Here is a 116,794-nt window from a genome sequence, read left to right as displayed (position 1 = left end):
GACTTGCTAACTGGTTGAACGCAGCACGTGTATAACTACAACATTTTAGCAAATCTGACATTTCTGAGTTTGCTAGTTCCGACTAGCATCTGAATGTGGCATTAGGCTTTTTAACACACATGTTTCTGACAACGGCCGAACATGTAATATACACACTACATGACCAACAGTATGTGGATACCTGCTCGTCAAACATCTCACTCCAAAATCATGGGCAGCATTAATATGGAGTTGGTCCCTTTGCTGCTATAACAGCCTCCACTCTACTGGGAAGGCTTTCCACCACTTGTCATGATGTGTGTTTTGTCCAATATTTATATTTTATTTATTTTATTTTTAATCCCAGCCCCCAACCTCGCAGGAGGCCTTTTGCCTTTTGGTAGGCCGTCATTGTAAATAAGAATTTGTTCTTAACTGACTTGCCTAGTTAAATAGAGGTTAAATAAATACAATTAAGTCCCCGCATTGCTGCGGGGACTTGCTTCCATTCAGCCACAAGAGAATTTGTGAGGTTGGACACTGATATTGGGCGATTAAGACTGGCTCGCAGTCGGCGTTCCAATTCATCCCAAAGGTGTTCGATGGGGTTGAGGTCAGGGCTCTGTGCAGGCCAGTCAAGTTCTTCCACACCGATCTCGACAAACCATTTCTGTATGGACCTCGCTTTGTGCACGGGGTCATTGTCATGCTGAAACAGGAAAGGGCCTTCCCTGAACTGTTGCCACAAAGTTGGAAGCACAGAATCGTCTAGAATGTCAGTATATGCTGTCACGTTAAGATTTCCCTTCACTGGAACTAAGGGGCCTAGCCCAAACCATGAAGACAGCCCCAGCCCATTATTCCTCTCCACCGAACTTTACAGTTGGCACTATACATTCGGGCAGTTAGAGTTCTCCTGGCATCTGCCAACCACAGATTAATCCGTTGGTTTGCCAGAGGGTGAAGCAAAATTCATCACTCCAGAGTAGCGTTTCCACTGGCGCGAGCTTTACACTACTCTAGCCGACGCTTGGCATTGCCCATGGTGATCTTAGGCTTGTGTGCGGCTGCTCGGCCATGGAACCCCATTTTATGAAGCTCCTAACGAACAGTTATTGTGAACAGTTATTGTGCTGAAGTTGCTTCAAGAGGCAGTAGTGAATGTTGCAACCGAGGACAGACAATTTCTAGGCGGTATGCGCTTCAGCACTCGGCTCCTAGATGTTTCCTCTTCACAATAACAGCAGAGATTGGAGACTGCGTGGCTGTGTGCTCGATTCTATACACCTGTCAGCAACGGGTGTGAATGAAGTAGCCGAATCCACTAATTTGAAGGGGTGTCCACATACTTTTGTATATATAGTGTATGTTTCCCAAAACAACATGCAGAGAGAATGTGTCAATACTGATAAGATTTTTTATTTATTTTTATTTAATTTGATCCAAAAGGTTCCCCCTAACAACAAAAAGAATGTCAGGTTATCATTTCACCTGTGTATGATACTGCTGCAGAGAGAACACGCACCTCTCCACATCGACAGGGCCACCGTGGAGAGGGTCAAAAGGGTGGATATCACTGAGGACCTGTAATGGTCCCCTTCACACCGACAGCGTGGTGATGAATGTGCAACAGAGCCTTGTTGAAGAGATTAGTCTTTGCCACCTAATACCCTCACAAACTTATACAGATACACTGTTGAGAGCATCCTGTCGGGCTGTATTACCGCATGGTACGGCAATTGCACCGCCTGAAACCCGGGTGGTGGGGTTCATCCAGACTCATCATCGGGGGCACAATGCCTGCCCTCCAGGACATCTAAAACAGAGTGTCATAGGACGGCCAAGAAGATCTTCAAGGACCTCAACCACCCGAGCCACGACCTGTTCACCCCGCTACCATCTAGAAGATCATCAAGGACCTCAACCACCCGAGCCACGGCCTGTTCACCCCGCTATCATCTAGAAGATCTTCAAGGACCTCAACCACCCGAGCCACGGCCTGTTCACCCCGCTATCATCTAGAAGGCGGAGACAGTACAGGTGCATCAAATCCAGGATCGAGAGACTGAGAGACATCTATCTCCAGGCCATCAGACTGTTAAATTGTCACCGCTAGCCAGGCCTCCACCCAGTACCCTGCCCTGAACCTTATTTTATTGACTTTTATTTAACTAGGCAAGTCAGTTAAGAACAAATTCTTATTTACAATGACGGCCTACCCTGGCCAAACCTGGACGACGCTGGTCCAATTGTGCGCTTCCCTATGGGACTCCCAATCACATCCGGTTGTGATACAGCCAGGATGCAAAGCAGATACTGTAGTGACGCCTCTTGCACTGAGATGCAGTGACTTTAGACCGCTGTGCCACTCGGGAGCCCACTTCACAGAGTAGGGTCAAAAGAACAGCAACACAGGCCCATTCAAATCTTTACTTAAAATGTTAATTATTCTACAATACTGACAACAGATCAGCTCCTAGAAAGATATTATCACATATGGCTGAAAATACTGAGTCAGTTTATTATAATGTTCACCCTATAATAATGCACAAACTCACAGATTTAGCACATAATTGATCACTTTAGGCTACTCGATGAAATATATTGAGACAAATTACAGACAGTAGCATACAAGTAGCAAAATAATACTCAATTGATTGACCGTGAAATGTATTTCAACATTATTGAAATAGGTCTATAGCCTGCTGTATGCTGTTTAAACGTAATGCATTCATCTCGGGTTTTAATTTGAAGTATTTACAAATATATATCGTTCTTGTTTTTATCAATTGCAAAGACATTGGCAACTTTGTATTTGTAGTCCACTTTGTTGTGAAGTTAACTGCGGTCACAGAGAGGCGGATAAACCATGTGATTCTGTGTATTAAGTTATGCGGGAGGGCAAATAAGCATCTAACGGTTGTTTTTACGAGCGGTCTGCAATTACGAGTGTTTTCAAGCGCAACGTTAGTTTTGACACAGTTTTTAAAACCCAGAGGCGCAACATCACGAAACTGTCGGGAACGCTTGTAAAACAGACCAAACAGACAAGGCCGGGGTTTGAGAAATCAATGAGAGGAATTAAAAATGATTCCTTAGTTGTTATTTTTTTTCGAAATCTAAAGGCACAACCTAGATTCGATCCAATGTCTTAAGTAGGTAAACATGTTATTATCCCAACCTCGTAAAAGTGACACACTGACACCTTTTCATTTTCGTCAAAAACAACTTCATATCGAAGGAGTGCCTTTGATTTGATGTCCTGCTCATGCGCAGATCGGCGCTAGACCCAACGATGTGTTTCTACGCATGAGTTTAGCCACATATAGAACAATGAGACAGATATTTCACTGGACATATACATGTGAAGCATCCGCTTGGCTTTTTCCCCTCACTACAAAATATATGGTAGTGAGAGGAAGCGCACTGGCGGGCAGTGGGAGAAGATGGAGCGAGATGGATTTTGGTTGATATTGTTACAAACTTTCTCATCGATGAAACATTTGCTCTGAATACAGTTTTCTGTTCCCAAAACTACAATCTGCTATGAACAGAGTGAACTAAGTTGTGTAGACTTTACCCTTTGCAACAAAAACAAAAAAATCACGTTGTGTAGGACTGCAAAGGTGAATTGAGTTATTGCACATGCGCACTTCCCAGAGTAGGCGTTCCCTAACGGAAATATGCAGATGATGATAGAACGCGCCAATAGGATCTCTCTATCGCGTGTTTGGCTCTGCCCACAATGACTCTATGTTCCCATTGGAAACGCCAGGCGGTGGTCTATCTTGGTTTAGTTATAAATCTTTGGCATCGCAAGCCAACGTCGCCTTGACGTTACCTACAAGCGTGACCGGGGATTTCTATTGGAGAAGCAGTTTTATCCTATGTTCATACTGTACTGTCTTTGGTTTTGTGAAAGATTTAAGATTCAAATTAAATTGGTCACATACACATATTTAGCAGATGTTATTGCTGGTGTAACGAAATGTTGGTGTTCCTAGCTACAACAGTGCAGAAGTATCTAACAATTAACAAATTAATATACACAAATCTAAAAGTAAAAAAGAATGGAATTAAGAAATATATAAATATTAGGACAAGTAATGTCGTAGTGGCATTGAATAAAATACAGTATAATAGAATACAGTATATACATATGAGATGAGTAAAGCAGTATGTAACATTATTAAAGTGACCAGTGTTCAATATTAAAGTGACCAGTGTTCCATTATTAGAGTGACCGGTGTTCCATTATTAAAGAGGCCGGTGTTCCATTATTAAAGAGGCCGGTGTTCCATTATTAAAGTGACCGGTGTTCCATTATTAAAGTGACCAGTGTTCCATTATTAGAGTGACCGGTGTTCCATTATTAAAGAGGCCGGTGTTCCATTGTTAAAGTGACCAGTGATTCCATGTCTATGTAGATAGGGCAGGAGCCTCTAAGGTGCAGGATTGAGTAACCGGGTGGTAGCCGGCTAGTGATTGTTATTTAGCAGTCTGATGACCTTGAGATAGAAGCTGTTTTTTAGTCTCTCGGTCCCAGCTTTGATGCACCTGGACTGACCTTGCCTTCTGGATGATAGCGTGGTGAACAGGCTGTGGCTTGGTTGGTTGATATCCTTGATGATCTTTTTGGCCTTCCTGTGACATTGGGTGCTGTAGGTGTCCTGGAGGGCAGGCAGTGTGCCCCGGTGATCCGTTGGGCAGACCGCACCACCCTCTGGAGAGCCCTGCATTTGTGAACGGTGCAGTTGCCGTACCAGGTGGTGATACAGCCCGACAGGATTCTCTCAATTGTGCATCTGTAAAAGTTTGTGAGGGTCTTAGGGGCCAAGCCTAATTTCTTCAGCCACTGTTGCGCCTTCTTCACCACACTGTCTGTGTGGGTGGACAATTTCAGATTGTCAGTGATGTGTACACAGAGGAACTTGAAGCTTTTCACCTTCTCCACTGCGGTCCCGTCGATATGGATAGGGGTGAGCTCCCTCTGCTGTCTCCTGAAGTCCACAATCAGCTCCTTTGTTTTGTTGATGTTGAGGGAAAGGTTATTTTCCTGGTACCTATCCACCAGGGCCTTCACCTCCCTGTAGGCTGTCTCATCATTGTTGGTAATCAGGCCTACTACTGTAGTGTTGTCTGCAAACTTGATGATTGCGTTGGAGGCGTGCGTGGTCACGCAGTCATGGGTGAACAGGGAGTACAGGAGGGGGCTGAGCACACACCCTTGTGGACTCCTGTGTTGAGGATCCGCGTAGTGAAGGTGTCCAATTGTACACGGAGGGGTTCAGACCCAGGGCCTCGAGCTTAATGATGAGCTTGGAGGGTACTATGTGTTGAATGCTGAGCTGTAGTCAATGAACAGCATTCTTACATAGGTATCCCTGTTGTCCAGATGGGATAGGGCAGTGTGCAGTGTGATGGCGATTGTACATGTAGTCTAATCCTGTTCATATTGTTTACTCAGTACGTGATGAAGTCTAATCCTGTTCATATTGTTTACCCAGTAACTGATGTAGTCTAATCCTGTTCATATTGTTTACCCAGGAACTGATGTAGTCTAATCCTGTTCATATTGTTACCCAGTAACTGATGTAGTCTAATCCTGTTCATATTGTTTACCCAGTAACTGATGTAGTCTAATCCTGTTCATATTGTTTACCCAGTAACTGATGTAGTCTAATCCTGTTCATATTGTTTACCCAGTAACTGATGTAGTCTAATCCTGTTCATATTGTTTACCCAGTACGTGAACTGATGTAGTCTAATCCTGTTCATATTGTTTACCCAGTACGGGAACTGATGTAGTCTAATCCTGTTCATATTGTTTACCCAGTAACTGATGTAGTCTAATCCTGTTCATATTGTTACCCAGTAACTGATGTAGTCTAATCCTGTTCATATTGTTTACCCAGGATGTGATGTAGTCTAATCCTGTTCATATTGTTACCCAGTATGGGAACTGATGTAGTCTAATCCTGATCATATTGTTTACCCAGTACGGGAACTGATGTAGTCTAATCCTGTTCATATTGTTACCCAGTAACTGATGTAGTCTAATCCTGTTCATATTGTTACCCAGTAACTGATGTGGTCTAATCCTGTTCATATTGTTACCCAGTATGGGAACTGATGTTGTCTAATCCTGATCATATTGTTTACCCAGTACGGGAACTGATGTAGTCTAATCCTGTTCATATTGTTACCCAGTAACTGATGTAGTCTAATCCTGTTCATATTGTTACCCAGTAACTGATGTGGTCTAATCCTGTTCATATTGTTACCCAGTATGGGAACTGATGTAGTCTAATCCTGATCATATTGTTTACCCAGTACGGGAACTGATGTAGTCTAATCCTGTTCATATTGTTACCCAGTAACTGATGTAGTCTAATCCTGTTCATATTGTTACCCAGTAACTGATGTAGTCTAATCCTGTTCATATCGTTTACCCAGTAACTGATGTAGTCTAATCCTGTTCATATTGTTACCCAGTTGTAATGGCAGTCCTCCTCCTCTTCATCTGAAGAGGAGGAGTATTGAGGGAACCAAGGCGCAGCGTAGTGAAATGACATAATTTATTAAAGAAAACACGAACTTGACTAAACTAACAAAAACAACAAACGGTGTAGACAGACCTAGACTACGAACTTACATAAAACAAGAAGAACGCACGAATAGGAAACATGGGCTACACAAATCGAACAAACCGTAAACAGTCCCGCGTGGTGTACAGACACAGACACGGAAGACAATCACCCACCACGAACACTGTGAAAACGCCTACCTAAATATGACTCTTAATTAGAGGAACGCCAAACACCTGCCTCTAATTAAGAGCCATACCAGGCAACCCAATAAACCAACACAGAAACAGAAAACATAGAATGCCCACCCAAACTCACGTCCTGACCAACTAACACATATAACAAACTAACAGAAATAGGTCAGGAACGTGACATAACCCCCCCCATAAGGTGCGAACTCTGGGCGCACCAGCACAAAGTCTAGGGGAGGGTCTGGGTGGGCATCTGACCACGGTGGTGGCTCAGGCTCCGGGCGAGGTCCCCACCCCACCATAGTCAATCCCAGCCTCCATCTCCCCCTAAAAATGTCCACCCACATCTTACCCCCACAAAATCCTCTTGGTAACATCCATGACAGGGACAGCACCGGGACAGAGGGATAGATCAAGACAGAGGGATAGCACAAGACAGAGGGATAGATCAGAATATAGAGGTAGCTCAGGATAGAGAGGGAGATCAGGATAGAGAGGCAACTCCGGACTGAAAGGCAGCTCCGGACAGAGAGACAGCTCTGGACTGAGGGGCAGTTCTGGGTATATAGCCGTTTCTGGCTGAAGGGCAGCTCATGGCTGACTGACGAATCTGGACGCTCATGGCAGGCTGACGGCACTCGACGCTCATGGCTGGCTGACGGCTCTCGACGCTCATGGCTGGCTGAAGGCTCTGGACGCTCATGGCTCACTGACGGCTCTCGACGCTCATGGCTGGCTGACGGCTCTCGACGCTTATGGCAGGCTGACGGCTCTCGACGCTCATGGCAGGCTGACGGCTCTCGACGCTCATGGCAGGCTGACGGCTCTCGACGCTCATGGCTCGCTGACGGCTCTGGCTGCTCATGGCTCGCTGACGGCTCTCGACGCTCATGGCTCTCTGACGGCTCTGGCAGATCCTGTCTGGTTGGCGGCTCTGGCAGATCCTGTCTGGTTGGCGGCTCTGGCAGATCCTGTCTGGTTGGCGGCTCTGGCAGATCCTGTCTGACGGACGGCTCTAGCGGCTCCTGTCTGGCGGGCGGCTCTAGCGGCTCCTGTCTGGCGGACGGCTCTGTAGGCTCATGGCTGACGGGCGGCTTTGCAGGCTCATGGCAGACGGGCGGCTTTGCAGGCTCATTGCAGACGGATGGCTCAGACGGCGCTGGGGAGACGGATGGCTCAGACGGTGCTGGGGAGACGGATGGCTCAGATGGCGCTGGGGAGACGGATGGCTCAGATGGCGCTGGGGAGACGGATGGCTCTGGCCGGATAAGACGCACTGTAGACCTGGTGCGTGGTGCCGGAACTGGAGGCACCGGGCTAAGGACACGCACCTTCATGCTAGTGCGGGGAGCAGGAACAGGGCACACTGGACTCTCAAAGCCTACTCTATACCTGGTGCGTGGTACCGGCACTGGTGGCACCGGGCTGAGGGCAAGCACATCAGGATTAGTAGGGGGAGAAGAAACAGTGTGTACAGGGCTCTGGAGACGCACAGGTGGCTTAGTGCGTGGTGCCGGAACTGGAGGCACCGAACTGGATACACGCACTACAGGGAGAGTGTGTGGAGGAGGAACAGGGCTCTGGAAACGCACTGGTAGCCTAGTGCGTAGTGTAGGCACTGTAGGTACTAGGCTGGGGCGGGGAGGTGGCGCCGGAAATACCGGACCGTGGAGGCGTACTGGCTCTCTTGAGCATTGAGCCTGCCCAACCTTACCTGGTTGAATGCTCCCGGTTGCCCGACCAGTGCAGGGAGATGGAATAACCCGCACCGGGCTATGTAGGCGAACCGGGGAAACCATGCGTAAGGCAGGTGCCATGTATGCCGGCCCGAGGAGACGCACTGGAGACCAGAGGTGTTGAGCCGGCCTCATGACACCTGGCTCAATGCCCAATCTAGCCCTACCAGTGCGGGGAGGTGGAATAACCCGCACTGGGCTATGCACTGGGCTATGCACTCGTACAGGAGACACCGTGCGCTCTACTGCGTAACACAGCGCCTGCCCGTACTCCCGCTCTCCACGGTAAGCCTGGGAAGTGGGCGCAGGTCTCCTACCTGCCCTTGGCCCACTACCTCTTAGCCCCCCCCCCCAAGAAATTTTTGGGTGTTACTCACGGGCTTTTTGGGCTTCCGTGCAAGACACGTCCCCTCATAACTCCGGTTCCCTTCTCCGGTAGCCTCTGCTCTCCTCAGTGCCTCCAGCTGTTCCCATGGACGGTGATTCACTTTAGCCCATGGTCCTTCTCCGTTAAATACTTGCTCCCAACTCCACAAGTCCTGTATACTCTCCCGTTGCTCGAAATTCCGCTGCTTGGCTCTGGATTGGTGGGTGATTCTGTAACGGCAGTCCTCCTCCTCTTCATCTGAAGAGGAGGAGTATTGAGGTAACCAAGGCACAGCGTAGTGAAATGACATAATTTATTAAAGAAAACACGAACTTGACTAAACTAACAAAAACAACAAACGGTGTAGACAGACCTAGACGACGAACTTACATAAAACAAGAAGAACGCATGAATAGGAAACATGGGCTACACAAATCGAACAAACCATAAACAGTCCTGCGTGGTGTACAGACACAGACACGGAAGACAATCATCCACCACGAACACTGTGAAAACGCCTACCTAAATATGACTCTTAATTAGAGGAACGCCAAAAACCTGCCTCTAATTAAGAGCCATACCAGGCAACCCAATAAACCAACACAGAAACAGAAAACATAGAATGCCCACCCAAACTCACGTCCTGACCAACTAACACATATAACAAACTAACAGAAATAGGTCAGGAACAAGACACCAGTACGGGAACTGATGTAGTCTAATCCTGTTCATATTGTTTACCCAGGACGTGATGTAGTCTAATCCTGTTCATATTGTTACCCAGTAACTGATGTGGTCTAATCCTGTTCATATTGTTACCCAGTATGGGAACTGATGTAGTCTAATCCTGATCATATTGTTTACCCAGTACGGGAACTGATGTAGTCTAATCCTGTTCATATTGTTTACCCAGTACGGGAACTGATGTAGTCTAATCCTGTTCATATTGTTTACCCAGTACGGGAACTGATGTAGTCTAATCCTGTTCATATTGTTTACCCAGTAACTGATGTAGTCTAATCCTGTTCATATTGTTTACCCAGTACGGGAACTGATGTAGTCTAATCCTGTTCATATTGTTTACCCAGGACGTGATGTAGTCTAATCCTGTTCATATTGTTTACCCAGTAACTGATGTAGTCTAATCCTGTTCATATTGTTTACCCAGTACGGGAACTGATGTAGTCTAATCCTGTTCATATTGTTTACCCAGTACAGGAACTGATGTAGTCTAATCCTGTTCGTATTGTTTACACAGTAACTGATGTTGTCTAATCCTGTTCATATTGTTACCCAGTACATGATGTAGTCTAATCCTGATCATATTGTTTACACAGGACGTGATGTAGTCTAATCCTGATCATATTGTTTACCCAGGACGTGATGTAGTCTAATCCTGATCATATTGTTTACCCAGTACGGGAACTGATGTAGTCTAATCCTGTTCATATTGTTTACCCAGTAACTGATGTAGTCTAATCCTGTTCATATTGTTACCCAGTACGTGATGTAGTCTAATCCTGTTCATATTGTTACCCAGTAACTGATGTGGTCTAATCCTGTTCATATTGTTACCCAGTATGGGAACTGATGTAGTCTAATCCTGATCATATTGTTTACCCAGTACGGGAACTGATGTAGTCTAATCCTGTTCATATTGTTTACCCAGTACGGGAACTGATGTAGTCTAATCCTGTTCATATTGTTTACCCAGTACGGGAACTGATGTAGTCTAATCCTGTTCATATTGTTTACCCAGTAACTGATGTAGTCTAATCCTGTTCATATTGTTTACCCAGTACGGGAACTGATGTAGTCTAATCCTGTTCATATTGTTTACCCAGGACGTGAAGTAGTCTAATCCTGTTCATATTGTTTACCCAGTAACTGATGTAGTCTAATCCTGTTCATATTGTTTACCCAGTACGGGAACTGATGTAGTCTAATCCTGTTCATATTGTTTACCCAGTACGGGAACTGATGTAGTCTAATCCTGTTCGTATTGTTTACCCAGTAACTGATGTAGTCTAATCCTGTTCATATTGTTACCCAGTACATGATGTAGTCTAATCCTGATCATATTGTTTACACAGGACGTGATGTAGTCTAATCCTGATCATATTGTTTACCCAGGACGTGATGTAGTCTAATCCTGATCATATTGTTTACCCAGTACGGGAACTGATGTAGTCTAATCCTGTTCATATTGTTTACCCAGTAACTGATGTAGTCTAATCCTGTTCATATTGTTACCCAGTACGTGATGTAGTCTAATCCTGATCATATTGTTTACCCAGGACGTGATGTAGTCTAATCCTGTTCATATTGTTTACCCAGGACGTGATGTAGTCTAATCCTGTTCATATTGTTTACCCAGTAACTGATGTAGTCTAATCCTGTTCATATTGTTACCCAGTAACTGATGTAGTCTAATCCTGTTCATATTGTTTACCCAGTAACTGATGGTCTAATCCTGGTCATATTGTTTACCCAGTAACTGATGTAGTCTAATCCTGTTCATATTGTTTACCCAGTAACTGATGTAGTCTAATCCTGTTCATATTGTTACCCAGTACATGATGTAGTCTAATCCTGTTCATATTGTTTACCCAGTAACTGATGTAGTCTAATCCTGTTCATATTGTTACCCAGTACATGATGTAGTCTAATCCTGTTCATATTGTTTACCCAGTAACTGATGTAGTCTAATCCTGTTCATATTGTTACCCAGTACATGATGTAGTCTAATCCTGTTCATATTGTTACCCAGTACATGATGTAGTCTAATCCTGTTCATATTGTTTACCCAGGAACTGATGGTCTAATCCTGTTCATATTGTTTACCCAGTAACTGATGTAGTCTAATCCTGTTCATATTGTTTACCCAGTAACTGATGTAGTCTAATCCTGTTCATATTGTTTACCCAGTAACTGATGGTCTAATCCTGGTCATATTGTTTACCCAGTAACTGATGTAGTCTAATCCTGTTCATATTGTTTACCCAGTAACTGATGTAGTCTAATCCTGTTCATATTGTTACCCAGTACATGATGTAGTCTAATCCTGTTCATATTGTTTACCCAGTACGTGAACTGATGTACATCTAGTCTAATCATTTTCTGTACAGTGAGTGTTTTGTGCTTCATGTGATTGATTCATATTCTGTTTCTTTACATGCTTATTGACAAAAAGCAACATAAAAGGTTGAGAATGTAATAAAATAACACTGCAGACTCTGGTGATGTTGACATACGATCAATGACCACACAGTAAGAATCTTTGTGGACTCCATTTAATCACATCTGGTACAATTCTATGTTACACAATCACAAATAATTAGTAAGGTACAAGGGCATGAAGTAATGACACACAACAGAGCATATCCAATGTGCTGCAAAAAACACTTACAGTATATGTTCTCATTCGAGTAGCCTATGCACTCACTACCTGGCTGGATTGTGAGAAAATACAATTTAAAACATATACACTGCTCAAAAAAATAAAGGGAACACTTAAACAACACAATGTAACTCCAAGTCAATCACACTTCTGTGAAATCAAACTGTCCACTTAGGAAGCAACACTGATTGACGATAAATTTCACATGCTGTTGTGCAAATGGAATAGACAAAAGGTGGAAATTATGGCAATTAGCAAGACACCCCCAATAAAGGAGTGATTCTGCAGTGAATCAGTCCTTTATTCTGTGGTGACCACAGACCACTTCTCAGTTCCTATGCTTCCTGGCTGATGTTTTGGTCACTTTTGAATGCTGGCGGTGCTCTCACTCTAGTGGTAGCATGAGACGGAGTTTACAACCCACACAAGTGGCTCAGGTAGTGCAGCTCATCCAGAATGGCACATCAATGCGAGCTGTGGCAAGAAGGTTTGCTGTGTCTGTCAGCGTAGTGTCCAGAGCATGGAGGCGCTACCAGGAGACAGGTCAGTACATCAGGAGACGTGGAGGAGGCCGTAGGAGGGCAACAACCCAGCAGCAGGACCGCTACCTCCGCCTTTGTGCAAGGAGGAGCACTACCAGAGCCCTGCAAAATGACCTCCAGCAGGCCACAAATGTGCATGTGTCGGTGTAGAGTTTCTCCCATTATTCTCTGCAGATCCTCTAATGCGCTGTCAGGTTGGATGGGGTGCATAGATGCACAGCTATTTTCAAATCAAACTTTATTTGTCTCATGCGCCGAATACAACAAGTGTAGACCTTACCGTGAAATGCTCACTTACAAGCCCTTTAACACTTCTTGAACTGCACTGTTGGTTAAGAAAATATTTACCAAATAAACTCAAGTAAAAAAGAATAAAAAGTAACACAATAACATAACAATAACGAGGCTATATACAGGGGGTACCGGTACCGAGTCAGTGTGGAGGCTATATACAGGGGGTACCGGTACTGAGTCAGTGTGGAGGCTATATACAGGGGGTACCGGTACTGAGTCAGTGTGGAGGCTATATACAGGAGGTACCGGTACTGAGTCAGTGTGGAGGCTATATACAGGGGGTACCGGTACTGAGTCAGTGTGGAGGCTAAATACAGGAGGTACCGGTACTGAGTCAGTGTGGAGGCTATATACAGGGGGTACCGGTACTGAGTCAGTGTGGAGGCTATATACAGGGGGTACCGGTACTGAGTCAGTGTGGAGGCTATATACAGGAGGTACCGGTACTGAGTCAGTGTGGAGACTATATACAGGGGGTACCGGTACCGAGTCAGTGTGGAGGCTATATACAGGAGGTACCGGTACAGAGTCAGTGTGGAGGCTATATATAGGGGGTACCGGTACAGAGTCAATGTGGAGGCTATACACAGGGTGTACCGGTACCGAGTCAGTGTGGAGGCTATATACAGGATGTACCGGTACCGAGTCAGTGTGGAGGCTATATACAGGATGTACCGGTACCGAGTCAGTGTGGAGGCTATATACAGGATGTACCGGTACTGAGTCAGTGTGGAGGCTATATACAGGGGGTACCGGTACTGAGTCAATGTGGAGGCTATATACAGGGGGTACCGGTACTGAGTCAATGTAGAGGCTATATACAGGGGGTACCGGTACAGAGTCAATGTGGAGGCTATATACAGGGGGTACCGGTACAGAGTCAATGCGGAGGCTATATACAGGGGGTACCGGTACAGAGTCAATGTGGAGGCTATATACAGGGGGTACTGAGTCCGTGTGCGGGGTACAGGTTAGAGGTAATTTCTACATCTCGGTAGGGGTAAAGTGACTATGCATAGATAATAAACAGCGAGTAGCAGCAGTGTACAAACAAATGGAGGGGAGGGAAGCGTGTCAATGTAAATAGTCCGGTGGCCATTGGATTAATTGTTCAGCAGTCTTATGGCTTGGGGGGTAGAAGCTGTTAGGAAGCCATTTGGTCCTAGACTTAGCGCTCCGGTACCACTTGACATGCGGTAGCAGAGAAAACAGTCTATGACTTGGGTGACTGGAGTCTCTGACAATTTTATGGGCTTCCTCTGACACCACATAGTATAAAGGTCCTGGATGGCAGGAAGCTTGGTCCCAGTGATGTACTGGGCTGTACGCACCACCCTCTGTAGTGCCTTGCGGTCAGATGCCAAGTAGTTGCCATACCCAGCGGTAATGCAACAGGTCAGGGCACTCTCGATGGTGCAGCTGTTGAACTTTTTGAGGATCTGTGGACCCATGCCAAATCTTTTCAGTCTCCTGAGGGGGAAAAGGTTTTGTCATGCCCTCTTCATGACTGTCTTGGTGTGTTTGGACCATGATAGTTTGTGGACACCAATGAACTTGAAACTCTCGACCCCGCTCCACTACAACCCTGTCAATGTTAATGGGGGGCCTTTTCGTCCGGCCATTTCCTGCAGTCCACAATCAGCTCCTTTGTCTTGCTCACGTTGAGGGAGAGATTGTTGTCCTGGCACCATACTGTCAGTCCTCTGATCGTTACCCTATAGGCTGTCTCATCGTTGTCGGTGATCAGGCCTACCACTGTTGTGTCGTCAGCAAACTTAATGATGGTGTTGGAGTCGAGGAGGATAGAATAATGGTCAGATTTGCCAAATGGAGGGTGAGGGAGAGCTTTGTGTGCTTCTCTGTGTGTGGAGTAAAGGTGTTCCAGAGTTTGTCCCCCTCTGGTTGCACATTTAACATGCTGATAGAAATTTGTTAAAATGGATTTAAGTTTCCCTGCATTAAAGTCCCCGGCCACTAGGAGCACCTCCTCTGGATGAGCGTCTTCCTGTTTGCTTATGGCTGTATACAGCTCATTGAGTGCGGTCTTAGTGCCAGCATCGGTCTGTGGTGGTATGTAGACAGCTACGAAAACTTCCTTAGATATCTTGCACCACCTGTTGTTAACAAATATACATAGTCCGCGACCCCTTGTCTTACCAGAGGCCTCCGTTCTATCCTGCCGGTGCAGTGTATAACCAGCCAGTTGTATGTCGATAATGTCGTCGTTCAGCCACGACTCCCTGAAGCATAAGATATTACAGGTTTTAATGTCCGGTTGGTAGTTTAATCTTCCTCGTAGGTCGTGGATTTTATTTTCCAATAATTGCACGTTAGCTAGTACAATGGAAGGCAGTGGGGGTTTATTAGACCGTCTACAAATTCTCAGAAGGCAGCCCGACCTCCGCACTCTTTTTCTCCATCTTCTCTTCATGAAAATGACAGGGATTTGGGCCTGTTCCCGGGAAAGCAGTATGTCCTTCACGTCGGGCTCGTCGGACTCCTTACAGGGAAAAAAAGCTTCTGCCAGTGCATGGTGAGTAATCACAGTTCTGATGTCCAGAAGTTATTTTCGGTCATAAGAGACGGTAGCAGCAACAATATGTACAAAATAAGTTTAAAAATAAAACAAATAAAAATTACAATGAAAATATATATATATATAATAATATGGAAGCATAGATTAGCCAAATTGTTTTACCTGAGCATAACCCAAAAACGAAGGACTTATTAGCTTTTGATTTTGTCGTAGAGGACTGATTTGGCTCCTTGATTCGAGTTGAAAACCACTCTCAGATTAATAGACAGAGATATGGATGCAAGGACAGACCATCCATGATATCAACATTATAGTTATAACCATGTTATGAGGCTATGCAGGACAGACCATCCATGATATCACCATTATAGTTATAACCATGTTATGAGGCTATACAGGACTGACCATCCATGATATCACCATTATAGTTATAACCATGTTATGAGGCTATACAGGACAGACCATCCATGATATCACTATTATAGTTATAACCATGTTATGAGGCTATACAGGACAGACCATCCATGATATCACCATTATAGTTATAACCATGTTATGAGGCTATACAGTGTTTGTTTACATTTACAATGTTTTACAAACATTGGAATTAAAACAAGCTTATATTTTGGGTTCTCATGGAGTGTGACAGTTTAACTAAACTCATAAGGCATTTATAAGTTATATTCTTCAAGAATCAATGGATATAATTTAGAAGTCTAAAAATGGATGTAGCAAATACAGATTAGTCCTTTAAGTCTATCAAAGTGTGTGAGTTTGAGCATGTGTCCATTAGGCCTATGGATTTAAAACAAACTTATCACCATGAATTAGATTGAGCAATGAAAGCCCCGCTTTTATTAAATAGGCTGGGATCCGCACTACGCAACTGTTGCAAGAGCACATTTTTCACTGGCTGTCCACTGGTTTCAAAAACAATGATTAATAGGCATCTTAAACTTCTTGAATTCAACCATCATTGGGTTCAAATGCACATTTAGATTTGTGAACAGCCATCCACAACAACCATCATCCGTAAGGCGCAAATAGCTAAATGAGAGAGCAGCAGTGTGATTCACATCGATGCACTATGTAGATATCAGTAAGTGATATCAGTATCGTCATAGACTACACCACTGCTGTCATCCTTACCTCCAAGGGTTTATTCGAGTTGGATCATCTTTGGATGCCGACAGCAGTCGCACCATTAGAAGACATAGTTTGGACTGTAGCCTACAAAAGCCTATTCCTGCCTAAGCCTAAGCCTATTCCTGATCTATCAAACCCATTTGGTGTGTCATCATAGTGGTCTCTGATTGGTGGTCATCATTTGGTGTGTCATCGTAGTGGTCTCTGATTGGTGGTCATCATTTGGTGTGTCATCATAGTGGTCTCTGATTGGTGGTCAGACTCGCTCAGGTGGAACAAACTTAAAAACTTGCCACTTTTTTCAATGCTGATTTGAAGGTCATTGAGAAAACAGAGAAATGTCAAGATTTTTCTTTGTCAAATATCCTTTCTGTATTTAAAAGTAATCACATTTTTCAAAAGTATCTGTAATCTGATTACAATATTTTAAAAAAAGCCTACACATAAATGACACTGAACAAACAAACCGAAACCAGTCCCGTGTGGCGCAACGACATACACAAACACAGGAGACAATCACCCACAACGAACACTGTGAAAACACCTACCTAAATATGACTCTTAATTAGAGGAACGCCAAACACCTGCCTCTAATTAAGAGCCATACCAGGCAACCCATAAACCAACATAAAAACAGAAAACATAGAATGCCCACCCAAACTCACGTCCTGACCAACTAACACATATAACAAACTAACAGAAATAGGTCAGGAACGTGACAAACCCTTCATACATGGTAATTTTATACACAGTATTGCATGATAGGAATACAGTTTGATATGCAGTGAAAACAGGACAAATATAACCCCCCCATGGGATCTTTAGTGACCACAGAGTTGAGACACCAGTTTAAAGTCTAATCTTCTTTCATTTTATTGAGGAACATTCCATTGTTAGACCTTCAATATTATTAAAATGGTTTAAATTACAGTGATATGTGTTTGAATTTACTGCCGCCTTGTTAATTTCAGCAGCATATTTCTCTTTGGGTTTTGTTGTCTTCTTTCCCCTGGTGGCATTAATACGTCTTCATGTTCACAACTTTGAAATGAAACACCATTGAAATGAGACTTTTATTCTCCCAGCTGAGATGTTTTCCTTCCAAAAGGCGGTGCATCTGTTACAGGGGCAATAATATAAATGATTACTATTAGAGTGAAAGGCTTGTAGGGAAACAAACAACTTTGCTCTATCAAATAGAATAACTTCTCTGTGCTTGGAACAGAATCCTTTATGCTGGCTCAATATGGGACGAGGTTAAGGCTACTCCTTAGTCCAAGGACCTTACATGTTCTGTTTAAAGGGCGAATTGGCTCTGGAAGCCAAAACAACCAAATATTCCATCTCTGTGTGAATCGATTCTCAATTGCGGTACAGTTCTAGAAACATGTATCTCTCTACTTTCATGTCACATCAAAATTATTTCACAAATACTAAAACATTGTTTTAACCCGTTTTAATAGAGTTGCAGCCGACACTATTTTTCAGTGACAACATTGTTTGTGTTGTCTGTCTTCCATTTAGAGACAGGTGTCTTCGGAGACGCAGATAGCTAATTAGCACAGGTAACCCACTCTGTCTTCTGTAAACAACGGCTGTAATATGGAAACATGGCCGTGTGGGAACACTAACCCGATAAAAAGGTGTATATCAATTTAACCCTTTTGTTTTCTGAATTTTTTTGGGGTTGCCGATATGAGCGTCGCAGCTCGTAACAAAACTCCCCCCTATAGAAGATGCCTTTGTTCAATGACTCTCACCATTTTGAAAATGAGGTGATTCCCACCAACCGGAATATGTTTGTGTCATCACACTCACTCATCTGATTGGTCGAGTAGGCGGGCCTTCTGAGCCGGCATATGCATCATCACACTCCCTCATCTGATTGGTCGAGTAGGCGGGCTTTCTGACAACTGAGAAGCTATGAAATATAACCTTTACAAATTGTGCTTGGTTCACAGAACTGGGGTTACGTCAATAACCTCTGGTAGCCGTTAGAGGCAGTTTTCTGACAAATGTGTCTCTATCTTTCGAACATTTAAACAATAAATTATTATGACCCCATCACTGAAAGACGAGACTCTGTTTCCCTCTACGATGCCTCCAGTCCTCATTAGAACAGAGTGGATAAGACCAGGCACCAACTCAGACTGGGGGGGATAAAGAGCATTATCAATGATGATGTTCTTTTATACACAGATGATACAAAAGTATTTCCTGATGATCTTCTGAACTAATACCGTTCTGATGCATTTCAGTCACTTCAAACCAATGGCGTGGCCATAAATTCATTGGTGGGTGGGGCCTGCTGAAATTAGACTGTGATAAGACATTGGATTATGAGCCATCGTGTTGGATACATGAACAAATGAAATAGACAGTGGCATGGTGCATATTAGCCATAGAAACACAGTTACATACAGCGCCAAGAAACAGTATGTGAACCCTTTGAAATGCATAAATTGGTCATAACATTAGATCTGATCTTCATCCAAGTTACAACAATAGACAAACACAGTCTGTATAAACTAATAACACAAACAATTATACGTTTTCATGTCTTTATTGAACACACCGTGTAAACTTTCACAGTGCAGGGTGGAAAAAGTATGTGAACTCTTGCATTTAATTATTGGTTGACCCTCCTTTGGCAGCAATGAACTCAACCAAATGTTTTCTGTAGTTGCGGATCAGACTTTCACAACGATCAGGAGGAATTTTGGACCATTCATCTTTACAAAACTGTTTCAGTTCAACAATATTTTTAGGATGTCTGGTGTGAACCGCTCTCGAGGTCATGCCACAGCATTTTAAATAGGGTTGAGGTCAGGACTCTGACTGGGCCACTCCAGAAGTCGGATTCTTCTTAACCTCGTTGAGCATTCTGCACTGTGCAGAATGTCATCTTCGCAGGACGACCACTCCTAGAGAGAGTGGCAACAGTGCTGAACCTTCTCCATTTATAGACAATTTGTCTTACCGTGGACTGATGAACATCAAGGCTTTTAGAGATACTTCTTTAACCCTTTCCAGCTTAATGCAAGTCAACAATTCTTGATCTTAGGTCTTCTGAGATCTCTTTTGTTCAAAGCACGGTTCACATCAGGCAATATTTCTTGTGAATAGCAAACTCAAAAATGTTGTGAGTGTTTTTTATAAGGCAGGGCAGCTCTAACCAACATCTCCAATCTCGTCTCATTGATTGGACTCCAGGTTAGCTGACTCCTGACTCCAATTAGCTTTTGGAGAAGTCATTAGCCTAGGGGTTCACATGCTTTTTCCAACCTACACTGTGAATGTTTAAATGGTGTATTCAATGTAGACAAGAAAAATACAATAATTTGTGTGTTATTAGTTTAAGCACATTATGTTCGTCTATTGTTGTGACTAAGATGGAGATCAGATAAAATTTTATGACTAATTTATGCAGAAATCCAGGTAATTCCAAAGGGTTCACATACTTTTTCTTGCTACTGTATGCCTCAATGCAGTCATATTTGTGGCTTATTGGGGGTGGGGCTTTCAGTTAGTTATTTTTGGCAACTGACAAGTAAAGAGTATAAAAATCTGAGTGGGTGGGCCTGGTGTGTCTATGTCCCTGCTTCAAACCATACTTCCTTCAGATTGAAATACTGTCAAAAGTACTGTCATACTGATTTGTAATAGACTGTCATAGCCCCAATTTAAAAAAGCAAACATTGTCTGTTGATTATATCACTTTATTTTTTTTTTTTTACATGGTGGGGTCGCAATTTTTTTTCAATTTCAAAATGGTGTCGTGGGCCCCCAATTTTTTTTTGGGTGGTGCCAAATAGTTTTTTTTCTTCTGAATAAAATCTTGCTGTGTAAACAGAAATAGCATAATTCATAGTTTTACAATCCCCATTTTAGTTCAGGTAATTACATCTTACTTTAAACAATATTTGCATTGACAGGACTTGCAGATGAATTTGAACATATTTGAAACATTTTCCCTTCTGAATAAACCTATCAGTGATATGCATGTTCTCTTCCTCACTGCCTCCTCCAATGGGCTGTTCTCTTCCTCACTGCCTCCTCCAATGGGCTGTTCTCTTCCTCACTGCCTCCTCCAATGGGCTGTTCTCTTCCTCACTGCCTCCTCCAATGGGCTGTTCTCGTCCTCACTGCTGAGAAGATGGCCTGTCTTTCACTATCTGTTCAATGGGCTGCTTGCAAGTTGTACTACATGAAGCAACTCACCACCTTTAAGGTATCCCTTGCTCAACCCCAATACTGTCCCACACAGAGTTACAGTATTAGACAGTGTTTCTCATAAAATACATGAATAGCCTTTTAACAAGGGGAGGTGCACGATGATGATATTTGGACCAGGGGCAGATCTACAGGGGGTAAGGAGGTGGAGGTGCTAGGGGTGTGTCCCATTCCTTCTGGTTATCAGACGGAGGGACTAGTTTTGGATCGCGCTTAGTCTAGTACCGCCCCTAGTCTAGAACCGCCCCCTCGGCCTTTCCGTGAGACGACAGGGTCAATAGAATCAACTCTTAGGATCATTGGGACTCACAAGGCAACCCACGGAGGAGTAAAAAGTTCTGATCAAATCACATTTTATTTGTCACATGTTTCGTAAACAAGAGGTGTAGACAAACAATGAAAGGCAGACTGACAGGCTCTTCCCAACAATGCAGACTGACAGGCTCTTCCCAACAATGCAGACTGACAGGCTCTTCCCAACAATGCAGACTGACAGGCTCTTCCCAACAATGCAGACTGACAGGCTCTTCCCAACAATGCAGACTGACAGGCTCTTCCCAACAATGCAGACTTATGGGCTCTTCCCAACAATGCAGACTGACAGGCTCTTCCCAACAATGCAGACTGACAGGCTCTTCCCAACAATGCAGACTGACAGGCTCTTCCCAACAATGCAGACTGACAGGCTCTTCCCAACAATGCAGACTGACAGGCTCTTCCCAACAATGCAGACTGACAGGCTCTTCCCAACAATGCAGACTGACAGGCTCTTCCCAACAATGCAGACTTACAGGTCCTTCCCAACAATGCAGACTTACAGGTCCTTCCCAACAATGCAGACTGACAGGGCCTTCCCAACAATGCAGACTGACAGGTCCTTCCCAACAATGCAGACTATAAACGGGCTCTTCCCAACAATGCAGACTGACAGGTCCTTCCCAACAATGCAGACTTACAGGCCCTTCCCAACAATGCAGACTTATGGGCTCTTCCCAACAATGCAGACTTATGGGCTCTTCCCAACAATGCCGACTGACAGGTCCTTCCCAACAATGCAGACTGACAGGTCCTTCCCAACAATGCAGACTTACAGGCCCTTCCCAACAATGCAGACTATAAACGGGCTCTTCCCAACAATGCAGACTGACAGGCTCTTTCCAACAATGTAGACTGACAGGCTCTTCCCAACAATGCAGACTGACAGGCTCTTCCCAACAATGCAGACTGACAGGTCCTTCCCAACAATGCAGACTGACAGGTCCTTCCCAACAATGCAGACTGACAGGTCCTTCCCAACAATGCAGACTGACAGGTCCTTCCCAACAATGCAGACTGACAGGTCCTTCCCAACAATGCAGACTGACAGGCTCTTCCCACATCCGTTTGCGTGGTACGAGTCTGTGTCTTCGACTGAGCTTTCAGTCCTGACTGTGTCCAGTTCCCGTTCCTCTAAGGCATTAACATCCCTTGGGACCCACAGTCTCACAATGTCCCCCACCCTTCTCCTGAAGGGTAACCTAGGCAACTTTGGTTGCTTTTTTCCTCAGGAGTAGCGTGTTTCCTTGAGGGGGGTAGTATGTCTGACTAGGCACAAATAAGTCAGTGCTCAACTCAACTCAGTCTCTTGTCCCGTGTCAGTGACCTCATGCTCTGAAACAACCCCAAAGTAAGGTTTGAGCCTGTTGTATTGTACCACGGCATGATAAGTGGTGTTGACAGTTTCTTTTCGCAATTTGACAGTTTCTTTTCGCAATTTTGAAAGGACCCTTGAATTTATTTTATCAGTTTGAGTGACAACTCCTTTTCCCTCTGGTAGTCTCTAAGCCACGCATTAATTTTCCTCATATCTCTGTGGTGTCACCCTTTAGATTTAAAGTATTGCTTTTGTTTGCCTGTGGCTTTAAGGGGATTTCTCTTTACAGCTTCCCTTACAGTGCTTAAAATACCCTTGCACCTTTTGCACATACTGGCTGCATTCCAAACACTTAACAGACACACCTTATCCTCTCAGCCCTCACATTAAGTGGACACTTCTGATAGGGTATCATGACGTCTGACGAGTATACACTTGCAGGGCGAGGGGCGAGGGAGGAAGGAATTCATTTTAAATGGACCGCTCTTGCCTGGAAATTTATCAGCGATGATTGTGTTTTCAGCCACCGGTAGCTTGTGGGTGCTTTATAGGCGCTACAGTCAATTATGATTGCATATCTACTTATTTTAACTATATAATTATTAATATACGCCGACTGTATGATAGCTAGCAAATTAATTAGCCAACTAGCGTTAGCCTGCCTAGCTGGAACTTCTGAAGGAGGACATTTTTTTATTTCTATAATTTCCAAAAGATAACCAAACAAAAATATCATTACTTTTATGAGATGTGTTTGTGCATTAGTAGCACAATTTCTAACTTAGTTACATTCGTTTTTACTTACACTTGTATGTTGACTCCATATTGATGTTGAGACTTTTCTTAGATGTACAATCATTGCAAATTGAATTATGGGGTGTTTCAGGCCCCCGAAGTGAACATAAATGTACACTCACAAACTCCATTAAAAAACGAGGGCTGAGGGGCTTACATTGCAAACTTCCCTTGCTTGGCTAATCATTAGGACCGACGACAAATATGGCTGCGGGGATTCCCCCATTGCGAAGGTAAGAGGATGAAGGAGTGTCTAATATAAGTTTGAAACGCAGCCACTGAGAAACATAATGTTTCCCTTCATTTTGTTCCTGCCTGTTCCCATAACCACATCAACCGGTAAAGTCATTTCGGTACCGAACAGCACCCTGTATGGAGGGAACCCCGTGGAATATTCAAAACTACTCCTCTATGACATCATCACATATGGGAGTATCTCATCCCAATTTCTTTGATTGTCATTCACAAAAAGTGGCAGCTTATTTATCAGAGTTCTGTTCATTCTTTCCACTAAAACCCATCTGATTGTGGGTTGTACAGAGTGGTTTGTGTTTTGTTCATTTGTAAAAGATTGCATCTCTCTAAAAAGAGTTGATTGAAAATTTTCACCGCTGGTCACTATGGATAGAGCGAGGAATGCCTAGCTTCAACAAAGATTCCTCTACCAGTTTCTTGGCCACTGTTACTGCTTCCCCTTTTCTAACGTGTCCTGCAAATGCTTGTGAAACTGCTTACAGATGAACAGGCGCCCGCTGTTAAGTAAATCACCAGTGTTAAACACTTCCACATACCTTTCCACCAATTTCTTTACAGCTCTCAGCTGCACCTCAGTTAGCTGGCTGAAATCCATGTCCAGCATTCAGATGAACTGTTTTTACGTCCCACTCTGCTGTGGTGGGAGAGTACGGCAGCTGGTTAGAATCCTGTAGCATAGCAACGATAATGTCACCACTACACTTCTCCTAGATGGAGAAACCCCCCCTGTGCATGTATTTGTGTATGTATTTGAAACCGATGCTGCGTCATCCTTTTCCATGTAAGGACTTTTTTCTTCTTCTTCATGTGCAATGAGCAACCACAGTGCCAGCAGACCTTGCTATTGGTCGACATAGGTCGTCCTCTGTCGTTCCCGGGGAAACTAGACCCCCCCCCTCTCTCCCCTGGTCCGGGCTGTATCTGATCAAGCTCTGTAGCAATACTTCTTACAACATTTTTGGTACTCCTTTGCGCAGGTGCATACAAAGATCACTGCACCCAATGTGTGTAATAAAGTGGTCTTGTGCCAGTGAATCAGGTGTGCTCGCACTATAATCTGGATAAACCTTTGAAGCTAGCCTGCTTAAATCATACCCAAAGTCACGAATGCACTCACCCACTTTACGTTTTCTGTCCTGAAAAAAAAAAATGCACGATTCCAGTCAGCATGTTCTGGTGGCTCAAAATGGCGCTGCAAAGGCACTTTGGTGTGAAAATGGAGGGAGAAGCCGAACAACCTGGGAACAGCAATCAAACAACCACCAACCGAACGACAGCCGGTGGTGGATCAGCCAGGTGCCATGGACAGGAGGATTAACCGGCAGGTGCTCACGCCAGAATCTTTTGAGACGGGGAAAGAAGGCGAATGGACTGTTTGGATTGAACAATTTGAGTTAGCAGTGAAAGTGAATGCTGTTGTAATCGTTCTTTGTATCCTGAGGTAAAGTATTACATAATCTCAGAGTATTTCCTCTTAGCAACAACATGAAAAAGTTCAAACGATCTGCTGCTCGCCATCCATTCACTGCTGTTAACTCAAATGTGTTAATGTGTCAAATAGTGTCTAGTGTTTTTGTGTGGTTTAGGCCCGGACCATCACAGTAGGTGTGAGCAGAGCATGTTGAACATCTGATACATACCTCTTAGGTCTTAGGTCAGCAACAGCCTGCCTCAATGCCTGTGTCACACCCTGATCTGTTTCACCTGGCTCGTGCTTGTCTCCAACTGCCACCAGGTGTCTCTCATTTTTCACCATTATCCCCTGTGTATTTATACCTGCGTTTTCTCTTTGTCTGTTGCCTGTTCGTCTTGTATTGTCAGGTCAGCGTGTTTCCTATTTGTTTCCTGTTCTCAAGTTTTTGTTTCTAGTCTTCCCAGTTCTGACCTTTCTGCCTGTCATGAAGCTGCCTGACTCTGACCTGGTTACGAACCTCTGCCTGCCCTCGACCTGCCTTTTGCCTGCCCCGTAATATAATAAATAATCTGAGAATCGAACTATCCGCCTCCTGTCTGTATCTGGGTCTTATCCTGGGTCATGATAGCCTGACAGGAAGCAGCAGTGAAATATACTGTATATTTTTTAAGCGGAATGCCATGACAGTGGCGGTGCAACTTAGAAATAGCCCAAAAACCTGCAACCAATACATTTTCACCACATCGTTTTCAAAGTATCCCAATTTGGCAGGAAAACCGTGAACATGGCAACAATGCTTTCAAGACTTTTTGAAACTCGAAACCTCGGAGTTAAAACATTTGCGTCGCTACATTTTTTTTTTGCGTGGAGTTTCCTATTAGTTGATTCTGATACCACAGATAGAACAATGAGACAGATATTTCACCAGATGTATAAATGTGAAGCATACGCTTGGCTTTTCCACTCACTACCAAATATGGTGGTGAAAGGAAGCCCAGTAGCCGGCAGTGGGAGAAGATGGAATTGCACATGCGCACCTCACAGAGTAGGCGTTCCCTAACGGAAATATGCCCACCTCCTTGTTTGTTCTGCACACTATGACTAATTTATTCACGTTGGAAACGAGAGGCTGTGGTCTATCTTGGTTTAGTGATAAAAACTCTTTGCTGATACTTTCCAAGTGTGAAACTTTTTGCAACAAGTTTCCAATACGAAAATGACAGAGTTCCGAGTTGTCTTGAATGCGGCATGAGAACGAGCCAAGCGCTCATGTTATATCAAAGATGGTGGATAAATGATGACAGTTCACTCAGGCCGTTTACCATTGAATAAAATGCTCAATTCCAGTCTGCTCTCCCATAGTTATTATTATACCCAGCGAGGAAGAGAGTCCTAACTCGGCAGAAAATCTGAGAAAGTGTCAAATTTGGTCTAGAAAAAATTATGTCCTACTTGCTACCTGAGGTTTATTTGATCGAATATAAGTTTCGTAGTGCTTAAGTTGAGTGTACTGATATACAATGCCTTCGGAAAGTATTCAGACCACTTGACTTTTTCCAACATTTTGGTTACAGCCTTATTCTAAAATTGAATAAATTGTATTTTTCCTTCATCAATCTACACACAATACCCCATAATGACAAAGCAAAAACAGTTTAGAAATCTTAGGGAATGTACACACATGCATATATAAAAAAAATATATATATACACAAACTAAATATCACATTTACAAAACTATTCAGACACTTTACTCAGTACTTTGTTGAAGCTCTTTTGGCAGCGATTACAGCCTCGAGTCTTCTTGGGTATGACGCTACAAGCTTGGCACACCTGTATTTGGGGAGTTTCTCTCATTCTTCTCTGCAGACCCTCTCAAGTTCTGTCAGGTAGGATGGGGAGCATTGCTGAGCAACTATTTTCAGATCTCTCCAGAGATGTTCAATCAGGTTCAAGTCAGGGCTCTGGCTGGGCCACTCAAGGACATTCAGAGACTTGTCCCGAAGCCACTCCTGCGTTGTCTTGTCTGTGTGCTTAGGGTTGTTGTCCTGTTGGAAGGTGAACCTTTGCCCCAGTCTGAGGTCCTGAGCGATCTGGAGCAGGTTTTCATCAAGGATCTCTCTATACTTTGCTCCGTTCATCTTTGCCTCAATCCTGACTAGTTTCCCAGTTCCTGCCGCTGAAAAACATCCTCACAGCATGATGCCGCCACCACTGTGCTTCACCGTAGAGATAGTGCCAGGTTTCCTGCAGACGTGACACTTGGCATTCAGGCCAAAGAGTTCAATCTTGGTTTCATCAGACCAGAGAATCTTGTTAATCATGGTCTGAGAGTCCTTTAGGTGCCTTCTGGCAAACTCCAAGCGGGCTGTCATGTACATTTTACTGAGGAGAGGCTTCTGTCTGACCACTCTACCATAAAGGCCTGATTCGTGGAATGCTGCAGAGATGGTTGTCCTTCTGGAAGGTTCTCCCATCTCCACAGAGGAACTCTAGAGCTCTGTCAGAGTGACCATTGGGTTCTTGGTCACCTCCCTGACCAAGGATTGCTCAGTTTGGCCGGGCGGCCAGCTCTAGGAAGAGTCTTGGTGGTTCCAAACTTCTTCCATTTAAGAATGGAGGCCACTGTGTTCTTGGATCACAATGCTGAAGATATTTTTGGTACCCTTCCCCAGATGTGTGCCTCGACACAATCCTGTCTCTGAGCTCTATGGACAATTCCTTCGATCTCATGGCTTGGTTTTTGCTCCGACATGCTCTGTCAACTGTGGGACCTTGTATAGACAGGTGTGTGTGTGCCTTTCCAAATCATGTCCAACCAATTGAATTTACCACAGGTGGATTTCAGTTTTTAATTTGTAATACATTTGCAAACATTTCTAAACCTGTTTTCGCTTTGTCAGTATGGAGTATTGTGTGTAGATTACTGAGGATTTTTTATTTATTTTTTAAATCCGTTTTAGAATAAGGCTGTAACGTAACAGAATGTGCAAAAAAGTCAAGGGGTCTGAATACTTTCCGAAGGCACTGTATTTTGGCCATATACCACACCCCTTGTGCCTTATTGGTTAATCATCGCAGTCAAACAAGTTAAATCGACATTCATTGATGGAAAATGATCTGGCGAGTTTAACAAGGGTGAAATATATTTTCTCTTGCTACATATTTAAAGTCCTTTGCTAAGTAATGTCATAGCTTGCAATAATTCTTAATTTGAGGAAACTCAAATTTTGCTTCTAACGTCGTTACACGGAACCCAAACTGTCTGTGCGCCATCGTGCATAAATATATTTTGTCCCCCCACACAGAACGCGATGACGACACGCAGGTTAAAATATCAAAACAAACTCTGAATGAATTATATTAATTTGGAGACAGGTCGAAAAGCATTAAACACTTATGGCAATTTAGCATGCACTTGCTAGCTAATTTGTCCTATTTAGCTAGCTTGCTGTTGCTAGCTAATTTGTCCTGGGATATAAACATTGAGTTGTTATTTTACCTGAAATGCACACGGTCCTCTACTCCGCCAATTAATCCACACACAAAACGGTCAACCGAATCGTTTCTAGTCATCTCTCTTCTTTCCAGGCTTTTTCTTCTCTTGACTTTATTGGCAACTTTCATAAATTTGGTGCATTACAGCTACTGACCTCATTTGTCTTTCAGTCACCCACGTGGGTATAACCAATGAGGAGATGGCACTTGGGTACCTGCTTCTATAAACCAACGAGGAGATGGGAGACGCAGGACTGGCAGCACGATTTGCGTATAGGAATGACTTCTACGCAGACACTTGTTGGCGCGCGAGCAGTGTGGTGCAATAATTTAATTTCATAACATAGATTTCTAAATTTATTTTGCAACGCGAGTGGTGTAGTCAGCCTGTTACTATGATATTCCTTCTTAATTGGCTTGGTAACGTTAAGGAAAATGGTGTATTGTATAGATATGGCAACTCATCTCTTGCTGTGAAAATCATGATATGCTCGTTTTCCGGTCTTTTGGCGGGGCGGGTTTTAAGTGTTATTGACATGGCAACCCGACTTGAAAGCGCGCTGTCTGTATAGTAGGCTGCTGTTCACGGGAGCACGGATGAAACTACGGACGGAGCAGAGAGCACAAGACTCAACGTTGAACTGATTTGATAAGTGTTAGATACTAAATTAGTGTGTAGCAATAGCTAGTTTTTCAATCCTTTGATAAGTAAACGCTAGTCTTGGACATCCACATCGTTCGCATTCATTGATGAACACAAGACTTGACTTCACCCCCTCTCTTATGAATATTGAATTCGCGGTATGAATTGTTTGCATCTGATAGTTTGATGGGGCTTTTAAGGATTATGATGCCGCCCAAGTTACAGCTTTTGTCTATTTTGGCTTTTGGAGTGTCGATGCTCTTCATTGAAAACCAAATCCAGAAACTGGAGGAGTCGCGGGCAAAACTGGGTAAGCATTTGAACGCTGTCCTGCACGATATTTGTAAAATATCAACAGTAGTTACGTGCTAAGTGTTTGTAAACAGTGTGTTGGAGAATTACAATCATCGACTTCAGATCGGAAATCTATCTTGTGATTTTGGGTAACGTTAGCTAACGTTTAACTAGCAAGATAGCTTTCCAGCCAAGAGTGCAGTTTTGCATTCTAATCGAGCTAGCTAGCAGTTAGTTACCTAAAGGCAACTCGGTAGCTAGTTGGCTGGCTACAATGTATCCCGTCTTTCCACATTTTGTTAATGTTTTCCAACAACAAACTAGTTAACTTAATACGTTTAGTATTTACCAGAAGATACCGACCCTACCATAACGCTTTTTTTTTTTTTACATTGAGCTGCACTAGGGTCGGAACGCAATCATGGTTACATTAACACAAGAGATCAACATAGCAAATTGGGAGTGATGAACCAATGGAATTCCATTTCAATGACAGACGCGAGGAGAAGAAGGGGGGCATTGGGTGATGCTAATATGGGTGAGGGGCAGGACCAAAGTTGGGGAAAGATTAACTTTATGAAAATTGCGTTGCTATTGACCATTCGAAACTCACTCGTTTCCAGTAACTATAGTTTCCAGCCCATACTAGATTGACTGTTGATACATGGCACTACCTAGCTGTTGCTAGCACCAACAGGAGGGTGAAGCAAACGTGGCTATCCAAATTTACGTGGAAAAGGATCTCGGCCTTCAGACACCATGGAGTCAGCGTGAGATAGGGGTCGGAAAACATACCTCTATGCAGAGATGTGATATGCCACTGTACTCCAAATTGTAACTTTTCCCACACTGATACATAGACAAGATTGAAATACTGCTAGTTTTCCTGGAAAAATTCCCATTTTGTCCTCATGCTAGCTAGCGGTAGATTGGCTACTGCAAGCTAGCATGAGGATGAAAATGACAGTTTTCTGGGTAAAATGTGCAGTATTTCACTCTTCTCGTTACAGCTGCATTGAAACTCAGTTTGGCTGGAAATCTGGGTCGTCTTGTTCTAATCGAGCCGACGATAGAGCAGGAATGGCTCTCCATATCTGTGTGTGAAGCGTTTTGATTTGAAGAAGCCATCTGTCACAGCTAAAGCTGTGTTGATATGTTGTATCCCATTCCCTTAGAGGCAATTCTGCATCATGCAGTTGTACCCACCTAGGTCTGATCCAAAAGATTTCCCCTTTCCTAACAAAATAGAATGTCAGGTTATCATTTCACCTGTGTATGATACTGCTGCAGAGAGAACACGCCCCTCTCCACATCGACAGGGCCACCGTGGAGAGGGTCAAATGGGTGGACATCACTGAGGACCTGTAATGGTCCCCTTCACACCGACAGCGTGGTGATGAATGCGCAACAGAGCCTTGTTGGAGAGATTAGTCTTTGCCACCTAATACCCTCACAAACGTATACAGATACACTGTTGAGAGCGTCCTGTCGGGCTGTATTACCGCATGCTACGGCCTGAAAACGCAGGGCTCGCCAGAGGGTGGTGTGGTTCAGCCAGGCTCATCATCGGGGGCACAATGCCTGCCCTCCAGGACATCTAAAACAGCCAGTGTCATAGGACGGCCAAGAAGATCTTCAAGGACCTCAGTCACCCGAGCCACGGCCTGTTCACCCCGCTACCATCTAGAAGATCATCAAGGACCTCAGCCACCCGAGCCATGGCCTGTTCACCCGCTACCATCTAGAAGATCAAGGACCTCAGCCACCCGAGCCATGGCCTGTTCACCCCGCTACCATCTAGAGGGCGGTGACAGTACAGGTTCATCAAATCCAGGATCGAGAGACTGAGAGACATCTATCTCCAGGCCATCAGACTGTTAAATAGTCACCGCTAGCCAGGCCTCTGCCCAGTACCCTGCCCCGAACCTTATTTTATTGAGCTTTAATAAATAATAATAATATTCTTATTTACAATGACAGCCAAACCCAGACGACGCTGGGCCAATTGTGCGCTGCCCTATGGGACTCCCAATCACGGCCGGTTGTGATACAGCCTGGAATCGAACCAGGGCCTGCAGTGACGCCTCTAGCACTGAGATGCAGTTCCTTAGACCGTTGTGCCATTTGGGAGCCCAGAACCTTAGACACTAGCCGGCTACTACCCTGCTCTTTAGACTGCTGCCCTAATGTACGTAAAATAATTGAACACTGATCACTTTTAATAATGTTTACACACTGTATACTGTATTCTACTCATGGCTCATCCTGTATAACGAGTGCTTGCTATACACACATTTTCTCTTCACATTCTGTATATATATTATATTCTGGACTCTGGTCTGGAAGATCATTTCCTGCAACTCTATCCATCTTCCCATGGGGTTTTGTACTGTGTATTTAAATACTATATTCTTGATATGGCTCCATAACATCTCTACTACTGTACATACCATTCTTAGTATCTTTACTATTGTACATACCATTCTTAGTATATGCTTTGTAAATGAATCCAGTGTTGATACAGTGCCTTGAGAATGTATTCATACCCCTTGACTTATTCCACATCTTGTTGTGTTACAGCCTGATTCAAAATGGATGAAATACATTTTCTCTTTCTCCCAGCGACACAAAATACCCCATAATGACAAAGTGAAAACATATTTATAGACATTTTGTAGAAGCACTTCTGACATTGACTACAGCTGTGAGTCTTTCTGGGTAAATCTCTAAGCGCGTCCCACACCAGGATTGTTCAACATTTGCCCATTTATTCCTTTCAAATTGGTTTTTGATCATTGCTAGAGAAACTATTTTATATATTTTAAAATAGATTTAAGCCAAAACTAACTCGCCCACTCAGGAACGTTCACTGTCCTCTTGGTAAGCAACTCCAGTGTAGATTTGGCTTTGTGTTGTAGGTTATTGTCCTGCTGAAAGGGGAATTTATCTCCCGGTGTCTAGTGGAAAGCTGAACCAGGTGTTCCTCTAGGGCACAGGTGTCAAACTCATTCCACGGAGGGCCGAGTGTCTGCGGGTTTTCGCTCCACCCTTGTACTTGATTGATGAATTAACATCACTAATTAGTTAGGAACTCCCCACACCTGGTTGTCTAGGGCTTTATTGAAAGGAAAGACCAAAAACCTGCAGACACAAGGCCCTCCGTGGAATGAGTTTGACACCCCTGCTCTAGGGTTTTGCCTGTGCTTAGCTCCATTACTTTCTTTTTTTATCCTGAACTCCCCAGTCCTTAATGATTACAAGCATACCCATAACATGATGCTTTCACCACCACTATGCTTGAAAATATGGATAGTGGTACTCAGTAATGTGTTGTATTTGCCCCAAACATAATGCATTTTATTCAGGACAAAGTGTATTTCTTTGGCACATTTTCGGCAGTGTTACTTTAGTGCCTTGTTGCAAACAGGATACATGTTTTGGAATATATTTTTTTTAATTCAGTACAGGCTTCCTTTTCACTCTGTCATTGAAGTTAGTTTTGTGGAGTAACTACAATGTTGAGCCATCCATTAAACTCTTAACTGTTTTAAAGTCACCATTGGCCTCATTGTAAAATCTCTGAGCAGTTTCCTTCCTGTCCGGCAACTGAGTTAGGAAGGACGCCTGTCTCTTTGTAGTGACTGGGTGTATTGATACACCATCCAGAGTATAATTAACAACTTCACCATGTTCAAAGGGATATTCAATGTCTGCTTTTTTTTTTACCCATATACTTATAGGTGCCCTTTGCGAGGCGTTGGAAAATCTCCCTGGTCTTTGTTTGAAATTCACTGCTCGGCTGAGGGACCTTAACATTATCTGTATGTGTGGGGTGCAGAGATGAGGTAGTCATTCAACAGTCATGTTAGACTTATTGGACACAAAGTGAGTCCATGCAACTTATTATGTGACTTGTTAAGCACATTTTTACTCCTGATCTGATTTTAGGCTTTTCATGACAAAGGGGTTGAATACTTATTGACTCAAAGACATTGCAGTTTTAATTTTTTTAAATATATTGAAGCAATATCTCAAGACATCAGTCTGGAAGTTAAAGCTTGGTTGCAAATGGGTCTTCCAAATGGACAATGACCCCAAGCATACTTCCAAAGTTGTGGCAAAATGGCTTAAGGACAACAAAGTCAAGGTTTTGGAGTGGCCATCACAAAGCCCTGACCTTAGTCCTATAGAACATTTGTGGGCAGAACTGAAAAAGCACGTGCAAGCAAGGAGGCCTACAAACCTGACTCAGTTACACCAGCTCTGTCAGGAGGAATGGGCCAACATTTACCCAACTTATTATGGGAAGCTTGTGGAAGGCTACCCGACGCATTTGACCCAAGTTAAACAATTTAAAGGCAATGCTACCCAATACTAATTGAGTGTATGTGAACTTCTGACCCACTGGGAATGTGATGAAAGAAATTAAAGCTGAATTAAATCATTCTCTCTACTATTATTCTGACATTTCACATTCTTAAAATAAAGTGGTGATCCTAACTGACCTAAGACAGGGAATTTTTACTAGGATTAAATGTCAGGAATTGTGAAAACTGAGTTTAAATGTATTCGGCTAAGGTGTATTTAAACCTCTGACTTCAACTGTATTTGGTTTGTTCATCGGATTAGTTTAGACATTTCTCGGTTGATTTATTTGTTTACTTGTTTGACTTTTGCTATATCGTTAGGAGCTAGTAACATAACATCTCACTGCACCCTCTATTATCTGCTGAACTGTGTGTACACGACCAATAAACCATCTGTTTTGATAATGTCCGTCAGTTGTCTGCATAGGCTAAGCCATAACCAACCCATTCCCAAAGGATGATTGTTCCTGTTCCCGCTGAAGCGGGGTAGAGACAGAGCTGCTTGTCTACGCTAGCCGTCATGCTCCCCTTTGGCATTATTTAATAGTGTAAGTTACATATTTTTTTTTTAATAAGGGACGTGTGTGTGTAAATATAACATTCAATCGAGTATATCGTGACTAATGAACCAATGACTAATGAACACAAAGCATGTTTTTTTTCAAAGCTAATTTGTATTTGTCACAAGCTTCCTAAACAACAGGTGAAAGGCTACCCGACTTAACAGTGAAGTGTTTAACCTTTCCGACAACGCAGGGTTGAAAGATACAATAATAGAAATCATAATAAGTACACAGCTTTCAGTCATGTTCTGAATTTTCATTATGGATGAGATTGGGGAGGGGAATCAGAAATCCAATAATACTGTAATTAAATGGGATTAAATGTGGACGGCTGCTGTATCTGGAGAGGTGAAAGGTGATGGATGAGCAGCAATGGGGATTATTCCCTATCGTGCTGCCAGCCTGTCACTATGGGCCAGTCTGACACATCAATGGGCTGCGTCCCAAATCACACCCTATTCCCTAATATAGTGCACTACTTTTGACCAGGGACCCCTAGGTATTTCAAACTCTGAATAGGGGGAATCTGTACAGATGCTTTACATAGTTCTATTATGCAGGCTACCAATATCGGGCGGCAGCGTAGCCTAGTGGTTAGAGTGTTGGACTAGTAACCGAAAGGTTGCAAGTTTGAATCCCCGAGCTGACAAGATACAAATCTGTTCTGCCCCTGAACAAGGCAGTTAACCCACTGTTCCTAGGCTGTCATTGAAAATAAGAATTTGTTCTTAACTGACTTGACTGGTTAAATAAAGGTAAAATACAAATGTTTATTTAAAAAAATATATATAAATAATTTGATATGCGTTTTCCGTCATGATTCGCTGCAGGTCACGCTAGGTCATTGTGTGAAAAGCATTGTACCTACCTTGAGCAGCTTCCTTCCCCTGCAATGTCTAATACATTGCCATTTAAGGCCATTGTCAAGGCCCACAACTCCAGGAAGCTGCTGACATAACCTTGGAAACAAAGAGGATTATAATAATTGTTACTTGGTAGACAAGAAGAAGAAGCAGCTTAGCCAGACCATTATCCTCTGTTGTCCACATCCCTGCTGATCGGGCAACAGAAGAACATCAGACTGACGTTGGGATGATGCTACAGTAGCAGTACTTCATAAGGGGGAGGGGGGGGTTGGTTGTTCTGTCCGCAGGGATTGGTTGAGAGCAGTGTCCATGGGTTGAAGTTTGAGTGGGAGAAGGGATTTATATTAATAGATGGTAGTAAGTAGGGCCGGGACAATACCTCAAGTTTTTTGCTCTGATGCCAGGTGGTCCTAGGCTATTTGGAGGGAGAAAGAAGAGGAGAAGGATGTCCATTTACTGGCATTACCCATCATGCCAATGGGTCAACCCTTTTGACCAGATGTGACTATCTCCTCTGATCAACAGGATTCATCTGGCCTGTGATTTTTTTGTTGTTGTAGAGTGCATTTTGCCATGTACACGATTGATCATTAGCCCCTCCCTGTTGCTGTCTTACCAGCTTTTTGAATGCACACAGATGACACAGTGGCCATTACCTAGGCGACATGGCTGAATAAACAAGAGCAAGTCCTGTGCTTATAGTTGTATATGTCTGGTATGTGAGCTGCAATGGGTTTTATACTTGGCAATGTAACTTTTTTATTTATTCTACATTTCATTGTGAAACTGAACCTAATGAGGCTGTCTCCTTTGTGTCCTCCCAAGGGTTTCCTCAATGCATTTCCCCCACTTCTTTCCACTGCAGCATTAGCAGGGCTCTCGTTGTGGAGTGGATTTTCTTGGTATCCCGGAAGGTCTCCTTGGCAAAGTGGGCTTCATGGAGGGGAAGAAAGGAGGGGGGGGGGAGAAGGTGGAGCGATTTGACAGACACCCCTCACACGGTTCAGTAAAGCCCTGTTCTTTTCTGGGCCTGGTTTTCACGTCTGTTCTTTTCTGGGCCTGGTTTTCACGTCTGTTCTTTTCTGGGCCTGGTTTTCACGTCTGTTCTTTTCTGGGCCTGGTTTTCACGTCTGTTCTTTTCTGGGCCTGGTTTTCACGTCTGTTCTTTTCTGGATCTCTGCTCAGCAGCCTTATCACGAAGACTGCAGCTTTTCAGTTGAACCTGCTAGAGCCATTTTGTATTTTCATGGATTGTTGGAATCCCAGCAAAAGGCTCTCTGATTTCTTGTTTTAAATGGTGCAGAGACAGAGTTAACTTTCAATGTTTGGGTTCCATATATTTAAAATATCTGTAATTTTTCTGTATTTATTTTGAATTGTTTTACTGTTCCAGGGTTAGACTTAATACTGCACTACGAAGTTCTCTGCGAATCATTGTAATGTTTGTGTCAGTTAATCCTGTAAGGGATGGGTTGTCAACTGGCGATTAGACACGGAAATAAAATTCAAATTCATCAAAAAATAATTTTACAAAACCTTATCTGTTGTCCCACATAACTTGCCAGCCCCAAAATAAGGTTTTGTTTCTGTGTAACTGATTTAATTATTCATGTTTTTGCTCACTGTAACCAATCGTCCGAGTCCAATGGAGTAAGTTTGGTTTGAGTTGGTGATTGGCAGCACATCCATTATGATACTGGTTAGCTGAGTGATGAATGGAGGGGTGTGTGTGTGTGTGTGTGTGATTAATACGTCTGCAGCAGGACTACTGTCTTTGACTGTCAATATTCATCTTTTATCAGGAGGCTGGCTTTTGTGTTAATCAGTAGTGCTTTGACCAATGAGGTCGGGGCGGCAGCGTAGCCTAGTGGTTAGAGCGTTGGACTAGTAACCGGAAGGTTGCAAGTTCAAATCCCCGAGCTGACAAGGTACAAATCTGTCGTTCTGCCCCTGAACAGGCAGTTAACCCACTGTTCCTGGGCCGTCATTGAAAATAAGAATTTGTTCTTAACTGACTTGCCTAGTTAAATAAAGGTAACAAAAAAAAAAATATATAAAAAAAATGAGCTGCCGGTCAAACTGCAAATGTAGCGGTGAGGAGAGCGATGCCAGGCCAGATCGCACATTCTACTTCGACAGGACTTCTTATTCTGCTGCTGTGGGTAAACTGGCACGCCACAATGAGAGTTCAGGTTCGATTTCTACCGGTTTTGTCATCTTCCTCTCAGCCTTGTGCAGTTTAGACTGGATGGACGGACAGGCAGAGACCAACCGAGAGACAGCAAGTGGAGGATGGTCGGCATTCTCTTTTTAGAAACAAATGACTCCTGTCTTATTGTAGATTTTGGGTGTTTTGTCACATAACGAAGCCTAACAAACTTCCTCTTTCTAGGCAGATTTGAGTAATTCATCTAAACTAGAGTGGAAGTGAGTGCATGAGCACTATGGAAGACATGGTACCCTAAATAATGAGTCCCCGACGGAAAAGAAAGAAGAGAGCCTTCTCACTGTCTCAGCTGACTACTTCCTGTCTAACTCTGTATGGCCCTGAATGCCTCCTCTCCCTGTCTCAGCTGACTACTTCCTGTCTAACTCTGTATGGCCCTGAATGCCTCCTCTCCCTGTCTCAGCTGACTACTTCCTGTCTAACTCTGTATGGCCCTGAATGCCTCCTCTCCCAGTCTCAGCTGAAGGCATGCTGATTGCTGTCTCTAACACTCTGTATGCCCGTGTCACACTTCCATGTGCACATTCACTATCCCTCAATTAGGAATGTGACAAATGTATTTTTAACGTTTAAACTTTTTAATTTTTTAATCTGGGTTTCTTTTAAAATGATAAATGATTGCATTCCACATGAATTCACAATGCTGCTGCTGCTAGCAACACTTTGTGTCTCATGGTGCGCATCCCTTTCAGATGGTTAAGCATTGTACCAGTACTGCCATTTGACTTACTATGCTGTGTATTTTCTGCATGTACTTCCTATCGCTGAGTCTACCATCTTAAATTACACAACCCAGGCGTTTATAGCCTATTATTATCTAGTTGGGCTATAACACAGAAAGTTATGTTTTGTGATAACTGCACAGTGATTTTAATTTTGTGGAGGCAAAAAAAAGTGCATTTTTCTTCTTGATAAGGATCCCGATTTTTTTTTTTTATTTTATTTTTTTTAAATGTTATTTTATTTTTATTTTTTTGTTTAAACGTTCATACCCCTACTTTCCATCTCAGCTCGGTATCCCCACTCACTATCCCTCAATCTCAGCAGGGTGTCCCCATTCCATTACGTCATCAGCAACTTGACTGATTTAATGTTGTATAATAGACTAGTCATTGAGTGGTAAAACGGGCTACGTGGCAGATTCTGCAGGCGTTTTAATCTGAGATATCCTTCTAACCTGTTTTTTGGGGGGGGAACTTTAATAAGATACAAGTTTAGTCCTGCTTGATAATGCTTAGGCCTGGATCTCGCAGTGTATGTTTCTCTGAATGGATTAGAATTTAGTCTGGTGAATTCCTTTTATAGTTTGGGCCTTTTTAAAATAAAAATAGTTTGTAGTAATTTATGTCAAATGTTATCCATAATTGATCATGCCCTTGCAGCCAGGCTACCGTACTGAATTAATGACCTATCACATTCCAGACAGTCCAATTCACGATCAGGACTCTTGACTTAGGTGCACCACGACTGTGTTTCTGAACTTGTTCCACTTCCTGCTATTACACAAGTTCACTGGAAAACAGACGTAACTTTCTGGTGGTGAACGACAAACTGTTTGTGCTCCAACATGACCCGGGACAGTTGTATTGATCCAGAGAAGAGGGAAGTGATGGTGGTGATAAGTCGAGGGAGATCCTAGAGAATAGTGGCCTTCTCTTTCACCGGCTGACAGCTGATCGCATCGCTTCTACAGGGCTACTGTGTCTGTTTGCCTAGTTTTCTGTGCTGCCTTCAGCTTCAATGCCTTATTTCGGGTTTACTTCACTAAAATACTCTCAGAAAATCCTTTAAAAAAAAATCCTTAGGTCTTTTCTTAGCTTTAGAGGATGGTATTTTATATATGGGCAGATCCATGTTAAAGGACCCATGAACATCAACATGTGAAGTCAACTCTGGTGTCAAATGAAACCTAAGAGTTATTTTATTTTTTAAGGCATACATTTTACATCCATTTTCTATAGTAAATGTGAGTAAGTTTTTGATTCTTGGGTCAAACTAATGGAAAAGGGGTCTTTTTAGAAATCGTCTATTGGAAATGCATCAACACACCATGTTGAAGTAAAGACCCCTGACAACTATTTTGGTTCGGACCAGCCTTGATTTGGCCCAAACATAGACTTCTAGATTTGGTTCAGTCCAGATCTGAACCAATCATAGATATTTGGAGAGCACAGTAGAGTACAGTGTGTTACAGGAGAGCACAGTAGAGTACAGTGTGTTACAGGAGAGCACAGTAGAGTACAGTGTGTTACAGGAGAGCGCAGCAGAGTACAGTATGTTACAGGAGAGCGCAGCAGAGTACAGTATGTTACAGGAGAGCGCAGCAGAGTACAGTATGTTACAGGAGAGCGCAGCAGAGTACAGTATGTTACAGGAGAGCGCAGCAGAGTACAGTATGTTACAGGAGAGCGCAGCAGAGTACAGTATGTTACAGGAGAGCGCAGCAGAGTACAGTATGTTACAGGAGAGCGCAGCAGAGTACAGTATGTTACAGGAGAGCGCAGCAGAGTACAGTGTGTTACAGGAGAGCGCAGTAGAGTACAGTATGTTACAGGAGAGCGCAGCAGAGTACAGTATGTTACAGGAGAGCGCAGCAGAGTACAGTATGTTACAGGAGAGCGCAGCAGAGTACAGTATGTTACAGGAGAGCGCAGCAGAGTACAGTGTGTTACAGGAGAGCGCAGCAGAGTACAGTATGTTACAGGAGAGCGCAGCAGAGTACAGTATGTTACAGGAGAGCGCAGCAGAGTACAGTATGTTACAGGAGAGCGCAGCAGAGTACAGTATGTTACAGGAGAGCGCAGCAGAGTACAGTGTGTTACAGGAGAGCGCAGTAGAGTACAGTATGTTACAGGAGAGCGCAGCAGAGTACAGTGTGTTGCAGGAGAGTGCAGTATGTTACAGGAGAGCGCAGTAGAGTGCAGTATGTTACAGGAGAGCGCAGTAGAGTACAGTGTGTTACAGGAGAGCGCAGTAGAGTACAGTGTGTTGCAGGAGAGCGCAGTAGAGTACAGTGTGTTGCAGGAGAGCGCAGTAGAGTACAGTGTGTTGCAGGAGAGCGCAGGAGAGTACAGTGTGTTGCAGGAGAGCGCAGGAGAGTACAGTGTGTTGCAGGAGAGCGCAGGAGAGTACAGTGTGTTGCAGGAGAGCGCAGTAGAGTACAGTATGTTACAGGAGAGCGCAGCAGAGTACAGTGTGTTGCAGGAGAGTGCAGTATGTTACAGGAGAGCGCAGCAGAGTACAGTATGTTACAGGAGAGCGCAGCAGAGTACAGTATGTTACAGGAGAGCGCAGCAGAGTACAGTGTGTTACAGGAGAGCGCAGCAGAGTACAGTATGTTACAGGAGAGCGCAGCAGAGTACAGTATGTTACAGGAGAGCGCAGCAGAGTACAGTATGTTACAGGAGAGCGCAGCAGAGTACAGTATGTTACAGGAGAGCGCAGCAGAGTACAGTGTGTTACAGGAGAGCGCAGTAGAGTACAGTATGTTACAGGAGAGCGCAGCAGAGTACAGTGTGTTGCAGGAGAGTGCAGTATGTTACAGGAGAGCGCAGTAGAGTACAGTGTGTTACAGGAGAGCGCAGTAGAGTACAGTGTGTTGCAGGAGAGCGCAGTAGAGTACAGTGTGTTGCAGGAGAGCGCAGTAGAGTACAGTGTGTTGCAGGAGAGCGCAGGAGAGTACAGTGTGTTGCAGGAGAGCGCAGGAGAGTACAGTGTGTTGCAGGAGAGCGCAGGAGAGTACAGTGTGTTGCAGGAGAGCGCAGGAGAGTACAGTGTGTTGCAGGAGAGCGCAGGAGAGTACAGTGTGTTGCAGGAGAGCGCAGGAGAGTACAGTGTGTTGCAGGAGAGCGCAGGAGAGTACAGTGTGTTGCAGGAGAGCGCAGGAGAGTACAGTGTGTTGCAGGAGAGCGCAGGAGAGTACAGTGTGTTGCAGGAGAGCGCAGGAGAGTACAGTGTGTTGCAGGAGAGCGCAGGAGAGTACAGTGTGTTGCAGGAGAGCGCAGGAGAGTACAGTGTGTTGCAGGAGAGCGCAGGAGAGTACAGTGTGTTGCAGGAGAGCGCAGGAGAGTACAGTGTGTTGCAGGAGAGCGCAGGAGAGTACAGTGTGTTGCAGGAGAGCGCAGGAGAGTACAGTGTGTTGCAGGAGAGCGCAGGAGAGTACAGTGTGTTGCAGGAGAGCGCAGGAGAGTACAGTGTGTTGCAGGAGAGCGCAGGAGAGTACAGTGTGTCGCAGGAGAGCGCAGGAGAGTACAGTGTGTCGCAGGAGAGCGCAGGAGAGTACAGTGTGTCGCAGGAGAGTACAGTGTGTTGCAGGAGAGTGCAGGAGAGTACAGTGTGTTGCAGGAGAGTGCAGGAGAGTACAGTGTGTTGCAGGAGAGTGCAGGAGAGTACAGTGTGTTGCAGGAGAGTGCAGGAGAGTACAGTGTGTTGCAGGAGAGTGCAGGAGAGTACAGTGTGTTGCAGGAGAGTACAGTGTGTTGCAGGAGAGTACAGTGTGTCGCAGGAGAGCGCAGTAGAGTGCAGTGTGTCGCAGGAGAGCGCAGTAGAGTGCAGTGTGTCGCAGGAGAGCGCAGTAGAGTGCAGTGTGTCGCAGGAGAGCGCAGTAGAGTGCAGTGTGTCGCAGGAGAGCGCAGTAGAGTGCAGTGTGTCGCAGGAGAGCGCAGTAGAGTGCAGTGTGTCGCAGGAGAGCGCAGTAGAGTGCAGTGTGTCGCAGGAGAGCGCAGTAGAGTGCAGTGTGTCGCAGGAGAGCGCAGTAGAGTGCAGTGTGTCGCAGGAGAGCGCAGTAGAGTGCAGTGTGTCGCAGGAGAGCGCAGTAGAGTGCAGTGTGTCGCAGGAGAGCGCAGTAGAGTGCAGTGTGTCGCAGGAGAGCGCAGTAGAGTGCAGTGTGTCGCAGGAGAGCGCAGTAGAGTGCAGTGTGTCGCAGGAGAGCGCAGTAGAGTGCAGTGTGTCGCAGGAGAGCGCAGTAGAGTGCAGTGTGTCGCAGGAGAGCGCAGTAGAGTGCAGTGTGTCGCAGGAGAGCGCAGTAGAGTGCAGTGTGTCGCAGGAGAGCGCAGTAGAGCGCAGTGTGTCGCAGGAGAGCGCAGTAGAGCGCAGTGTGTCGCAGGAGAGCGCAGTAGAGCGCAGTGTGTCGCAGGAGAGCGCAGTAGAGCGCAGTGTGTCGCAGGAGAGCGCAGTAGAGCGCAGTGTGTCGCAGGAGAGCGCAGTAGAGCGCAGTGTGTCGCAGGAGAGCGCAGTAGAGCGCAGTGTGTCGCAGGAGAGCGCAGTAGAGCGCAGTGTGTCGCAGGAGAGCGCAGTAGAGCGCAGTGTGTCGCAGGAGAGCGCAGTAGAGCGCAGTGTGTCGCAGGAGAGCGCAGTAGAGCGCAGTGTGCCGCAGGAGAGCGCAGTAGAGCGCAGTGTGCCGCAGGAGAGCGCAGTAGAGCGCAGTGTGCCGCAGGAGAGCGCAGTAGAGCGCAGTGTGCCGCAGGAGAGCGCAGTAGAGCGCAGTGTGCCGCAGGAGAGCGCAGTGTGTCGCAGGAGAGCGCAGGAGAGCGCAGTGTGTCGCAGGAGAGCGCAGGAGAGCGCAGTGTGTCGCAGGAGAGCGCAGGAGAGCGCAGTGTGTCGCAGGAGAGCGCAGGAGAGCGCAGTGTGTCGCAGGAGAGCGCAGGAGAGCGCAGTGTGTCGCAGGAGAGCGCAGTAGAGCGCAGTGTGTCGCAGGAGAGCGCAGTAGAGCGCAGTGTGTCGCAGGAGAGCGCAGTAGAGCGCAGTGTGTCGCAGGAGAGCGCAGTGTGTCGCAGGAGAGCGCAGTAGAGCGCAGTGTGTCGCAGGAGAGCGCAGTAGAGCGCAGTGTGTCGCAGGAGAGCGCAGTAGAGCGCAGTGTGTCGCAGGAGAGCGCAGTAGAGCGCAGTGTGTCGCAGGAGAGCGCAGTAGAGCGCAGTGTGTCGCAGGAGAGCGCAGTAGAGCGCAGTGTGTCGCAGGAGAGCGCAGTAGAGCGCAGTGTGCCGCAGGAGAGCGCAGTAGAGCGCAGTGTGCCGCAGGAGAGCGCAGTAGAGCGCAGTGTGCCGCAGGAGAGCGCAGTAGAGCGCAGTGTGCCGCAGGAGAGCGCAGTAGAGCGCAGTGTGTCACAGGAGAGCGCAGTGTGTCACAGGAGAGCGCAGGAGAGCGCAGTGTGTCACAGGAGAGCGCAGTAGAGCGCAGTGTGTCACAGGAGAGCGCAGTAGAGCGCAGTGTGTCACAGGAGAGCGCAGTAGAGCGCAGTGTGTCACAGGAGAGCGCAGTAGAGCGCAGTGTGTCACAGGAGAGCGCAGTAGAGCGCAGTGTGTCACAGGAGAGCGCAGTAGAGCGCAGTGTGTCACAGGAGAGCGCAGTGTGTCACAGGAGAGCGCAGTGTGTCACAGGAGAGCGCAGTGTGTCACAGGAGAGCGCAGTGTGTCACAGGAGAGCGCAGTGTGCCACAGGAGAGCGCAGTGTGCCACAGGAGAGCGCAGTGTGCCACAGGAGAGCGCAGTGTGCCACAGGAGAGCGCAGTGTGCCACAGGAGAGCGCAGTGTGCCACAGGAGAGCGCAGTAGAGTACAGTATGTTACAACTAACGTTACAGTTTGAGGAACGGCAAGGAGTTGTATACCGAATGAATGAAATGTTATTTCCGTGTCAAATCGAAAACCCATCCCTTATGGGATTAACTGACACGTTAACAATCATTACAATAATTCACTATGGTAATTAAATGAGCATTCTTCATCCGGCATTCTCTGCATTGTCCATTGCATAAAGAGTGAATAAAAAAATACATCAGTCTAAGGTTATCCAGACAATAATTACATCCCTAGAGCAGTACAATAGTACACACAATAAACAGACAAATACAGAAAAAATAAAGAAAAACAGTTAATAGTATAGTGAATTGGTTCCTCAAGCTAAAGTTAGCTCATCTGATGTTGTGAAGTTAGCTAGCTGTCTGACTTTATTAGCCATTTATTAACTATAGTTTAGACTATAGTTAACATACTGGTAAGTTTGATGTATAAGTAGCTAGCTAACATACCGGTACATACTGCTCTCATGATATGCTATGTGGTTCGTAAGGACAGCGTAGCTAACAAATTGTCACCAACATAACATGTAAGGTAACTTTTATTTGTCATAATTGGTTAAAGCAATACATTTTTGTCCCCTCTCGTTGGACTTCGGCTACATAATTTCTGCCGTTTTTCTTTGTGTGAAGCCACACCCATTTCCTGAAGAATTGCATTATGGGCCCTAAAGTATGGAAATGGTGTCCTCTGCATGTATACTTCATATTTTGAAGTATTTAGTACGACATCTGGGAAATTTTGGCATACTAACTATGACCAATAAGCATACTATATACGCAAGTCACCTCACAAATAGTACGGTTAGTGTACGTAATATCAGTATTCGAACACAGCTCAGGACTGTTTCGCTAGCATAGACTGGAATATTTTCCGGTATTCATCCGATAACATTGAGGAGTTTACCACATTAGTCACCGGCTTCAGAAGCCATGGATTACAGGCAACACCGCACTGAGCTAAAGGCTAAAGCTGCCGCTTTTAAGGAGCGGGACACTATAATCCGGATGCTTATACCAAATCCATCTATGACCTCCGAGCCATCAAACAGGCAAATCCTCAATACAGGACTAAGATCGAATCCTACAACGCCAGCTCTGAAGCTTTGACGGATGTGGCAGGGCTCGCAACCTATCACGTATTACAAAGTGAAACCCAGCCGTGAGCTGTCCAGTGATGTGAGCCTACCAGACAAGCTAAATGCCTTCTATCTCGCTTCGAGGCAAGCAACACTGAACCATGCATGAGAGCACCAGCTGTTCCTGACTGATCTCGCTCTCCGTAGCCGATGTAAGACCTTTTTTAAACAGGTTAACATTCGCAAGGCCACGGGGCCAGATGAAATACCAGAACGTGTATGCTGAGAATGGCTCACATCAACAGCATCATCCCAGACACCCTGGACTAGGCCTGTTGCGGTCACCGAATTACCGACACACCGGCAGTCACGAGTCAAGAAGGCAGTCAAATTCCATGTGACCACACAGTCACGGTAATTTGGCTTCTCCAAGCTCTGATGCTGCTGATGGTCATTACTAGCCTACCAAACTTGCCAACTACCTGGTACTCAGCCCTCTATTGTCCCTCCAATCACTCTGAAATCAATGCAGATGTAATCAAAAATCTAATCGAATGCTTAATGAGAGCCCATGAGCTCGTGGTGCACAACATTTCTATAGGCTATGCAATTGCGTGAGAAAACAGTGATGGCCTCTTAAAAAGAGGAGGATCCCATCAGCTTTCTATAGGCTAGGCCTACTAAATGTATTTCTCAACTTTCCTAATATTAAGCACGTTGCTTATCTTTACTACAGGAGTATAGCCTATCTGGCTGGCATGAAAATGAACCACAGGAAAAGCGTCCTCCATTCTCAATTTAAGTGCAGAGATGCTTATTTCCCCCCCTCCCTGCCCGTTTCGAGATAGGTGCATGATAATGGTCCATTCTAAATCAAAAATTAATTTCACATATTATTTAGTATATGTAAGATGAAATCAAGAATAGTCTGATGGGTGACAATATAGTGAACTATATATGATCACTTGTGAATGATGTCCAGCATAAGGCAAGAAACTAGGCTTTTTTTTTTTTCTTTTTTTTTTTATCAGTCACACACCTCATGTAGCCTGGCCTATATGTTTTGTTAAGGTTTGTATCACAACTAAAGTGGCCAAATTTAACATCTTAAAATGAAGCACATTTAATATGCTTTACAGCAGGTGTAGAGCCTAACTGGCATACATAAGCAGCGCATGAGTTAATAATAATTTTCACCATAAAAATGCACCTTTTTTATAATAAAAGCATGACATGCGTAAACACATTTGTCACTTTTGATAATGGTGTTTTCTACTAATGGAACATTCACACTTACTGCCGTTTTGTGCATTTGCTGCGCTTATAATGTGAAGAAATAGCCTGATTTTAGTTTAATTTTAAGCTAAACGTTCTGATCTGTTGCATCAGCCGCATTGCTTAAATGCTTTGTTTGATGCTAGTGGTTGTATTAATCTGGCATCTATCGCATCCCCCATCTGTCCCAGACTATGTTTGGAATATTGATCTCTCGCACAGAACAGAATAGGTCAACATTTGTATTATGGGGGATAGTATATTGACAAGCTAGTGCTTTTGCTGTTTTTTTTTTAAGCCTACTCATCTTGTTGGCTGACAAAGTAAATGTGGACAGTTCTTCCAATATCTTCAATATATACCTCGGGGATTGGATAAGGACGCACGCAGTTGTCTGTTTTCGCTTGTAGCATGTGAGAAAGACACGATTTACATGATGGAGAGCCGTGTGAATGAGATGAGAGGTGCTTCGGAGCAGGCAGCACTCAGAGAAGGGCTGCAAAAGGTATGGATTGCTTTTCAAATTGTGAATGAGAGTCTGACGAAGTGTGTACGGCCTGTGCAAAAAAACAAAACAAAAAAAACCAGAGCTCATGCCTTTTCAAGCAACTTTTTTCAAATCATCATCAGTCGCATCATGCAGCTTTAATAACTCTAAATTAAGCATATAGAAGTACCTATTTATTTGTTAACCGCTCAACACAGAATAGCTGCATTTTTGCAACACGCCCTCATCGTTTGGAGAAAATATCCTTTCTAGTTTATTCAGCTGTGTTCAATTGTATTCTTCATACTATAAAATAATCCTGGACTTCCTGCTGGGTTTACCACAGGCGGTGGAGGTAGGCAACAACACATACGCCACGCTGACCATCAACACGGGGTCCACCCACACCGTTGTGAAATGGGCACGACAGTGACTTTTTCTACTTCAGGAGGCTGAAAAATATATTTGTGACCGACAGATGCATATTTGTATTGTCATGTGAAATCCTTAGATTAGGGCCGAATAAATGTATTTCAATTGACTGATTTCCTCATGAGCTGTTTCTCAGTAAAATCTTTGCATGTTGCGTTTATATTTTTGTTCAGTGTAAATTAGTATAAATCAGTGTTTTCTGACATGTTTTTTGTTGATCCCTGGAAGTGTAGCTTCTGCAGAAGCTAATGGGGATCCAGATAAACAAACATACTGTAGCTACCTAAATTACCTCGTACCCCTGCACATCGACTCAGTACTGCTACTCCCCGTATATAGCCATGTTATTACCTCGTACCCCAGCACATCGACTCGGTACTGCTACTCCCCGTATATAGCCATGTTAATACCTCGTACCCCAGCACATCGACTCGGTACTGCTACTCCCTGTGTATAGCCATGTTAATACCTCGTACCCCAGCACATCGACTCGGTACTGGTACTCCCCGTATATAGCCATGTTAATACCTCGTACCCCAGCACATCGACTCGGTACTGCTACTCCCCGTATATAGCCATGTTATTACCTCGTACCCCAGCACATCGACTCGGTACTGCTACTCCCCGTATATAGCCATGTTAATACCTCGTACCCCAGCACATCGACTCAGTACTGCTACTCCCCGTATATAGCCATGTTATTACCTCGTACCCCAGCACATCGACTCGGTACTGCTACTCCCCGTATATAGCCATGTTAATACCTCGTACCCCAGCACATCGACTCAGTACTGCTACTCCCCGTATATAGCCATGTTAATACCTCGTACCCCAGCACATCGACTCAGTACTGCTACTCCCCGTATATAGCCATGTTAATACCTCGTACCCCAGCACATCGACTCAGTACTGCTACTCCCCGTATATAGCCATGTTAATACCTCGTACCCCAGCACATCGACTCAGTACTGCTACTCCCCGTATATAGCCATGTTATTACCTCGTACCCCAGCACATCGACTCGGTACTGGTACTCCCTGTATATAGCCATGTTAATACCTCGTACCCCTGCACATCGACTCAGTACTGCTACTCCCCGTATATAGCCATGTTAATACCTCGTACCCCAGCACATCGACTCGGTACTGCTACTCCCTGTATATAGACATATTATTTTTACATTTTAATTGTTATTGATTATTCACCGTGTAGTTATTCTTCATGACACTATTTTTATTTAAATGTTTAATCTTAACTCTGCATTGTTGTAAAAGGACCTGTAAAATAAGCCTTTCTCACTGTTAGTCTACACCTGTTGTTTTATGAAGCATGTGACGAATACAATTTGATTTGATTCACTTCTGCTGTTCTTGTGTTAGGGGCCTACTGTGCTAGACTAAACCGATGGGATGTATAGGGGAAAGTCTTGGTTCATGTCAGGATGTAGCCTCATAGGGGAAAGTCTTGGTTCATGTCATGATGTAGCCTCATAGGGGAAAGTCTTGGTTCATGTCATGCTGTAGCCTCATAGGGGAAAGTCTTGGTTCATGTCATGATGTAGCCTCATAGGGGAAAGTCTTGGTTCATGTCATGATGTAGCCTCATAGGGGAAAGTCTTGGTTCATGTCATGCTGTAGCCTCATAGGGGAAAGTCTTGGTTCATGTCATGCTGTAGCCTCAGACTTTCCCCTATTTGCATTTTTCAGTTCAAGACATAGTAGGGGGCGTGTGCTGTAGCACCAACCTGTTGTCCAAAGCCCATTTCCCCAAAGCATTGCATCGTGGGCACATCTCTCTATAACTGATGATTTTTCCTGCAAAGGATTAGACTAAATGGAAATCGTGTTACGCCAAGGACACATTTTGTCTCTCTCTGTCTCTCTCTCTCTGTCTCGCTCTGTGTGTCTCGCTCTGTGTGTCTCGCTCTGTGTGTCTCGCTCTGTGTGTCTCGCTCTGTGTGTCTCGCTCTGTGTGTCTCGCTCTGTGTGTCTCGCTCTGTGTGTCTCGCTCTGTGTGTCTCGCTCTCTGTGTCTCTCTATGCTTATTTTACCCACTGTAATATTGCCGCTTTGTTTCAGGCGTAACATCAGCAGGTTGATTTGTCCTTTATCTCCTACTGAGGTGATAAAGAAGTGGAAACAGAACCAATACACTCTTTGCTAAACTTTAAAAATGCACACCTTTTTTTTGGGGGGGGGGATTTGATTTGACTAAGAATTACAATGTTTAAAAAAAACTAGGATAAAGCCGCAATGGATTTTTGTCATTGAGGCTAGGTTACTCAAATTAGCGTAGAAAATGTCTGTCTGTCTGACCGTCCAGTTTTTCATACCAATTTGAGTGAGCCAGTGAGTTGCACAGTAGATGCTGCTTAAAGCTTGGACAGTAGCACCACTAAGCCAAAGCCTATTGGATTGAACACATCTGCTATGGGGAACCGCTGAGGTGGTTATTGGAAGTGCTCTATCTGGGACGCAGCAGAAGCCTCAGCAAGTAAAATGTGTCTGTGACAGCTGCTCAAATGATTTACAAGGTTGTGATAGGCCTTACCTCTATTTAGGCCATCTGCTCTGTCTGTCTGTAGCACAGCATGGGATAATGTGGTGTATTTAGGCCATCTGCTCTGTCTGTCTGTAGCACAGCATGGGAGCATGGCCTAAATACACCCCATTACCCCATCTGCTCTGTCTGTCTGTAGAACAGCATGGGAGCCTGCATATACCCCATTACCCCATCTACTCTCTCTGTCTGTCGAACAGCATGGGAGCCTGCATATACCCCATTATCCCATCTCCTCTGTCTGTCTGTCGAACAGCATGGGAGCATGGCCTAAATACACCTCATTATCCCATCTCCTCTGTCTGTCTGTAGAACAGCATGGGAGCCTGCATATACCCCATTACCTCATCTGCTCTGTCTGTCTGTAGAACAGCATGGGAGCCTGCATACACCACATTACCCCATCTGCTCTGTCTGTCTGTAGAACAGCATGGGAGCCTGCATATACCCCATTACCCCATCTCCTCTGTCTGTCGAACAGCATGGGAGCCTGCATATATCCCATTATCCCATCTGCTCTGTCTGTCTGTAGAACAGCATGGGAGCCTGCATATACCCCATTACCCCATCTGCTCTGTCTGTCTGTCGAACAGCATGGGAGCCTGCATACACCCCATTACCCCATCTGCTCTGTCTGTCTGTAGAACAGCATGGGAGCCTGCATATACCACATTATCCAAATTGTAATGTCACTGTGTGAGTGGTGCAAAGACTGGCTCGCCAATGTACTAGGACAATATGATCGTTTTCATATATCATAATTAACGTAAGATCTGTGGGTGTGCCTTGAATCTTTTTTGCACAAATCTCCCTTTTGACATCAACAGTCCGCAGCAATATATGTGTATTCAATTAGCGTACGCACACACAGTAGCCTAGCTCCAGGAAAATATCAAACTGTAGGTCAATGTTATGAGACTGACAACATCATGAATTCAAACACCTGTTTTAGATTTGGCTGTGATTTGATAATTATCATTTAAAGCATGTGGCTTGAATTGATTTAAGCCTATTAATCATCATTATATCAATACAGTGTGTCCTAGCCAGTGTCCCAAATGACACCCTATTCCTGTTGTAGTGCGCAAGGCCCATAGGGTTCTGGTCAAAAGTAGTGCACTATATAGGGATTAGGGTGCCATTTGGATTACTTGCAGGTCTACTTGTTTCACTTTCCAATGCCTTGTTGGCCTGTGACTCATATGCTATGCTGCAGATATTTAACGGGGGGGAGAGGGCAAGGTAAGGAGGGAGGGAGAAATGAAATCAAATACTTTCACTCTTTAGCAGCGCCTTGTAGTGCTAAATAATTCAGGGAGAAGTCCATGGGGACGCTGATAAAAGTGAACTCATCTCTGACAATAAGATACATTTCCCTATGTTGGTGTAGCCTAGAGTAAGCAGAGGTATAGGCTATAGGACCTCACAATACGATATTATCACGATACGATATTATCACGATACTTCGGTGCCGATATGATTTATGTATTACGATTTTCACGATTCTATGTGTATTGCGATTTTTATTTATTAATTGTTTGATGTTTCAATTATATTGCTCCCTATAAACAGTGGGGCAAAAAAGTATTTAGTCAGCCACCAATTGTGCAAGTTCTCCCACTTAAAAAGATGCCTGTAATTTTCATCATAGGTACACTTCAACTATGACAGACAAAATGAGGGAAAAAAATCCAGAAAATCACATTGTATATGTCTGCTGCAGAGAGACGAGAGAGCATGACAAAACGAGCTTTGATCATTCCAGGAAATAAGGTCTGAAAATATGATGATGAAGAACAAGCGAGAGGATGAAATCGATACTTGGAGTCAAATATCGACATGATATCGTCAAAATAACTTGATCACCCCCCTATCACTATTTGGCTAAGTGTTCACACTCTTGGGCTGTAATATCTGCAATAATACTATTAATATCAACAAGGCTGGATCAGATCAGTACATTTTCTTACAAAAAAGGTATTTAAATCCCTCCTATATTTTTAAAATCGCACTATTTGAGTGTATGGAAGGCATCTTTTCCTCCAGCTGTCCCTCAGTCCCTGTGTAGAATGTGGAGCAGGTGTGTAAAATCTGCCTTCCATGCAGGGTTTCTCCAATCTGTTCGATGGCTCTCTTATCTCTCCCAGGTGAACCTGCCATCTGATTATCCCCTGGAGCCATTTGCCACTTGAATAGACATTCAAATTTGACCCCGTTGTTGCGATCTTGGTCATGGTAACCTGACCGCGACGTTGATCAAGATTTAAATTCCACCGACAGAATGCACTGCTTTCATTCAGAAATGTTTTTTTTTCTTTTTTTTTTTCTTTGTTCGCTGTACTTGTCAATAATTAACTTGTAATGTGTTCATTTTCCACGTATGGTGAATAGAAAGTTGGCTATAGTTAAACTGAAAAAGTTGTCAGATGTTCTGGTAATTATATGAGCTAGCTAGCCAGTTAGACAGCTGACAAGCTAGCAAAGAACCAAAACATTGTCTAAAATGTAGCTTTAATAGCTCAGACAAACCGGTAGGATAGTCAAACTTTATGCCTGCCGACAGTACTTAGCACCTCTGAACAGTGTTGGCAGTCATTCCCTTTTGTTTTATCACACCGTAAAGTCCTTGTCGTCAGCCACTCAGCCTTGTTAAAATACCCCAAACCGGAAGGTGGTAGTAGTAGTGTTTGGCAATGCATGTCCGTGTGTGGTGTTCAGCTCACGGTCTAGATTCCAATGCTAGCTTTTATTTGCTATTTTGTAGAAAGCCATGGTTGATACTAGCCAGATGGCCACAGCTAAATAACTACCTAGCAAGATGATGAAAAATCTATATTTTTATTTAAGGGTTAGGGTTTAGTGAACGATTTGTCCAAAATACAATGCTTTTACTGAAATATTTAGGACTCATTCTTTGCCATCCATTCTGAAACTGCTGTAGCAGCTGACTTGTATAGTGTTGAGCCATCTGCATACATAGACACACTGGCTTTACTCAAAGCCAGTGGCGTGTCGTTAGTAAAGATTGAAAAAAGTAAGGGGCCTAGACCGCTACCCTGGGGAATTCCTGATTCTACCTGGAATACATTGGGGCAAAAAAGTATTTAGTCTTAGAAAATACTTATTTTCCACCATAATTTGCAAATAAATTCATTAAAAATCCTACAATGTGATTTTCTGGATTTTTTTTCTTCTCATTTTGTCTGTCATAGTTGAAGTGTACCTATGATGAAAATTACAGGCCTCATCTTTTTAAGTGGGAGAACTTGCACAATTGGTGGCTGACTAAATATTTTTTTGCCCCACTGTATGTTGGATGGTCTTCCATTTAAAGTACACCCTCGGTGTGCTGTTAGACAGATGGCCACAGCTATTAATCCACAATATTTAATTTTTATGTAACTAGTCAAGTCCGTTAAGAACAAATTCTTATTTACAATGACGGCCTAGGTACAGTGCTGCCTTGTTCAGGGGCAGAATGACAGATTTCTACCTTGTCAGCTCGGGGATTCGATCTAGCAACCTTTCGGTTACTGGCCTAACGCTCTAACCACTAGGCTACCTGCCGCCCCATTTTGACCTAAGTCTTGCCAACTGAACACATTAGCAAAAGTCATTCTAACTGGCTAGCCACACAGCTTGTCCATTTCATGTAACCGTCATAAATAATACTTGTATTTTTCCAACATGCCAATGTTTAGAAATCTGCCTTTTTGGCTATGCACTCCCCTCGATGAGAACTATATACATATACACACACCAAAGTACATTTTTTATTAAAGTTGTGATTTTGCTTAACATCCATCACGCTGGATTCGCCCATAGATGGTTCCAAAATTCTGGTTGAAAAGGGACTGAAACTGGGAGGGACAACCTGGACTCTTGTCGTTTGTTCAGTTGCAAAGTGTTTTAAAACATTTGGTTGCCGTGTGACCTCATGAACGCGTCGATGAGACTGTTAGAGAATCAGTGTGGTGTAGTCAGCGCCAGTTTCACTGGGGCACAACACAGCCATACAGTGCTAACAGAGTTTAGACCAAGAAACACATCTTCTCATCGAGTGAAAATAGACCCTGTCTGCAGGAGAGAGAGGGAGGTGACTTTGTTGAGCTATTCTCTCTTGAGATTCCATTATCAAACCTCTCACTTTCACCGACTGAATTCGCATGTCTGCTGCTGTTTTGGTTCCTGCCTGTCCTTGAACGCTATCAGGTATCAGAGAAATGAAATGGGTAGTGAGTCCACCTGAATGATTTATGATAAAAACGAAGAGCGTTTCAAGTGTAATAACATTTTAGCTCGCCTTATCGGATATTGACAATCTTAATCAGCAGCGCAAAAGATGAACTTGAATTATGGTCATGTAAGCTAAGCATTGCGAGCAATGGTAAGGCCTAAATGCCATCTGTGCAGATGCTGTTTACATTAGCTCACCATTATTACGTGAGATGCTTATTATGATGGATTATTCTCCCGAGTGGCGCAGCGGTCTAAGGCACTGCATCTCAGTGCTTGAGGCCTCACTACAGACACCCTGGTTCGAATCCAGGCTGTATCACAACCGGCCGTGTTTGAGAGTCCTAGGGCGGCGCACAATTGGCCCAGTGTCGTCCGGGTTTGGCCTGTGTAGGCTGTAATTTTGTAAATAAGAATTTAACTGACTTCCCTCGTTAAATAAAGGATCGATATAAATCCCTCCTCTCTGTGTCTCTCTCCACATGGGTGGCAGAATTCTCTCCATTCCAAGTTGAGTGGAAACGTTTGGCCCATTTTCCATTTCCACACTAATCGACAAAGACACGGTTGTGTAGCTAAAGCTTTATTCATGCGTCATTCATGAATGAGAAACTTAAATAGAGTTAGCTTGGTGAAATGTGGCCAATATGAATGAAATATTATGAATGAAACCTAAAAGGAAATGTGATCAGACTTGAATTGGTTTTGCGTTTTTGCACGTTTTCAGAAATGCGTAGGCGTTCAACCAAGTTGTGATGGTAACCTTTTTAAGAGGGATGGGCCCAGCAGCATTGCTGTTCCAACCTTGCTGCTGGTGAAGCATGATGAGGTCTAACCTCCCCCCCATGGTCAGTGCTGATGAGGGCTATGGTTGCTCAGTGGACCAGATGAGAAACGGCCCAGTCTATTTTCAGTAGCTGTGAGGACCTGAAGATGGCGTTCAGTCCAGCAGACTGCCATGTCTTGTCTCAGAATAAAAAAAAAAACACTTGTTAGCAACAAATATCTTTCATTTCGGTTTATGTAAAAATGTAAAAGACTCCCAATATGAATGACTGCTCCCTTGATAGTCATAAAATATCTTCATCGTAAAAGGGACTAGCTTGCATAGCGTGTCTAATACCCCACCCCCACGCCTTTCAAGGTTAAAGACTGCATGCATTACTATACACTTGTGGCAGAACTAGACAAAGTATTGACCGTTCTGTCAAACCTGCCTTTTATTCTGTCCGTAGAGAAAGACTATTTCTCGTAAAGTGTAACTTTGATGTTGGCTAACAGTGTTTTCCACAAGAACATAGAGTAGCCAGTCAAATAGAAAAAGTAGCCAGCCTTTTGCAGAAGCAGCTCTATTTTGGTTTCCTCTGATACATTCTAAAGATTTGACTCACTCTGTCTACCTCCCAGATTGGAACAATTTGTTGTGGCATTGTGTAGAAAGACGACTTTATAATTGAAATGACTGAAATGGTATGAATTCAGTGTATTTAAGTCTCTAGGCCAATATGATCAGTACTATTTTCTAATTAAGAGAACATTAAACTTTTTTTATTTTTTACATTTAACCTCTTGAGATTAGTCTTATACTGTTTTACTGCGAGATATGAATTGCCACAGTGATGTTTGTTCTTCAAATTGTGTTTTATGAAAACTGAAACATTAGGTAAATAGCCCACATTTATCTTGAAAAATAAATTGAAAGATTTTGTTTTTCCCTTTTTCCCAGTTTCTTTCAGAGTTTCACTCTCAATCACTTCTTTTTGTAATATATATTTTTTTAAATAAGAAAAACAACAACATTGAATGTTGTAAGTCCACAACAACACTTAAACCACATCAGGCGACCGACCGCCTTTTTGGTCTGGGAAAAATCAGGGTGTAGTTACCCTTCTAATTAAAGTGTGCACCCAGGGTGTTTTTGTAGTGAACATGTGATAGTAAAGTTTGCATAACAAATACCAGAGGTGGGCTGAATAGTGAAATCTGTACTTAAGTAAAAGTACTGTTACTTAGAATGATGTGTAATTTGTAAAAGTAACCCTCCTAAGAACCTACTCAAGTAAGTGTAAAGAGGTGTCCAGTCAGAAAACTACAGGAAGCCAATTTAGTTTACACCTTATGGTACATTTTGACAGCAAACAAAAATAACAACTTAGTGCAATTGATTTGACTAATTTATTATTTAAGCCCGCCAGCACCATCTTGCAGATGTCCTCCAGCACAAGTAGGCTGTACAGTTTCAATTACAGTCTTATTCAAAGTTGACTTAACCTGTCTAGGATCAGCGTGGCGCTAGCGGCACACCCCCCCCCCCCCCACTGAAAAACCAGTGCCGCGAAATTCAAAAAAAATATTTTTTTAAAATATTTAACTTTCACACATTAAAGTCCAATACAGCTAATGAAAGACACAGATCTTATGAATCCAGTCAACATTTCCGATTTTTAAAATGTTTTACAGGGAAGACACAATATGTAAAGATGTACATCTATTACCTAAAAACACATTAGCATATTCCACCATCTTTTATTTGTCCACCAACACCAGTAGCCATCACCAATTCGGCTAAACTAAGATATTTATAGCCCCTAACCAACAAAAAAACTCATTAGATGACAGTCTGATAACATATTTATGGTATGGGATAGGTTTTGTTAGAAAAAAGTGCATATTTCAGGTATATGGCATAGTTTACAATTGCACCCACCATCACAAATGGACTAGAATAATTACAATGAGCAACGTGTTTACCTAACTACTAATCATCAAACATTTCGTAAAAATACACAGCATACACGAATCGAAAGACACAGATCCTGTGAATACAGACAATATTTCAGATTTTCTAAGTGTCTTACAGCGAAAACACAATAAATCGTTATATTAGCGTAGCACATAGCACATAGCAGCCCAGCATTGATTCTAGCCAAAGTGAGCGATAAAAGTCAACATCGCCAAAAGATATTAATTTTTTCACTAACCTTCTCAGAATTCTTCCGATGACACTCCTGTAACATCACATTACAACATGCATATACAGTTTGATCGAAAATGTTTATATTTAGCCACCAAAATCATGGTTAGACAATGTGAAATGTAGACAAGCTGGTAAAGAAAACGTCCTTGCGCCACTTAGACAGTGATCTACTCTTATACATAAATACTCATAAACGTGACTAAAAAATATAGGGTGGACAGGGATTGATAGACAATTTAATTCTTAATACAATTGCGTTATTACATTTTTTAATTTATCCTTACTTTTCAATACAGTTTGCGCCAAGCGAAGCTACGTCAAAAAACATGGCGTCCTAAGCCACTAAAATGTTTCGACAGAAACACGATTTATCATAATAAAAATGTCCTACCTTGAGCTGTTCTTCCATCAGTATCTTGGGCAAAGGATCCTTTCTTGGGAGAAATCGTCTTTTGGTGGAAAGCTGTCCTCTTGCCATGTGGAAATGTCAACTACGTTCGGGATGAACTGAAAAGCGTTCCCAACTTTTCACATCGTTGCAAAAATAAATGTCCCAAAATCGCACTAAACGGATATAAATTGCTATAAAACGCTTTAAATTAACTACTTTGTGATGTTTGTAACTCCTATAACGAGTGAAAAGATGACCGGAGAAATATAACAGGCTAAACTAATGCTTGGAACAGGAGAGGGTCGGTGTCTTCCACGCGCGTTACGCAGCAAGAAAAGACTTGCTAGCTAAAGGTTTTTTTCATTTGTAGTGCCTGTGAACGAGCAATCGAGCCCGTTGGAATCGTCATCACGTAAAGGCATCCAGGGGAAGACGTAAGAAGTGTCCGTATAGTCATAGCAACGACAGTGCCCGTTTAAATGACTTCAGAAAAGTGGCCAACGTTTCTCAAATCTGACTCCATGTCAGGGAAATTGCTGTAGAATGGGCTCTGTTCCACTTAGAGACAAAATTTCAACTCCTATAGAAACTATAGACTGTTTTCTATCCAATAATAATAATAATATGCATATTGTACGATCAAGGATTTTGTGGGAAGCCGTTTAAAAAATTAGCCACATTAGCATAAATAGTCTAAACAGCGCCCCCATCCCCAACAGGTTAAAGTGGAACTGACGACATTTTAACTACTTTGCAGATATAAAACAGACACTCATAATATCAGTCAAACATTTAAAATTCCCAGTTTTGTTACAAAACCAACTTAAAGGTTTTTAAAAATAGGTTCCATTTGCCTCAACATTCCATGACGTACACTAAGGCATTGTTGGCAGAATATATGGACGCATTTTAATGCACGACTAATATCATTCACCAATACATTTCTTGGTCGTCCAAAGAATATTGCCGTCAGGTTGTAAATCACAGCTGGCCTGGTACATTTGTTGCTGTCACCATTCGGGATGCACTGTTTCAGTTCCAATGGCTCAATATTTTGGATAAAAAAACAAACAAGTGTAATTGGGGCTGGCAATGTCAATACAATAAAACTAGCAAAGGCAATGATCACAAGTCTGTCAAAACGTGGCTAATAGGCTAGCGCATCTTTATGTAGCACGCTAATAACAGCCTAACGTTAGCTAGCTAGCTGCTAGGAGGATGTCATTGGAGGAGTGGGTGAGGGATTGACTTTCCCCTCATATTGTTTGGTAGCTATACTGTACACAGCTAGAGATGCACGTGCCATTTGGTTAGCTAGCATGAACTTGAACGACTGTTATCCAGTTAGCCAGAGGGAATTTGCAAACGCAAACTACATGCTATCTACTCCGATTTCAGAACACGCTGTTCTGAGTGTGCCAGAGCACGGAAGAACTGATCAAATCAAATGTATTTATAAAGCCCTTCTTACATCACCTGATATCTCAAAGTGCTGTACAGAAACCCAGACGAAAACCCCAAACAGCAAGCAATGCAGGGTGTAGAAGCACGGTGGCTAGGAAAAACTCTAGAAAGGCCAAAACCTAGGAAGAAACCTAGAGGAACCAGGCTATGAGGGGTGGCCAGTCCTCTTCTGGCTGTGCCGGGTGGAGATTATAACAGAACATGGCCAAGATGATGAATTTGATGATGAAATTACGACCGCACCACACCCACTGAATATGCCCGGTGTCAGTAAACGTAGGCGAAGAGGGTAATAGTTAACGACATTACATGAAAACAGCCTAACCAGCTCTGCTAGTGTGAGTAAAATGGCCAGAGTAAGGTGTTGTCTCATTTGTGTCTGGAAGTAGCAAGCTAGCCAATTTTAGCCAGTTAGTTTTGGGTGCTTAGTTGGGACATGAATGCATTGTTGTCAGGCAAGCTGCAGAAGTACGAGTAGGCTACAATTCCCCATCGTTTATCAGTGCAATTTTTGATGGCTCAAACTGAAAAAGTTTGAGAGGATTTATCTAATGTTCCTTCGTTATATTTTAGCTCATCTTTCTCTGGCTAGCATTAGTTGTTGGATATTTTTGTTGCATAACTGAGGGAGAGAGGTTCTACCTTTTTTTTAATGGTTTGATCAATAGTACTGTAATGTTCCCAAATGTAAGAGGACTCCCAAGTGGTATTGACATATTTGCAGAAATCCTTCCAGGTGTATTTGTAGCTTTTGGCTAATGTGTTCTAATGATCTAAAGTCACGCTGTTGCAACTGGCAGTAAACACACAGTCCAGTTCAAAGTGAATGTTGGCAGGCCCGTGTGGCAAATAAAGGCATACTGTAGCTCTGATTGGCTATTTTTTTTTTTTTTTATATTTCACCTTTATTTAACCAGGTAGGCTAGTTGAGAACAAGTTCTCATTTGCAACTGCGACCTGGCCAAGATAAAGCATAGCAGTGTGAACAGACAACAACACAGAGTTACACATGGAGTAAACAATAGACAAGTCAATAACATGGTAGAAAAAAGAGAATCTATATACAATGTGTGCAAAAGGCATGAGGTAGGCAATAAATCGAATAATTACAATTTAGCAGATTAACACTGGAGTGATAAATCATCAGATGATCATGTGCAAGAAGACATACTGGTGTGCAAAAGTGCAGAAAAGTAAATAAATAAAAGCAGTATGGGGGTGAGGTAGGTAAATTGGGTGGGTAGTTTACAGATGGACTATGTACAGCTGCAGCGATCGGTTAGCTGCTCGGATAGCAGATTTTTAAAGTTGTTGAGGGAGATGATGCACCGGTCTGCGTGGACTCTGGTCCTGGACGAGACGGGCATTTTTATTCGGTTTTATTTACTGCAGTTAATTGTCCAAACACACGGCTGTTATCCCACTCTATATTGCTATAGAATTTTCACAAATGTCTTATTATATGAAATTCCCCAAACATTCTAAGAATTTATGGGATTGTCTAAGTGCTCTCTTGTCAACATTTAATTATTCTTCCTGGGGGTATTTATGAACAGACTTTAATAACATTTCATGTTGCTAAAATGCTTTAACAGCAATCAGTGTACTCAATTTCATAAAAATGTAAATGGTACTTGTAACGGCAGATTTCCTCCTCTTCGTCTGAAGAGGTGTAGCAGGGATCGGACCAAGACGCAGCGTAGTAAGTGTCCATAGTTTTAATATAAAAAACTGAACAAGACACAATACAAAATAACAAAAGTAAATCTAACCAAAACAGTCCCGTGTGGCACAAACACTGACACAGGAAACAATCACCCACAAACCAACAGTGAAAAACAGGCTACCTAAATATGGTTCTCAATCAGAGACAATGACAAACACCTGCCTCTGATTGAGAACCATATTAGGCCAAACAACAAAACCAACATAGAAACACAGCATATAGATAACCCACCCAACTCACGCCCTGACCACACTAAAACAAAGACAAAACCAAACGAACTATGGTCAGAACGTGACAGGTACGCAAGACATTGGAATCATTTCAATTGCATTAATGAAAATGTATTTCACTATAATTGCAAGTTTATGTGATGGTGAATGCGTACTAAAAATATTTACACCAAGTGTTTGACTTTCTATTTAGAATGAAAATTCAAAGAGGATCTGGTGTTTTACAATCGTCAAACAACAATCAATATCGACATTTCCCTTTCATGTTACTAGAATGCAAATCAGACATTTCAGCATGGATTTAAACATCAAGGTACTGTAGGTATTCAGGTAAGAATGATGTAAATAATCTAACAGTGCAGAGATCAATTGCCATAGTCAACTCTATCATCTTTTTCATGTTAAGGTAGTATTTAGCCTCCTCTTCTACAGAACCTCTCCTTTCCACTGAAGGGTATTTTTATTTTCTTGTCTGGCCCATCCTCCTCCCCCTCAGTTGTGCTGCTACCAGTTGAAAATAAATAAATAAATAAAAAAGTTTTTCTAGTTATATGGTACAAAAAGCTTACTGGGATATTTCACTATATGACAGATGTGCTTATAAGCCTTTTCATAAAAACGATGACATTTAGACACACACACACAGTGAGAGGGAGCAATGGAGTGGGAGGATTCTACATCCTACAATCTAAGCTTGATGCCCTCAATCTCACTCAAATTATCAATGAACCTACCAGGTACCACCCCAAAGCCGTAAACACAGGCACCCTCATAGATATCATCCTAACCAACTTGCCCTCTAAATACACCTCTGCTGTTTTCAACCAAGATCTCAGCGATCACTGCCTCATTGCCTGCATCCGTAATGGGTCAGCGGTCAAACGACCTCCACTCATCACGGTCAAACGCTCCCTGAAACACTTCAGCGAGCAGGCCTTTCTAATCGACCTGGCCCGGGTATCCTGGAAGGATATTGATCTCATCCCGTCAGTAGAGGATGCCTCATTTTATTTTAAATGCCTTCCTCACCATCTTAAATAAGCATGCCCCATTCAAGAAATGTAGAACCAGGAACAGATATATCCCTTGGTTCTCTCCAGACTTGAATGTCCTCGATCAGCACAAAAACATCCTATGGCGTTCTGCATTAGCATCGAACAGCCCCCGTGATATGCAACTTTTCAGGGAAGTTAGAAACCAATATACACAGTCAGTTAGAAAAGCCAAGGCTAGCTTTTTCAACCAAGCAAATTTTCGTCAATCGATTCTAGGGGAGTAAGCCAACTCGGAAGTTAAAAGACATTCAAAAATCCTTCATTGAAGCCACTTCTCTGTAGGTATAATTCTGTGGGCCTAATTCATATAGATGATGCATGTCATAACAAGATGCCCAGCGCTTCAAGGCAAGCTTCCTTCACCCTCTCTCGCTCTCTCCTCATCCGCAAAATTTAAATTGCATCTCGTGCCCTACACTGGTCTGTCATTTGTGACTGGCAGCACGATGTGTGTGTGTGTGTTGTCTTTCGTTATGATAAAACTATGCTGTTATGGAAAAATACAATTTGCCCATAGCGTCTTTCCTATACAGATTTAAATTGCTTACTCGCTCCATAGCAAGCTGCTATATCCCTATAAAACATTTTGATTTCAAAGGTTTAAAAAGGAACAGTACTTTTTTTGGGGGTTCGAACTGGTTTAGAAATGTATTTTGCTGGTCGGAACAGTGGAATGGAACAAACTAAAATCACGGTTCTGTTCAGAACGAAACGATTGGGAAATTAATTTCTGTTCCAATCTTTGCTACGAACCCATGAACAAAAAATCTTTATTGGGAGTGAAGACGTGCGCTTCACTTCAAGAGCCGTGGTGGAGATGCGGGGTTTGACGGACACAGTCCTGATTCCTCCAGACAGTACTAGTTCCTCCAGACAGTAACTAGAACAGTCCTAGTTCCTCCAGACAGTACTAGTTCCTCCAGACAGTACTAGTTCCTCCAGACAGTACTAGTTCCTCCAGACAGTAACTAGAACAGTCCTAGTTCCTCCAGACAGTCCTAGTTCCTCCAGACAGTCCTAGTTCCTCCAGACAGTCCTAGTTCCTCCAGACAGTCCTAGTTCCTCCAGACAGTCCTAGTTCCTCCAGACAGTCCTAGTTCCTCCAGACAGTCCTAGTTCCTCCAGACAGTCCTAGTTCCTCCAGACAGTACTAGTTCCTCCAGACAGTACTAGTTCCTCCAGACACTACAGCCCACAGACAGTTCCTCCAGACAGTCCTAGTTCCTCCAGACAGTCCTAGTTCCTCCAGACAGTCCTAGTTCCTCCAGACAGTCCTGGTTCCTCCAGACAGTCCTGGTTCCTCCAGACAGTCCTGGTTCCTCCAGACAGTCCTGGTTCCTCCAGACAGTCCTGGTTCCTCCAGACAGTACTGGTTCCTCCAGACAGTACTGGTTCCTCCAGACAGTACTGGTTCCTCCAGACAGTACTGGTTCCTCCAGACAGTAACTAGAACAGTACTAGTTCCTCCAGACAGTAACTAGAACAGTCCTAGTTCCTCCAGACAGTACTAGTTCCTCCAGACAGTACTAGTTCCTCCAGACAGTACTAGTTCCTCCAGACAGTAACTAGAACAGTCCTAGTTCCTCCAGACAGTCCTAGTTCCTCCAGACAGTCCTAGTTCCTCCAGACAGTCCTAGTTCCTCCAGACAGTCCTAGTTCCTCCAGACAGTCCTAGTTCCTCCAGACAGTCCTAGTTCCTCCAGACAGTACTAGTTCCTCCAGACAGTACTAGTTCCTCCAGACACTACAGCCCACAGACAGTTCCTCCAGACAGTCCTAGTTCCTCCAGACAGTCCTAGTTCCTCCAGACAGTCCTGGTTCCTCCAGACAGTCCTGGTTCCTCCAGACAGTCCTGGTTCCTCCAGACAGTCCTGGTTCCTCCAGACAGTACTGGTTCCTCCAGACAGTACTGGTTCCTCCAGACAGTACTGGTTCCTCCAGACAGTAACTAGAACAGTCCTAGTTCCTCCAGACAGTCCTAGTTCCTCCAGACAGTCCTAGTTCCTCCAGACAGTCCTAGTTCCTCCAGACAGTAACTAGAACAGTACTAGTTCCTCCAGACAGTACTAGTTCCTCCAGACAGTACTAGTTCCTCCAGACAGTACTAGTTCCTCCAGACAGTAACTATAAAAGTACTAGTTCCTCCAGACAGTACTAGTTCCTCCAGACAGTACTAGTTCCTCCAGACAGTACTAGTTCCTCCAGACAGTACTAGTTCCTCCAGACAGTACTGGTTCCTCCAGACAGTACTGGTTCCTCCAGACAGTGCTAGTTCCTCCAGACAGTAACTAGAACAGTACTAGTTCCTCCAGACAGTACTAGTTCCTCCAGACAGTACTGGTTCCTCCAGACAGTACTAGTTCCAGACAGTCCTAGTTCCTCCAGACAGTACTAGTTCCTCCAGACAGTACTAGTTCCTCCAGACAGTACTAGTTCCTCCAGACAGTACTAGTTCCTCCAGACAGTACTAGTTCCTCCAGACAGTAACTAGAGCAGTACTAGTTCCTCCAGACAGTACAAGTTCCTCCAGACAGTACAAGTTCCTCCAGACAGTAACTAGAACAGTACTAGTTCCTCCAGACAGTACTAGTTCCTCCAGACAGTACTGGTTCCTCCAGACAGTAACTAGAACAGTACTAGTTCCTCCAGACAGTACTAGTTCCTCCAGACAGTACTAGTTCCTCCAGACAGTACTAGTTCCTCCAGACAGTACAAGTTCCTCCAGACAGTACTAGTTCCTCCAGACAGTACTAGTTCCTCCAGACAGTACAAGTTCCTCCAGACAGTACAAGTTCCTCCAGACAGTACTAGTTCCTCCAGACAGTACTAGTTCCTCCAGACAGTACTAGTTCCTCCAGACAGTACTAGTTCCTCCAGACAGTACAGGTTCCTCCAGACAGTACAGGTTCCTCCAGACAGTACAGGTTCCTCCAGACAGTACAGGTTCCTCCAGACAGTACAGGTTCCTCCAGACAGTACAAGTTCCTCCAGACAGTACAAGTTCCTCCAGACAGTACAAGTTCCTCCAGACAGTACAAGTTCCTCCAGACAGTACAAGTTCCTCCAGACAGTACAAGTTCCTCCAGACAGTACAAGTTCCTCCAGACAGTACAAGTTCCTCCAGACAGTACAAGTTCCTCCAGACAGTACAAGTTCCTCCAGACAGTACAAGTTCCTCCAGACAGTACAAGTTCCTCCAGAGAGTACAAGTTCCTCCAGAGAGTACAAGTTCCTCCAGAGAGTACAAGTTCCTCCAGAGAGTACAAGTTCCTCCAGAGAGTACAAGTTCCTCCAGAGAGTACAAGTTCCTCCAGAGAGTACAAGTTCCTCCAGACAGTACAAGTTCCTCCAGACAGTACAAGTTCCTCCAGACAGTAACTAGTTCCTCCAGACAGTAACTAGAACAGTACTAGTTCCTCCAGACAGTAACTAGAACAGTACTAGTTCCTCCAGACAGTACTAGTTCCTCCAGACAGTAACTATAACAGTACTGGTTCCTCCAGACAGTAACTATAACAGTACTAGTTCCTCCAGACAGTACTAGTTCCTCCAGACAGTAACTATAACAGTACTAGTTCCTCCAGACAGTAACTATAACAGTACTAGTTCCTCCAGACAGTACTAGTTCCTCCAGACAGTACTAGTTCCTCCAGACAGTACTAGTTCCTCCAGACAGTACTAGTTCCTCCAGACAGTAACTAGTTCCTCCAGACAGTACAGGTTCCTCCAGACAGTAACTTGAACAGCACTAGTTCCTCCAGACAGTACTAGTTCCTCCAGACAGTAACTATAACAGTACTGGTTCCTCCAGACAGTAACTATAACAGTACTAGTTCCTCCAGACAGTACTAGTTCCTCCAGACAGTAACTATAACAGTACTAGTTCCTCCAGACAGTACTAGTTCCTCCAGACAGTACTAGTTCCTCCAGACAGTACTAGTTCCTCCAGACAGTACTAGTTCCTCCAGACAGTACTAGTTCCTCCAGACAGTAACTAGTTCCTCCAGACAGTACAGGTTCCTCCAGACAGTAACTAGAACAGTACTAGTTCCTCCAGACAGTAACTATAACAGTACTAGTTCCTCCAGACAGTACTAGTTCCTCCAGACAGTAACTATAACAGTACAAGTTCCTCCAGACAGTAACTATAACAGTACAAGTTCCTCCAGACAGTACTGGTTCCTCCAGACAGTACTGGTTCCTCCAGACAGTACTGGTTCCTCCAGACAGTACTGGTTCCTCCAGACAGTACTGGTTCCTCCAGACAGTACTGGTTCCTCCAGACAGTACTAGTTCCTCCAGACAGTACTAGTTCCTCCAGACAATAACTAGAACAGTACTAGTTCCTCCAGACAGTCCTAGTTCCTCCAGACAGTACTAGTTCCTCCAGACAGTAACTATAACAGTACTAGTTCCTCCAGACAGTACAGGTTCCTCCAGACAGTAACTAGAACAGTACTAGTTCCTCCAGACAGTACTAGTTCCTCCAGACAGTAACTATAACAGTACTGGTTCCTCCAGACAGTAACTAGAACAGTACTATTTCCTCCAGACAGTAACTAGAACAGTACTATTTCCTCCAGACAGTAACTAGAACAGTACAAGTTCCTCCAGACAGTACAAGTTCCTCCAGACAGTACTAGTTCCTCCAGACAGTACTAGTTCCTCCAGACAGTACTAGTTCCTCCAGACAGTACTAGTTCCTCCAGACAGTACTAGTTCCTCCAGACAGTACTGGTTCCTCCAGACAGTACTAGTTCCTCCAGACAGTAACTATAACAGTACTGTTCCTCCAGACAGTACTAGTTCCTCCAGACAGTAACTATAACAGTACTAGTTCCTCCAGACAGTACAAGTTCCTCCAGACAGTAACTATAACAGTACAAGTTCCTCCAGACAGTAACTAGAACAGTACTAGTTCCTCCAGACAGTACTAGTTCCTCCAGACAGTACTAGTTCCTCCAGACAGTACTAGTTCCTCCAGACAGTACTAGTTCCTCCAGACAGTACTAGTTCCTCCAGACAGTACTAGTTCCTCCAGACAGTACTAGTTCCTCCAGACAGTACTAGTTCCTCCAGACAGTAACTAGTTCCTCCAGACAGTAACTAGAACAGTACTAGTTCCTCCAGACAGTAACTAGAACAGTACTAGTTCCTCCAGACAGTACTAGTTCCTCCAGACAGTACTAGTTCCTCCAGACAGTACTAGTTCCTCCAGACAGTACTAGTTCCTCCAGACAGTACTAGTTCCTCCAGACAGTACTAGTTCCTCCAGACAGTACTAGTTCCTCCAGACAGTACTAGTTTCTCCAGACAGTACATGTTTCTCCAGACAGTACATGTTTCTCCAGACAGTACAGGTTCCTCCAGACAGTACAGGTTCCTCCAGACAGTACAGGTTCCTCCAGACAGTACAGGTTCCTCCAGACAGTACAGGTTCCTCCAGACAGTGCAGGTTCCTCCAGACAGTGCAGGTTCCTCCAGACAGTGCAGGTTCCTCCAGACAGTGCAGGTTCCTCCAGACAGTGCAGGTTCCTCCAGACAGTGCAGGTTCCTCCAGACAGTGCAGGTTCCTCCAGACAGTGCAGGTTCCTCCAGACAGTACAGGTTCCTCCAGACAGTACAGGTTCCTCCAGACAGTACAGGTTCCTCCAGACAGTACAGGTTCCTCCAGACAGTACTAGTTCATCCAGACAGTAACTAGAACAGTACTAGTTCCTCCAGACAGTACTAGTTCCTCCAGACAGTACTAGTTCCTCCAGACAGTAACTAGAACAGTACTAGTTCCTCCAGACAGTACTAGTTCCTCCAGACAGTACTGGTTCCTCTAGACAATAACTACAACAGTACTGGTTCCTCCAGACAGTCTTGGTTCCTCCAGGCAGTACTAGTTCCTCCAGACAGTAACTACAACAGTACTAGTTCCTCCAGACAGTCTTGGTTCCTCCAGACAGTCTTGGTTCCTCCAGACAGTCTTGGTTCCTCCAGACAGCCTTGGTTCCTCCAGACAGTACAGCCCACAGACAGTTCCTCCAGACAGTACAGCCCACAGACAGTTCCTCCAGACAGTACAGCCCACAGACAGTTCCTCCAGACAGTACAGCCCACAGACAGTTCCTCCAGACAGTCCTAGTTCCTCCAGACAGTAACTACAACAGCCATAGTTCCTCCGGAATTGTACCGAAATACTGTAACGTGTTACTACCCACTTCTGACAAGTACTGGATTGATAAAAAATAATCATGATATGTCTTCTGCCAGGTCAGCATAGGTTACTTTGTAGTTAACCTTCTCAATGAAATGGTTTTTTGGGGAAGCCTGTCCATCTATCAGAACAGTGGGCATTCTCATTGCATCTACATAAAGTTGCAGGAAATGACTGATGCATTATGTTCATGTCTTATGATGATAAACTTTGGCAAATAATACATTTAGTTGATTCTCTACTAAGGTCAATATTAAAAAATAAAAAGTGTTATCCTGTTTTAATGCCTGGATTCCGTTAGGGCCCCAATTATCGTATTTGAACCAGGATGAGGCTCTCCACGACCTATTGTTCCTACAGTGAGGATTCACCATCGTCATCAAATTGTTTTAGTAATTTATCTGCAGATCATTGCCAAAAAGCTTAGGCCTACCAGTAGCCTTTGCAAAATAAGGCGCCAAATGAACGGCTATTTCATTGATGCAATTCGGTAGGCTATGTTGACTGACGAATCACTCACTATTTGGCAAGCCCTGAGATCCTAGGAAAGGGAGCCAATGAAATCCTTGGGTTTATTTGTCCCGATACAATACCATGGACATATAACTTCCAAACAAGCTTCAATGCCATACAACACTCCTAGTGCTCTTAAACGCTAGTAAAATTAAATGCTCTTCAACCGATCGCTCTCCGCGCCCGCCTAGCATCACTACTCTGGACGCTTCTTACTCTGAACGCTTCTGACTTAGAATATGTGGACAACTATACATACCTAGGTGTCTGGCTAGACTGTAATCTCTCCTTCCAGACTCATATTAAACATCTCCCATCCAAAATTAAATTGAGAATCGGCTTCCTATTTCGCAACGAAGCCTCCTTCACTCATGTTGCCAAACATACCCTCGTAAAACTGACTATCCTACCGATCCTTGATTTTGGCGATGTCATTTACAGAATAGCCAATACTTTACTCAGAAAATTGCATGCAGTCTATCACAGTGCCATCCGTTTTGTCACCAAAGCCCCATATACTACCCACTATTGCAACCTGTATGCTCTCGTTGGCTGGTCCTCGCTCCATACTCGTCGCCAAACCCACTGGCTCCAGGTCATCTATAAGTCTTTGCTAGGTAAAGCTCTGCCTTCTCAGCTTACTGGTCACAATAACAACACCCACCCGTAGCACGCGCTCCAGCAGGTATGTCTCACTGGTCACCCCCAAAGCCAACACCAACTTTGGCCGCCTTTCCTTCCGGTTCTCTGCTGCCAGTGACTGGAATGAATTGACTTATCTCCCTCACTAACTTTAAGCGTCAGCTGTCAGAGCAGCTTACCTATCGCTGCAGCTCTACACAGCCCATCTGTAAATAGCCCATCCAACCAACTACCTACCTCATCCCCATATTTGTTATTTTTTTCTGCTCTTTTGCACACCAGTATTTCTACTTGCACATCTCACTCCAGTGGTAATTGCTAAATTGTAATTACTTCGTTACTATGGCCGATTTATTGCCTGACCTCCGTACTCCATTTGCACACACCCATGTGTAACTCTGTTTTAGTCGCACTGTTTTGTTTAATCTTTGCCAGATCGCAGTTGGAAATGAGAACTTGTTCTCAACTAGCTTACCTGGTTAAATAAAGGTGAAATGAAAAGAAAATAACCACATTACATGATTTTATGGATGGCAAAGGGATATATATATATATATATATATATATATATATATATATATATATATATATATATATATATATATATATATATATATATCGACTTTATTCAGTCAATTTGACACCTTTTTATAAACTAGTCAACACTTGCTGTTCAGTTGTCAATCAACACACAGTAAATAGTATACTACCCACCAGGACTCCATGTGGCTGGCTATGTGAAACATGATAAAGAAAATTAATTAATTTTTCAGAAAATAGTGATTAGGCTAAATTGTTGATTTTTTGCCTCATTGTTACCGCTTGGGAGGTGCAAATTCACGAGCATCGCGCTCTCTCTCCTTCCGTGTAAAGACATTTGACTGCAACCACAGACCTGTATATAATGATGAGATGCTCATGTCTCCACCCTGACAATGGGACTTGTTGTTCCAAAGGCAGGCTTATTTTGGACAGATTTTGGCGAGTGAAACCGCTCGTTTTCGTCTATTCCGCTCTGCTGCGTTACCGTGTCATCGCTCACTTTGTGACTGACAGGCGCCTATCACTAGATTGGACGATATGCATCTTCTAGCATTCTAGTGGGAGACGGCTTGACAGACTAGCGGATTGAAACGTCAATGAAAAGTTAGTATGGTTCGAATGAAGTGGAAAATGTAGCCGGCTGAAAATGAGTCTGTAACCGGCTGATTAGCCAACAAGTCGGCGCTAATGGGAAAACACTGGAACCCTCAGTGAGATGATTGATGGCAGTGACACAGTATAATCTCCCACGTTCTCTCTCTCTCTCTCTCTCTCTTTATTTGTTACTCTGATATCACTGTTTTAAGGTTTGTCCTTCACTGAGGGAATAAGAGGTTGTTCACTTTACAGGGCATCTAATGCCCACTTCTGATGATACATGGCACATCGTGCATCTCAAATGGCATCCTATTTCCTACATAGTGAACTATGGTTGACCCAGAGAGCCCTATGTGTCTAAGGTAGTGTACTGAATAGGGTGCCATTTGGGACTCGAGCATTGATGGCACTCTCTTCAGAGAGACAGAAAGCTCATCACACACTTCAGGAAATCAATAGACCAATTAGACTGCAGGGTTGTCCGTGGGTCAGGTTCAGAGAACACGATTGGTCATCAGCCAATTCCAGCTCGATTTTATGTCATTGTGTTGTGCATTTAGTGCCATCTGGGACCTACACTGTGACTACATAAGGCTAGGACCTTCATCTGTAGAGCCCACTGATGATAGCTGTTAGTAGGGTGACAGGCAGTCTGGCAGATGGGGTGACGGTTAGTAGGGTGACAGGCAGTCTGGCAGATGGGGTGACAGGCAGACGGTTAGTAGGGTGACAAAGTCTGGCAGACGGGGTGACGGTTAGTAGGGTGACAGGCAGACGGAGATGGTTAGTAGGGTGACAGGCAGTCTGGCAGACGGAGACGGTTAGTAGGGTGACAGGCAGTCTGGCAGACGGGGTGACGGTTAGTAGGGTGACAGGCAGTCTGGCAGACGGAGACGGTTAGTAGGGTGACAGGCAGACGGAGATGGTTAGTAGGGTGACAGGCAGACGGAGACGGTTAGTAGGGTGACAGGCAGACGGGGAGATGGTTAGTAGGGTGACAGGCAGACGGGGAGATGGTTAGTAGGGTGACAGGCAGACGGGGAGATGGTTAGTAGGGTGACAGGCAGACGGGGAGATGGTTAGTAGGGTGACAGGCAGACGGGGAGATGGTGAGTAGGGTGACGCGCGCGGTGAGTAGGGTGACGCGCGCGGTGAGTAGGGTGACGCGCGCGGTGAGTAGGGTGACGTGCGCATATGGACGGTTAGTTGGGTGACAGACACAGTGTGGGCTTGTCTGATCAGTTTTCCTCACTGATTGATGGTTGATTGTCTCAATGTTTGAGTGGCAGTAGTCATTCTCTGGCAAACTGTATGAACTAAATTTGTTTGAAAAGGTGTTTGTGATTATTCTCTTGGCTGGGTAAATCTGCTCTTGAATGGTATTGCTGCTTTTCTTTAACCAGCCAAATCTTTGGTACTGCTGCACAGGGAGGTGTACTGTGCTGTAGGCTAGGCATACAGTGCATTTGGAAAGTATTCAGACCCCTTGACTTTTCCCACATTTTCTTGCGTTACTGCCTTATTCTAAAATTTTGAGGATTTTTGATTATGTATTTAATCTACAAACAATATCCCATCATGGGAACATAAGTATTCAGACCCTTTGCTATGAGACTCAATTGATCTCAGGTGCATCCTGTTTCCATTGATCATCCTAGATGTTTCTACAACTTGATTGAAGTCCACCTGTGGTAAATTCAATTCTTTGGACATGATTTGGAAAGGCACACACCTGTCTATATAAGGTCCCAACTTTGAAAGTGTATGTCAGAGCAAAAACCAAGCCATGAGGTCGAAGGAATTGTCCGTAGAGCTCCGAGACAGGATTGTGTCGAGGCACAGATCTGGGGAAGTGTACCAAAACATTTCTGCAGCATTGAAGATCCCCAAGAACACAGTGGCCTCCATTATTAAATGGGAAGAAGTTTGGAACCACAAACTCTTCCTAGAGTTGGCTACCCAGCCAAACTAACCAATCGGGGGAGAAGGACCTTGGTCAGGGAGGAGACCAAGAACCCGGTGGTCACTCTGACAGCGCTCCAGAGTTCCTCTGTGGAGATGGGAGAACCTTCCAGAAGGACAATCATCACTGCAGTACTCCACCAATCAGGCCTTTATGGTACAGTGGCCAGACGGAAACCCCGCTTCAGTAAAATGTACATGACAGCCCACTTGGAGTTTGACAAAAGGCACCTAAAGGACTCTCAGACCATGAGAAACAACATTCTATGGTCTGTTGAAACCAAGATTGAGCTCTTTGGCCTGAATGCCAAGCATCACGTCTGGAGGAAACCTAGCACCATCCCTACGGTGAAGAATGGTGGTGGCAGCAGCATCATGTTGTGGGGATGTTTTTCAGTGGCAGGGACTGGGAGACTAGTCAGGATCGAGGGAAAGATGAACGGAGCAAAGTACAAAGAGATCCTTGATGAAAACCTGCTCCAGAGCGCTCAGGACCTCAGACTAGGGTGAAGGTTCACCTTCCAACAGGACAACGACCCTAAGCACACAGTCAAGACAATGCAGGAGTGGCTTCGGGACAAGTCTCTGAATGTCCTTGAGTGGCTCAGCCAGAGCCTGGAATTGAACCCGATCTAACATTTCTGGAGAGACCTGAAAATAGCTGTTCAGTGACGCTCCCCATCCAACCGGACAGAGCTTGAGAGGATCTGCAGAGAAGAATGGGAGAAACGTGCCAAGTAGAGGTCGACCGATTTTATGATTTTTCAATGCCGATACCGATTATTGGCGGACCAAAGAAAGCCGATACCGATTATTCGGCCGATTTTATTTAAAAAAAAAAAAAAAAAAAGTATTTTATATATATATATATATATATATATATATATATATATATATATATATATATATATATATATAAAACATTTATAAAAAATAAAAATATTTATTTATTTGTAATAATGACAATTACAACAATACTGAATGAACACTTTGATGTTTTATATTACGTTAAAATAAATCAAATCAATTTAGCCTCAAATAAATAATGAAACATGTTCAATTTGGTTTAAATAATGCAAAAACAAAGTGTTGAAGAAGAAAGTAAAAGTGCAATATGTGCCATGTAAAAAAGCTAACGTTTAAGTTCCTTCCTCAGAACATGAGAACATATGAAAGCTGGTGGTTCCTTTTTAACATGAATCTTCAATATTCCCAGGTAAGAAGTTTTAGTTTGAGGTTATTATTGGAATTATAGGACTATTTCTCTCTATACCATTTGTATTTCATATACCTTTGACTATTGGATGTTCTTATAGGCACTATAGTATTGCCAGTGTAACAGTATAGCTTCCGACCCTCTCCTCGCCCCTACCTGGGCTCGAACCAGGAACATATCGAAAACAGCCAGCCTCGAAGCATCGTTACCCATCGCTCCACAAAAGCCGCGGCCCTTGCAGTGCAAGGGGAACAACTACTCCAAGTCTCGAGCCTTAGGTCATTAACATGGTCAAATCCAGAAGCCATTTCAAAAATAAAACGTTTATTCTTTCAGAGAAATACGGAACCGTTCTGTATTTTATCTAACGGGTGGCATCCATAAGTCTAAATATTCCTGTTACATTGCACAACCTTCAATGTTATGTCATAATTACGTAAAATTCTGGCAAATTAGTTCGCAATGAGCCAGGCGGCCCAAACTGTTGCATATACCTTGACTCTGCGTGCAATGAACGCAGGAGAAGTGACACAATTTCCCTAGTTTAATATTGCCTGCTAACACAGTTAAAAGAAATTTAAATATGCAGGTTTAAAAATATATACTTCTGTGTATTGATTTTAAGAAAGGCATTGATGTTTATGGTTAGGTAAATTTGTCCAACGATTGTGCTTTTTTCGCAAATGTGCTTTTGTTAAATCATCCACCGTTTGGCGAAGTAGGCTGTCTTTGTTAGGAAGAAATAGTCTTCACAGTTCGCAACGAGCCAGGCGGCCCAAACTGCTGCATATACCCTGACTCTGTTGCACAGAACGCAAGAGAAGTGACACAATTTCCCTAGTTAAAATAAATTCATGTAAGCAGGCAATATTAACTAAATATGCAGGTTTAAAAATATATATATAGACAATAATCAAGATTAGACCAAACTAGAGCCTGCAGAACTTGCTTTTTGGAGTGTGGCGTCAAAAAAGCAGAGAATCTCTTTATTACAGACAGATCTCTCTTCCATCTTTACAACCATTGAATCTGTATGTTTTAACCATGACAGTTTAATTTGGTCTCCTCAACTTGTTCAACAGCCACACCATTCACACAATTCACTTATAATATTTTGACCTGCACTGTACCCTGGGATTCTATTTGCGACCCTGTGCATGTGAGTAACTTCCTGATAGACTGGTTTAGGAGAAGATAGGCTAGGCCTATATCAGGAAGTTTGCATCTCCTCCAATGTGTTTTAAATAGCAGGCGGTGAAAAGTATGAGGACGCAAAGGGTCGAGGAAATACAAAGTGAGTGAAGGACAAGGTTTTCTGAATGAGCAGCAGCGCCTCTTTCTCTGCGATTTGATGTAAAAATGAATAAACAGAGGAGAGGGACGAGAGGAGGAGGGTGAGCCGAGGGGGATTGTAGTGGAGCGAGAGCTAAATGCCAGCCGTGTAATTAGTCCCAGCGGAGAGGAGGCTCCTGGCGTGTGTTTTGTGAGTGCGTGCGTTCGTTCGTGTGTCTACTGGCCATGTCTCCCATTTCCAGCATCGACAACCTCTTCTCTCCTTCATCCTCCGTTGATCTCTCGATCCGCTGTTGTCGAAGCGAAACGAACAGTCACATAGCCAGCAGATATTCTCAGTCTGGGCTTTCCTATGGCGTCTCATACATCTGGCCTGTATATGTGTCACGCGGAGACTGGTGTTGCATGTTGCTCCATTTTATTATACTGAACGGAAATATAAAAACGCAACATGCAACAATTTCAAAAATGTTACTGAGTTCAAATCAGGAAATCAGTCAGTTGCAATACATTCATTAGACCCTGATCTATGGATTTCACATGACTGGGAATACATTCATTAGACCCTGATCTATGGATTCACATGACTGGGAATACATTCATTAGACCCTGATCTATGGATTTCACATGACTGGGAATACATTCATTAGACCCTGATCTGTGGATTTCACATGACTGGGAATACATTCATTAGACCCGGATCTATGGATTTCACATGACTGGGAATACATTCATTAGACCCGGATCTATGGATTTCACATGACTGGGAATACATTCATTAGACCCTGATCTATGGATTTCACATGACTGGGAATACATTCATTAGACCCTGATCTATGGATTTCACATGACTGGGAATACATTCATTAGACCCTGATCTGTGGATTTCACATGACTGGGAATACATTCATTAGACCCTGATCTATGGATTTCACATGACTGGGAATACATTCATTAGACCCGGATCTATGGATTTCACATGACTGGGAATACATTCATTAGACCCTGATCTATGGATTTCACATGACTGGGAATACATTCATTAGACCCTGATCTATGGATTTCACATGACTGGGAATACATTCATTAGACCCTGATCTATGGATTTCACATGACTGGGAATACATTCATTAGACCCTGATCTATGGATTTCACATGACTGGGAATAAAGATATGCCTCTGTCACAGATAGGGTTGCATGTTTTGGGGATTATTCAGAGATGGGAATATATGGGAATACATATTAATACCATTTAAATGTAGATTTTTTTTGCATTGGATATATTTACCATACCATATGGAGACAAACATAAACCTTTTACCTTATCATAAGTACACATAATTGCAAATGATTAAATCCTTCCAATAGAAATTTAAAAAATCTATTTAGTTACGAATTAAAAGAGTTGACTCTTCACTGGGGATGATTTCACTGAACAACAAAAGGGAATATTGAATGATCCATCGCATCTCCCAGAAACGTTTTCAACATCTGTTAAATGATAGTCTAGAAACTAAAGCTTTGGTTGTCTTCCTCAGGCTTCCATGTCTTCTCCCTGGACCGTGTACGGGCTTCAGGCAGAAGTCTTCACGCTTTTTGATGTATTTCAGAACTGCAGTTTCCTCTGCTTGGAGCAACAGTGAAGTGGGCAGGGCAGTACGGATTTCTTCTCTTAGATCCGCAAGCAGAGTCTGAACATCATACGGCATGGCATTGTCTCCGTCAATCCGTGCAATGGCTACTGCTATGGGTTTCAGGAGTTACAGGTTGCTTACCACTCTCTCCTAAAATACACCATCCAGGAGGATCCTCTTGATGGGGCTGTCCATAGCGGCAGACTGTGATATGGCCATTTTTTGGAGAGACTCCTTCCCCTCCCAAAGGGTGTTGCTGGGCAGCTTCAATGTGGGTCTCTAATTCTTCTCACTTTGCTTGGTGAGGTAGATTGCTGCTATAACTTGATGACCCTTCACATACCTAACCATTTCCTTGGCTCTCTTGTAGAGTGTATCCATTGTTTTCAGTGCCATGATGTCCTTGAGGAGCAGATTCAATGCATGAGCAGCACAGCCAATGGGTGTGATGTGAGGGTAGGACTCCTCCACTTTAGACCAAGCAGCTTTCATGTTCGCAGCATTGTCTGTCACCAGTGCAAATACCTTCTGTGGTCCAAGGTCATTGATGACTGCCTTCAGCTCACCTGCAATGTAGGTGTGTCTGTTGTCCCTTGTGTCTGTGCTCTTGTAGAATACTGGTTGAGGGGTGGAGATGATGTAGTTAATTATTACTTGCCCACGAACATTCAACCACCCATCAGAGATGATTGCAATACAGTCTCCTTTCTCTATGATTTGCTTGACCTTCACTTGAACTCTGTTGAACTCTGCATCCAGCAAATGAGTAGATAAAGCATGTCTGGTTGGAGGGGTGTATGCTGGGCCAAGAACATTCAGAAATCTCTTCCAATACACATTGCCTGTGAGCATCAGAGGTGAACCAGTTGCGTACACAGCTCGAGCAAGACATTCATCAGCATTTCTCTGACTTCGTTCCTCCATTGAGTCAAAAAAAATTACTTTGATTCCAGGATGACAATGAGCTGTTGCTATCAATAAGGTGTCTGATTCATCATTTTCACCTCGAGTAGAAGTAGAGGGACTTTTGTCAGCATTTGCTTGTTATGAGCGCTGAGCTAACTTTATGCTCTTGGCCAGATGATTCTGCGTCTTTCGTCACATATGATTTGGCATAGTATTTGCAAATGTACACCGCTGTTCCTTCTACATTAGCTGCAGTGAAATGTATTTTCCTGTAAAAGATGAGAAAAAAATTAGTAAAAAAATCCCTCATACAATTCCATGTACAGTTAAGTAGTTAGATTTAAACAACTCCTTTGTAAGAAATGTTTTAAAATTAAACATGTATGGAAACAGGTAAATTAACACTCGGAGAGCAGGCTCACACAAGCTAAAACCCACATGGTAGCAAAAACTAACTAGCAGAAATTAACATGTTAGAAATGATTTAAACACAGGCTACTATTTACTAGTTAACAAGAAATCATGTCATATAAGATATGTTCATCCCTCCCAGTATTGTAATCAAAACTTACCAGAAAGCATGTAGTCCTTGGCTCAGACAGTGTAGTATTGTGGGCTCAATAGCATCTCATTAGTGTGCAAGATCTTGAGAATCAACTGTGCATGTGATGGAAGAGTCCACTGTACATGTGATGGAAGAATGCACTGCACATGTGATGGAAGAATGCACTGCACATGTGATGGAAGAATGCACTGTACATGTGATGGAAGAATGCACTGCACATGTGATGGAAGAATGCACTGCACATGTGATGGAAGAATGCACTGCACATGTGATGGAAGAATGCACTGCACATGTGATGGAAGAATGCACTGCACATGTGATGGAAGAATGCACTGTGCATGCAGAGGGTTGCAATTCCATTGAAATTCAAATTGCCATCTATAAAATGCAACTCTTTGTTGTCCGTAGCTTATACCTGCCCATACCATAATCCCTCCGCCACCATGCAGCACTCCGCTCGCCCACACAACATTGTTGGACGTACTGCCAAATTCTCTAAAATAACGCTGGAGGCAGCTTATGGTAGAGAAATGAACATTCAATTCTTTGGCAATAGCTCTGGTGAACATTCCTGCAGTCAGCATGCCAATTGCACGCTCCCTCAACTTGAGACATCTGTGGCGTTGTGTTGTGTGACAATAGTGCACATTTTAGAGTGGCCTTTTATTGTCCCCCAGCACAAGGTGCACCTGTGTAATCACGCTATTTAATCAGCTTCTTGATAGGCCACACCTGTCAGGTGGATGGATTATCTTGACAAAGGAGAAATGCAGGGATTTAACAGGGATGTAAACACATTTGTGCAATTTTGTTTTTGAGAAATCAGCTTTTTGTGTCCTGAAATTTCTGGCATCTTTTTATTTCAGCTCATGAAATATGGGACCAACACTTTACATGTTGTGTTTTTATATATATCTTTTTTTGTTCAGTGTACATTTTAAACCCCCTGCCATGATACGTTTTAAAATTATCTTAAAAAGCATAGGCTCCCCAATAGAACGTTGGGGAACACAATTTCCCTACCAGATTATGTTTTGACCAAGCACTATTGAATGAATTCTCTGAGGGATACTGGTCATCTCTCTTCTAACACAACACAGCCTGAGGACATGAGAACCTCACCTCGATGTGTTTGACCCTGTGACTCCAGCCTGGTGTCTTTAACACCCTCCACCAGGTGCCTGTTAATTGGTCCGTCTGGTCGGTGGCACCGGCGGCTCAGTAAGACATGGATCTCAACATGTCAGACTAACCCCAGAGGACAATGTAAAAACATGTCTCCTTTTTTAAAGGGGCAAGTTGGGATTCAAACAACAACAAAGAGGGCACCCTGCCACTAAAAGTAAAAACAATGATTTACTAATCCCAGATTTCTCCCTCTGATCTCAGCCTCTCAGGGAGACCCTGTTTTTAAACCATGAACTGTCTGTCTGCTGCTGCAACAGCACCTTCAGGCTAGTCCTGAAGAAGTGTCTTCAGAGAACTGCTTTTACATCCCTTGTTTCCAGCTGTCAGCTATGATCTTCCTCTTCTTCTTATCTGGATCTGACCCAAATAGTACCCTATTCCCTAAGTGTAGTGCACTATAGTAGGATGCTCGTTGGGACGAAGCCCTCCCCTGAGTGACACTGTCAACCCCTCACCTGATCCACCTGTCAACCCCTCACCTGATCCACAGTTGCAGGCTTTGGGGACTTGTTCGCCACACGTCTGGGGCAGGCATTGACAGACAGCCAAAGGTGACCATTTGAAGTGAAATGGACAAGTTTGGGCTACCTCTGTATCCCCGGTGATTTGGTGTCCGAAGAACTGGACATCACAACTGGAGGAGAGTGAAACAAGACAATGTTCTGGTAAGATGAGTCACATAGGTTGAGAAATCTTTGAAAATGGGTCGTTTTTTTTTTTGGTCAAAGCTTTGTTAATTTTGGGACTCCTGTTCCCGCTGCGCCCACATTTCACCAGTGACGTTGGTCTGCATCAGATGTGTTTCAGGCCATGATAATATGTGAACATGTTTTCACTCCATTATCCAAAGCATTTTTGACGATTCCTAGATTTCTGCCAAATCATTAGTCTTTTGCTCATTGCAGAAGGAAGGAAAGTACAGAGCCCCTACGGCTGGAAACAGGAAACCCAATAATTAGGCCAGAGCACAATATGTAAGGGATTTTTTTTCTCTTTCTTCTCTGCTCCCAATAGTCTTTTGTAATTTCATTAAGCTGTCTGTTCTCCCCCACCATGCTATACGATGGGAAGTGTAACACTCTAATTGGGAACAAGTATTAGAGAGGGCTTGTCTTGTCTGGTGATTTGACAGGGTTCAGGGCAGGCTGGCAGGGATTGAGGGAGGAGAGGGTGAGGATGGGGTGAAGACGGGTGAGGAGACGGGGAGGAGAGGGTGAGGAGACGGGGAGGAGGGGGTGAGGAGACGGGGAGGAGGGGGTGAGGAGACGGGGAGGAGGGGGTGAGGAGACGGGGAGGAGGGGGTGAGGAGACGGGGAGGAGGGGGTGAGGAGACGGGGAGGAGGGGGTGAGGAGACGGGGAGGAGGGGGTGAGGAGACGGGGAGGAGGGGGTGAGGAGACGGGGAGGAGGGGGTGAGGAGACGGGGAGGAGGGGGTGAGGAGACGGGGAGGAGGGGGTGAGGAGACGGGGAGGAGGGGGTGAGGAGACGGGGAGGAGGGGGTGAGGAGACGGGGAGGAGGGGGTGAGGAGACGGGGAGGAGGGGGTGAGGAGACGGGGAGGAGGGGGTGAAGGGATGAGGTTGAGGGAGGAGGGGGTGAGACGGGGGTTAGCCCTACACTAGTGTTCGGTGGGCTGTGAGATGTGGTTTCATCAGAGAGGAAGCTTCTTAATTGGGATGAGGATTTCTGATAGTGTTGAGTCAGACTCATTCTCTAAGGCTCTTTTTGAGATCTGCCTCTGGGAGGGAGAAGGATCAGGGAAGAGGTTCCTGCCTTAGGTAAAGATGCTTTTGAGCCTAAACATCGTGCGTCATCATGCAGCCTGGTGGTGTTTTGAGTCAGTCAGCTGGATATCGTAATGAGAGTGAGATGTTTTCAGTGGAAACTGACAAATGCACAGATCTGTTGGCTCAAAATGCTAAACTGACTCCTAATTCCCCCAAAAGCACAATTTTGGTTTCCTGTTTCAGCACGGTGGTTGTGGTTCACCAGTCAATGTTGGTGACGTTGAATGTGGTTAGACTAGGTCAGGGATCAACAACTGGCGGCCCACGGACAATTTTATTTGGCCCCTTAAATTTTTTTTGAGCAAAAAATCGATGTATTTTATAAAAAAAATGTCTAATTTGGCGTTAGATTTTTTTTGTTCTAACTTTTTGATCATCAAAGAATGTAAAATCACTAGGAATTCAGCTCAAAATAGTTGTAATATAAGAAATGTATTTCCACTCATAGAGATGTAATTGTGTCCCAATGTAATCAAGATTTGAAATGATTGTTTTTGTCAAAAACAATATCTGTTGGGGCTTCTTGCATCAATTTGTAGCGTAAAAATTATGTATTATGTTCCTGCCACCCTGACCATCCACTCAAGAAGAAAATTGTCCCGTGGCTGAATCTAGTTGTGGACTCCTGGATTAGGTCATGCTGAGGGATGGAACAGGTGGCTAGATGACCGCAGGGAGATCAGGTGGCTAGATGACCGCAGGGAGATCAGGTGGCTAGATGACCCCAGGGAGATCAGGTGGCTGGATGACCGCAGGGAGATCGGGTGGCTAGATGACCGCAGGGAGATCGGGTGGCTAGATGACCGCAGGGAGATCGGGTGGCTGGATGACCGCATGGAGATCGGGTGGCTGGATGACCGCAGGGAGATCGGGTGGCTGGATGACCGCAGGGAGATCGGGTGGCTAGATGACCGCATGGAGATCAGGTGGCTGGATGACCGCATGGAGATCGGGTGGCTGGATGACCGCATGGAGATCGGGTGGCTGGATGACCGCAGGGAGATCGGGTGGCTGGATGACCGCATGGAGATCGGGTGGCTGGATGACCGCAGGGAGATCGGGTGGCTGGATGACCGCAGGGAGATCAGGTGGCTGGATGACCGCAGGGAGATCGGGTGGCTGGATGACCGCAGGGAGATCGGGTGGCTGGATGACCGCAGGGAGATCGGGTGGCTGGATGACCGCAGGGAGATCGGGTGGCTGGATGACCGCAGGGAGATCGGGTGGCTGGATGACCGCAGGGAGATCGGGTGGCTGGATGACCGCAGGGAGATCGGGTGGCTGGATGACCGCAGGGAGATCGGGTGGCGTCCCACTATGCAGCAGCTCCAGATTTGGGACTAACATGGCCTATGGATCAAAATCTCATCAGAATTTGTCCCAAATTCACCTTGATGACATGTTGGATTTGTCTGGTGAATTGTGACCGTTGACCAGCTCTAGAAACATTAACTTAATGCAAAGCGCTAAAATATCTCTCCACGGAACCAAACAAATTAAGTCTGAATAAACCAATAAATATGTCCAAATGCAGTTAGTCCTGAAATTTCTAATTTTCCTTAGCAGCTGTGCTCTGTCCCAAATCAACTTTAGAGTCACTGTGTTCGCCAGTCACCGAGTCAATCAAAAGGACAAAACGATTTTCACCGTTTATTCATCGTTGCCTGTCCACCACCTCCCAGAATGCTGTGTGTCCCGTGGTAGAGGGTGTGTCCCAAATGTAAGGGTCTGGTAAAGGTAGTGCACTACAGTGCGCTCCAACACTATTGGGACAGTGACATATGTACTGTTTTAGCTCTGTACTTCAGCACTTTGGATTTGAAATAATACAAGCTTTGATTTAATCATTGCATGCTAGGAATACGGGACTAAATACTAAACTTTTGACTACTTTAATACACATATACAGTGCATTCAGAAAGTATTCAGACCCCTTGACTTTTTCCACATTTTGTTATGTTACAGCCTTATTCAAAAATGTATAAAATATATTTCTCCCTCATCAATTCATGCAATAGCCCATAATGAAAAGACAAATTAGTTTTTTAGAAATGTTTGCAGATTTTTTACAAATAAAAACCAGAAATACCTTATTTACATCAGTATTCAGACCCTTTGCTATGAGACTCAAAATTGAGCTCCGGTGCATCCTGTTTCCTTTGATTATCCTTGAGCCGTCTCTCCAACTTGATTGGTCATGATTTGGAAAGGCACACACCTGTCTATATAAGGTCCCACAGTTGACAGTGCATGTCAGAGCAAAAACCAAGCTATGAGGTCGAATTAATTGTCCGTAGAGCTCCGAGACAGGATTGTGTTGAGGCACAGATCTACAGTGAAGCATGGTGGTGGTAGCATGCTGTGGGGATGTTTTTCAGTGGCAGGGACTGGGAGACTAGTTATGATCGAGTGAAAGATGGAGACAAGTACAGAGATCCTTGATGAAAACCTGCTCCATAGCGCTTAGGACCTCAGACTGGGCGAAGGTTCACCTTCCAACAGGACGACGGCCCTAAGCACACAGCCAAGACAATGCAGGAGTGTCTCTGAATGGCCTGGAGTGGCCCAGCCAGAGCCCAGACTTGAACCCCATCCAACCGACAGAGCTTGCAGAGAAGAATGGAAGAAACTGCCCAAATACAGGTGTGCCAAGCTTGTAGCGTCATACCCGAGGCTGTAATCGCTGCCAAAGGTGCTTCAGCAAAGTACTGAGTAAAGGGTCTGAATACTTATGTAAATGTGATTATTTCAGTTTTAGATTTTTTTTTTAAATAAATTTGCACACAAATTTAAAATGTTTTTTTTCTTTGTCATTATGTGGTATTGTGATGTCATTATGGGGTATTGTGTGTAGATTGATGAGGGGGAAAACTATTTAATCAATTTTAGAATATGGCTGTAATGTAACAAAATGTGGAAAAAGTCGAGGGGTCTGATTTACTTTACGAATGCACTGTAAGTAGATTTGTCCCAATACCTTTGGTCCCCTAAAAAGGGGGAACTATGTACAGAAAGTGTTTTCATTTCTAAACGGTTCAACCAATATGTATGAGAATACCCTCCTAGTCATTATTTAAAATCCAAAGTGTTGGCGTACAGTGACAAAACAATTAAACGTGTCATTTCCCCAATACTGTTGGAGCTCACTGGGGAGTTTTTCCTAGCCACCGTGCTTCAGCACCTGCATTCTACACCTTCTACACCTGCATTGCTTGCTGTTTGGGGGTTATAGGCTGGGTTTCTGTACAGCACTTTGGGGTACCATTTGGGACTTATCCAGCTCGACAGAGGTCTTGTATTTCTGGGCGTAGGGTACCTTTTTATTTTTTTATTTTTTATCTGGCATCCCATGTAGGCCATTACAAGACACGGTTCAGGGCAACATGAAGCTGCTCATGCAGAGAAGGAGAGAGAGGAAGCTATTTGACCTTCCTGCTCTGTCTTTCATCTCTTCCTGATGATGACTGGTCTTGTTTTGTCTCCTTAAATTCTACACTGTCAAGAGTATGTTGATAGGTGGCCAGGTCCATTATTGCTGTCCACAGGGTTGTTTATACCCATAAATCAGTTGAACTTAGCATAGAATATGGTGGTGTACAATGGTCTTTGGGATGCTCTCTGCCTGTCTCGCTCTCTGCATGTCTCTCTCTCTGCCTGTCTCTCCCTCTGCCTGTCTCTCTCTCTGCCTGTCTCGCTCTCTGCCTGTCTCTCCCTCTGCCTGTCTCTCTCTCTGCCTGTCTCTCTCTCTGCCTGTCTCTCTCTCTGCCTGTCTCTCTCTCTGCCTGTCTCTCTCTCTGCCTGTCTCGCTCTCTGCCTGTCTCGCTCTCTGCCTGTCTCTTTCTTTCTCGCTGTCTTCAGCACAGATTTATATTTTAGAGCTTGTTTTTTTAATCATATTTTTAAATATCAATTTTACAATTTGAATGGTTCAGATCACCCTGAAACTCAAATGTTTGCCTTTTTGTAAGCGTTGACGTGTAAGGAGTAGGCTAGTGGAGTTTATTCTACGAGCTCATCTGCAATAGATTCGACACTTCTGTATTTTTGGTAAAGGAGTAGCCCGGCTCAGCTCCTCCAAAATGTGCTGACAGACTTCTTCTCCCAGAGTCGTTCGATTTGTTTCAGTCAGGTTAAAGTGTAGCCCAGGCCTCTTGAATAAACACACATAATTGGTTGACTTCGTATTTCACCGAGGCTGACTGGAACACTATAAGAACTGGACTGTCTCTTGTCCTCCCTCCTTTCCTCCCTTCCTCCCTTCCTCCCTGGGTGCCATTTTGAAATGAAGTCCATAACTGTAGATTCAGTAACTTACTGCAGAGGAACAGTCTTCCGTCAACAACCTTATAGAGACTGGACTATTTTGGTTTATGTATGCTACTTTTTTGCTTACAGTTAAGACAGAAACATGAATTATGCGGCGTCGTGACTAAGGACTAGGCAGAGTACCTATAGGAATATGTACCTTGGGACTCGTGTCAGGCAGAGTACCTATAGGAATATGTACCTTGGGACTCGTGTCAGGCAGAGTACCTATAGGAATATGTACCTTGGGACTCGTGTCAGGCAGAGTACCTATAGGAATATGTACCTTGGGGCTAGTGTCAGGCAGAGTACCTATAGGAATATGTACCTTGGTGCTAGTGTCAGGCAGAGTACCTATAGGAACATGTACCTCGGGACTCGTGTCAGGCAGAGTACCTATAGGAATATGTACCTTGGGGCTAGTGTCAGGCAGAGTACCTATAGGAATATGTCCCTTGGGACTAGTGTCAGGCAGAGTACCTATAGGAATATGTACCTTGGGGCTAGTGTCAGGCAGAGTACCTATAGGAATATGTACCTTGGGGCTAGTGTCAGGCAGAGTACCTATAGGAATATGTACCTCGGGACTCGTGTCAGGCAGAGTACCTATAGGAACATGTACCTTGGGACTCGTGTCAGGCAGAGTACCTATAGGAATATGTACCTTGGGGCTAGTGTCAGGCAGAGTACCTATCGGAATATGTACCTTGGGGCTAGTGTCAGGCAGAGTACCTATAGGAACATGTACCTCGGGACTCGTGTCAGGCAGAGTACCTATAGGAACATGTACCTTGGGGCTAGTGTCAGGCAGAGTACCTATAGGAAAATGTACTTCGGGACTCGTGTCAGGCAGAGTACCTATAGGAATATGTACCTTGGGACTAGTGTCAGGCAGAGTACCTATAGGAATATGTCCCTTGGGACTAGTGTCAGGCAGAGTACCTATAGGAATATGTACCTTGGGGCTAGTGTCAGGCAGAGTACCTATAGGAATATGTACCTTGGGGCTAGTGTCAGGCAGAGTACCTATAGGAATATGTACCTCGGGGCTCGTGTCAGGCAGAGTACCTATAGGAACATGTACCTTGGGACTCGTGTCAGGCAGAGTACCTATAGGAATATGTACCTTGGGGCTAGTGTCAGGCAGAGTACCTATAGGAACATGTACCTCGGGACTCGTGTCAGGCAGATGTTGCTGTTCATGTTTTTTCCTTGAGTGCGATTTTTAAAGCAGGATGATATCAGCTAGACTTTTGGTGATGGAGACTTATGAGACTTGTTCTGTACTTACATGTACAATACTCCATGTTCAAATAGCTAGAGAAATGTATCCATATTTGAAATGGTGTTGTATAATCCAGTGTTGTGGATAAAGTTGACCTTTTAAAAAAAAGAAAAATCTTAAATAAGTGGAAAAAGAGGTGGATTGATAGCTGGACTCCACAGCAGGGTACCACAGCTTTTGCCTCAGGGAAGATGTGTGCAGTGTCTGCTGGGAAGCTGACTGACTGTGACAGTGACAGACAGTGTGGCCATCACTATGGGACTGCAGTACAAATGACCCCCTATTTCTTATATAGTGCGCTATTGTTGACCAGAGCCCTGTAGGGTGCCATTTTGGGACTGGGGGGGGGGGGGGCTCTCTGCGGAGGTGAGATGATGTAACGATATGATAAGAGAAACCATCTCTGGAATAGGTGGTTGTATATCAGTGCCGGCGTTTGTCAGGCTAGGTGCTATTGCTCCACCCTAGGTAGGCCTGAGATGCTTTCATTGTTGTCACTGTTTTCATACAGGGTTCAGAATGGTTGAGGAGAAGCTTCCCCTAATACCTACTGATCTTGCATTATGTTGAACTACATGATACAGTCATTATTATTTGGCTTCACTTAGAGTTCAGACTGGTTTAACAAGGATTCCTCTCCATTACTGTCACAGTAAAGTAAATGTTCCTTCTTCACATCTGTTCTCAGTGTCAGATGTACACCACTCCTGATCCTGGAATGCTTTGCTACTTTCTTGATTTACTTTGGACTTTAAGAACAGAGCATGCGGCCTGGCGGGGCACATTTACACTGTCTCAGCTTAGATAAAGGGGGAGTGGTGTGTAGACTGAGAGACTAATTCCAAAGCAGCTCTCACACCTAAGTAGATTAATCACTGGTGCTTGTCTCCTGGAACACTGGTGCTTGTCTCCTGGAACACTGGCGCTTGGCTCCTGGAACACTGGCGCTTGGCTCCTGGAACACTGGCGCTTGGCTCCTGGAACACTGGCGCTTGGCTCCTGGAACACTGGCGCTTGGCTCCTGGAACACTGGTGCTTGGCTCCTGGAACACTGGTGCTAGTCTTCTGGATCAACAGCAAGACGCCGTCGCCTTGCTTCGAGTTCTTAGGAAACTGCAGTACTTTTTGGGGGTATTATTTCTTACATTGAAATCTTAAGTCTTATTACATACAGCCGGGAGGAACTATTGGATATAAGAGCAACGTCAACTTACCAACATTATAACCAGGAACACGACTTTCCCGAAGCGGATCCTCTGTTCGGACCACCGCCCAGGACAATGGAGCTAATTCCAGTAGGCGATCCAAAACAACGATGCCGCATAAGGGGCAGACGAAGTGGCCACCTGGCCAGGCTCCGTAGACGTGCACACCGCTCCCGAGTATATTACTAGCCAATGTCCAGTCTCTTGACAACAAGGTAGACATAATTCGAGCAAGGCTTGCCTTCCAGAGAGACATCAGAGATTGTAACATTCTCTGTTTCGGGGAAACATGGCTCTCGGGATAAGTTGTCAGAATCGGTTCAGCCACCGAGCTTCTCCATGCATCGCTCCGACAGAGATAAACACCTCACTGGGAAGAGGAAGGGCGGGGGTGTATGCTCCATGATTAACGACTCATGGGGTAATCATAACAACATACAGGAACTCAAGTACTTCTGCCCACCCGCTCTATAATTCCTTACATTCAAGTACTGGCCATTTTACCTCCCAAGAGAATTCTCATCAGTTATAGTCACAGCTGTGTACATTCCCCCTCAGGTAGACACCAATGCTGGTGTTTGTGTCCCTGGAACGCTGGTGTTTGTGTCCCTGGAACGCTGGTCTTTGTGTCCCTGGAACGCTGGTCTTTGTGTCCCTGGAACGCTGGTCTTTGTGTCCCTGGAACGCTGGTCTTTGTGTTCCTGGAACGCTGGTGTTTGTGTCCCTGGAACGCTGGTGTTTGTGTCCCTGGAACGCTGGTGTTTGTGTCCCTGGAACGCTGGTGTTTGTGTCCCTGGAACGCTGGTGTTTGTGCCCCTGGAACGCTGGTGTTTGTGTCCCTGGAACGCTGGTCTTTGTGCCCTTGGAACGCTGGTGTTTGTGTCCCTGGAACGCTGGTGTTTGTGTCCCTGGAACGCTGGTGTTTGTGCCCCTGGAACGCTGGTGGTAGTACAACAGATGGGTCATTTTAACAAAAGAGTGCCTTTTTAATATTTTAAGTAGAAATTGCACCAATATAGAGTTTTAAAAGCTGGTCTATATTAAATCACGTGCCCTTTTTAATATAGACCATATGGAGATTTCAATAAATCAGACTTGTATATGAATAAAGACTTTGCTAAAGTGACAATTTTTGCAATTTGACATTTCCCTCCGTCTACTCTCTGTGACTTGTTGGAAGATTTTAACCCACTTAACTCCAACATTTGTAAAGACCTAGTTATCTTTGTTGCTTTGACAGTCAGTTTTCAAGATTATTATTTATTTAATGTGATTTAATGATTCATTTATTTCATGTGATTTAATGATTCATTTATTTATTGAGATGAATGATTCGTTTTATGTCTGTCCCTCATTTTTAAGGTCAACCCTGTTACATGAACTGAATTCTCGTTTTTAATAAATGGTGAAACTATTAATTTTAAAATATGTTTTTTAAATATGTTTTTCCAAAGAAACATTGAACATCCAAATAGTCAAATTATACAGTAAAATCGGGTGTTCTGGTTCCACTGTTTTTGGTGGTAGGAAACTGAGTGGGTCGAGCAGAACACGTCCAACCGCGTTACCCATAGTGCAGCTTGCATTCACTTGCCACTCCCTGATGCACATAACAAGCTTCCATTCCCCCTGTCACAAGGGGATTCATGGCTGATTTAAGTAGAAATTGTCCACCCTGTTACGGTCCACCCTGTTACGGTCCACCCTGTTACGGTCCACCCTGTTACTTTATTTGGCACTTAATAGGCACTTACTATTTTTATTTAACATCTTGAGATGGGAAACCATGTTTTTATGAAGTTGAACATCTGTTCTTTATGACAATGTTAAAATTAGATCAAATCAAATGTTTTTTTGTTTTTTTTGACCAAGTTACACTTCTCAAAAGGCACTGAATTGGGGAAATTACCCTAACAGAGGCCCGCTGGCAGGATGCCGGCAGGATGCCCGCAGGATGCCCGCAGGATGACTGTGCTCTAAGCACCAGAAGCACCCCAAACATATTTGCCAACGCTGCTGAAAAAAAAATCCTAGGAGAAAAACTGTGCACACACTGACAAGGCCATACCTGTAATTAACTTCCATCAGACTGGGACAATGGAAACAAACTTCACTTGTAATTACGCCTCCTCTCTTCAATGTTTTCATCAAAGGCTTAATCACCTGGAAACCGGTTTGTGCGCTGCGAAGGGGCAGGTTTGTTTTAGATAATTAAGCCACGCTAACGAGCGAAGACGAGCGGTGCTCGGCTCGCTGGCCTGAGCCTCACGACCCCCCCCCCCCCTCCTTTTTGATTTTCAGAGAACAGAGCAGTTCTTCTCAATGCCTGCATGCAGAGTGTAGCGCAGTGTGGAGAGAGTAGCGCAGTGTGGAGAGAGTAGCGCAGTGTGGAGAGAGTAGCGCAGTGTGGAGAGAGTAGCGCAGTGTGGAGAGAGTAGCGCAGTGTGGAGAGAGTAGCGCAGTGTGGAGAGAGTAGCGCAGTGTGGAGAGAGTAGCGCAGTGTGGAGAGAGTAGCGCAGTGTGGAGAGAGTAGCGCAGTGTGGAGAGAGTAGCGCAGTGTGGAGAGAGTAGCGCAGTGTGGAGAGAGTAGCGCAGTGTGGAGAGAGTAGCGCAGTGTGGAGAGAGTAGCGCAGTGTGGAGAGAGTAGCGCAGTGTGGAGAGAGTAGCGCAGTGTGGAGAGAGTAGCGCAGTGTGGAGAGAGTAGCGCAGTGTGGAGAGAGTAGCGCAGTGTGGAGAGAGTAGCGCAGTGTGGAGAGAGTAGCGCAGTGTGGAGAGAGTAGCGCAGTGTGGAGAGAGTAGCGCAGTGTGGAGAGAGTAGCGCAGTGTGGAGAGAGTAGCGCAGTGTGGAGAGAGTAGCGCAGTGTGGAGAGAGTAGCGCAGTGTGGAGAGAGTAGCGCAGTGTGGAGAGAGTAGCGCAGTGTGGAGAGAGTAGCGCAGTGTGGAGAGAGTAGCGCAGTGTGGAGAGAGTAGCGCAGTGTGGAGAGAGTAGCGCAGTGTGGAGAGAGTAGCGCAGTGCGGAGAGAGTAGCGTAGTGCACTGCATTGTGTAGACAGTGTAGTTTGAGTAGTGCAACAGTGAGTATGCAGACAAGCAGAGTGGGAGGCAGGAGCTGAGTTGAGCCTGAACGGAGCCTGGGGACTTGGGACTGTGGAGGACAGACTAGACAGCAGCAGCTCTGTTTTGATGTAGCCGTTTCTGAACTTCTGATCCTTCTGCAGTGTGTTCAGACTGCCTGCTAGCATCATGACCCAGTATGATCTAACTTACAATGTGTTAGAGAGAGAAGGAGAGAGCAGTTATTTTGATGTGGCGGTTTTCCAGCCCTCCTACCCTCGGACTGATTTTGCTACCATGACCAGCTGGTGATACAGAAATAGTTTAGACCCTCAGGTCTCAGACGGCTGTGGTGCGAACTGAAACAACTATCCTCTGTTACAGGATGATGGAGACCTTGGTCTCTTAACAGAGAGACTAGCTTCACATCCAGGCGGCTCCCAGGTTGATGTATGGTGCCTTGTGAAGCTGTGATCAATAATGGAACCTAGTTATTTTATGCACCAGTGGGCATCTATTTACTGTAGAGAAAGGATGGGTCAATTACCAGCTTTGTGTAATTACACCGTTAGTTTGTACAGGGGCCAGCCACCAGCGGAACGTGTGAACAGTCCAGTCTGTGTTGTCGTTGTTAAAACATGCCGGTCCTTTACCCTCTCTCTCTACCCCCCTCTCTCTCTACCCCCCCCCCTCTCTCTCTCTACCCCCCCCCCTCTCTCTACCCCCCCCCCCCCCTCTCTCTACCCCCCCCCTCTCTCTACCCCCCCCCCTCTCTCTACCCCCCCCCCTCTCTCTACCCCCCCTCTCTCTATCCCCCCCTCTCTCTCTATCCCCCCCCTCTCTCTCTATCCCCCCCTCTCTCTCTATCCCCCCCCTCTCTCTCTATCCCCCCCTCTCTCTCTATCCCCCCCCTCTCTCTCTATCCCCCCCTCTCTCTCTATCCCCCCCTCTCTCTCTATCACACCTTCAGCGAAAAACACTGGGCCAAGTAATTGACTATAGCCTGTTTATCAGGAGGCACTTGTCATAGAAGATGGAAGGCTATTGTGTACACGTCCTGAGGCCCCCCCTGCTCCCTCTGCTGGTACACTGTGACTCTCCAGTCTATCCAGCAGCACGCTCTGTCTTCATCCGTTAGTCCCCCAGAAGCCCCTATTTATTGTGAAACCAGATCATTGTATTGCTAACGACCATTGCCTAATGTTGGCACAATAAATATTTTCTGAGTGTGAACCTGACCTTCCTCTTGTCTCCCTCCTATAAGAACGTACCATCGCCAGACACGAGGTGAGGGAGGTAGAGCAGCGCCACACCCAAGATGGCGTACGGGACACGCCGCCGCTGGCTGAGGCAGAAGACGTGGTTATCATATATAATAGAGTGCCCAAGACGGCGAGCACGTCGTTCACCAACATCGCCTACGACCTTTGTGGAAAGAACCACTTCCACGTTTTGCACATCAACACCACCAAGAACAATCCTGTCATGTCCTTACAAGACCAGGTGAGAACATAGCTGACACCTGCCACTTTATAAACGATCCTCCAACGAGAAGCATTTAGTAGCAGGGGGTGTGAACCGGGGGGTGTGAACCGGGGGGTGTGAACCGGGGGGTGTTAACCGGGGGGGGGGGGGGGGGGGGGGGGGTGTTGAGCGGGGGGGTGTTGAGCAGGGGGTGTTGAGCAGGGGGTGTTGAGCAGGGGGTGTTGAGCAGGGGGTGTTGAGCAGGGGGTGTTGAGCAGGGGGTGTTAAACGGGGGTGTTAAGCGGGGGGGGGGGGGTGTTGAGCAGGGTCGTATGTAATAGAATGATGTCAGCATGATTTGGAAGGTAAGGAATTCGGCATGTACTTTCACAAACGTCTTTTTGAATCCATTTCAAAAAGAGAATTTTCTAGGAGCCACTACAGTACTAATTTAAGGATTTGTTGGGAAACCTGAATACAAATCTGTCTCTTTACCCCTTCTGCACGTATTGACCCTTGTATTGCCTCATCAAGCACCTGGTCAGAGAAACAGTCTGGCTGTGTCCTCACAGCCCTGACGTGTCTGGTCTGGCTGCGTCCTCACAGCCCTGACGTGTCTGGTCTGGCTGCGTCCTCACAGCCCTGACGTGTCTGGTCTGGCTGCGTCCTCACAGCCCTGACGTGTCTGGTCTGGCTGCGTCCTCACAGCCCTGACGTGTCTGGTCTGGCTGCGTCCTCACAGCCCTGACGTGTCTGGTCTGGCTGCGTCCTCACAGCCCTGACGTGTCTGGTCTGGCTGCGTCCTCACAGCCCTGACGTGTCTGGTCTGGCTGCGTCCTCACAGCCCTGACGTGTCTGGTCTGGCTGCGTCCTCACAGCCCTGACGTGTCTGGTCTGGCTGCGTCCTCACAGCCCTGACGTGTCTGGTCTGGCTGCGTCCTCACAGCCCTGACGTGTCTGGTCTGGCTGCGTCCTCACAGCCCTGACGTGTCTGGTCTGGCTGCGTCCTCACAGCCCTGACGTGTCTGGTCTGGCTGCGTCCTCACAGCCCTGACGTGTCTGGTCTGGCTGTGTGCATTTGTATTCCTGACTGTCACTGTGACTCCTGTTGAGAACACGGAGAGCGAGTAGGAGGAATGCCTTGGGGCCTCTGGCTAGAGCCGTGAAAGTGTTAGTTCTGTCCTCTGCTCTGCCAAGGTAATAACCTGTCTGTTCTCACAGCAGTCTCTTCCCTGTGCAGACGATACGACATGGGTGGGGGGAATCTGAGCCTTGTTAAATGTCACCTAGACAGATGAGAGAAACTCGTAGCCACAAGGGACTGTAGTGTGGATGGCACATAAATACAATTCAATGTTTGATGTTCTTTTTAAATGTATCTCTTTTGGATAAGAGTGTTACCTCAAAATAAGGAATGGGAATGTTTAACAAAACGTTTCAGTTTGAAGAAGATGAAGATAAGAGGGAAGTTGTAAGATCAGCTGTCATTTTAGTTTTTTATTTTATCTTTATTTAACTAGGCAAGTCAGTTAAGAACAAATTCTTATTTTCAATGACGGCCTAGGAACAGTGGGTTAACTGCCTTGTTCAGTGGCAGAACAACAGATTTTTACCTCGTCAGCTCGGGGATTCAATCTTGTAACCTTTCGGTTACTAGTCCAACGCTCTAACCACTAGGCTACCCGCCACTCTAATGTACTTGTCCTCATGTCTGTGTCAAGACATGCGTAGACGACATAGATAACAAACAAATCAGCTTGTGCGATTAGGACTCTTGATTTGTGCTTCCAGGTGCGCTTTGTCCATAACGTGACGTCTTGGAGAGAGATGAAGCCCGGGTTCTACCACGGACATGTGGCTTTCCTGGACTTCTCCAAGTAAAACCCTCCATTACATTCTTTACTGAAATTATATCCAGATGAGTAACAAACACATTTTATATGACACATGAAGAAGGTCTTGACTTGGTGCTTTTTATTTATTTATTTAGTTACTGATATAGATTTTTTTTTTTTACTGCTCTCATCACTTGTATACTCTTCCTACTGTGTGATTATCTTTGCTCTTCATCTTCTCAAAACGGCTGCTGCCACCATGTGGCTGAAAGTGGAACTAGTCCTGTATTTGTGAAATGCATTGGGCGTGAATCAAAAGCACCAAAAGTTCAGATATTCTTTTAGCAGTTCACTTCTAACTATTGTCATTAGGTGTTCCCCTAACTATTGTCATTAGGTGTTCCCCTAACTATTGTCATTAGGGACAGGTACACTACTGTTCAAAAGTTTGGTGTCACTTAGAAATGTCCTTGTTTTTTAAAGAAAAGCATTTTTTTTATTTTTTATTTAAAATAACATAAAAATGATCAGAAATAAAGTGTAGACATTGTTAATGTTGTAAATGACTATTGTAGCTGGAAACGGCAGATAAAAAAAATAATTTAAAAAATCTAATTGAATATCTACATAGGCGTACAGAAGCCCATTTATCAGGTATATTCCAACCTATTGTGATAGGGACAGGTGTATTCCAAACTATTGTGATTAGGGACAGGTATATTCCTAACTATTGTGATTAGGGACAGGTATATTCCTAACTATTGTGATTAGGGACAGGTATAATCCTAACTATTGTGATTAGGGACAGGTATATTCCTAACTATTGTGATTAGGGACAGGTATATTCCTAACTATTGTGATTAGGGACAGGTATATTCCAACCTATTGTGATTAGGGACAGGTGTATTCCAAACTATTGTGATTAGGGACAGGTATATTCCTAACTATTGTGATTAGGGACAGGTATAATCCTAACTATTGTGATTAGGGACAGGTGTATTCCTAACTATTGTGATTAGGGACAGGTATATTCCAAACTATTGTGATTAGGGACAGGTATACTCCTAACTATTGAGATTAGGGACAGGTATATTTCAAACTATTGAGATTAGGGACAGGTATATTCCAAACTATTGTGATTAGTTATATTCCTAACTATTGTGATTAGGGACAGGTATACTCCTAACTATTTGATTAGGGACAGGTATATTCCAACCTATTGTGATTAGGGACAGGTATATTCCAAACTATTGTGATTAGGGACAGGTATATTCCAAACTATTGTGATTAGGGACAGGTATATTCCAACCTATTGTGATTAGGGACAGGTATATTTCAAACTATTGAGATTAGGGACAGGTATATTCCAAACTATTGTGATTAGTTATATTCCTAACTATTGTGATTAGGGACAGGTATATTCCAAACTATTGTGATTAGGGACAGGTATATTCCAAACTATTGTGATTAGGGACAGGTATATTCCAAACTATTGTGATTAGTTATATTCCTAACTATTGTGATTAGGGACAGGTATACTCCTAACTATTTGATTAGGGACAGGTATATTCCAACCTATTGTGATTAGGGACAGGTATATTCCAAACTATTGTGATTAGGGACAGGTATATTCCAAACTATTGTGATTAGGGACAGGTATATTCCAACCTATTGTGATTAGGGACAGGTATATTTCAAACTATTGAGATTAGGGACAGGTATATTCCAAACTATTGTGATTAGTTATATTCCTAACTATTGTGATTAGGGACAGGTATATTCCAAACTATTGTGATTAGGGACAGGTATATTCCAAACTATTGTGATTAGGGACAGGTATATTCCAAACTATTGTGATTAGGGACAGGTATATTCCAAACTATTGTGATTAGGGACAGGTATATTCCTAAACTATTGTGATTAGGGACAGGTATACTCAAACTATTGTGATTAGGGACAGGTATACTCCTAAACTATTGTGATTAGGGAAAGGTATATTCCTAACTATTTGATTAGGGACAGGTATAATCCTAAACTATTGTGATTAGGGACAGGTATGCTCCTAAATATTGTGATTAGGGACAGGTATACTCCTAACTATTTTGCCCTCTGATTAGGTATGGGGTGAGAGGTAAACCCGTTTACATCAACGTGGTCCGGGACCCAATCCAACGCCTCGTATCATACTACTACTTCCTGAGGTTTGGAGACGACTACAGGCCCGGCCTTCGACGGAGAAAACAAGGCGACAAAAAGGTATTGTTGTTTACATAGAAGTTACCCATTAACATACTGGCTCTCAATGGTGTTTTAACATTTCTTATCGCCCTAGTGAGTGTATATCAAGCTCTATTTCTGACGTGTGTGTGTGTGTGTGTGCATGTGTTTTAGACTTTTGATGAGTGTGTGTCAGCAGGTGGTTCTGACTGTGCCTCTGAGAAGCTTTGGCTCCAGATCCCATTCTTCTGCGGACACTACTCAGAGTGCTGGTGGGTACTAAGATGGCAGCTAGTGCCGGGTGGGTGCCAACATGGCAGCCAGTGCCGGGTGGGTGCCAACATGGCAGCCAGTGCCGGGTGGGTGCCAACATGGCAGCCAGTGCCGGGTGGGTGCCAACATGGCAGCCAGTGCCGGGTGGGTGCCAACATGGCAGCCAGTGCCGGGTGGGTGCCAACATGGCAGCCAGTGCCGGGTGGGTGCCAACATGGCAGCCAGTGCCGGGTGGGTGCCAACATGGCAGCCAGTGCCGGGTGGGTGCCAACATGGCTGCCAGTGCCGGGTGGGTGCCAACATGGCTGCCAGTGCTGACCCACTTATCCCCATTGCACCGGCTCGGGCCTAGGGAACTTTGGTCAATGTGTTAGTAATCAGAACACATTGATGACATAATGATTTAAGTAATTTGTTGTCATTAAACCGTGTGTAAACCACAGATACATCCTATTAAAGGAGTTTTCTATGTGTAATTACCATGGTGTGAACTGTATATTGTGTGTATGTGTACTATAGGAACGTGGGCAGCAGGTGGGCGCTGGATCAGGCCAAGTATAACCTGCTGAATGAATATCTACTAGTAGGGGTGACAGAGGAGCTGGAGGACTTTATCATGATGCTGGAGGCAGCTCTGCCACGCTTCTTCAAGGGTGCCACTGGCCTCTACAAAACAGGTACTGTACTGGCACATCACGTATCCTGGTTCCTCTCTCACTTAACCTCAGCAGATAAACCCTGTCAGTGTTCTAGCCTTGTCTCTGTGGTACCATGTCCTCCGGACAGACCCTGCTCTGCAGCTCTGCTCTTTTCCTGGTAACAGCATTTAGTACACATGGGAAGGCCAACCTATTATTTAGGGCACTTGGGCAGACTAATCTCCTATTTAGGGCACTTGGGCAGACTAATCTCCTATTTAGTGCACTTGGGCAGACTAATCTCCTATTTAGGGCACTTGGGCAGACTAATCTCCTATTTAGGGCACTTGGGCAGACTAATCTCCTATTTAGGGCACTTGGGCAGACTAATCTCCTATTTAGGGCACTTGGGCAGACTAATCTCCTATTTAGGGCACTTGGGCAGACTAATCTCCTATTTAGGGCACTTGGGCAGACTAATCTCCTATTTAGGGCACTTGGGCAGACTAATCTCCTATTTAGGGCACTTGGGCAGACTAATCTCCTATTTAGGGCACTTGGGCAGACTAATCTCCTATTTAGGGCACTTGGGCAGACTAATCTCCTATTTAGGGCACTTGGGCAGACTAATCTCCTATTTAGGGCACTTGGGCAGACTAATCTCCTATTTAGGGCACTTGGGCAGACTAATCTCCTATTTAGGGCACTTGGGCAGACTAATCTCCTATTTAGGGCACTTGGGCAGACTAATCTCCTATTTAGGGCACTTGGGCAGACTAATCTCCTATTTAGGGCACTTGGGCAGACTAATCTCCTATTTAGGGCACTTGGGCAGACTAATCTCCTATTTAGGGCACTTGGGCAGACTAATCTCCTATTTAGGGCACTTGGGCAGACTAATCTCCTATTTAGGGCACTTGGGCAGACTAATCTCCTATTTAGGGCACTTGGGCAGACTAATCTCCTATTTAGGGCACTTGGGCAGACTAATCTCCTATTTAGGGCACTTGGGCAGACTAATCTCCTATTTAGGGCACTTGGGCAGACTAATCTCCTATTTAGGGCACTTGGGCAGACTAATCTCCTATTTAGGGCACTTGGGCAGACTAATCTCCTATTTAGGGCACTTGGGCAGACTAATCTCCTATTTAGGGCACTTGGGCAGACTAATCTCCTATTTAGGGCACTTGGGCAGACTAATCTCCTATTTAGGGCACTTGGGCAGACTAATCTCCTATTTAGGGCACTTGGGCAGACTAATCTCCTATTTAGGGCACTTGGGCAGACTAATCTCCTATTTAGGGCACTTGGGCAGACTAATCTCCTATTTAGGGCACTTGGGCAGACTAATCTCCTATTTAGGGCACTTGGGCAGACTAATCTCCTATTTAGGGCACTTGGGCAGACTAATCTCCTATTTAGGGCACTTGGGCAGACTAATCTCCTATTTAGGGCACTTGGGCAGACTAATCTCCTATTTAGGGCACTTGGGCAGACTAATCTCCTATTTAGGGCACTTGGGCAGACCAATCTCCTATTTAGGGCACTTGGGCAGACCAAGTGAAGGAGTAGCCTGTTGGATAGATACAGTGGTGTGATTATGCTGCGGGACTTAGAGGTAATTTGTGGTTTAGTACGGTACCCTGCGTCACCACATCCGACCATGATTGGGAGTCCCATAGGGCAGCGAACAATTGGCCCAGTGTTTCTCTCCCTCTAAAAACAGAAATAAATGTTTTGGCCTTTATTTACTTTTCAAAAAATCAAAAGTCAGCGATTGTTGTCTGAATAATCTCCAAATATCGTTATATATTTTCAAGTTGATGGCACAGTCATATAGCCTCAGCACCTATATAAAGCTGAGTTGACTCACTCATTCATGGCTTTGAATCAAAATAAACAAGTACTGTGCTGCAATACCACTGTAGACCCTAACCGATCCTCTCCTGTCCCCGTGTGCTCCCAGGTAAGAAGTCCCACCTGCGTAAGACCACAGAGAAGAAGCCACCCACCAAGGAGTCCATAGCCAAGCTGCAGCAGTCCGACATATGGAAGATGGAGAATGAGTTCTATGAGTTTGCCCTGGAGCAGTTCCAGTTTATCAGAGCCCACGCCGTCCGGGAGAAGGACGGGGAACTCTACCTGCTAGCCCAGAACTTCTTCTACGAGAAAATCTACCCCAAAGTGAACTAGGGTGGAACTGGGTTAACATCAGACCATGGGGGATGTTGATGAGGTCTGGGCTAACATCAGGCCAGGGGGATGTTGATGAGGTCTGGGCTAACATCAGGCCAGGGGGATGTTGATGAGGTCTGGGTTAACATCAGGCCACGGGGATGTTGATGAGGTCTGGGCTAACATCAGACCATGGGGATGTTGATGAGGTCTGGGTTAACAGCAGGCCATGGGGGATGTTGATGAGGTTTGTGCTAACAAGCAGGCCAGTGGGATGTTGATGAGGTCTGGGTTAATATCAGACCATGGGGGATGTTGATGAGGTCTGGGTTAACAGCAGGCCACGGGGATGTTGATGAGGTCTGTGCTAACATCAGACCATGGGGGATTTTGATGAGGTCTGGGTTAACAGCAGGCCACGGGGATGTTGATGAGGTCTGTGCTAACATCAGACCATGGGGGATGTTGATGAGGTCTGTGCTAACATCAGACCATGGGGGATGTTGATGAGGTCTGGGTTAACAGCAGGCCACGGGGATGTTGATGAGGTCTGTGCTAACATCAGACCATGGGGGATGTTGATGAGGTCTGGGCTAACAGCAGGCCAATGGGATGTTGATGAGGTCATACACTCTACTCTCTGTGTTAGTTCAGACGGCAGAGCCTGACCCTGTTACACACGTTACAGAATGCCATCATAACTGTGTCTGACGTGTGGATGGGGACCTACTGTGTGGCTGTACTGTAACGGGTCTGGGGAGAAAGGGGGATATTGTGCTGGTTTCATTGGTTCCTTGTTCTTCACTGTAGTTGTTGACTTCTACAAGGTATTTGAACAGGTCTCAATCCAACATGGTGTCCTGTTCTTCTCTGTAGCTGGTCACTTCTACAGGTTATTTAAGCCAGATCCAACATGGTGTCCTGTTCTTCTCTGTAGCTGGTAACTTCTACAGGTTATTGAAGCCAGATCCAACATGGTGTCGTGTACTTCTCTGTAGCTGGTCACTTCTACAGGTTATTTAAGCCAGATCCAACATGGTGTCGTGTACTTCTCTGTAGCTGGTCACTTCTACAGGTTATTTAAGCCAGATCCAACATGGTGTCCTGTGCTTCTCTGTAGCTTGTCACTTCTACAGGTTATTGAAGCCAGATCCAACATTGTGTTCTGTACTTCTCTGTAGCTGGTCACTTCTACAGGTTATTTAAGCCAGATCCAACATGGTGTCCTGTACTTCTCTGTAGCTGGTCACTTCTACAGGTTATTGAAGCCAGATCCGGCATGGCGGATTCATCTGGGCCCATATATACACGCAGGTCAGAGGTCAATAAGCCCCCCCTCCACTGGGGACCTGCCTTGTGGTCTTCAGGCTCCAACTCAAAATGGCTGCCCAACCACAACCACATCGGAAGACGCCCAGCAAAAGCTTTTGTCTATTTTGCGTTTCGTTTTTTTTATCAAACAACATATGAGAAGGTCAATTAAAAAGAAAACAGAAGTATGTCCGAAATTCGGACGTTTGATCTGTAGTACATAACTTCAGATCAAAGTGTCAGAAGGACAGTAGGCTGTGAAAGGGAGGTACTGTACTTACAAGGAGGAAAGGGTGGCTCCAGCTCGGTGTGCTGCCGAGTGGCTCCGGCTCGGTGTGCTGCCGAGTGGCTCCGGCTCGGTGTGCTGCCGAGTGGCTCCGGCTCGGTGTGCTGCTGCTAGCACTGTGTGTGTACAGTCGTGGCCAAAAGTTGAGAATGACACAAATATAAATTTTCAGTCTGCTGCCTCAGTTTGTATGATGGCAATTTGCATGTACTCCAGAATGTTATGAAGAGTGATCAGATGAATTGCAATTAATTGCAAAGTCCCTCTTTGCCATGCAAATGAACTGAATCTCCCAAAAACATTTCCACTGCATTTCAGACCTGCCACAAAAGGACCAGGTGACATCATGTCAGTGATTCTCTCGTTAACACAGGTGTGAGTGATGACGAGGACAAGGCTGGAGATCACTCTGTCATGTTGATTGAGTTCGAATAACAGACTGCAAGCTTCAAAAGGAGGGTGGTGCTTGGAATCATTGTTCTTCCTCTGTCAATCATGGTTACCTGCAAGGAAACACGTGCGGTCATCATTGCTTTGCACAAAAAGGGCTTCACAGGCAAGGATATTGCTGCCAGTAAGATTGCACCTAAATCAACCATTTATTGGATCATCAAGAACTTCAAGGAGAGCAGATCAATTGTTGTGAAGAAGGCTTCAGAGCACCCAAGAAAGTCCAGCAAGCGCCATGATCGTCTCCTAAAGTTGATTCAGCTGCGGGATCAGGGCACCACCAGTACAGAGCTTGCTCAGGAATGGCAGCAAGCAGGTGTGAGTGCATCTGCACGCACAGTGAAGCGAAGACTTTTGGAGGGTTGCCTGGTGTCAAGAAGGGCAGCAAAGAAGCCACCTCTCCAGGAAAAACATCAGGGACAGACTGATATTCTGCAAAAGGCACAGGGATTGGACTGCTTAGGACCTGGGTAAAGTCATTTTCTCTGATGAATCCCCTTTCCGATTGTTTGGAGCATCCGGAACAAAGCTTCTCCGGAGAAGACAAGGTGAGCGCTACCATCAGTCCTGTGTCATGCCAACAGTAAAGCATCCTGAGACCATTCATGGGTGGGGTTGCTTCTCAGCCAAGGGAGTGGGCTCACTCACAATTTTGCCTAAGAACACAGCCATGAATAAAGAATGCTACCAACACATCCTCTGAGAGCAACGTCTCCCAACCATCCAGGAACAGTTTGGTGAGAAACAATGCCTTTTAGGGCATGATGGAGCTCTTTGCCATAAGGCAAAAGTGATAACTAAGTGGCTCGGGGATTAAAATATTGATATTTTGGGTCCATGGCCAGGAAACTCCCCAGAACTTAATCCCATTGAGAACTTGTGGTCAATCCTCAAGAGGCGGGCGGACAAACAAAAACCCACAAATTCTGACAAACTCCAAGCATTGATTATGCAAGAATGGGCTGCCATCAGTCAGGATGTGGCCCAGAAGTTAATTGACAGCATGCCAGGGCGGATTGCAGAGGTCTTGAAAAAAGAAGGGTCAACACTGCAAATATTGACTCTTTGCATCAACTTCATGTAATTGTCAATAAAAAGCCTTTGACACTTATGAAATGCTTGTAATTATACTTCAGTATTTCGTAGTAACATCTGACAAAAATATCTAAAGACACTGAAGCAGCAAACTTTGTGGAAATTAATATTTGTCTTTCTCCAAACTTTTGGCCACGATTTGTATATTTAGATCCATTGTTAGCCGTTTACAGAGTGAACACATGAAACCACAGTACACAGTGTATTTATACACTACATATCTGATGTACTGGACCAAACGGTTGGGAGAACTTCTCTGACTATTTTTGTGTCTCTCTAACATAACATAACATCTAGTAGTTTGTTTACCACTGAGAAAACATTCTCAGATTTTATAAAATAATCTCCGTTCTGTACTATCGACATGAAGTTCCTCCCATTTCTAACCACCACACATTCCAAATGTGTTTCATTTATCAGTTTGTTGGAGTTGTCTGGATAACGAACGTGTTTTTAGCCCAAGGTTTTAGTGTGTGAACACAGCAGCAGTGTGTCGCTATGACTCAACAGTGTGTGATCAACGTTTACCAGAAAAAACACTTTTCTTTTAAATTATTATTATTTTTACCCCAGCCAGTCCCAAATTGCTCTCTACCCCTCTCCCTTGGCCCTAACCCTTTTAGTGTTTGCAGATCAGAAAGGTCTGGCTAGGTATAAGCGATGGTAGATCTTCCACCGTGTTGCATACACCTTACAAATCTGCAGACATGGAAGTGTTTGTCCAATGGGGAAAGGTACAAATCTGCAGACATGGAAGTGTTTGTCCAATGGGGAAAGGTACAAATCGTGACCGTCTAGTCACATGTTTTGTTTGGGGTAACAGGGTCACGCTCGTTAGGGAGCGAAGAAGAGAAACACATCCTTGATAGTGCCTTCATCATGTCATTATTAGTGTTAACCAAATTACACCCTATTCCCTGTTTAGTTGACTACTGCTCACCACTGCCCCATAGGGCCCTGATAAAAAGTAGTGCACTACATAGGGACTAGGGGGCTATTTGGGATGTATATTTATACAAGACTCCTAAGCCACTTTTTGATATCCCATGTCATTTTTCCCCTTCACTTTTTCTCTCCTGAATGTGTTGTGCTCGTTCATTTGACACAATTATCTGTTCAACTGCCAATATATTTTTTTTCATTTTTTTTTCCATATGAATTTGTTATTGTAAACAACCTAAAACATTTGAAATAAATACTTAAACTGTTTCACATTCTCTGCTGGTCTTCTGTTTTGAAGTGTAAACTTAGATTAATTAAAGACATCCTCTTGTTGAACGGTTCCTGTTGAAAAGAGATCCCACGAATAAAAACGTTAAACTACACGGGTAAAAAAAATAATAGAGCTGTAAAATCATTGTGTTGGAAAAAGAGTTCATCCTAGCAGGCCTTCCATCATGTTTATATATGTCATGCATGTTTTGTCTTTCGCTCACTTACCTGAGAGATACTTCTCTAGCCTGGTTCCTCTAGGTTTCTTCCTAGGTTTTGGCCTTTCTAGGGAGTTTGTCCTAGCCACCCGTGCTTCTACACCTGCATTGCTTGCTGTTTGGGGTTTTAGGCTGGGTTTCTGTACAGCACTGAGATATCAGCTGATGTACGAAGGGCTATATAAAATAAAAAATAAACTTGATTGATTCTCTTAACTGTCTTTACGTTGACTCTTTCCTCTTGACTCTTTCCTCTTGACTCTTTCCTCTTGACTCTTTCCTCTTGACTCTTTCCTCTTGACTCTTTCCTGTTGAGTTTACAAAAGAGGATATTGCTAAAAGCTGTAAGCCATTCTTGTTGTTTCAGCCTTTCTCCAGGTGCAGAAAAAGACCCGGTCAAATAGTGGCATTGTCTTTTTAAACCACTGTTTTGAACAGATTGACATCTTGATAATAAAAAAAAAATCCAACAGCAAGCTAGCTAGTATATAACACACAGTCAGTGCCTCTTCCTCTGTGGTGCTGTAGAAGTGATGCTGTCAATCAAATAACTCTAAATCATAAGCTTAAAGAGAGAATGCTGCACTGGAAATGTAACAGAACATCAACTGTAACGAGAGAGAATGCTGCACTGGAAATGTAACAGAACATCAACTGTAAAGAGAGAATGCTGCACTGGAAATGTAACAGAACATCAACTGTAACGAGAGAGAATGCTGCACTGGAAATGTAAATGAACATCAACTGTAAAGAGAGAATGCTGCACTGGAAATGTAACAGAACATCCAACTGTAACGAGAGGATGCTGCACTGGAAATGTAACAGAACATCCAACTGTAACGAGAGGATGCTGCACTGGAAATGTAACAGAACATCCAACTGTAACGAGAGGATGCTGCACTGGAAATGTAACAGAACATCAACTGTAACGAGAGAGGATGCTGCACTGGAAATGTAACAGAACATCAACTGTAACGAGAGGATGCTGCACTGGAAATGTAACAGAACATCAACTGTAACGAGAGAGGATGCTGCACTGGAAATGTAACATCAACTGTAACGAGAGAGGATGCTGCACTGGAAATGTAACAGAACATCCAACTGTAACGAGAGGATGCTGCACTGGAAATGTAACAGAACATCCAACTAACGAGAGAGGATGCTGCACTGGAAATGTAACAGAACATCCAACTGTAACGAGAGGATGCTGCACTGGAAATGTAACAGAACATCAACTGTAATGAGAGAGGATGCTGCACTGGAAATGTAACATCAACTGTAACGAGAGAGGATGCTGCACTGGAAATGTAACATCAACTGTAATGAGAGAGGATGCTGCACTGGAAATGTATCAGAACATCCAACTGTAACGAGAGAGGATGCTGCACTGGAAATGTATCAGAACATCCAACTGTAACGAGAGAGGATGCTGCACTGGAAATGTGACATCAACTGTAACGAGAGGATGCTGCACTGGAAATGTATCAGAACATCAACTGTAACGAGAGAGGATGCTGCACTGGAAATGTATCAGAACATCCAACTGTAACGAGAGAGGATGCTGCACTGGAAATGTGACAGAACATCAACTGTAACGAGAGAGGATGCTGCACTGGAAATGTAACTAACAAGAGAGGATGCTGCACTGGAAATGTGACAGAACATCAACTGTAACAAGAGCCTTATTTAATCACTATGGAAACAGTAGTCATCCTATAAAGTCACACCAATGTCATAGGAAATAAAGCCTAACAAACCATAGGGCTCTTATTAACAATAGCCTTGAATATTATCAGTATGCTCTGGGGTAAGATGGTCTCCTGAAGATGGGATTGGTGACACCTCTTGCACCGCCTGTGCCACCTCCAGGGGGGATAGGTAGGTGTAGGGTGAAGTTGTCACTACATCCTGATCTTGGGTCAGTTTTGCATTTTCCACACTAATGGTTAAGGTTTAGGATTGTGGGAGGGGGAAGCTGATCCTAGATCTGTACCTAGGGGACTACCTAACTTCACCCAGCTTTGGGAAACGTGCCATTGGTCCCTACTCCTCAGGCCTTTTTACGATCCAACAGTCCCCGTCCAACACAGAGGCCCCAACCAATCTGATTCTCTCACCGTGTGGCCAGCAACACAGAGGCCCCAACCAATCGGATTCTCTCACCGTGTGGCCAGCAACACAGAGGCCCCAACCAATCGGATTCTCTCCCCGTGTGGCCAGCAACAGAGGCCCCAACCAATCGGATTCTCTCACCGTGTGGCCAGCAACACAGAGGCCCCAACCAATCAGATTCTCTCACCGTGTGGCCAGCAACACAGAGGCCCCAACCAATCGGATTCTCTCACCGTGTGGCCAGCAACACAGAGGCCCCAACCAATCGGATTCTCTCACCGTGTGGCCAGCAACACAGGGTCACATCCCAAATGCCTCCCTATTGCCTACATAGTTCACTACTTTCGACCAGGGCCCTATGGGTAAGTAGTGCACTGCATCAGGAAATAGAGTGCCATTTGTGTGTGTGTGTAGGGTGGGGTGGGGGTGGGGTGGGGGGGTAGAACAGTCACAAGGAGAGCCAGACCAGCCGTCTCAGGAAATAGAAACTCAATTACCAGTTTAGCTGTAGGCAACATGGAGTGTTGGTTGTGTTCATTAACTAGATCCAGTAGGATAATTACTGCTTCTCAATTAAAAACACTCTCTACAGTGTATTGATGTCAGCTGATGAGTTCTCTGAAGGGTAATAGGGGAACGGAAAACTACGCCAGTGAATGTTAACAATGTTAACATTTTTTTTATGTTGCCAATTTATTTTATTTTGGAGTTTTTTATTATTTCAGTGTTTTTAATGAGGAATAGTTTTTTTTGCGTGATTTAATGATATTAATCTACCAGTCTTTGCAATTTAGATTTTTTTGTTTTATAACAAACACTGCTTTGTTTTGTTTTATATAATGTTAAAATAACACCCTCCCCCCCACCCCTTCAACGGTCACAGATGAATAGGAGTAATAGCCTTCTTGGACAGCCTTCTCTTATTTAATCAATCTGAATTCTGTAAATAGACACACTTGTTCTGGTGACTTGATATTGTAGTTGATTTGATTCTGTGTGCTGAGATTTTAATGCTTGCAGCACTTCCGTTCCGTTTTAAACGGCCTTTTAATTGACTGTAGTCTTAAAGGTCGCCACTAGAGGGCGCTAAGAAACCACTGAACCACTACACAACCCTGTACATTCTCTAAGCAAGTCTGCTTTCCCTGGAACTGTTCACTGGTCTGTTAACCAGCAGACCTCATTAATGCACCTGTACAGAGCAGAGCCAAATGGGACAAAGGAATAGGGTATCACCATTAAGAATACAGATTGAGCCATTACAGCTCAATTGGTTCTGGGCTCTAATGGAGACCTCTATAAATAGGTTATCTTCTTGGTCTTGGATAATTTGTGCTGCTGCACTCTCAGGGTATTGGATAATGACACAGCTCCATTTTAATCCAGGGTTTACGGCATAAATGGGTTGTTCCCTTGATTTCGCTACTTATTGCAAAAAGGACGTTTTAAACATAATCTCACAGCAGCAGCATCTCACCTCTCACAAACAGCTTTACTGAACCAGTGGTACGAAACGAGGTTACTTCTCTGGGAAATCTAACGTGATTGCTATTACAGTGTTTACTGTGATTTTGAAAAGGCCTTCCATTGATCTTAATGTAATACGTGATCCTATTTTAGTTAATTAGCTCCTAAACAGTGACCTCATTCAGCTAGTGACAGATGGCCTGACTGGTAGCCACTAGCTATGTAGCCATAACCCTCTGGACTATTTTTGGACTTCAGTGGAGTGTGTCAGATCCTTATATTTGGATCTCAATATGAAGCTCTTGACTATGGGAGACCTACCTAGCTAGTTGACCAGGGGAGACCCACCCAGCTAGTTGACCAGGGGAGACCCACCCAGCTAGTTGACCAGGGGAGACCCACCCAGCTAGTTGACCAGGGGAGACCCACCCAGCTAGTTGACCAGGGGAGACCCACCCAGCTAGTTGACCAGGGGAGACCCACCCAGCTAGTTGACCAGGGGAGACCCACCCAGCTAGTTGACCAGGGGAGACCCACCCAGCTAGTTGACCAGGGGAGACCCACCCAGCTAGTTGACCAGGGGAGACCCACCCAGCTAGTTGACCAGGGGAGACCCACCCAGCTAGCTAGTTGACCAATGGAGACCCACCCAGCTAGTTGACCAGGGGAGATCCACCCAGCTAGTTGACCAGGGGAGACCCACCCAGCTAGTTGACCAATGGAGACCCACCCAGCTAGATGACCAGGGGAGACCCACCCAGCTAGTTGACCAGGGGAGACCCACCCAGCTAGTTGACCAGGGGAGACCCGCCCAGCTAGTTGACCAGGGGAGACCCACCCAGCTAGTTGACCAGGGGAGACCCACCCAGCTAGTTGACCAGGGGAGACCCACCCAGCTAGTTGACCAGGGGAGACCCACCCAGCTAGATGACCAGGGGAGACCCACCCAGCTAGTTGACCAGGGGAGACCCACCCAGCTAGATGACCAGGGGAGACCCACCCAGCTAGATGACCAGGGGAGACCCACCCAGCTAGTTGACCAGGGGAGACCCACCCAGCTAGTTGACCAGGTGAGACCCACCCAGCTAGTTGACCAGGTGAGACCCACCCAGCTAGTTGACCAGGGGAGACCCACCCAGCTAGTTGACCAGGGGAGACCCACACAGCTAGTTGACCAGGGGAGACCCAACCCAGCTAGTTCACCAGGGGAGACCCACCCAGCTAGTTGACCAGGGGAGACCCACCCAGCTAGTTGACCAGGGGAGACCCACCCAGCTAGATGACCAGGGGAGACCCACCCAGCTAGTTGACCAGGGGAGACCCACCCAGCTAGATGACCAGGGGAGACCCACCCAGCTAGATGACCAGGGGAGACCCACCCAGCTAGATGACCAGGGGAGACCCACCCAGCTAGATGACCAGGGGAGACCCACCCAGCTAGTTGACCAGGGGAGACCCACCCAGCTAGTTGACCAGGGGAGACCCACCCAGCTAGTTGACCAGGGGAGACCCACCCAGCTAGTTGACCAGGGGAGACCCACCCAGCTAGTTGACCAGGGGAGACCCACCCAGCTAGTTGACCAGGGAAGACCCACCCAGCTAGTTGACCAGGGGAGACCCACCCAGCTAGTTGACCAGGGGAGACCCACCCAGCTAGCTAGTTGACCAATGGAGACCCACCCAGCTAGTTGACCAGGGGAGATCCACCCAGCTAGTTGACCAGGGGAGACCCACCCAGCTAGTTGACCAGGGGAGACCCACCCAGCTAGATGACCAGGGGAGACCCACCCAGCTAGTTGACCAGAGGAGACCCACCCAGCTAGTTGACCAGGGGAGACCCACCCAGCTAGTTGACCAGGGGAGACCCATCCAGCTAGTTGACCAGGGGAGACCCACCCAGCTAGTTGACCAGGTGAGACCCACCCAGCTAGTTGACCAGGGGAGACCCACCCAGCTAGATGACCAGGGGAGACCCACCCAGCTAGATGACCAGGGGAATCCCACCCAGCTAGTTGACCTGGGGAGACCCACCCAGCTAGTTGACCAGGGGAGACCCACCCAGCTAGTTGACCAGGGGAGACCCACCCAGCTAGTTGACCAGGGGAGACCCACCCAGCTCGTTGACCAGGGGAGACCCACCCAGCTCGTTGACCAGGGGAGACCCACCCAGCTCGTTGACCAGGGGAGACCCACCCAGCTAGATGACCAGGGGAGACCCACCCAGCTCGTTGACCAGGGGAGACCCACCCAGCTCGTTGACCATCGGAGACCCACCCAGCTCGTTGACCAGGGGAGACCCACCCAGCTCGATGACCAGGGGAGACCCACCCAGCTAGTTGACCAGAGGAGACCCACCCAGCTAGTTGACCAGGGGAGACCCACCCAGCTAGTTGACGAGGGGAGACCCACCCAGCTAGTTGACCAGGTGAGACCCACCCAGCTAGTTGACCAGGGGAGACCCACCCAGCTAGATGACCAGGGGAGACCCACCCAGCTAGATGACCAGGGGAGACCCACCCAGCTAGATGACCAGGGGAGACCCACCCAGCTAGATGACCAGGGGAGACCCACCCAGCTCGTTGACCAGGGGAGACCCACCCAGCTCGTTGACCAGGGGAGACCCACCCAGCTCGATGACCAGGGGAGACCCACCCAGCTAGTTGACCAGGGGAGACCCACCCAGCTAGTTGACCAGGGGAGACCCACCCAGCTAGTTGACCAGGGGAGACCCACCCAGCTAGTTGACCAGGGGAGACCCACCCAGCTCGTTGACCAGGGGAGACCCACCCAGCTCGTTGACCAGGGGAGACCCACCCAGCTAGTTGACCAGGGGAGACCCACCCAGCTAGTTGACCAGGGGAGACCCACCCAGCTAGTTGACCAGGGGAGACCCACCCAGCTAGATGACCAGGGGAGACCCACCCAGCTAGTTGACCAGGGGAGACCCACCCAGCTAGTTGACCAGGGGAGACCCACCCCGCTAGTTGACCAGGGGAGACCCACCCCGCTAGTTGAACAGGGGAGACCCACCCAGCTCGTTGACCAGGGGAGACCCACCCAGCTCGTTGACCAGGGGAGACCCACCCAGCTCGTTGACCAGGGGAGACCCACCCAGCTCGTTGACCAGGGGAGACCCACCCAGCTAGATGACCAGGGGAGTCCCACCCAGCTAGTTGACCTGGGGAGACCCAACCAGCTAGATGACCAGGGGAGACCCACCCAGCTAGTTGACCAGGGGAGACCCACCCAGCTAGATGACCAGGGGAGACCCACCCAGCTCGTTGACCAGGGGAGACCCACCCAGCTCGTTGACCAGGGGAGACCCACCCAGCTAGATGACCAGGGGAGACCCACCCAGCTAATTGACCAGGGGAGACCCACCCAGCTAGTTGACCAGGGGAGACCCACCCAGCTAGTTGACCAGGGGAGACCCACCCAGCTAGTTGACCAGGGGAGACCCACCCAGCTCGTTGACCAGGGGAGACCCACCCAGCTAGTTGACCAGGGGAGACCTACCTAGCTAGTTGACCAGGGGAGACCCACCCAGCTAGTTGACCAGGGGAGACCTACCTAGCTAGTTGACCAGGGGAGACCCACCCAGCTAGTTGACCAGGGGAGACCCACCCAGCTAGTTGACCAGGGGAGACCCACCAAGCTAGATGACCAGGGGAGACCCACCCAGCTAGTTGACCAGGTGAGACCCACCCTGCTCGTTGACCAGGGGAGGCCCACCCAGCTCGTTGACCAGGGGAGGCCCACCCAGCTCGTTGACCAGGGGAGGCCCACCCAGCTCGTTGACCAGGGGAGGCCCACCCAGCTCGTTGACCAGGGGAGACCAACCCAGCTCGTTGACCAGGGGAGACCCACCCAGCTAGTTGACCAGGGGAGACCCACCCAGCTAGTTGACCAGGGGAGACCCACCCAGCTAGTTGACCAGGGGAGACCCACCCAGCTCGTTGACCAGGGGAGACCCACCCAGCTCGTTGACCAGGGGAGACCCACCCAGCTCGTTGACCAGGGGAGACCCACCCAGCTCGTTGACCAGGGGAGACCCACCCAGCTCGTTGACCAGGGGAGACCCACCCAGCTCGTTGACCAGGGGAGACCCACCCAGCTCGTTGACCAGGGGAAGCCCACCCAGCTAGTTGACCAGGGGAAGCCCACCCAGCTAGATGACCAGGGGAGACCCACCCAGCTAGATGACCAGGGGAGACCCACCCAGCTAGTTGACCAGGGGAGACCCACCCAGCTAGTTGACCAGGGGAGACCCACCCAGCTAGTTGACCAGGGGAGACCCACCCAGCTAGTTGACCAGGGGAGACCCACCCAGCTAGTTGACCAGGGGAGACCCACCCAGCTCGTTGACCAGGGGAGACCCACCCAGCTCGTTGACCAGGGGAGACCCACCTAGCTAGTTGACCAGGGGAGGCCCACCCAGCTAGATGACCAGGGGAGACCCACCCAGCTAGATGACCAGGGGAGACCCACCCAGCTAGTTGACCAGGGGAGACCCACCCAGCTAGTTGACCAGGGGAGACCCACCCAGCTAGTTGACCAGGGGAGACCCACCCAGCTCGTTGACCAGGGGGGACCCACCCAGCTAGATGACCAGGGGAGACCCACCCAGCTAGTTGAACGGGGGAGACCCACCCAGCTAGTTGACCAGGGGAGACCCACCCAGCTAGATGACCAGGGGAGACCCACCCAGCTAGTTGACCGGGGGAGACCCACCCAGCTCGTTGAAAAATGGAGACCCACCCAGCTCGTTGACCAGGGGAGACCCACCCAGCTAGTTGACCAGGGGAGACCCACCCAGCTAGTTGACCAGGGGAGACCCACCCAGCTAGTTGACCAGGGGAGACCCACCCAGCTCGTTGACCAGGGGAGACCCACCCAGCTCGTTGACCAGGGGAGACCCACCCAGCTAGTTGACCAGGGGAGACCCACCCAGCTAGTTGACCAGGGGAGACCCACCCAGCTCGTTGACCAGTGGAGACCCACCCAGCTAGTTGACCAGGGGAGACCCACCCAGCTCGTTGACCAGGGGAGACCCACCCAGCTAGTTGACTAGGGGAGACCCACCCAGCTAGATGACCAGGGGAGACCCACCCAGCTAGTTGACCAGGGGAGACCCACCCAGCTAGTTGACCAGGGGAGACCCACCCAGCTAGTTGACCAGGGGAGGCCCACCCAGCTAGTTGACCAATGGAGGCCCACCCAGCTAGATGTCCAGGGGAGACCCACCCAGCTAGTTGACCAGGGGAAACCCACCCAGCTAGTTGACCAGGGAAGACCCACCCAGCTAGTTGACCAGGGAAGACCCACCCAGCTAGTTGACCAGGGGAGACCCACCCAGCTAGATGACCAGGGGAGACCCACCCAGCTAGTTGACCAATGGAGACCCACCCAGCTAGTTGACCAGGGGAGACCCACCCAGCTAGTTGACCAGGGGAGACCCACCCAGCTAGTTGACCAGGGGAGGCCCACCCAGCTAGATGACCAGGGGAGACCCACCCAGCTAGATGACCAGGGGAGACCCACCCAGCTAGTTGACCAGGGGAGACCCACCCAGCTAGTTGACCAGGGGAGACCCACCCAGCTAGTTGACCAGGGGAGACCCACCCAGCTAGTTGACCAGGGGAGACCCACCCAGCTAGATGACCAGGGGAGACCCACCCAGCTAGTTGACCAGGGGAGACCCACCCAGCTAGTTGACCAGGGGAGACCCACCCAGCTAGTTGACCAGGGGAGACCCACCCAGCTAGTTGACCAGGGGAGACCCACCCAGCTAGATGACCAGGGGAGACCCACCCAGCTAGATGACCAGGAGAGACCCACCCAGCTAGTTGACCAATGGAGACCCACCCAGCTAGTTGACCAGGGGAGACCCACCCAGCTAGTTGACCAGGGGAGACCCACCCAGCTAGTTGACCAGGGGAGACCCACCCAGCTAGTTGACCAGGGGAGACCCACCCAGCTAGTTGACCAGGGGAGACCCACCCAGCTAGTTGACCAGGGGAGACCCACCCAGTTAGATGACCAGGGGAGGCCCACCCAGCTCGTTGACCAGGGGAGGCCCACCCAGCTAGATGACCAGGGGAGACCCACCCAGCTAGTTGACCAGGGGAGACCCACCCAGCTCGTTGACCAATGGAGACCCACCCAGCTAGTTGACCAGGGGAGACCCACCCAGCTAGTTGACCAGGGGAGACCCACCCAGCTAGTTGACCAGGGGAGACCCACCCAGCTAGTTGACCAGGGGAGACCCACCCAGCTAGTTGACCAGGGGAGACCCACCCATCTAGTTGACCAGGGGAGACCCACCCAGCTAGTTGACCAGGGGAGACCCACCCAGCTAGTTGACCAGGGGAGACCCACCCAGCTAGTTGACCAGGGGAGACCCACCCAGCTAGATGACCAGGGGAGACCCACCCAGCTAGATGACCAGGGGAGACCCACCCAGCTAGTTGACCAATGGAGACCCACCCAGCTAGTTGACCAGGGGAGACCCACCCAGCTAGTTGACCAGGGGAGACCCACCCAGCTAGTTGACCAGGGGAGAACCACCCAGCTAGTTGACCAGGGGAGACCCACCCAGCTAGTTGACCAGGGGAGACCCACCCAGCTAGTTGACCAGGGGAGACCCACCCAGTTAGATGACCAGGGGAGGCCCACCCAGCTCGTTGACCAGGGGAGGCCCACCCAGCTAGATGACCAGGGGAGACCCACCCAGCTAGTTGACCAGGGGAGACCCACCCAGCTCGTTGACCAATGGAGACCCACCCAGCTAGTTGACCAGGGAAGACCCACCCAGCTAGTTGACCAGGGGAGACCCACCCAGCTCGTTGACCAGGGGAGACCCACCCAGCTAGATGACCAGGGGAGACCCACCCAGCTAGTTGACCAGGGGAGACCCACTCAGCTCATTGACCAATAGTAATTGAGCAATAGACCAATAAGAAAGAGTTCCAAACCTCTCTGCCAATAACAGTTAGTTTTCAGTTTCTGCCTCCCCACTCAGACCACACCCAGACAGTTCTGCTATTAACTAAGAAGCTATTTTTGGTTGACCCTATGAGAATAGAAAGGTTCAGCTATTTTTGTGTCTTATTGACAATTTTAATTGGAATGTAGTTAATTGTCGTCGTCGTCGCCCCCCCCCCCCAAAAAAAACGTATTCGTTATTGAGTTAGAAATGTCTGCGTTAGACCTTAAAACTTCTTATGGCTGCAGGGGCAGTATTGAGTAGCTTGGATGAAAGGTGCACAGAGGTGCCCATAGTAAACTGCCTGCTCCTCAGTCCCAGTTGCTAATATATGCATATTATTATTCGTATTGGATAGAAAACACACTGAAGTTTATAAAACTGTTTGAATGATGTCTGTGAGTATAACAGAACTCATATTGCAGGCAAAAAACTGAGAAGAAATCCAAACAGGAAGTGGGAATTCTGAGGTTGGTAGATTTTCAACACAGTCCCTATTGAACAAACAGTGGGATATGGATGAGTTTGCACTTCCTACGGCTTCCACTAGATGTCAACAGTCTGTATAACCTTGTCTGATGCCTCTACTGTGAAGTGGGGCCGAAGGAGACAGGAAATAGTCAGGTCTACCATGACCTGGCCATGCTCTGACCATGCGCGTTCACATGAGAGGGAGCTCTGTTCCATCACACATCTGAAGTCAATGTAATTCTCCGGTTGGAACGTTATTCAAGATTTATGTTATAAACATTCTAAAGATTGATTCAATACATCGTTTGACATGTTTCTACTGACTGTTACGGAACTTTTGCACATTTCGTCTGCTTTTAGTGAACGCGCTTCCTGACTTGATTTGTTTACCAAACACGCTAACAAAAATAGCTATTTGGACATCAATGATGGACATTACCGAACAAAACAAACATTTCTTGTGGAAGTGGGAGTCCTGGGAGTGCATTCCGACAAAGATCAACAAAGGTAAGTGAAGATTTATAATGTTGAGTTTATAATGAGTTTTTTGTTGACTGCACAATTTGGCGGGTAACTGTATGGCTTGCTTTTGTGGCTGAACGCTGTTCTCAGATTATTGAATATTGTGCTTTTGCCGTAAAGATTTTTGAAATCTGACACAGCGGTTGCATTAAGAACAAGTGTATCTTTAATTATATGTAAAACATGTATCTTTCATCAAAGATTATGATGAGTATTTATGTTATTTGACGTGGCTCTCTGCAATTTCTCCGGATATTTTTGAGGCATTTCTGAACATGGCGCCAATGTAAACTAAGGTTTTTGGATATAAATATTAACTTTATCGAACAAAAAATATATGTATTGTGTAAAATGATGTCCTATGAGTGTCATCTGATGAAGATCATCAAAGGTTAGTGATTCATTTTATCTCTATTTCTGCTTTTTGTGACTCCTGTCTGGCTGGAAAAATGACTGTGTTTGTCTGTGATTTTGCAGTGACCTATCATTATTGTTTGTGGTGCTTTCGCTGAAAAGCCTATTTGAAATCGGACACTTTGGTGGGATTAACAACAAGATTACCTTTAAAATGGTATAAGATACATGAATGTTTGAGGAATTTTAATTATGAGATTTCTGTTGTTTGAATTTGGCGCCCTGCACTTTCACTGTTGTCATATCATCCCGTTAACGGGACGGCAGCCGTAAGAAGTTAAAAGTAGTGTAAAGAGCAGAGCTGAGGGAACGACAGGATGCAGAATATTCTGAACGTTCTACAATGATGTACAATACTGTGTTTTATCAATATCAATTGGGCCGACCAACCAGTGCTCCCGCACATTGGCTAACCGGGCTATCTGCATTGTGTCCCACCCACCAACCCCTCTTTTACGCTACTGCTACTCTCTGTTCATCATATATGCATTGTCACTTTAACCATATCTACAGGTACATACTACCTCAATCAGCCTGACTAACCGGTGTCTGTATGTAGCCTCGCTACTTTTTATAGCCTCGCTACTGTTTATATCCTCTCTACTGTGTTTCACTGTCTTTTTACTGTTGTTTTTATTTCTTATCTTACCTATTGTTCACCTAATACCCTTTTTTGCACTATTGGTTAGAGCCTGTAAGTGAG

At 45.3% G+C, this 116,794-nt stretch overlaps 1 protein-coding gene across 1 annotated transcript; it reads left to right on the top strand.

Annotated features, from left to right (window-relative positions):
- The first annotated feature begins 29,121 nt into the window (after window positions 1-29,121).
- On the top strand, window positions 29,122-103,899 carry LOC129869436 (heparan sulfate 2-O-sulfotransferase 1-like). The gene is made up of 7 exons (XM_055943847.1): window positions 29,122-29,558; window positions 92,211-92,449; window positions 94,202-94,287; window positions 96,363-96,501; window positions 96,637-96,734; window positions 97,255-97,412; window positions 99,340-103,899. The coding sequence occupies exons 1-7, from the start codon at window positions 29,435-29,437 to the stop codon at window positions 99,564-99,566; spliced, it is 1,071 nt and encodes a 356-aa protein (XP_055799822.1). The 5' UTR covers window positions 29,122-29,434; the 3' UTR covers window positions 99,567-103,899.
- Window positions 103,900-116,794: the final 12,895 nt, after the last annotated feature.

The sequence above is a fragment of the Salvelinus fontinalis genome, chromosome 14 (genome assembly GCF_029448725.1).
Source record: "Salvelinus fontinalis isolate EN_2023a chromosome 14, ASM2944872v1, whole genome shotgun sequence".
Classification (NCBI taxonomy): domain Eukaryota; kingdom Metazoa; phylum Chordata; class Actinopteri; order Salmoniformes; family Salmonidae; genus Salvelinus; species Salvelinus fontinalis.
Note: the sequence above shows the minus strand (reverse complement) of the source record. Positions and strands in the feature narration are given on the sequence as shown.

Excerpts from the sequence above, each read along its gene's own strand:
- LOC129869436 (XM_055943847.1), top strand. The coding sequence starts at position 29,435 with ATGGGGCTTTTAAGGATTATGATGCCGCCCAAGTTACAGCTTTTGTCT. Across the intron at positions 29,559-92,210 it reads GGAGTCGCGGGCAAAACTGG|AACGTACCATCGCCAGACAC; the intron begins GTAAGCATTTGA and ends CCCTCCTATAAG. Across the intron at positions 94,288-96,362 it reads GCTTTCCTGGACTTCTCCAA|GTATGGGGTGAGAGGTAAAC; the intron begins GTAAAACCCTCC and ends CCCTCTGATTAG.